The sequence below is a fragment of the Tyto alba genome, unplaced genomic scaffold, assembly GCF_018691265.1.
Source record: "Tyto alba isolate M040663 unplaced genomic scaffold, T.alba_DEE_v4.0 Super-Scaffold_20, whole genome shotgun sequence".
NCBI classification, from domain to species: domain Eukaryota; kingdom Metazoa; phylum Chordata; class Aves; order Strigiformes; family Tytonidae; genus Tyto; species Tyto alba.
The window spans coordinates 8730781-8856814 of record NW_024881283.1 but is presented as its reverse complement, the minus strand read 5'-3'; the positions used below and the strand labels follow the sequence as shown (position 1 = coordinate 8856814).

Below are 126034 nucleotides of genomic sequence, written 5' to 3'. Positions count from 1 at the left end.
GCTGCGGGCTGCGGAGCCCCCCCCCGAGCGCTCTCCCTGGGCAGCCCCAGCCCTGCTGAGCAGGGTGCAGGGGGGGGCAGCACCCTGGTGTGGGTGCCTGCCGTGCCCTGCCCCCACGAGAGCCACGGGGGGTGTGTGTGGGGGGGTGTTGCTGCTGGGGAAGGAAAACTCCACTTCAGCATTTGGCTGGTGCAAACCACTAAATCTGGGCCAGGTTGTTCCAGTCAGGCAAGGGAGCTTGCTGCATTACCTGCACCTCCTGGGCTTTCTAAATGTCAATTTTCTTTATTTTTTTTTTTTTTTTTTTTTTTTTGAATTTTTCCAATCCTGCAGTGCCTGGGAGCCAGCGGCGCACTGCAGCAGCGGCGCGAGGCCGCCCGGCGCCTTCCCGAGCCTCAGCCCTCGGGTAGCGCAGCCCTGGCCGGGCGGAGCGAGGGGTCTGGGTCCTGGAGGAGCATCTCCTGGGCACCAAAAAGATGAAGTTTGGGGTGAGGGGGGGAAACCAAACTTTTGTGAGAGCTCTGCCTGTGGGACCGGCCACGAGAGGGCACCCGTGGGCGGCTGCTCCCCGCTGTGGGGCTGGGTGGTCCGCTCCGTCCCCTGGTCCCGGCAGCCTGATCCTGCCCGAGGAAAGGGGCTGTGGCCGGGCTGGTGCTGCCCACCGGCCCTGGGCAGCGAGGCGAGGAGAGGCGGGTTGCCTCCTGAGCAGCTCTGCTGGTAAAACAGCCTTTTCGCTTGTGCCGGGGAGCAGAGCCGGGGAATCGGCTTGGAAGGACGGGAGAAGACGCGCGGCTCCTGGGGAAGGGAGCTGGAGCAGGCAGCTGCCTCTGCCTTATCGGCCCCTGGCAGAGGCAGCAAGCGAGGCACTTCTGAAGGAAAGCTCTTCACCCAAAGCAGTTGCGTTTGCTCAAAATAGTTTAAATTTGAATGGGGCTGAATCACTTAGAGGACAGAAACTGGGAGTGAGATGCCGCTCCTGAAAGGAGAGTGGTTTGCAGTGAAAGCCTCTGCCTCTCCTTGGGGGATGCTGGTTTCGACACGCTCAGTATCATCTCAATGGTCGCCCAAAGTCTGACCTCACCCAGGAGTGTGGGAACTTAACGGACGGTTAATACTGAAGCTGATCGTGTTAATATTTAACTAATACTGGAGATAAGCCTTCATCTGTGCTCCCAGAGGAGTGCCCGAGCTGGCTCGAACAGGGAAGGTATTTTGAAGAGAGCTGACATCGTTCGGCTGTCCCAGGTACTATAAACCCCAGGCATTAATAAGAGCCAAATCTTCCGTATAAGGACACGCGCCTTCGTTTGGTCTTCCGCGGGCGCGCGATGACGAATCGAGCGGCGTGGGGCGATGCAGAAGGGAAGAGCGCGTTCCCCGGGAGGGACGGCGACGGTGGAGGGAGGTGGCAGAGCTAATGCCACCTCCAGGGACCCGGGGCTGGGGGGGGGGGGGGGGGGGGGATGAGAGCTGATGAGGAAGCGGCGTTTCCCTCCCAAGGAGCGGTTTGAGTTTCCGTTTCTCCTCGGGCGTGATGAGCCTAAGCAAAGCCCCGTGTGCGGGCGAGCGCCAGCCGCAGAACCGGCACTTGGCTTACGGCGGGTTTGGTGCTGACGGCTGCCCTTCCCCGGGGGCTGCCGCCTCCGACCACCCTCCTCCAAAGGAAAAAGTCGCTGTGGTGAAGGTCACCCTGGCACCGTGGGGACCGGGAGCCACCGGGCACGAGAGCCACAGGGTATGGAGGGAAAGGAGCTGGGGTGAAGCTGCCCCACTCCCAGTGCAGGCGTTGCGTTCACCACGCGCAGCCAGCAAACCGTGTTCCCCCAGGCAGTGGCTCCTCGCCCCTGCCACCCCTGCGGGACCCTCCTCCATCTTCGCAGGGACCCGGCGCTGCCGGAGGGATTCGGCTGTGAACTGTCCTGAGGCTGCCGAACCAGCGCCGGAGAGCACAGGGACGCAAAGCTCTCTTGGAAATCCTCCTCTGTTCTTCCTCCCTCGCCTTCGGCGCTGCCCAAAGGAGCCGGGTCCCCGACCCATCCCTCTCCCCGCGCAGGCAGCGTCGCGGAAGCGTCTCTGTTCCCCCCGCGGGGCCGTGCCCCGGGTCCCGGCGATGCTGGCGACGCTCCGAGCTCGGGGTCAGGGCAGGCGAGCGCTGACGCGGCTCCGCAGCAGCGGCGGGGCCCCGGGCTGGGGGTTTGCCCTGGCTTCAGGGCAGAGACAGGGGGGGGTCACATCCTGCACCCGCAGGGAAGCAGCCCTCCCAAGCGAGGCCGCTTGTTTGTCAGAGCGGGTGCGAGCACCGACGCCAGGAGCTAATTGCCCTGGGCCGAGGCCAAGCCTCCGGCAGAAGCAGGTGCTCTGCAGCCCCCCCCGTGCCACCGGCTGTCCCCAGCGCTCTCCCCACTGTCCCCAGCGCTCGCCTCGCTGTCCCCAATGCTCGCCCCGCTGTCCCAAATGCTCTCCCCGCTGTCCCCAGCGCTCTCCCCACTGTCCCCAGCGCTCTCCCCGCTGTCCCCAATGCTCTCCCCGCTGTCCCCAGTGCTCTCCCCGCTGTCCCCAGCGCTCTCCCCGCTGTCCCCAGTCCCCACTGTCCCCAGTGCTCTCCCCACTGTCCCCAGTGCTCTCCCCGCTGTCCCCAGCGCTCTCCCCGCTGTCCCCAGTCCCCACTGTCCCCAGTGCTCTCCCCACTGTCCCCAGTGCTCTCCCCGCTGTCCCCAGCGCTCTCCCCGCTGTCCCCAGTCCCCACTGTCCCCAGTGCTCTCCCCACTGTCCCCAGCGCTCTCCCCGCTGTCCCCAGTGCTCTCCCCGCTGTCCCCAGCGCTCGCCCTGCTGTGCCCAATGCTCGCCCCACTGTCCCCAATTCTCGCCCTGCTGTCCCCAGCGCTCTCCCTGCTGTCCCCAGCGCTCTCCCCGCTGTCCCCAGTCCCCACTGTCCCCAGCGCTCTCCCCGCTGTCCCCAGTCCCCACTGTCCCCAGTGCTCTCCCCACTGTCCCCAGCGCTCTCCTCGCTGTCCCCAGCACTCTCCCCGCTGTCCCCAGCGCTCACCCAGCTCCCAGGATAATGCCAGCGCTGGGTGCCCTGAGGCCACTTGCCCCCAGCTCTGCCTGTCCTGGCCACTGATCTCCAAACCAGGCTTCCTCACGCAGAGGGGGCTGGTTGTATCCTCCCCTCGGCGATGTCCCCCCCTCCCCAGCATCCCCCCCCCCCCCCCCCCCCCCCATCCAGGGAGCCAAGCTGGGACTTTGCTCCGGTCCCCGTGCCTGGGTGAGGAGTCCCAGCTCCCTCCAGTCCCTCTCTCCAGCCCGCAGCCCTGCAGCTGCATACCAGGACTGCAAAACTTACTGGAAATCCTGTAGATGCAAATCCTGCCCTCCCATCCGTGCCAGGAACTTGAGCTGCAATCCCAAGAGGGCAGCAGGCTCCAAGCACTCAGGCCTCCCCGCTCGCCATCACCCAGCCTCAGAAATCCTCTTTAAAGTTCCATCAGGGCCGGAAGACACGAGTGGGACCCCCCCACGGCTGGGCAGATGGGGGGCAAAGCTGAAGAGCCCGGACGTCTTCCCAAAACCTCCGCCTGTTCTGGCGGATGGGTCGGTATCATGTTGATTCAGAATCCCTGGCTCCATCCCAAAACCTCCCAGCTCCAGAATCGATGGAAGTTCCCAGTGTCCGGACATCAAGGCGTGGATGGGACCTGCCCCTTCCCCTCACGTGCTGACCCCCAGCACCAGCTCCCGTGTCCCCGTTAAACCAGCCCCGGGGTGCTCAGCCCAGCCGGGAGCGACCGCAACCTTGCAAAGTGCCATTTGCTACCGGGGGGCTGCTCAGGGTCCAGCCTGCAAGAGCAAAACCGCAGGAGGCCGGAAAGCAAAGTAACGGCGAGGGCGGCTGGTGGGTGGTGGCAGCACAGCTTCTCCCCAAATGTATTAGCAGCTCACTGATTCCAGCAAAAAAATTTAGAGAAGTGATGTCTTTGTTTAAAAAAAAAATCATCAATTCTTCTTCACTTACAAACACAGCTCTGCTGAGGCTTCCCTGGGAAGCCGGGACATCAGCCTGGATATTCCCCATCCAGATGTGAAGCAGCAACAGGAAAAAACCATCTCCCACCTCTCCCGACTCCTCTCAAGCAAGCGCCCACCTTGGCTGAAGTCCTTTCCGGGTCACCTTAACTCTGCCCCCTCCGCAGCCCGGAGATTTTAATCAATCACCAGGTGAAACCTAAACCTTGTGACCGAGGGGAATACGCTGAACCAAACGGCAGCGGCCTGAAGGTCAGGGTGCTCCCGCCGCGGCGGCTCGGCTGCGGGGAGCATCTGCTGGGGGGGGCACGATGGGCTGGGGGGACCTTGTGTGCAGCTGGGGCCACACGCCGGGGGCTGTGTCCCCGTGGGGAGCACGTTCGGAGGGGGCTGCAGGGGTTAGGGCTGGAGGGGGAGCATGGAGGAGACACCACAGGTTCGCTGGGGAGAGTTTGGTTTGGATTTACAGGATTTCAGCCTGCACGGACACAGGTCTCATCCCCATCTCAAAGCCGTGGGGTACGCGTGGTGGCAGGAGGGAGAAGTGTCGTTGAGGGGGGGTTGCAGGCTGGCTCCTGGGGTGGGTTTTACCAGCACCATTTCCCCCGTGCCTGAGTAAATAAAATTGTAAATAAAATTGTCTATTTATTGCGTGTGTTTCCCGAGACCTACCAAATACCGCAGTGCTCACAAGGGCCCGTGACGGTGCCAGGATCTCCAACTGCCACGTTAAATAATTCACTGACCAAAGCCTTTAACTCGCTCTCCTCTCCAGGAGCGCAGGCCCTGGGTACCCACACGGGGTGGGGGCACCCAGCTTCCACAAAGGTGCAGAGAGTGCACGGTTACAGCTGGGATGGGGCACCTCTGCCCCCCGGCTGGCTTGGAAAGGGGATTCCAAGCAGCGGGCCTCAGTTTCCCAATCTGTTTTAGTAGGAGGTTTCATGGAGCCCACGGGAATAAGGTGGAAGAGCAAACAGCTGTGGGTGTTGGCTGGGAAACAGGCTTGGAGCCTGGATGAGAGCTGAGTCTGCAGAGGGTGGATAGGGATGGGTGGGGGTGAGCTGTGCCTGCCGCAGGGACCCCGGGGGAGCGGGATCCGGCAGGGCTCCTGCCCTGGGAGGGGCAGGACGAGGATGTGCCCTTCCCCAGCACCTGAAGCCTCTCTGTAGGTACTTGGTGTCCCTCTAAACCTCGATACCACCAGCAATTCCTGGACCTAAAGCAAAGGAGAGGAAGGGGGGGGGGGGGGGGTGATGTTCTGGCTTGGGGTGCTTGTTGCCAGACAGCCTGGGGGGTTTGATGCTGGCTGGTTTGGGAGGCTCGTGCCCAGGATGCTCCATGCTTGGGATGCTCCAGGCCCAAGATGCTCCCTCCTGGGATGCTCCGTGCCTGGGATGCTCCGTGCCCAGGATGTTTTGTGCCCAGGATGTCCCACACCCAGGATGTTACATGCTCAGGATGCTCCAGGCCCAAGATGCTCCCTCCCGGGATGCTCCGTGCCCGGGATGTTCTGTGCCTGGGATGCTCCGTGCCCAGGATGCTCCGTGCCCGGGATGCTCCGTGCCTGGGATGCTCCGTGCCCGGGATGTTCTGTGCCCGGGATGCTCCGTGCCTGGGATGCTCCGTGCCTGGGATGTTCTGTGCCCGGGATGCTCCGTGCCCGGGATGCTCCGTGCCCGGGATGTTCTGTGCCCAGGATGCTCCGTGCCCGGGATGCTCCGTGCCCGGGATGCTCCGTGCCCGGGATGCTCCGGGCCTGGGGACCAGGGCCGCTCTCTCCAGAGCTGCTCCCTCCCGAGGTGCTCGGTACCGTGAGGTTTGGGAGGTTTACTCTCAGGCTGCTCCACACCCCGGGGGTTCGGGACACTCCACACCCCGTGGCCAGGGCACTCTCTGCCTGGTGCCGTGGGCAGCAGGAGATCCCCAGCCCCCAGGGACCCCCGTGGGGACCCCCCACCCGGGTTGGAGGTGACAGCAGGGGAGCTGGCAGCACCCCTCCCTCCCCGCCCCCCCCGGGGGCTGCTGTTGCATTGGGGGGGGGGGCCGCGTTCCCCATCCTCCCCACACTTCCCCATCCGCCCCGTCCCGGCGGAGCCCCGGGGGCGGGGGCCAGGTACGGCGGGGCGGGCCGGCCCCGGCGGGGGGGGGGGGGGGGCGGCGGCGGGGGGAGGGCCCGGCGGGCGGGCAGCTAAAGGCAGGTGGCACCGGGAAGCGGCACCGGTGTGAGCTGCCGTCCAGCGGAGCGGGACCCGGGGAGAAAACGGGGTGGGCGGGGGGGTGTCCCGGGGTGGCAGAGCCCGGGGAGTGGTGGTGGTGGTGGGGGGGGGCGGCCATGAGGCGGGCGGCGGAGCCCTGAGCGGGGCCGGGGAGCCATGGCCGGGGCGGCGGGGGGGGAGCTGGCGGCGGTGCGCACCGAGGGCGCGGGGCCGGCCGGCGGGACCCCCCCGCCCCGCCTTGGGGGGCTGCTGGCGGGATCGCGCCCCGGGGCCGCCCCCCGCCCCGCCGGGCCCCCCCGGTGCTGCCGCCGCCGCCTGCAAAACTGCCTCTACAACGTGCTGGAACGGCCCCGCGGGTGGGCCTTCGTCTACCACGTCTTTATGTGAGTACCGGGGATCCCGGGGAGGCTGCCCCGGTTTGCGGCATCCCGCGGGGGGGGGGGTGGGGGGGGGTGGGAGGGGGTCCCCGGGTGGCTGGGCCCGGTGGGACGGGGAGCTGCCGGTCCCCGCGGGGGAGGCAGGGCGCTCGGTGTACCGGGGGGCAGCCGTCGCTCCGAGAGACCCCCGGCACCGGGCACCGGCTCCCCGGGCTCCACCGGAGAAGTTTCGCGGGGAGTGTTGAGCGGGGCGGGGGGAAGACGCGCCGGCGGTGCCCGGTCCCGGTCCCGGTCTCGATGGGATGGGAACAGCGTGCGGGGGGTGTCCGGCGGGGGGGGGGGGGGGGGGGGGGGGGGGGAAGGCGGGGGATGCGTGTGAACGGCGGGGGCTGAGTCCAGCGGTGGCTTCGTGCCGGTGGCTCCGGTGCGAGGGGAGCGAGCGCGTCCCCGGGGGCTGGGATTTGGTCTGCGGGGTGGCCCGGGGGCCGTGAGCCCCTTCTTGGGGACACCCCCACGTAGCTGGGGTCAGCGTCCCGCTCTGCCGCTGTCCCCTCGCTGTATGTGCCTGGAGGGGGGCCCTGGCTGGGGTCTCAGAGCCCCTGGGGAGCCCCAAAAGCAGGAGTCCCCTGAAGGGGGAACAGGGCAGGTCTGGGTGGGGGGACCCTGTCCTACCGTGTACCTGTAGCAGTGATGGGCCATGGCAGAAACGCCAGCGCAGCGTCCCCGGAGCTGTGCCCGGGTGGGATGGGGGGAAGGTGGGGAACGGGGTGTCCTTATCCCCGCAAACCAGCACCGGCTGCTGGACCCCAAGAGCTTTGGTGCTGAGCCTCCGCACCAAAACATCCCTCTCCAGAGACGGAGCCTGGGATGCTCCCAGCAGCAGGTCTGCTCCCTGCCCAGGCTCAGTGCGGTGCTGGACCTGGGCATCCGATGGCTTCTGCAAAGCAGAAGCTTCTCCAAGCCACGCAGGCTCGGCTCAGCGCCGAATAACAAATTCAGCCCCTTGGGGTTGTTTGCTCAGAGGGCTGTAACGAGGCTGCAGAGCTGGGGTGCCCGTGGTGAACGCGTGTGCCAGGAATGTGCACCGTGCCCCACATCCCCGCTGGGCACAGACCCCCTCTGACAGCATGAGCCAAAAAAAAACGCCTTTCCCTCCGCTTTCGGGAGCGGTACCGCGGTGCTGAGTCGTTAGCAGGGTGCGCGAGCTGGAGCTCGTTAAAAGGCAGGAAAGTGGGTCTTGCCTAAGTTAGCACATTGAGGTGGCAGGATGAATTTGTCACTGGATAAGAGGGCACCTGAGCTCCCCGGGGAGCTGGGAGAGGAGCCTGGGGCCCATTTGTAACGCCTGCCGACACCTCCGCAGTGTGCTTCGGCAATACTACCTACGCTGCAAATACTGCCCGCAAAAAGAGCTTTTCCTGCAAGGAATTAATATCAATGGCAGCCGAAACCTCCTGCTAGGGGAGGGGGCTGAGACTTTTTTGTGTAGGCACTCGCTGGGCTCTGGGAGAGAGATCCCCCTGCCCATCTCCCAGCTGCGATGTGCGTGCCCGAGCGTCCTCCACCAGTTCCTCCTCCCGACCTGCGTGTGTTTTGCCCCAGAAACAACCACGTGGGCCCCAGCGTCTCCCCTTGCAGAGCCCACCAAACCCCGGGCACCCTCCTCTGCCCGGCCCCCAGTTCTTGGGAGACGGGCTTGGCTCTGCGTGGGCAAGACATGCAGCAGTCAATAGCAGGAGCAAAACTTCTTAAGCCTTTAGTGGGATGGGGAGGGTTTGTGTTCACTTGCTCACTGAGTTTTACGGCTGGGGTAACGCTGTCAGTCCTGCCAGGGCCCCCCCGAAGCCAGTGGGAAGATGCTGCAGTGGGTACAAGGTGTGGAGATCTGCTTTGTGAAAACTTTCCTGTAAATGTTGCTGCTTTCTGGCTTCCTCAAAGTTGGTTTTGTTTTTCCTTTGTTTTTTTCTCTCCTGTAGCAGATGGGAGCTGCTAAGCTGTTGCAGTGGTGACTATTGAACTTCTTGGGAATGATTTGTGTGCCTCAACAGCTGAGGACTGTTTTGTTTTGTTTTGGTTTGGTTTTTTTAAAAAAAAAAAAAAGAGGAGGAAGGTGTTATCCCCACTTTGCTGGGGACTGAGGTGCAGGGGAGATGAAGCCCACGGCCCAAGGTCACCCAAGGTTGGGGCAGCGCTGGTCACAGGACCCATCCTCTGAGTCACGCCTGTGCGCTGCCTCCCCGCGAGCAGCCTGGCTCCGAGACAGGGCCGAAAACTGCTAAAATGGAAATACCCGCTGAGAAGTGAAGCGCTTCCCTCCCCTGAGCGGTTTAGTGCCTGGGAGCACATAGCAGGGCTGAGCCGATACCGTTTTTTGGATAAGTTCAGTCTCTTTCTGTCAGCAAATAGATCCCAAACAGCTTCCCGTCCCCAGCACCCGCTCCGGGCTGGGCTGGTGCTGCTCCACCTTGCAGGATGCTTTGGTGGCCGCGCATCCCTGCAGCCCCCCCCCCCGGAGCTGTGCCGGGCTTCTGCCGCGGGGGCTCGGGGCCGCTGCCAGGCTGCTCAGGAATGGGATGGGGTAAAGGTGGTGCAAGCACAGGTGTAAAGCCGGGGCTGAGGTGTGCGGCGTCAGCTGGCCAGCCCCATCCCCTCAAACCCCGTGCTGAGCATGGCCGGGCCGTGGAGCCACGCGCTTCGACAGGGCCGGCTCGCTGGGCTTGCAAAGCTGCTCCTTGCCCTCTTGAAATGAGAGCTACTAGCCCCGGAGCTTACAGAGCAAATCGGGGAGCGTGACCAGAGCGTTAACCAAAAGACTTTACACCCCGAAGGCAAATGAAACCTTCCTTTTCCCACCTCCGCTTCTTCAGCAAACGGGCAGGCTGTTCTCATACACAGCCCGTGGCTTTAGTTGTGCGTGGCTGTTGTTGGGCATGTCCTGGGCACCGCTGCCAGCCCAGCCTGACCCGGGGGCTGCCCCCTCAAGGGGTCCCCAGCAGCCTGGAGCTGCACTGGGAAGGTTTCCAGTTCAGGCTCTTCCTCCCGGTCTGCCAGCCCCTGCATACGGCCAGTGGCTCCCAGAGCCGCTGTCCCGCTGGAACCCGGGGTCTGGGAGCTCGTATCGATGGTTATGAAACTGCTGGGTGCACCAGAAGCTCAGCTCAGCACTTACCCATTTCCTAGAGGAATGCTTTAATAAAGAACAGTTTGACCTGAAGCAAATTAGGGAAGACTGAGCCAGCAGCACCAGTAACAACCAGCAACTCCCTGCCTGAAACACCATCCCCAGAGCCGGGCCAGCTCACTGCTGTCGGCAGCACCTCACCTGGGTACTGCTGAGTTTTATTTTCATTGTGGAAGTGTCACCCTGGGGCAAGGAAGAGCCCAGACCATAGAGCTCATAGGGTGGCTGTCCCCTGGCACCCACCTTCCCTGTGTTGGGTCCCCATCTATGTCAGGGGGGGCCAGAGGGGTGGCAGCTCCTGGCAGAGCCCCGGGGCAGCCCCCGAGCCCGCTCGGCACTGGGTGAGCGATGCCAGGCGCGGGATCTCCTCGCCTCGGGGCTGGCCGGGCGCCTCAGGGAAATCCCGGCTGACTCAGGATTGAAAAAAAAAAAACTGGTGGGGGTGAGATGGGTGCCCCCCCTGTGCACCGGCCAGCTCCTGGCCTGGGACCAGGCTGCTGACAGCCGCTCTCTCCCGGAGATTCCCTGCACTCAGATCCTGTTATGGGAGAAGGCTGGGGTGGGTGGGTGGGATGGGTGTTACGGTACCGCAGCTCTGCCGTGCTCCCCCCATCTCGCCGCATCCCTCCATCACCCCTTGGCAAATGGGAAAGCCCTTTCCCCACCACGCTGGGGATTGCCGCCGTCTTCAGCGCCCACAGCAGCTCCAGCCCAGGCCCCCACCAACCCACCCCCCTCCCCCCGGGGCCATTTGATGAGCTGGAGCCCCGGAGGGTTTGCAGAGAATTTGCTTCATCCCCTGCTCGGTGCTGGCTCTCCACCGCCTGCTTGGTTAAAAACCTTTTCTGAAGTCCCGGGGTTTTAACTTCTTGTCACCAGTGTCTCCCACAGTGGCTGGTGTGGCGGCTTCCTACCCGGCTGCTGCGCTCGCACGGCCAAAGGAAAAGGGGAGGCTGTGCCCTTCGAGCGGGGGGCTCTGCTCTGCTCCCGGGGCCGCCCCGCTCACCTTGCCCGCGCTTGAAACGGGAGCTGCGTTTGGGAGAAACGCGAGCAGGAAGAGAAGCCGGCACAGCAGTTTCCCCAGCCTGATGCAGTGTCACCAGGGCATAAAATTAAGCAACTTCGGCACAATGTGAAACTGTGCATTGATTTTTGGTTTGGTTTTTTTTGGTGTTGTTTTTTTTTTTTTTACCCTTTTCCCCTCTTGCTGTGTCTGTCGGAACCCCCCAGCCCAGAGCGGGAGGTGCTGGTCTGGGTGCCTGAGGCTGTCTGGCCCTGATGATGAGGATGAGGGGAAGCCCCGCTGCCGGGGGGGTGCAGAGGGGGTGCTCGGTCACCCTGGAGAAGCTTTGGTTATTTGTCCCTCAAGCAGCGATCCCTGGGGGTGAGGGATGGAGTGGGGCTGAGCGAGCACCCAGACCTCCCCCCTCTGTCTTTGGGTGCTTCTGTCCTTCATGCAATGTATTTGGGGGTCTCATCCCGCCTCGACTTCTTCGGGTTGATGTGTCCTTGTGTCCCAAAGTCCCCTGTGGAGTCCCCAGGTGCTGAAGGGTGGGGATGGCCCCGATCCCGGCTCCTGGGGTGTAAGGCCCAGCGGGCATAGGAGGTGTAACCGAAAACACGCTGGTTTTCTTTTCCCTCGCTTAAGCCAGCTTCTTGCCAGATGATTCAAGAGCAAAACTATCTCGGCTGCTCCGTGTGAGTGTCTTGGCACCGTCCGCAGGAGCCTTGTGACCGCGCTCCCCGTGGGGAGCGTGGGGCCGGGGTGCTGGGGGGCGGTGGGTGGCACGGGGGTGTAGACACGTGCGGTGCAACGATGCCGTCCGCGGGTTTTGCCTCCCGCTCACCAAAGGACAGAGGTGTTGGGCTCCTGTGCGCCGTGGGATGTCACCTGGAGCTGCTGCCGTGGGTGCTGCCGGCTCCCAGCTGTGGGTGCTGCCGGGTCCCAGCTGTGGGTGCCACCGGGCTGCAGGAGGAGGTGTGCAGCCTGCAGAGTGGCTCTTCGTCCCAACCCTGCTTCTTGACAGTGTCAGGGCACTGGAAACACCCCGTCCTGCCTTACCCCTCCCCAGGACCCCCGGGTCTGGGGGCGAGGAGGGCTCTCGGAACAGCACCCTTCCTCTCCCAGCGCTGATAATCCAGGTCAGGGCCGGGCTCTGAGCCTGTGCTGGGGTTTGTGGTGCCGGTGGCACGACGGGGCTGACCAGCTCCTGGCTCCAGCTCCCGTTTCCCTGACTGTGGGGAAACACTTGGTGCTTTTCTGCTTCTCTTCTCAGCAGCGCGGGCCGGAGCACGGCACGGGACAGACCCTGCCATGGTTACGGGCGCAAACAGGCCCGCTACACCCCGGTTATTTATATCCCCAGGAGCAGACAGGCTGCCCGCTCCACCTCTCCTAAAGGGCCGCTGGGGCGAGGGACGGGGGATTTATAAGACGTGCTGTTTATACAGCTGCAGGCGGTGCTCGGGGAGCTGAACCTCGCGGGTTGGGGAGCCTGGAGAGCAAAGTACCATCCCCACCCCAGTCCCCATCCCCGCCGGAGCTGGGCTCGGGCAGTTTTGGTCCAAAGAGCCGCTGCCCAGCACCGTGGGGACCTGGCAGTGCCACGCTGGGGCCAGGCTTGGCCCGGGGAAGGGAGCCGTGCTGCTCGGCAGAGGCTGTTTGCTCGCTTGGCCCCTGCCTGAGCTGTTTATCCTACGGCGCGTGGTATTTTCCTTTCACTGAGTTACTGATGAGTTATCGGGGCGTGCGCTTCCCCGATGCTGCCTGCGCCCCCGGCTCGGGGCTTCCTCTCTGGGGGAGAGTAAAGTGGGGTCCAGGCCAGCCCCGTTGGAGCACAGGGGGTGCCCAGTGTCACCCCCCCGCCTTCCCAGCCAGGGCACTGGCTGGTTGCTGGGGACACTGTCCCTCTGCACAGGCTCTGAGCATCACGGTCCCATGGGCACTGGCTGCACCCCAGTGCAGCGGCACAGCTTTGCCCAGGCTATACTGGGGTGCAGCCCGCTTGCCCAGGGGTGGCCACTGGGGACTGGTGCCCGCTTGCCCAGTGCTGCTCCTCGCTGGCTGGGGCTGACCTGGCCCCGCTTCCCCTGAGCTCAGCAGCTTTCCCAGCTCACCCGTTCCTCTGCCAGCACCACACTGCCGATGCGGGCAGGAGCATATGGCAAAGTCCCCTCTAATGAAGATTAATGGGAGGAGATTCACCTTCTCCAACCCGGCCCCCCCACCGGGTTTTAATTATTTTGGGGAAGACTTTTCCTGCAGGCAGGCTTTGCTCCTGCAGGGGTGAGAGCAGCTGGAGGGGCCCTGTCCCTGTGCCCGGGCTGCTGGTGGCATGTCCCCTCCGTCACGGGGACGTGTGCCGGCAGGGAGGTGTGCGAGTAGCGGCGGGAGCCCTGTGGGGAGGGGGCTGCTGGCTGGTGGGGGCTGGCAATGGAAATTTTATTGGGGAGAGCTGATGAGCCGGCTCAGCAACCACAGCATCTGCTCCCTCTGTCCCCCAGGATCCTGGCGCAGGGGAGTGGGTGGACAGCGAGGCTCCTGCCCCACCGTCCCTGCCCCATCCCTGTTTTCCAGGGCAACACTCCGTTTGTTGGGTTTTGTTTGTTTTGTTTTGTTTTTTTTTTTTTTGGCCCCACTTGGTGGGTGGGAAGAGCAGTGAATTCGGGAGGGGGAGCGTGGCGGTGGGGAGCCTGGCACCGCCGGTACCACGCGGTGTGTGATGGAGAGGTCGGCCGAGCCCTCGGTGTGGGGCAGAGCTGCTGAGAGCAGCACTTCTGCCCCGAGGGGGGGGGCTGGGGGAGACGCCTGGTTCCTGGCTCCCGAGCTGCCTTCAAGCATCTGACCCTCTCCCTAAGCTGCTTAGGCGCTGCCAGCACCGGGACCGGGTGTTTGCCCAGGCTTTGCAAGTTAATTCCTAGCAGGTGATCTGTTCCCAGAAAATTCCTTTCCCAGCCGGCCCCGCGGGGCCCCCCGCATGCCCGTATCCTTCACCAAATCCAGGGGGATGCCAGGGCGGCCGGGCAGGAGGTGTCCCCACCCCGGGGGATGCAGGTTTCCATCACTGCTCCTGTAGCAGCGGCTTTACCAACCGGCCCGGTTGCTCCCAGAGCTGCTGTGGGGATGGGTGACAAGTGGGGCTCCTGCTCGGTGCAGAAGCTCCTTCCCTGGGGCAGGGCCACCCACAGCCCGTCCCCACGGGGCCAGCGTGTGCCCAGGCACCAGAGACTGCCCCCCCCAGCTCCTCGCTCCCCCCGGCCAGGGCGAGAGGCACAAATCTTTGCAGGCTGGGAGATTTCTGCCTTCTCTTCTGCTTTGTGCTTCGCTGCCCATGTAATTGCCTGCTAAATCCTGAGTGTATAATCTTTATTGCTGATGAGGCACGAAGCAGAAAGGCTCTACCCTGGGCCGCTCAGCCAGATCTTTTGCCCCTGTGGCCCGGTGGCCAGTGACCTGCTCGGGGCTCCCAGCCCAGCAGGACAGGGGTACGGCTGTGCCCGCCTGTGCCGTCGGCTGCCCGAGGAATTAACGGCAGAACTGCCGTGCCGGAGGGAAGGGGCTCGATGAATAATTCAGAGGGAGAAGGAACAGGCTCCAGCCTCCTGCCTTGCGGATGGGGAGTGCCTGGGAGAGGAGCATCGTCCTCCGCAGCGAGGGCAGGGAGGTGTTGAGGCCGCGACACCCCCAGCCCCTTCATTCCTGTAGCTGGCACGTGGTGTGTCGCTCCAGCTCTCCTTTCTCCATGCTCTGGATCCAGCTCCTTTTCTCATTTCTTGGGGTTTCTCTGCCATCAATCCCATCTCCAGTTTCCCCTCTCGGTGGTTTTGGGGCAGGGGACCTGCCTGTCCCCTTTTAGGCTGGGTTTTGAGCTGGGTGCTAACCCCCCCCTTGCCCCACAGTGGGGCAAGAGCCCCCAGCCCTATACAAACTGTGGGTTCGGTGGGTGGGTGTGTGCATCCCCAGGCTGTGCTCAGCCTTGGGGGGGCCCTCAGCTCTCCCCACCCCCAGCACTCAGTGTCTGTGCAGGGTCCCCTTGGCCCCAGCACCCCCACAGAGGACACAGAGCATCGTCCCCCTCTCCCCGACGTCGCCTGGTGCCTCCCCACTGGCGTGCGGGTCGGGTCTCGTGTGACCCAACCAGGCAGCTGGTTCAGCTCTAAAGCTCCACGTCAGCGACGAGTGGAGACGGGAAAGTGCTCCCGCGTGGGTGTCGGGCAGCATCTCCCCACGCCGAGCCCCCCCGCGCTCTCCGGAGCCCCACTGAGGGGTCCCATGGGCATTGCTCCCCATGGGGAGGGTGAGATGGGTGCCCACCAGCCCGGGGACAGGGAGACAGGGCCACCTCGCTTGCCCTGCTGGCCACATCCTGGCCACCCCGGTGCTGCCGGCGGGGCGTCCCCGTGGGGCCGCGGGTCCCCGGAGTCCCCCGGGCCATTCCAGAGCCGGCTCTGGCGGAGCGGTGGCCCTTTGCACGCCATCACGTGGGCCGGTGGCACAAGCCCTCCACTTTCCATTTTTAGAATTGCTGGATCAGGGGAAAAAATGTATTTTTGGAGTTTGATTTGCCTCAGCTTCAGAGTCTATTTCTTTTTTTTTTCCCCTCCTTATTTTAAATGGGCCAAAGCCCCTCGTGTCTTAACCCAGCTCTTGTGGACAAATAGTCCCAGAGCAGCTCCCTGTTAAATCTTCCCCTGGCCCAGCTGCTCCCAGGTGGCCCCCGTGTCCCCAGCAGGTCCCCACGGTGGCAGTGATGCTGGGGACAGTCAGGAGAAGCTCTGCTCCCCTTTCTGCAGCAGCAGCACCCTGCTGCAATGTGGGACCCCCCCACACCTCCCTCCCTGCCTTTAATTAGTGGTTGTTTTGCCCGGGCAAAGGCTGGGGGGCTGCGGCGGAGCCTGGCACTGAGCCTCATCACCTGCTCGGTGCCTGTGGGGCAGCCCGGGGATGTCCAGTGCCACCAGCCTGGGGCCCCATCACAGAGGGGACCTGTGGGAGCGATGTTCCCTCTGGGCACGGGGCTCAGGGGGTCCCACGCGACCCCGGGCCGTGCCCCAGGGTGGGTAGAGAGCCCGGCCCAGCTGTGCCGGAGGGGTGCACAGGGAACAGAGGGGTCCCCCCGGGGCCTGGGTGACCTGACTTAGGGAGGTGCTGCCTGCACTGGGCATCCCAGTGCTACGGGCAGGCTTTGGGCACAGCCCTGCCGCGCCGCACCCGAGGGCGGCTGCTCGTGGGCTCCCAAATGCTCCAGGTTACCAGCCAGGGGCAAACTGTGTCCCCAGTGGCAGAGCCACGTCCGCAGAGTCTCGGCTGGGGGGGGGTCAGGCTGGGAGCAGGGGCCAGTACTGCAGGCTGGGGTCCCCCCGGCCACCCCGACACCCGCACCAACGCATTCTCCTTCCAGATTCCTCCTCGTCTTCAGCTGCCTGGTGCTGTCGGTCTTCTCTACCATCCAGGAGCACCAGAAATTGGCCAACCAGTGCCTCTTCATCCTGGTAAGTGGGGAGCAGGGCTGCTGCTCGGACTCTCCCTCCCCATATTACACCCTAAAGAGACAGAGACAAAGCCCCTCCGACCCCTTCCCCAGCCCAGATGTCACCCTTGATCGTTGGTGTTAAGGATGGAAACGTCTCCAGCATGTTGGGGAGAAGCTGCAGGGTGGCCTCGCTGCTGCGGGCGTCCCCGCGGCTCGGGGTGGCCCGTCACCGCAGCCGGCCCTCTGCGGTGTGGAGAGGCATAAACCTCTGGAAAAGGCAGGGCAGGAGGGGCTAAAAAAGGCAACTTTCCCCCAAACTGTCAGAAACGGCTGACGCTGAAGTTCTTCCGAGTGATGGAGACTAAATTGGGAAGGTCCTTGTGACTTTCCCGCGAGTAAGCAGAACGGGGGCTTGTTTGTGCGAGAGGTAGGAGGACAATGCTGACGGCGGAGGAAAAGGACCCAGCTCGGTGTGAGCTTGGCACAGGTAGGAGAGCCGGGCTGCTCAGACAGGCTCGACGGCCACGGCTCCCGTCTCGCTGCCCTGAGTCCCCCGGGGATGGCTCCAGCCGGGGCTGTGTCAAGGGGGACAACACACTCCCCCCCTGCACCCTCCTCAGTACCAGCATTTCATTTTGCCCCCTTCAAAGCTGAACCCCGCCACGCCATCCTGCCCCTGCCCTCCCCGCCTCACCCTCTTTCCTTTTTCCTTCTCCCCCCCTGGCAGGAATTCGTCATGATCGTGGTGTTTGGCTTGGAGTACATCGTCCGCATCTGGGCGGCCGGCTGCTGCTGCCGCTACCGGGGCTGGAGGGGACGGTTCCGCTTTGCCAGGAAACCCTTCTGCGTTATAGGTACCGGGGAGGGGGGGGGGGGGGGCGGCTTTTGGGAGCACGGGGGTTTTGGGGGATTTGCAGGGTCGCTCACGCTGTTTGAGACCCTCGCCACCCCTTTTAGACTTCATCGTCTTCATCGCCTCGGTGGCCGTCATCGCCGCCGGCACGCAGGGCAACATCTTCGCCACCTCGGCGCTGCGCAGCATGCGCTTCCTGCAGATCCTGCGCATGGTGCGCATGGACCGCCGCGGCGGCACCTGGAAGCTCCTGGGCTCCGTCGTCTACGCCCACAGCAAGGTGAGAATGGGGCGGGGGGGAGGGAGCACAGCACCCACGCAACCCCCCCTGAGCCCCCTTCTCACCCTCCCCTGCCCCGGCAGGAGCTCATCACCGCCTGGTACATCGGCTTCCTGGTGCTCATCTTCGCCTCCTTCCTTGTCTACTTGGCTGAGAAGGATGCAAACGCCCAGTTCACCACTTACGCTGACTCCCTGTGGTGGGGCACGGTAAGCTCGGCCACCGCGGCCCCCCAGCCCCGGGAGGGGACGAGGAGGGTGGGACAGGGCCGCGGGGCGGGGGGAGCTCCCTCCAGGCCTCCCCCTGCTCTGCCCCCGGGCAGGTCACCCTCACCACCATCGGCTACGGGGACAAGACACCGCAGACGTGGCTGGGACGGATGCTGGCGGCCGGCTTCGCCCTGCTCGGCATCTCCTTCTTCGCTCTGCCTGCCGTGAGTAGGACCAGGGAGAGGGTCCCTGCGCCTCCTGCCCCACGGAAATCGGGGAGAAATGGGCCAAATCCACCTCTAGGGTGGGAGAGTCCCCGTCTCTGCTGGCTGGCGGTGCCCGGCACCCACGGATCCCATCCCCTCCCGTCCCCAGGGGATCCTGGGCTCCGGTTTCGCCCTCAAAGTGCAGGAGCAGCATCGGCAGAAGCACTTTGAGAAGAGGCGGACTCCGGCGGCGAACCTGATCCAGGTAGCGCAGGGCTGGCGTGTCCTGCCCCATCCCCTCCCCCGGGGATGCTCTGATGTCACCCCCCACCCCCGGCTGCTCTGCCCGTCCCTGCCTGCTGCAGGCAGCACCCAAGCGCCTGACCCCGCAGCCAGCACCCGGCTCCTTCGGGCCAGATTCTGCCCGTGGTGGCCAAGCGGGATGGAGGGGGCTGGTGTTGGAGGTGGGGGGGAGCTGGGGTCTCACCTCCTGACCCCTCAGGGGCTGATCCCGATGCCCGTGGGCTCTCGCCCCCACACAGGCTGCCTGGCGCCTGTACTCGACGGACGACAGCCGGCCGTACCTGACAGCCACGTGGTGTTACTACGACAGCCTCCTGCCCTCCTTCAGGTAGGCGAGGTGTGGGTGAGGGCTGCGGGGGTCCCCGGGGGTGGTGGGGGGGTGGGTTTCGCCAAGCAACCTGGGCAGCCCCCACCACGAGGGACCACGCGGAGCCACCGAGGGCTCGGTGGGGCTGAGCAGCACGGACGTCTTGCTCAGCCTCGGGACGCCGGAGCCCCCAGCACAGCATCTGCCAAAATGTCCGACGCCCTCCTCCATCCTCACCGTCCCCGCAGCGCCCAGCACCCATCCCACCCCGTCCCCTCTCGCCCCATCCATAGCCTTCCTCCAGCACCGCCGTGGGGAAGAGGATGGTGCCACCAGCCGCCGGGACCTCGCGGCTGGGGCGATGGAGCAGCAGCAGAGCAGATGGACCTGGGGCAGGGGGGGTCCCTCGGGGAGCCCCATGCCCTGTCCCCGCGGCGTTCTCCCCTCCACGGGTGGATCAAAGATCTTTTCCAAAGGCCCCGTGTGTCCCCGTCGCACCGAGCGTGCCAGGGTTTGCCGTGGGGTCCGATCCTCGCCCCGGCGCAGTGTGCCGCAGCCCTGCCCTCCTGCCTGCCCCTGCCTGCGCGTCCTGCCTGTGTTCCTTTGCAGTGACAAATTCATTATTCTGTTTCACTCTTTTTATTTTTCCTAAGACAGGGCTCTTAACAGCCGCCGCAGCACATCCCTCTGGTCCCCAACCGAGGGGATCCTGCTTCCCGTGCATCGCCGCCGAGCACGGTGCTGGGCTCTCCCGGCACGGGCATCACGGGGGGGTCTTTGCCAGCCCCTCCTGCTGTGCCTGGAGCCGTTTCTCTGGCAGCAGGGAGTTGAGATAAGGCCAGCCTCGGTCGCTGTCAGGTCTGAGCTTTCCTCTCCTGGCTGCTCTGGCAGTGCCCAGACCCCCAGATCGGATGGTGGCAGGTCCCCCCTGTCCCCACTCCCTGGCAAGGGTGGCTGTCCTGCCTGTCCCCTGCTTCACCCATCCCTCTCAGCACGGGTCCAGCCTCTGTGGGACCCGTTCCCAGCACCATCACCCCCAGGTGCTAGCAGCACTGGTCGGAGCTGTTAAGAAACTGTCTTTTGAAAGCAAGTGCTGTTTTTTGTTTCTGGTTTTGCTTTGGTTTGCACAGAAGAGGACCCAGCTCTGCTCGTCCTTGGTTTGCTCATCTCATTTGCTTTAGAAAGTTTAATTTCTCCATGTTTTTATTTAACCCCAACCTCAGAGAGCTGGTCCTAATGTTTGAGCATTTGCACCGAGTCCGCAACGGAGGATTTAGGAATTCAGAGGTGAAAAAATTGCCTGACGGAGCCCCACCGCCTTATCACTCCTTCACCCCTGGCCAGAAAAGCATCAGCCCTGCCGCTTGCTCGGGGGAAAGGTAGGAGGGTGCAGCCCCCCCCAGCCCTGCCTTCTCCCTCCTCTCTGCCCTCTCTCCTCTGCTCGTCTGTGTCCGCCTGCGATGCCACCGCAGTGCCCGTCACCGCCAGACCTGGACCCCGGAGGAGCAGCCCTCGGCCCCCCTCCCCACCCAGCGCTGTGCTGGGGCACCCATCCTGCTCTGCCGCTGGCTGCCGGCACCGCTCCCGGCTCGCAGCTCCGGAGGGGGCACGTTTGGTCCCCGCGGATGGACTCGGGGCTGTCGTACCGTCGTGAAGCCTCTTGCAACGTTCAGCTCCACCTCGCTGCCCTTTCTGATGTGGCCACAGCACCAGGACCTCGCACGCGGGGTAGCCGAGCGTGGCTGAAAAGGGCCCTGCAAAGGCAGCGCTGCAAGCCCGGCGGGGCTGGAGCTGCGTGGCCCTGCTGCAGGGCCAGGCAAGGAGCAAAAACCAGTCCCTCCAGTCCCAAACGGGCTTCCAGTGCCCACAGCAGTGGGGAGCAGCGATGCCAGCCTGCCCCAGTGCTGACGAGAAGAGGCAAGAGGGTTTGGGGCTGCCGTGCTGCTGGTGGCAGCCACTCTGCGCCGTGTGCCCGGTCCCCTCTGGCCGAAGAGCATCCCGGAGGCCCCGGCGTGCCGCCACGGCTGCTGGCCTGCCACCCCAGACATCGGCACGGCGTGGGGCCCTGGCCCAGCGTCAGGGTTAGGTGGGGAGGGGCAGCGTCGTTCCTTCAGCGCACCGTGCCTCAGTTTCCCCTGTGATGCTGGCTGCGGGGGGGTCTGGCGTGGCACGGGGATGTGCCAAGCCGCGGGGCTGCAGCTGCCCTGCTGCGGGGGCCGAGGGGGACCTGCTCCCTCCCCGCCAGCCCTGAGGTGAGTATGGGTTCGGGGGCTCCTCCCTGCGGCAGCACCAGCCTGGGCTCGGCTTCCCAGCGAAACAGGAGGGTCTGCAACCCCCCCGGGGGGGCCCGAGCCTGCCCCCATCTCTTCTGCGAGCATCACCTCTCATAACATCTCATCTTCTCTCTCTCCTCCCCTCTCCTGCTCACCCTCCTCCTCTCCATCCCTCCAACCCACCCCCAAACCTTCTCTGCCCCCCCCCATTCACCCCCCCCCAAGCTGGAAGGAGGAGGACGTGCGGCCCCACAAGTGCTTACGCCTCAGGTAACGTTCGCCCCCGGCAGCGGCCGCAGCGAGCGGGCAGGGGCCGGGGGTCCACAGAGCCCACCGGTGTCCGCAGGGTCACCGCCGCTCAGCAGCCCGGCACCGCGTGCCGCCTCCAAATCGCTTTTTGGCAGAGCTCCGCCGCTGAGAAACCGGACTTTTCCTCTGCGGGGGCAGGCGTTAGTGTTTATGCAGGACCTACACAAACAACTTGACTCGTGCTTTTTGCCTCCTACAGCAGAGGGGGGTTCCGTGGCTGGGTCCGGTGCAGCGGGAGATGCTCGCTGCCGGCACGCAGGGACCCTGCGCCCATGCACTGGGGTGCGGGCAAGCCCCAAGGAGGGGGGGGGGGGGGGGTCGGGGACACGGTGGCCTGGGATGCTCCTTTCCCTCCCGGCCACGGGCTAACTCTTGTTTTCTCCTGTGTCTCTGCCCTGACCCTCCAGCCCGATCTTTAGTGGTAAGAGGAGGCTCTTGCGGACGTGGGGCACATGGAGACGGAGGTACTGCGTCCCGGCTGCGGGGAGCACCGGGGCTGCATGGTGCTCCGGGCCGGGCTGCCTGCTGGCTGCAGGGTGGAGGGGGCTGGGGGGGGGGGGGCGAGGGGGGCGTGAGGCAGAGGAGGGAGAGGCTGAAGGGTGGTTGTTGCGCAGGGCAGAGGGGTCTGCGCATGGCCTGAGCTCAGCCGGCTGTCCCCACTCTCTCGCTTAACCCCACAGCTAGCCCTGCCTCAGTTTCCCCGCCTCCGTGCAGCGTGGGGGAGCCCGGTCCGTTGGCCGTGCTGGGCTCGCCAAGTCCAACACCAGCAAACGGAGGCACTTGGATGAAACCCCGTCCCACGTCTGTCCTGCAGCCTGGGACCCCGGGACGCCCGGCAGCACCGCGCTGCAGGGGCTTGGGGTGGCCCTGCCTGCCGGGGAGCCGGTCACCAGCACAACCTGCATGGGGAGATGCTGGGAGCCCAGTGCCCTGCCTGTGCCCCTGCCTGTGCCCCTGCCTGTGCCCCTGCCTGTGCCCCTGCTTTGCCCTGTGACTCCTGGCCCAGGAGCCTCCCCAAACGCCGGGATTCGCAGAGCCTGTCGTGCACCGGCTGGGGGGTTGGCTCCGTGTCCTCGGCTTCCCCCGCTCACATCCTCTCATCCTCCTTGCACGTCCCGAGGCGCGCTTGGGGTCCCACGTCACACAAAAGGCAGCACCAGGCGGTGGGTTTGTGTAGGTCCTACATAAACGATGCCTGCTGTTTCCCCCCCTCCGCCTCTCCCCAACCCGGCGGAGCAGCTGGTTCCAGGAGCAGAGCTCATGTTAGGGCGGGGGGGGGCTGCTCTGCTCCCCCACCAGAGCAGAGCCTGGAGGAGGAGGAGGAGGATGAAGGGGCCTGGCTGGGTGCCCCAGGATTCCCAGTGCCAGTGGGGATTTGGCAAGAGCAGGGCTGCTCGCTGCTCTGCTGTGTGTCCTCCCTCTCCCTGCTCTGTCTGTCCGTCTGTCTCCTTTCTCTGCTCTTGAGGGGGGTGGTGGTGGAAAGGTGTTTAAAGGAGTAACCCCAGATCTGCTCCTCCATGGGCACGCCTGCTCCTGGCCTGGCTCGCACACGAGCTCGTGCCCGTGGCGTGCTGGGGGCTCCCCGTGAGCTCGGCACAGCCACCCCCCATCCTCACACACCCCCCCACACACCGTGTGTACCCACAGCAGGGATCTGCTCCTGTCCCCGTCCCTGTCCCTGTCCCCGCGCCGGCGCCCGCTCGCCTCTGACTCTGCCCACTCTCTCGCTCAGCAACAAGATGGGCATCAAGGACCGCATCCGGCTGAGCGGCTCGCAGCGGCCGGGCAGCCGGGGCCGACAGCACCTGGGGCCCCCCCTGCACCGCTCCCCCAGCACCGAGGACATCCCCGAGGCCTCCAGCCCCACCAAGGTGCAGAAGAGCTGGAGCTTCAACGACCGGACCCGCTTCCGCACATCCCTGAGGCTCAAACCACGGACCCCGGTTGAGTGTAAGCCCTGGGGACTGGTGGGGTCTGGGTCCGGTTGGGGGGTGGGGGTCATGCTGGGAGGCTGCAGGCATTTTGGGGGCACAGGGGGGACAGCCCTTGGTCACTGCCACCCACCCACGCACGGCACCCACAGCTGACTGCCCGCCGGAGGACAGCAGCGAGGAGAAGAGCTCCCACTGCGACCTGACCTTTGAGGACATCATGCCAGCAGTGAAGACCCTCATCCGGGCTGTCAGGTGAGACCGCCCCTTCCCACGTCCCCCCAGCGTACCTGCTGCCATCCCCAGCTCCTCCACAGCTCTCAGCCCTTGGGGACAAAGGGACGTGTCCAGAGAGCCCCAGCCCAGCTCATGGTGGTGGCTGAGCCAGGCAGGGAGCAGGGACAGCTCCTGGCTCAGCCCCCCATGGGGACAATGACCAGGACCTCCGTGCTTTGCACGCACTCCCCGCCCTTCACCCCCTCGGCACAGAGCCCCCGGGTACCTCCCCAGTACCCCCGCAGCCAGCCCCGGGTGTTCCTGCAGGATCCTGAAATTCCTGGTGGCCAAGAGGAAGTTCAAGGAGACCTTGCGTCCCTACGATGTCAAGGATGTCATCGAGCAGTACTCAGCCGGTCACCTGGACATGCTGGGCAGGATCAAGAGCCTGCAGATGCGGTGAGCTGCCCTGAAGGTGGCTGGGGGGGGGGGGACACAACACTCTGGGCTCCCCTGGGTCTCCTGCTGCTAGCCATGCCATCTGGAAGGGGTGCTGGCCCATCGCGATGGGTGGGACGCGTTTCCAGTGCCCCGTCCCCATCCCTTGTGGTGTCCCGTGGTCCCCTGGGGATGATGGGCTGTGTCCCCTTCCCTCCCTGCCAGCGTGGACCAGATCGTGGGCAGAGGGGCCCTGGCTGTGGACAAGAAGATGCGGGAGAAGGGGGAGAAGCCGGCGCTGGAGACGGAGCTGGTGGACGAGCTCAGCATGATGGGGCGCGTGGTCAAAGTGGAGAGGCAGGTCAGGAGGGGGACGGCCCCCAGGGAGAATGTTGCCCTCCCTTTCGGGCTGGGGGAGCAGGGACCCCCAGGTCCCCTCCCCGCCGGGAGGGACACGCTCAGCCCTGCCCACCCTCGCAGGTGCAGTCCATCGAGCAGAAGCTGGACCTGCTGCTCGGCCTCTACTCCCAGTGCCTCCGCAAAGGCTCCTTGAACTCCTTCAGCCTGGCCGCCGTGCGGGTGCCCCCCTGCGAGCCTGACATCACCTCCGACTACCACAGCCCCGTGGACCACGAGGACATCTCGGTCTCTGCCCAGACCCTGAATATCTCCAGGTCGGCCAGCGCCAACATGGACTGAGCAGGGAGGCAGCGGGACAGATCCTGCCCGCGCGCAGCCGGTGGGGTGAGGTGCCGGGATGCGGGAGCAGCGCGGCATCACCTGGCCCCCCTCTAGCCACGTCCCTCGCTGGGTTACTTGAACCAAGTCTTCCTTCGTGGGGGCACGGCTGCCCCCGCTTTGGGGAGGGGGTGGGAGCCCGTGGCCACGCGGCACGGCCAGACCACGCTCCTGGGACGCTCCTTCGTGGTGGGGTGAGACCACCCCCCAGCTCCCGGGGCCTTGAGTGCTCCCCAGCCATGGCAGGGATGCTCCAGGTGGGCCCCATCCCCTGGGGTTTGACTCGTACCCCCCAGGACACATCCAGCTCCCCAGCGGGGTCCTGCCGGCTCCCCCGGAGCCGAGCCAGCTATGCAAGGCTCCATCGCCCTTCGCTGCCGGTGCTGAGCAAGGGACGTTGGGGCACGACCCAGTGTGGTTTTATTTGCATCGTTTCAAGTCAGGGCAGCAGTGGGGGCACCACCCCCCCCCGCCCCGGGCCAGGGAGCAGGGGTCTGTCCCCCCTCACCCTCTCTGCCTGGGTTTTTTTTCCTGCACGCAGGGCTGCAGCGCTGCAGCTGCGGCTCCACCTCTAGAAGCACAGCAGAGCCTTCTGCCTGCCCGTGCATGCTCCCAGGGCAATATATATATAGAAGATATATATATATGTATATTTATGCAATAATGTCTTAATATGCAACACCCCCGGGAAGTGCAACCCGTGGGGACGTAGGCAATAAGCAAATCCCCCCTGTGAGCACACAGGGCTGGATCCTGCTGCCAGGGGGGCCCGCCTGAGTGCCCGGGGGGTTCAGGGCTGGGTGATAAACCTCTGCCCAAGGGTGGCCCTGGGGCCATGGGGCTGGGCAGGAGCGCTGGAGGAGGGAGGGCTGCAGGCACAGGCGATGGGGACAGTGATCCCCAAGGAGCATCCCTCCCTCTCATGTCTCAGACCCTGCTCTTGCTTGGAGGATTCCTTCCCTGCCGGGTCCTGCGGTGCTCAGTTTGTCCCTCCCCATGTCCCCATCCCCTCCACGAGCACGGGCTGGGCATGGGGGATGACTTCCCCGGGGGGGGGACGGAGCGGTGTTGGCCATGCCACTCGCGGCACAGCCACGGCAGCTCCCGCGCTGCCCCGCTCCCCTTTGCTGCCCTGACCCCAGCCCCGGGGCCGGTTTCCAGTCCCGCAGCGCTGGGCTGAGCCAGGCTGGAAGCGATCGTGGTAGTGCCAAAGTTTGCCGAGCTGGGGCTGGCACCTGCTCCTGCGTAGCTGGGGGTCCCGGGGGTCCCGGTGCCCGGCGGGGCTTGGCAACCACCACCCATGTGGTCGCGGTGCCAGGATTTAACCTGGGCTGGGGGGGGACCCACCGATCCCCCCGCTGCTGGTGCAGCCCCTTTCTGGGCTTTGGACTGTGGGATTTGCACCCCCCCTGCTTCCCAAGCCCCCCTGTGCCTCTGCTCCCAGCAGCGGGGACCCCCGACCCTCCTCGTTTTTCTTGCCTTGTTAGTGCATGTGGCCAGCGCGGGCCGTGCCAGAGCCGCTTGCAGCCCCCCCACCCTGCTCCTGCACCACCCTGGCCCCCCTCCCCTCGCCCCGAGGGGTGCCCGTCCCCCCCCCCAGCTGGGCCATGGGGCAGCAGGGACACGAGGGGACAGCTGGGTGCCATGGGTGGGCAGGCGGTGGGTTGGTGCGTGGGTGCCTGGCCGCGGTGGGACGAGGGTGCATGCGACAGCTTTGCCCGCAGCCGCACGCAGGAACGAACTCGTAGGACCCTCCCCGGGGCTGGCTGGTCCCCGCAGACCTCCCCAGCCAGCGGTAGTTACCTCACTTGATTAACTTATTAACTTATTTGTTTCATTAAAATTTGGAGTAGAGGCTGCCTGCCTGCCTGCTGTCTCTCTCCCGGCTCTCCCGAGAGGTGGCACTCCAGCCCTGCCGCCGAGCGCCGCGGCCAGTGGCCCCAGCCATCCGGCCAGTGGCCCCAGCCATCCGGCCAGTGGCCCCAGCCATCCGGCCGCCTCCGTGCCCCCACCCTGGGCACCCCTCGAGCTGCAGCGGCCCCCCGAAATGGGAGCGGGGTCCCGGCTCTGGCTTGATCACCCTCCCCAATTCTGTGTTGCCACGTGCCCCGGGGGCTGCAGGCCTGATGCCGCTGCAGAGGGGCCCGTGCCCTGTGTTTGGAGCCCAGGGCTGATGGGGAGGGTCGCTGCCCCGGGAGGGGCTGTACCCCGTGTGCCTCTTTAGAAGTGTCACGGTGTGTCCCCAAACGGGGGATGATGCTGCGCTGGCCCCAGGGCCACCCCAGGAGAGGCGAGGGTGCGAGCCCCCTTCCCCAGCAAGACCCCTCAAGGGATGGCAAAGCCAACACCCCAGCTCCGTGCGCTGGCACCCCACGTGTCCCCTAGCCTGCAAATGGGGGGTGGCCCCATTCTGTGCCGCCCTGCCCCGGCGCTGGCTGGGGAGGAAGCCAGGGCTCACCGCGGGTCAGTCCCTGCCTTTCCTGGCTGCATCTTGCCAACAAACCTGCTCCCGGCTCGTCCCGGAGCAATGCAGGGACCAGCACCTCCCTGCCCCAGCTGCACTGGGCTGCTGGGACGGGGGGGGGGTCTCAGGGTGACTCCAGTTCACCCCCACAGCCCCATCAAGTGCCTGGCATGTGGGGGGGTGATCCCGGGGGAGCCTCGGCCACCCCTGGCACTGTGCACGTTTGGCTCGCGTGTGACCCCGGGGCTGCTTTTGAAGGGGGAGCCAGGACACGGCAGCACCCAGAAAGCCTCCGCGTGAGCGGCTGGGTGGCTGTCCCGGGTGGGTTTGGGGGGACACATCTCCACAGCCCTGCCGCGGGGTTGGGCATCGCCGGGGGTGCTCACCCTGCACCCCAACGAGGGATGGCAGCGCTGCGCGATGGGTGAAGCTCAGCAGATCCCCTGCTGCTCCGTGGGGCATCCAGGGACAACCCACCCGGGGTCTGGGCTCTTTCCACCGCTCGGCGGTGGGACCTGGGTGCCGGGCAGGGTGGGCGTGCGGGACAGCCCCCCCAGCACTCCGCTTGGCTTCCTGCGCCCACGTGAGCCTGAGGTGCCCCGGTTGGACTTTGCCCCCCGCTCCACCTTGGCTCCTCCACGTGCGCTGCCGCTCCCCGGCGTGGGGACAGGCCTGGCTGGTGGGGACACGCAGCGGGGGACACGCCGGTGTCAGAGGGACACAGCGAGCTGGGACCCCGCAGTGCCGGCTCGCCGCGTCCCACCGGGAGCGACGCTTGGCACGCCCGGCACGGAAGGGGATGAGGTGGGGGGGGGGGGGGGGGGGGGGCTCACAAGCACTTGCACTATCGCCGCTCCCGCATCCACACACAAGCCCTTATCGGCTGGAGGGGGCCAAGGCCAGCAACGGGAAGGGGAAGGGGCCAATCCTGCTGGCAGCGCCCCGCGGCATCCTCAGCCGCTGCCAGGAGCCTGGCACGAGCACAAGGACCTCGACCAGAAACCGGGGTGAGGGGGTGGGGATGGGGATGTCCTTTTTGCCAGTGGCTTTGCTTTGTCCCCTGAGGGTCTTGGGGAATTTGTGACTCACTCTGGATTCCTGTCAGTCCAGTCATAGAGAAAGTACGTGTGGTTGGAGACAGTCGGACTCCGGGCCGGACCCAGTTCCTTCCTGAGGCGCTCAGCAGCCCTCCGGCTCCGCACGCTCTGCCCAAGGCCGCGCTTACAGGAAAAGGCCCTTCCGAGAGCGCTGGCCGAGCAACCGGCCGGGGGGGTCCCAGCGGGATGGGGCTCTTGCAGGACCCTCGTTTGGGCACCCAGAGCAGCCTGGGGGCCCAGGGAGCAGGTAGCCCTCATGCCCAGTGGGATGTGGTGCTGTCCGGGCACCTGGGGTGCAAGCACAACCCCGAAGAGCCACAGCAACCTCCTCACGGGCTGCAGCCGGGAGCCAGGAGCCCTCCAGCCCGTGGCCCTGGGCTCAGTCTCTTCCTCGGCTGCCTGGGGAGCCCCGTTCCCCGCCCCCCCCACTGCCCACGGTGCCTCCCGTCCTGGCTGCTGTGAGGCATCTTCGAGGAATCCTTTGGCAGCGGCCAGGAGACGCTCCTCGAGGGCCAGAGATGGGCAGGAGCCGTCTTTGGGGGTGGGCGGCCAAAATCCCGCAGCGAATAGTGGTGCTGCAGAGGGAACCAGGAGTTTGGGGGGAGGCCAAGACAGCGCCCCCCTTCCCCAGGTCCTGAGCCCCTGGCTGGACACCGGCAGCAGGGACATGGGACTGGCTTCAGGTGACACCGACTCTGTGCCCCGGGCTGTGACAGGTTGTCCCCGTTTCGTTTGCACCCAGCAGCTGGGGTGCTGGAAGGGGCAGGGGAGAGGCATGCAGCCCCCCCTCTCCCCACACCCTGCCCCGGGGAGCGGGGGGGATGGATGGAGCGGTGGGTGCTGCCAGGACCCCCCAGTTTGCAAAGTCACGGCCAGGGGGGCTGGAACCGACCCCACGGGGGAGGAGGTGCCGCCGGGGACCCCGGGCGGGGAGGCGGAGGGGGGTGTCGGGTCCGCGGTTTTCCCACCCGCCCCGACGGGAGCCCCGGGCCCGATCCCCAGCCCCGTTCGGCTCCGCTCCGCCCGGGGAGGGGCAGCGCGGCCCGGCCGGATCGCGGCTGCCCCCGGCACCTCCCCGCGCCCCCCCGGCCGGGGCGCGGCTATAAGGAGCGGCGGGGCGGGGGAGGCGGCTCGGCGGCGGCGCGGAGCGGCGGGCGCGGCAGGTACGGGGAGTGGGGGGGGGGGGACGGGAGGAGGTCGTGCCACGCGAGTTTTCCCGCGGGGTCCCTCAGCCCAGCCCCGCGGGTTGAGACCTGAGAACTCATCGCACTGCCCGCGCCTCCGCGGCGGCGGGGAGCCGGGGCTGGGATTGGGAGCCGGGACTGGGACGGGGGGGCCTGGGCAGCCCCCACTCCGGGTAAACCCTAGGGAGCCCCATCCCGCTGGGGTTTTACTTTTGGAGCAGGGGGTTAAGGTGTGGGTGCCCACAGGGCCCCTTGGCCACCCGGGGGGAGCGGGCACCCAGTGGGGAGCCAGGGTTTTGGGGCGTTGTGCTTCGGGGCAGGAGTGGTTGTAAGGGGAGTTGAAAACCCTGAAGATTTTGAGCGTCCCGGGGGAGGGCAGGGTGGGGGCGAGGTGACCCAGGAGGCGGTTTGGGGGTCAGCGAGCAACGCACTGGGTGCTGCACAGGGTGGGCGACCCAGCAGGATGGGGCTGGAGTAGGGTGCCTTGTGTCTGCAGGACCCCCCCCGAGCCCCGGAGGTGCCCCCCCCCCCCCCCCCAACCCGCTCGGTGCCCCCCCTACCCGCTCAGTGCCGTTCCTCTGCAGCGGCTGCAGGTCTGGGGAGATGGCCGGCAACATGCGCCTGCTGCGGGCCCTGCTCTGCCTCTGGCCACTGGCCGAGGCCACCTTGGCTTCCCGGGCGCGCACCCGCCGGGAGCTGGCCCCCGGCTTGTACGAGCACGGGGTCTACGATGCCAGCGGGTCCTACTGCCAGCGCGGGGACGTCTGCTGCCACGGCCGCGACGACGGCTGCACCGTCCCCTACCACGACACCCTCTGCTACTGCGACCTCTTCTGCAACCGCACCGTCTCCGACTGCTGCCCCGACTTCTGGGAGTACTGCCTGGGCATCCCGGCCCCCTTCCCCAAAGCCCCAGGTGAGGCAGCCCCCCCACCCCCCCCCCCACCCCAGCCCAGTCTATGGGTGCCAGGGGCCCACCCTGGGATGTCCAATGTGCTGTGTGATCCTGCTGGTGCCCCTCGGGTGCAGCTGGATGTGGCACCCCACAACCCTGCCCTCGCTGCAGAGACGTTCCGGACCCCTGGGAGCTGCAGAAATTCATACAAAGTGGCCGAACTGGGGCTGGGCTCCCAGAAACGGGGCTGGGGACAGCCTGTGGCCCCACGGCCTCCCCACAGGCAGGGCTGCGGGGGGCAGAGGGGCAGCTCCAGCGACGTGTACCTGTGGGGCAGAGCAGGGGTGTTGGGGGGGGGGTCCATTCTGACTTCTCCGGTCATGTCTGGGGCAAGCGGATGCTGGCCCTGATTTAACCCGCCTGGCAGCTGGGGTGGGCAGGGTGGTGAGAGGGGGGCCCGGGCAGCCCCCGCCGCGCAGCACAAGGCTCTCTAAGAAGTCCCTGCAGAGCAGAGCCAGCTCCCGGGTACAACCGGCCCCTTTATCCCCGTCTCGCCAGGCTGTGCATGCGAGGCTGGCTCTGCTCCGCAGCCCCACGGTTAACCCTCCCCGTGCTGAGCCAGCCCGGCTCCCACCCAGCGCTGTGGGGCACGAGCTGGTCCCCACCGCGGGTCTGGAGATGCAGCCAGGCACCCACCTGGCTTTAAGGACCGGCTTTATCTTCCTCTTGGTGTTTACCCCCTGGAGCTGAGGGGGTGCTGGTGGGACCCCTGATGCAGCAGAGCGCTTACCGGGGTTCTCCCCTCTCCCATCCAGGCTGCGCCCGCGCCGGTCGCAGCTACCCCACGGGAGCCACGTACCGGGAGAACTGCAACCTGTGGTGAGTGACTCTGCGCATCCCGTGCCACGCGGGCACCGCCAGCTCGGCGCCGGCACGCTGCCTACCCGGAGGAAAGGCGTCGGGGGGCCTGCGAGCACCGCAACCGGCTCGGCGGGAGCACAAGCGCCCGAGCTGGGTGGTGGGAACCGGTGCCAAATGCCTTTGCTCTGGCATATTCGGAGCGGAGAGCCCGGGGCCTTTGAGCCGCTCCCAAGTTTCAGCACATGCCTTTGTGGGAGCCGGCTCGCTCCGCCGGGTTAACACACGGCCGGGCTCCCGACGCGGGCTCGGGGCTGTCGGGGTTTTTTCTGGCCGTGCTGGTCCAAAGCCCAGCTTGCCCCAGCCTGAATGGGACGCATCTACAGCTGGCAGCTGTGGTGGCTCCGTGCCAGGCGGCCTGAGCGCGGCCCCGCAGCCGGCTTGGGTGCAAGCAGCCCGTCTGTGCTGCGCACCAGGAGCTCGCTGTTTGCATTAGCGAGTCAGCGTGGGGGTTTATCTGGAAACGGCCGCGGTGGTATTAATGGCATCCCGGAGGTGGGGTGGGGGGGATAAGGGAACCTGCGGGCGCAGATCTGCCCGTAGACAAGGAGCAAACACGGCAGGGCTGGCTGCCTCGCGGTGCTGCGGTAGATAAGGGGAATCAAAGGCTCCGTCTGGGGCGTGTGCGAGGGCACGAGCACGTGTGTGTGCGTGTATGTGCAGGCATGTGCGCTGGAGCTGGAGGTGAAAAGCCAGGCTGACCTTTCCCCAAAGCCCCAGTGCCGCTCTGGGATCGTGGCGCGGAGGCACGGTGGGAGGTCGAGGTCCCCGAGCTGTGCGTTTGGATGAGTGGTCCCCGCTGCTGGGAAAGCATCCCTTCCCCAACAGCGCTGGCCCCTGGGGGCCGAGGCTCTCCTGCCAAAACCCTCTCCTGCCAAAACCCTCGTCCCCCCGCACTTGGTGCCTGGAGAGCAGCAATTTCTGCAGCGCTTCACCCCAAACCTTGTCCCCACCCGGCTCCCGCGGGGGCTGGGGGGAGTTAGTGGGGGGCAAATGCAGTGCCTGGGTGAAGCCGAGGGGGGCTGCACCCCGAGGTGCTCCCGCGGGAGTTCCCGAGGAGTGAACAGCCAGATGTGGGAGTCCTCAAGGAGTTAACAGCCAGATGCGGGGTCACCGGCGGAGCGCTGGGGGGGGATGAGATGGGGCCGGTGCCGGGGGTGCAGGTGCTGCTGGCAGGATCGGGCCCAGCTGGCGGGACACGGCTCTGGCCTCACGCGGCTCCTTAAAAGGGAAGAACGTGCCGGGAGCTCGGCCGGCGGGCAGGGGTGAGCGTGCCAAGCATTGCTCGGCTTGCAGGGGGGGAGCACAGCCCGGGGGGGGACCCCAGGGGGCACATCGCCCTCCCCAGGCACCCCCTGCCCCGGGTTACCCCATGGGTGCCACAGGGCTCCCGGCTAACCTGGCCAGAGCGGCTCGCCCCGGGGTGGGGGGGACAGCCAGCCCCAAATCCTTCTCCCCGGGCTGGTGGCCAAGCCCCGCTCTGAAGTCTGCAGGCCTGGCTGCTTTTCAGCTGATTTTCTGTCCCATGCTCTGTCTGCCCTCTGGACTCCTGCAGGGACCAGGGAGGGGGGGGGTGGGGTGGGGGGGGACAGCCCCCAGGGCCACACAGGGGGGCTGCCTGCCAGCTCCTGACCCGGCTTCACCCCATCCCGAGGTGCTGAGCCATGGTGTGACCCCCCAGACCCCAGTGCAGAAGCAGCCCTGGCCCCTCGCTGTCTGCCCACGACGGCATCAAGTCTGCGGCCTGGGGGGGGGGGTGGGGTGTTAGCACCCACCTGGGGTCCCCCCAGTCACCCCAGGGACACTGTCCCTCCCCAGCTGACTGTCCCCTCCGGTGCCATCCCCTCTGCAGCACCTGCGGCCCCGGCGGGCAGTGGGAGTGCGAGGACCATGCCTGCCTGATGGATGGGGAGCTGATCGACGCCGTCAACAGGGGCAATTATGGGTGAGGACCAGGCACCGGGAGGGTGGGGAAGGGACCCTTCAACTCTCGGTGCTTTTCGGGGCACCCCTCACCCGCGCCCCCTCCTCTCGTGCAGCTGGAGAGCCGCCAACTACAGCCAGTTTTGGGGGATGACGCTGGAGGACGGGATCCGGCACCGCCTGGGCACCTTCCGACCCTCTCCCACCGTCATGAACATGAACGAGATGCACGTGAGTCACCAGGGATGCAAGGGGAAACTGAGGCACGCCAAGGCTTGACCCTGCCTGTCCCATAACCTGGCCCCAATGCTTCACCATCCCCTCGGCGACTGCTGTCCCCGCAGTGTCCCCGTCCCCAGGAAGGGGGGCTCTGCAGCCCGGGGGGGGGGGTGGGGGGAGGCAGGGAAGGGGCCATGGTGGGTGGGTGCCGTGGACAGCCCTTGTGTTTGGAGACAGCAGCTCAGCAAATTCCCCCTGACAATCCCCCGGCTGCCAGTGTTGTTTTTTCCCCCTCTCCTCCGTGCCGGTTTCCCATCGGAAAGCCGGCCCCGCAGCTGCTGAGTCAGCAGAGATGGCCGCGCCAGCGCTTTGCAAGAGGGGGTGCCTCCACTTGCCCCCGGGGCTGCACCCAAAACCGCCCCCCCCCTCCCCCCAATTCAGGGGGGCTAGTGGCCGGAGAAGGGGGGGTCCCATGGGTGCTGGCGGGGAGCGAGCGACGCGCGGTGCACGCCCAGAGCCGTGACCTTGACTCCCGGTGAGGTTTAATTTTAGAGGCGCTTCCTGCGCTGGGATAAGCTGGGTGTCGGCGGCCGCATCCTCCCCAGGAAGGCTGAACTGTGCACGGCCGGGGCGGGGGCACCATTCCCCCCCCCTGCCCCCCCTCGAAACGGAAAGGTTGGGTGTGTGTCCGTGGCCAGGCAAGAGCCGGCCAGAGGCCACAATGAGGGTCTCGAGACACCCAGGACCCGTGCACTTGGGGTCCAAAACTGTACGCTTGGTGCTGTTGTTGCAGAAGGAGCCGTTGGGGCTGAGGAGCTCAAATTTAGGGAAAATTGAGGGATCTGGCTCCTCAGGGACAAGGGGGATCCCAAATTCTTGGCCAGGTTTACGGGCGTCCCCATCCCGAGGGGCTCTGCTGTGGGGCTGGGGGATGCTAACGCGGGCTGGGGGGCCCCAGCAGCTGCTGGGGGTGGGCTGCTGCGAGTGGGGGGCAGGAGGCGGGTGGGGGGGGGGGGGTGTCACCCCTCATGCCTCAGCTCTGCCTCCGCAGATGAACATGGACTCCAACGAGGTGCTGCCCCGCCATTTCGACGCAGCCGCGAAGTGGCCCGGGATGATCCACGAGCCGCTGGACCAGGGCAACTGCGCCGGTTCCTGGGCCTTCTCCACGGCGGGTGAGATGGGACAGGTCGGGATGGGGTGGCCCGTGGGGACGGGGACTAAACCTGCTGCCACGGGGCTGGGGAGCGGGGCAGGACCCCGGGGGAGCAGCCGCTGTTCTCTGACACCCACCCCCCCCCCGCCCCGCTCGCTCCCAGCCGTCGCCTCGGACCGCATCTCCATCCACTCCATGGGGCACATGACGCCCGCCCTGTCACCCCAAAACCTCCTGTCCTGTGACACCCGCAACCAGAGGGGCTGCAGCGGGGGGCGGCTGGACGGAGCCTGGTGGTACCTCCGCCGGCGGGGGTGAGTGGGGACGGGGTGGGGATGGAGCCGGGTGGTCCTTCCCCTCCTCACATCCTTGCCGGGGCGGGGGGGGGAAGATGAGAGGCTGCCCCAGCACTGGGGTGGGATATGGGGGGTTCCCTGGAGGGGGATCCTAGGGGTACCCAGTGCACACCCTGTCCCTTGGGCAGGCAAGGGACCTGGAGTCCCCGGATGGAGAGTGGGGTTTGGGAGCGGGGTGGGGATGGAGCCGGGGGGGGGGTCCTTCCACCTCCTCACGTCCTTGTCCCTGTGCCCAGGGTGGTGACAGACGAGTGCTACCCCTTCACCAGCCCGCAGAGCCGGCCGGCGGCCCAGCCCTGCATGATGCACAGCCGCTCCACGGGCAGGGGCAAGCGGCAGGCGACGGCACGTTGCCCCAACCCCCAGACCCACGCCAACGAGATCTACCAGTCCACCCCTGCCTACCGCCTCTCCTCCAGCGTGAGTGCCCGTGGGCCGGGGCCGGGCCGCCAGCGTGGGCGAAGCAGGAGCCGTTTGGTGTGGGGAGCGGGAAGGGGCTTGGCTCGGGGTGGTTCGCTTGAGAAAGCCAAGTTTGGAAAGGAAGCCGGGAAAAACCCGCCGCGAAACCCTCAGGGGAGCTGCTCCTTCACTCGGCATCTCCACAACACCCACCCGTGGGTGCTGAAACGGGCTCTGCCTGCATCCCCGGGGGGGTGAGGAGGGCAGCGCCAGGGGTCCCAGCCCCGGTACCACCCGGCTCTGTGCTTGCAGGAGAAGGAGATCATGAAGGAGCTGCTGGAGAACGGCCCCGTGCAAGGTAGGGAGCCGGCGTGGGCACCCCGTCCTGGCGCCCCGAAGCTGGGTGCTGCAATAGCCCGGGGAGGGGGGTGAGGTGGGTGGGGGAAGCCGCCCTGCCCGGGGCTGACGTGGGGGCCAGGACCCCCCACCTCAGCTGCTCTCCCTGGTTAATATTTAACCCGTGCTCTCACCAGCCCTGGGGGGTGCCCATCACGCTGCCCACACCAGCGGGCACTTGTTGCTCATTAACTCCTCAGATTTAATCTCAGGCAGTTGGGTTTGGGTTTTTTTTTTTTGTTTTTTTTTGTTTTTTTTTTTTTAAATCCTCCTCTGAGTTTTGCCACATGGCCCAGGGGAGGATCTGGCTGCTGCATTCCCCCTTCCCGAGTGATGCCCCGTGTCCCCGCTGCCCGTATCCTCCACCCTGGGGGGCCGTGGAGCCCAGTGCCTCGTCCCTCGGGACAGGGCCAGCGTCCCCAGACCCTCTCCCCCTGCCTGCAGCCATCCTGGAGGTGCACGAAGATTTCTTCATGTACAAGAGCGGGATCTATCAGCACACGCCGGTGGCCGAGGGGAAGGGGCCAAAGCACCAGAGACACGGGACCCACTCGGTCAAAATCACTGGGTAGGTGGGGGGGGTGGCGTGGGGGGGTTGGGGGGTGCAGAGAGCCGTGCTCCGGGTGGGAGAAGCGTCCTCTCTGGGGGAGGAAATGTGTCCCCTTCCTCCAGGGAGGGTGCAGGGTTTGATGGGGGGAGCCCTGCCAGGAGCAATGCTTACCCCCGGGGCTGTGGCCACAAGTGACACGAGTGCGCGGTGCTCAGCCCCCCACGGAGGGAGGGGAGTTGGAGGCGCAGAGCGTGAGGAGGGGAGCGGGGCCGGTTGCTTCCTTCCTTCTCCCCACTGCTAAATATACCTGCCTGTATTTCAGGAGCGGACGTAAATACCTCAGGGATGGACTGGGGCCAGGAAATGGGGGGGGGGGGCAACCAAGCACCACGCTATCACAGTGCTGGGTGGGGTGATGCCCACAATACGGGGAGGGGGGTGCCCCGGGCCCCCCCTTACTCACTGCCCTGCCCTTCCAACGCAGGTGGGGAGAAGAGCAACTGCCTGACGGCCAGATCCAAAAATACTGGGTGAGTGTTGGCGGGTGTCACGAGTTCGCTGGGGCTCAGGCATTGGGGGTGGAGGGGTTGCAAGTGCTGCTTGCGTAGGTTGGGGGGGGGGGGGGGTGTCAGGAATGAGCAGGGGCCCCCCCGCCCTCAGCGCTGAGCAGTGTCCCCTGTCCCCCTCCCCAGACGGCAGCCAACTCTTGGGGCACGGCGTGGGGCGAGGGCGGCCGATTCCGCATCGCCCGCGGCGTCAACGAGTGCGAGGTGGAGACCTTCGTGGTGGGCGTCTGGGGCCGCGTCAGCATGGAGGACATGCCCCACAAGTGAACCCCCCCCACACCCCACACCCCCCCCCCCCAAAACCGCCCAGAGGGGCCCCCCAGCCCCGCGGAAGTCCTTGTCCCCACCGTGCCCAGCACCGCAGCCCCTCCATCCCCTCCTAGGGGGACCCCCCCCCCGCCCCATCATCTGGGGCAGGGGGATGGGGCTGTCCCCTGGGTTCCCGCCCCCGGGGGTGCCCCCCCCCCCCCGTGCTGACGTGGCGGCTGGGTGCAGTGGCGCGTGTGGCCGGGGGCGCCCCCGGGGGCCGGTCCCGAGTCCCGTGGGATTTACCCACTAATCCCCCCCGGCTGGGTTTCGGTGGCAGCCGGGGGCTCTTCAAAGGCAGCCGCCCCCCCCCCCCCCCCCTTCCCCGCACCGCACCCCCCGGCACTGGCAGCTTCACCCCCCTCCTCCCTCCCACTGCAGCGGGACCCCCTTCCCCCCGGGGCTCCTGCACCCCCAGCTCTGCGCCAGCCCCCTTCCCTCCCTCCCTGGGGTGGGGGGGGAATAACCCAGCGGTGCCTGGAGTGGGGGTTCACCCCTGCCTTGGGCTGGTGGAACCCCAAAACTGGGGATCAGGAGGGGGGGTCCCCACCGTCCCCCCCCCCCCCCCCGCCCGTCCCTATGGTGCTATGGCCCCTGCCACCCCCCGTGGGGACTGTAGGGACAGGGGAAGGCTCAGCCCTGCGGTGACCCCGTCCCGGTGGGGCCACAATTGGGGACCACACAGCAGCACAGCCCCGCTCCCCGTGTCCTTCCCCCCCCGCATTCCTTCCCCCCCCCCCCCCCCCCCCGGGGCTGTACTTTTAAGAATTTTTGTATTTATTTTGCTTTTTATTATTTGTAAATAAATTTATGGAAGCCTCGGTGCCAATAGGGCCGGCTCCTTCCCCAGCCCTGCTCGGGAGGGGGGGTGGGGGGTGGCCCCGCTGTCCCCCCGCCCTGTCCCATCGAGGGGGGGGGGGGGGGGGCAGGACCCTGCCGTGGCTACGGGAAGGGCTGGGGGGGTGAGATAAGGGCCAGCTCATTGTGCACCTTCCGGCCCCGCCAGCTCCCCGTGGCCAGCGGCCAGTGCTGGGCCCGCCACGGCCACCCCACGGCCACCCCACAGCCACTGCTGCCACCACGGCCACCCCACAGCCACTGGTGCCACCCCACGGCCACCCCACGGCCACTGCTGCCACCACAGCCACCCCACAGCCATTGGTGCCACCACGGCCACCCCACAGCCACTGGTGCCACCACAGCCACCCCACGGCCACCCCACAGCCACTGGTGCCACCACGGCCACCCCACGGCCACCCCACAGCTACTGCTGCTACCACAGCCACCCCACAGCCACTGCTGCCACCACGGCCACCCCATGGCCACCCCATGGCCACCCCACAGCCACTGGTGCCACCCCACGGCCACTCCACAGCCACTGGTGCCACCACGGCTACCCCACAGCCACGAGTGCCACCCCACAGTCACCCCCACAGCCACTGGTGCCACCACGGCCACCCCAGGGCTAGGGGTGCTACCCCACAGCCACCACGGCCACGAGGGCCCCAACAGCCAGGAGTGCCACTACGGCCACCCCACAGCCCACAGTGCCACCCCACAGCCACCAGTGCCACCCCAGCCACATCAGCGGGCCCACGGGAGGGGTGGGGAAGCTGAGCAGGCGCGTGGGGTGGGGCTGGGGGTGTCGCTTTTTAACAATTAATGTATTCTTCTTGTTTCCTCCCCCCCCACACCCCCCCGTGGGGACACCCTCCCCACACCCCCACCCCCACGCAGTGTGGAGTGGGGCGCCACCTGGCGGAGCCGCCCTGCCCCTGCGCGCGCCGTGGCACGCCGGGCCCGCGCAGCCCCACGCGGGGCGCGTGACCGCGGTGTGGGGAGGGGGGGGGTGTCACTGCCGCGCCCGCCCCCCCCCCCACGCGTGGGCACAGCGCTAGCAGCCGGCGGCGTCTGCAGCCACGGGGTCACACTCACCCCCCCACCCCACGCGGACACCACGGGTGGGTCCAGCGTGTGTGTGGGTGTGTCTATATGTACACGCACAGACACACTAACAGGCGTTGCTGGGTTTCATATACACACGCAGCTGGACACGCGGCTCCTTGTATACAGACACACACTGATAGAGACTGCTGTGGTTTTATAGAGAGATACACAGATGTATCAAATATAGATATATAAATATTTTAAAATATAGAAAAAGCTAAAAAGCAATCTATATTTTAATATATATAAATATATAATTATATGGGTGTATATATTATAATATGTATGTATGTGTGTGTATATATACACACATTTATATATATAAAAAATACACACACACACACACACACACACACACAGAGATATAGAGGAGTGTCCTTTACTCTGTGTCTATATATTATAAACAGTGTGTGTGTGTCTGTGTGTCTATGTCTGTGTGTCTGGGTGTCTGTGTGTCTCTGTGTGTGTCTGTGTGTGTGTCTGTGTCTCTGTGTGTGTGTGTGTGTCTGTGTGTGTGTCTGTGTCTCTGTGTGTGTGTGTGTGTCTGTGAGTGTGTCTGTGTGTCTGTGTGTGTGTGTGTTTGTGTCTGTGTCTCTGTGTGTGTCTGTGTGTGTGTGTGTGTGTGTGTGTGTCTGTGTGTCTGTGTGTGTGTGTGTTTGTGTCTGTGTCTCTGTATGTGTCTGTGTGTGTCTGTGTGTGTGTCTGTGTGTGTGTGTGTCTGTGTGTGTCTGTGAGTGTGTGTGTGTCTCTGTGTGTGTGTGTGTTTGTGTCTGTGTGTCTCTGTGTGTGTCTGTCTGTGTGTGTCTCTGTGTGTCTCCCTCTCTCTCTCTGTGTCTGCCAGTGTTTTTATGTGATTGTGTGTGTCTGTATATATATATATAAAAATAAATAACCATCAGTGTCCACTGTGTATGTATGTGCATATATATATATATATGTCTATATATGCACACACACACATATATATATAAAAACAGTGGGGTGTGTGACAATGTGTCTATGTGTATAAAGATCAGTGTCAGCATGTGGGAGATCTCTGTTTAAAAAAAACAATGGTGGCTGTTAGTGCGTGTGTGTGTGTATGTGTGTGTGTAAAACCCAGCTGTGTCAGTTTGGGGGTGTATATACAGCTGAGCAGCAGTGTGTGTTAGGCTCTGTGCAGGTACAAACACAGAGAAAAAAAAACAAAAACAGCAGTGTTCGTGTGTGTGTCTCTGTGTGTGCATAAACCCAGCAGCGTGTGGCTGTGTGTGCAAACAGCCGTGTCTGTGTGTACCTACACGCGGAGTGGGGTGCACGGAACTCTACAGGCACACACCGGGGGGGCGTCCGCGTGTGTGTGCACCTGCACAGCCCGCCGTGCCTGTCAGTGCCCGCGGGGATACCTGTACGTACCCAACAGGCGCTGCTGGGGTACATATGTATGTGTAGGAACTGCGGTGTCTGGGGGTGTGTGTGTGTGTATAAAACCGGCGGTGTCTGCGTGTACAGACACACACAGGGCAGCTGGTAGGAGCGTGTGCCTGTGCACACACCCAGAGGGGTCCCTGCTACCGCTGAGTGTATATACTCGGGGTGTCTCTGGGTGTGTGTCCATGAGTGTTTCCATATACACAGGGCTGGGTGTGTGCACATATATATATATATATATATGTGTGTGTGTATACATATACACCCCCCCGTGTATATTTGTATTTATATTTTTATATTTATATATGTATTTATATTTTTATATTTATATATGTATATATATATTTACATATACACACACAGAGGTGTCAGGAAGTATGTGTGTATAAATGTATAGACCCAGAATTACCTGTTAGTCTGTATATATATATATATATATATATACACTGAAACAGACACTCCTCTCTGTCTATACGCACACACAGACTTTCCAGGGTATTTTATATCCACACACCCCCCCCCCAACCCCTGACACACCCCCAGCTGGGGGTCACCCCCCCCCCCCAAGTTATCCCTGCTGCTGCCTGGAGGGGTGACAGCCCACACCGGCAGCGACAGCCACCCCGGGAGGTGACAGTGCGGGGGGGGGGGCGGCCCCCACAGCCTCTCGCTTGAAACCTCTGGGAAAGGCTGGGCAGCTCTGACTCAACAGAGGACGATGAGAAATATTGTTGGAATGATTAATGATGCTCTAGAACAAAAAGTCCTGCCTTTGGCTGCAGCTGAGGAAAACACCGACATCTGGTTATTGCTTCTAAAAGCATCAGATCAGTCACTCCGTCTTTTAACTATTCTTTCCTCAAACTCCCTCAGAGTAGCAAAGCGTCTCTCAAAAAGCACCACTGAGATTTCTCATCAAGGGCAATTAAAGGGTAATCACCTGGGTATCATTTTAAAACCCCACAGAAGAAAATCTTTGTGTTGGTCAAATGTTTACTTGTATCTCAGCAGGAGAGCCCAGCACCTGATTTTCTGTAAGCTGACAAGAAAGGTGTAAGAATTAACTTCAGGGAAGCGTACTGAGCCTCAGGAGCAGCGCCCAGAGCAGGGGTACAGACACAGCACGTGTCCCCTCCCTGCACCCAGAGCTGCTGCTGGTCCAGGGGGGTGACACAGGGGAGGGCAGCGTCCCTGCAAGCCCCTCAGCAAACACAAACCACCCAGCGACCAGTGCACAGCGCCTTTTATTCAAAAGCTGTAAAAATAAGCTCTAAACCGTTTAGGAGTTTGGCTTTGGCAGACAGAGATGAATCAAAACAGACATTGGCAATGGGGGGGGGTTGGGGGGGGGGGGGAGTGGTTGTCAATGATCCTGCGTGGGACTGCGGCAACGTGGTCTGTTCCAGCAGCCTGGAGAGAAAGGGGGTTCAGATCTCCGGGAAAGCTGGAGCCTTCCCAGCACAGCAGAGGGGCTGGACGTGCTCCCGGCAGCGACGCAAGGATGAGCTCAGCCAGGGCTTGTGCCCTTCCTGCTGCTTTTCAAATGAAGGCTCAGCTCTCGGGCACCGGAGAGCCCCCAAAAGCGTGCTGAGACAGGGACGAGGCACTGCAGACATCCCGCCACGCGGAGGGACAGTGCAGGTGGGGGTTTAAGCATGTTTTGGCATCTGGCAAGGGATGATCTAAGCGCTCCCCGGGAGGCATGGCACAGGCTACTGGTTTGGCTGTCCCACTCCGCGGCACGGCCCCAGAACCAGGCTCCAGTTTGGCGTGGAGGCACCCACTGCCACCGAGTGGGGACAAGGAATTGAAACCCCGGCAGGACTCGGGGCTCCTCGGGAGCAGCGGGCTGGAAAGCCAGCCCAGGGGAGCAGCTCGTTCTTCAGGGGGGTTGGCCACATCCCAGAAGAGGCCGAGGATGGTCGGGGCTCCTGGAGAGCCCCGCAGAGCTCCCGGCTGGCTCGCAGCCCTCGGCCCAGGGCGTCACATCATGCGAGTCACGACCATGGTGAGGAAGTCCTCGTAGCTCAGCCGCACGTTGCCCACCAGCCCCGTGTCCTTCTCGCGGAAGGCGTCGGTCGTGCTCTGGAGCTGCATGCAGATCTGAATGAAGCGGTCGAGCTGGATGCTGGGGTCAGAGGATCGCTGGGCGTAGCGGGCCAGCAGCAGTTGGCTAAACTGGGGGCTCAGGTTATAGCCCATCTGGGAGAAAGCTGGGAGCAAGAAACACGTGGATTAAGCCTTCCTGATGGGAGGGAGAGCAACCATGCCCTCCCTCCTGTGTGCTGGCACACACCCCATCTCCCACCGCTCCGTGGTGTTTGCTTCTGACAGTGGGTGTGCTTGGGCGAGGTTCTCGGGGGGGAGGAACCAAACCATGGCAAGAATTCCAGACATTTTTCCCCTCCGTCAGACACATACATGCCCAAGAGCTCCTCCCAGAAAACAGGCTTTAGCTACATGCCATTTGGGGGGGGGGGGGGGGGGGGGCATTTAGGGTTTCTTTAAGGAAGGAAGTTGCCACAGCCCTGCTGCAGCTCCTTGTCTCCTGCCCCACGCGGAGGCTCAGTGCCAGCTCTGCCACAGCCAGTTTAGCCAGCCCAGCGTGTCCCAGTGAAGCAACAGGCGTGCACTGCAGCCACGGCTGTACAGGAGGCACCCCATGAGCTCAGAGACACCCAGCCCTGCTTCAGGGATGGCATCAGGAGGAGTCACACTGGGAAGAGCCAGACAGCGATCCCCAGGGACCTCGGTCGGGGCCAGGTTGGTGTCTCTGCCCTTCGCCCACCTTGCTGGAGCTCGCTGAAGCTGATGGAGCCTGACTGGTCCCTGTCGTACTGCTGGAAGAGGTTCTTCCACTGCTGGATGAAGCGCAGCAAGGCTGAAAAGCCGTACACGTCTATGCGTCCTGACCTGGTCTTATCGAACATGTCTGGGGAAGAAAGAACAAAGAGCAGGAGCAGGGAAGTGAGGAGTGGGGCAAGGACACACTGCAGAAACTCCCAAAGGGCTCAGGATCTGTGCCATGGCTTCCCGCTCCAGCCCCAAAAGCCCTCCCTCACCAGGACTGTGATCAACCAGGACCATTCAACCCCTAAGAGGCTGGTAGGAAATGGCACCAAAACCTGCTGCCGTGCCGAGCTGGGGAACAGGACTCTGGCTCGCTAGCAGAGCTCCCCCTCCTGTTTCTCCCCACCTCTCTGGGAGCAGGGGCTCGCTTGGCCTCATACGGAGCTGGGTTCCCTTTTCCAAGCAGCGTTTTGGGGCCCTGACTCATGTCCTCCACCAAAAGGGCACCCCGAGCTGCCCGCTTTGCCCAGCTCTCGCTCCAGGGAGCACAGACAGGCCAGCAGCTCAGGTGAGAGATGCCCAGGTAACAGGGGGATTCAGCCTGGGCTGGGCTTCACCCCAACCGAGGCTCATCTCAAAGAGAACAGAATAAAAAGCAGCAGGAGAGCAAAGGCCCAGACTCACTTATCATCAGCAGGCAGGTCTCATCGTTGAACGTCGACCAGTTGGAGTTGACCAGCGCCTGCTTCAGCTCCTTGACGGAGATGTACCCACTGCGATCGGCATCGACCGCCTGGAACCAGGAGAAAGCCTCCGGGTCCACACCCGGGGGGGCATTACCTGCGCGGGGAGAGGCCATCAGCAGCTCTCACCTCCCCTCGGAGAGGCTGCTGGCTGGGGATGGCTCACGGAGACGCAGCCAACACGCAGGGGCCGGCCAGCGCTTGTGCTCCGGGGAGAGTTTGACAGCCGTGTGATCCCGGGCACGTCGGTTAGCTCGGCTCAGAGGAAGAGGAAGGGCTGGAACTCAGCCTGGCAGCGCTGGGAGACAGGCTGGAAAGTTTTATGGCTGTCAGGGCTGCAGCCTCTTCGGCGCTTCCTTCCTCCTCCTCCTCCTCCTCCTCCTCTTCACGGTTTTAAAATAATAAGCTGGGACTTGGCGGTTTCATTCAGGCGGCGAATTCCGCTGAGCTGGGGGCAGACAATCCCCCCCCCCTCCCCCGGCACGGAGCGGGAGCGGGCCCGGGCCGGGCCGGGGGGCACCCACCCCCCCCCCCCGGGGGCACCCACCCCCTCAGCCTTGCCCCTTCGCCCCCGGGGACCATTCGCCCACCCGCCGCAGGGATCCCCCCAGACCCGCGGCCCCGCTCACCTCCCGCAGCCGCCCCTCCGTAGGGCTGGGGGCCGCTGCCAGGCTGTCCGTAGGGACCCCCGGGGTAGGGACCGGCCGGGGCCGCGCCGGGGGCTTGTCCTGCGCCGGGGAAGCCCTGCGGAAGCGGCAGAGCCCGGTGTGCGGCCGGCCCCGAGCCCTCCGCCGCCCCTCGCCCCGGTCTCCCCGTCCCCCCCCCCCGGTCCCGGTCCCGGTCCCGGTCCCGGTCCCGGTCCCGGTCCCGGTCCCGGTCCCGGTCCCGGTCCCGGTCCCGGTCCCGGTCCCGGTCCCGGTCCCGGTCCCGGTCCCGGTCCCGGCCCCACCTGCCCCGGATACGCCGCCATGACACTGCTACCGCCCCGCCCACCCCCGGGCCCACGCCCACGGGCCGCACGTAAGGCGTGCGCGCCCATTGGCTGCGGCGAGGAGGGCACGCCCCCTCCGGAGTCAGACGGGAGGGGGGCGGGGACTAAGCGGGACGGGAGAGCCCCGGGGAGTGGGGGGGCCTTAAGGCGGCAATGACGGCTGCGCGGGGTGTGGTGGGGCCCACCCAGAGCCGCGGGCTCTCCCCGGGATCAGGGTCGGGATTTCCTCGGGAGCAAGGCCCGGGATCAGCCCAGGAGCAGGGGTGGGATCGCCCTGGAGCAGGGCCAGGATGAACCTGGGAGCGGGGCTGGGGTCCCCCCCAAGATCAGGGCTGGGAGATCCCCCGGGGAGCGGGACTGGGATTCCCCCTGATGCGGGGCCAGCAGCACCCCGGGATCAGGGCTGGGATCACCCGGGATCAAGTCTGGGATCACCCCAGGATCCCTCCCCCCATCAGACCCAGGTCTGCGGGGCAGGAGGGGGCTCATGGGCATCGTGCCCCCCAGCCAGGGTGTTCCGAGCCCAGTCTGGCTCCAGGACTGAGCAGAGCAGTGTCTCCCGGGGACAGGGATGGGGACAGGGATCGGGCCCGATGGAGGAGGCGGGAGGCGCGGGGGGGCACCAGCACGGGTGTATTTGACCGAGCAGGATCCACCTGCCCCCCACGATCGCGAACGGAGCTGTACAACACCCGCACCCCTTCCCCACCCGCATCCCCCCCACCGCGGGACAGGCACAGCCCCCGGCACAGCGGGGAAATAATATTAACAGCAAAGGTCGGGGGGAGTACGGGGGGGGGGGGGGGGGGGGGCTCAGCCGAAGGGCCCCTTGACATTTTTGGGCTGGAAGAGGGGCTGCTCCAGGGGCATGGCTCCCAGGCACTCTGCTGGGCTGCAGTGCCCCGTCTTGCCCGGCTGCCCTGTAGCCCCGGGGGGGCCGGGGATGCCGGGGATGCCCTGCTGTCCCACGGGACCTGGGGGGCCCATCTTCCCGTAGCCCGGTGGCCCTTGGGGACCTGGAAGAGATGGAGAGAAAACGGGAGGTGACAAGGTACCGGGGCTGGCAGCAAGCCCCAGCATGGAGCAGAGTAGGGGGGAGCTCACCTGGGGGTCCTGGGGGGCCGCTGTCCCCCATCACCCCCACGCCTTTCTCGCCTTTCTCTCCTTTGGCGCCCGGCTCACCTGGAAGGGAGGTGGACGGAGAGAGGGTGAGACTTTGGCACAACCGCGGTGCTTGGGGACACCGGGACCCCCCCTCCTGAGGAGCAGCACCTACCCCGCATGCCCGGCACGCCCTGCCGCCCCTCTCTGCCGATCTGCCCCGGCATCCCTGGAGAACCAGGGGGTCCCGGCCGGCCGGGCAGCCCGTCCTTCCCCGGGGGACCTGGTCTCCCTGGGGATGCCACCATCTCCACCGGGAAGTGCAGCCGGGAGGTGTAATACGCCATCCGCTCTGCGGGGAGAAGCGGCCGCGCTCAGCGCTGGCGGGGACCAGGCGATGTTGGGGTGCAATCCCGGCCCTCGCCCCAGCCACCACCCCGTTACCGTCAAACATCTTGCTCAGCTCCTGCTGGATGTACCTCTTGATCTCGTCGTAATTCACCACGTCTCCCTGGGGGGACACACGAGGGGGCGTTAACACCAGGTCCCCAGTTCCCGGAGTTGCCGGGCCCCCCCCCCCGGTCCTGTGCCCCACCTGTCCCTCCTTACCATCATCCCGGGGGGGCCCGGCAGCCCAGGGCTGCCCACAGGGCCCGGCGAGCCAGGGGGGCCCCTCTCCCCCACGGGCCCCCGTGGCCCCACGAGGCCCATGGAGCCACTTTTCCCTGGCCCCCCGGGCGTGCCGGCTCTGCCCTTCTCCCCGGGGTAACCCCTCTCGCCGGGGGATCCAGCTTCACCCTACGGAGATGTGGAAGGGCAGAGCTCAGCCTCAGCACCCCCCAGTCCCAAAGTGGGGCTGGAGGGTGCTGGGATGGTCACAGCGGCACGGCTGGGCTCTCCCCCCTCACCTTCTGGCCAGCCGGTCCTGTGATGCCGGGTTTTCCTGGGGGGCCCTGGGGAGACACAGAGGAGTGGGGTGGCAGGGGTGTCCCTCACATGGGCACGCTGGGGACACCCTGGCCAGGCCAGAGGGTGCCACTGGGCAGGAGAGCCCTCGTACCTCTTTCCCAACGGGTCCGTCCGGTCCCTGCTCCCCCTGTGAAGACAAAGCGGGGCAGCGTGAGATGGTGGTGCCGCCCTCGAGGTCCCCACTGTGCCACCCCTCGTGCCCCGCTGCACTCACCGGTGGTCCCGGGTGGCCCGGGGGTCCTGGCTGACCTGGGAGCCCTGGCAGCCCTCGCTCCCCCGCGGAGCCCCGCTCGCCTTTCAGCCCCTGCGGGGAGGCAGGAGGAGGGAGCCGGGAGCATCGGAGTCAGCACGGGATGGGGATGGTGACCCCCAAACCTGCTCTCCGTGGCACCCACCCTGGCCCCCCACATCCCCCCAGCTGGGGCTGTGACCGGGGCAGGGTCCAGCCCCAGCCAGTACTCACCACTCCAGCGAGGCCAGCGGGACCCGGCTGCCCTGGGCTGCCGGGGGGGCCCTGGGGGCAGAGAGAGGGGTGTCAATTGGGGGGGGGAGACAAACACCACAGGCGATGCCTCCACTCCCTGCACCGGAGGGAGGACTCGCCACGCTCCCCACCACGGGCAGCGTCCCGGCGTGCCGTGGGGGGACAGGTCCAACTTACGATGAGCCCCGGGGGTCCCTGCCGGCCTTGGGGTCCCATGGGTCCGGGGTCACCCTGAGGAAGGCAGCACGATGAGGGGTGGTGCGGGGCTCACCCAGCTCGGGGGTCCCATGTCCACCCACCCCCTCACTCACCTCCGCTCCCGGCCGGCCCGTGCTCCCCGGGGGGCCGGGTTTGCCACAGTCACCCTAAAAGAAGGAAGGGACGTGATGGGCAGCGCAGCATGTGGAGACCCTGACCTAGGGCTGAGGTCCCCGGGGCTGTCACCACCGAGTAGCCCCCAGTGCCACCATCGCTCACCTTCGGTCCCGGGAGACCCGGGTGTCCTGTCTTCCCCTTGAAGCCCTGGAGGGAGAAAAGAGCTGGGTGGGGGGGTCCCAGCTCCCACGAGCAGACTGAGGCAGACGACCCCAGCCCCGGTCTCTGCCGGGGACCCCATCCTGCAGTGCTGGGGTTTTGGGGGGGCGGGGGGGGGGGATGCCCACCCACCCCCTCGGGCTCAGAGTCCCCAGGAGCGAATGGTGGGACAGTCCCGGCTCAGGGGACACCCGGTCCTGGCTGTGGGGACTGAGCATTGGGGAGGGGTGACAAGGAAAACTGTCACTCACCGGAGGACCCATCATCCCTGGTGGTCCAGGGGGGCCGGGGTCACCCTGGAGAGAGAGACACACAGGTTGGGGGTGTCCTGGGGGGGCTACAGGGTGGTTGCCCCCTCTGCCAGCACCCAGGAGAGCCCCGGAGCCTCACCCGCAGCCCTGGCTTGCCATCTTTGCCATCCAGTCCTTCCAAGCCAGCGGGGCCCTGCGGGGACAAGGTGAGGGTGTCAGAGGGTGGTTGGCACCGAGGGGCTTTGGGGGTCCCCGAGGGACCTGCTCCGGCCACCCCAGGACATGGGAACAAGTCCCTGGGGAATGGGTCCACCCAGGAGCGCTCCCCGGGAGCACTATGACACCAGTGGGCCTGTCCCCCTCAGCCACCAAGGGGTGGCATGGCGGGGGTCTTACCTGGATGCCCGGGGGTCCGGGAGGTCCGGGGGGTCCTGGCATCCCCGTGGGCCCACGCATGCCCTCGCTGCCCTGCAAGAGCCCCAGGAGCAGCCAGGGTCAGGCAGCCCTTGGTCACCCCCCCCACCAGCCCGAGGGATGAGGGGTGCCACCAGGCAGCCGCATCCCGATGGCACCCACCCACGGCACTCACCTTCTCGGCCGCGGGGCCCGGTGGCCCGGCTGGCCCGACCTTCCCTGGGAAGCCGGGGGGCCCCTAAAGAGAAGAGGGGTGTTGAGTGGGGGGGGGTGGGTATCACAGCAGGAGAGCCCAGTCCCACACAGCCCACCATCTCCAGACTCATTTTAACGGGTTTGCTCCGGGGCTGCTCTCCACACCTTATCCCACGGGATGTGTCTGTGTCTCCCCCGGTAGAAACCCCAATCCCCGGCTGGCTACGCAGCCCCACGGGGACATGGGGACACACAGCCAGGGCTGGGCATCATCTCCTGGGGACACCCCCTGTGCTGGAGCATTGCTCCCCGCAGCCCCGGCGGGATGTACTCACCGGTGGCCCCGGGAAGCCCGGCTGGCCCTGGAAACCCTGCGGAGAGACAGAAGATGAGCTGGACCCCGACAGCCGCATCCTGCCCCGTGGGGATCTCGGGGGTCCCCGTGGGGGTCTCAGGGATGCTCACCTGGTCCCCCTTCTCACCAGCGCTGCCCGGGAGCCCGCGTTCGCCCCTCGGTCCCTGCGGAAAGAGGGGGCGAGGTGGGTGGGGAGCACCTCGCTGCACCCACGGCCACTGCAGCTGCCCCCCCTGCCCTCCCCACAGCCCCCCAGGAGCTGATCAGAGTGGGCACCTACCGCTGGCCCTGTGGGACCGGGGAGGCCGTCCAAGCCGGGGGGTCCCTGGGGAGGAACTCAGATAGATGGGGCTGGAAGGACCTCAGCCCCGGTGCCCACGGCGAGGGGGGCACCTGGGAGAGCCCCCAGCCCTTCTGCCCCCGGAGCACAGCCCTGAGGGACTCACCAGTTCACCTTTCTCCCCAGGGGGACCCACGTAGCCTCGCTCACCTTTGATGCCCTGGGGAAGGAAGGAGATGAAGGCACAGGACAGGGGACAAGCTGGGCCATGGGGCACGGATGGGAAGGGGGGGGACGGAGGGGGCATGGAGGGGGAAAGATGGGGCACAGGCATGGCATGCACAGGGCACGGATGGATGGGACGTGGACAGGGAAAGATGGGGCATGGATGGAGTGAAGAGCCGGGCAATGTTTGGGGCACTGGGAATGTGTGGGACGGGGGATGGATGGGACAGGGATGAGCCCTGCAGGGACACGGCACTCGGTGCCCACTGGGGTCCCCCAACCGCCTGCTCCAGCAGCACGGCGGGACCCCAAGGAGCAACAGGGAGGGACAAGAAGTGGCTGGGGCCTGGCATGTGCTGCCCGGCTCCCCACAGTACTCACGGGAAGGCCGGGGGGACCTGTTGCGCCGGGGTAGCCGGGCTGCCCTGGAGGTCCCTGCGCAGGAGAAGGAGGAGGATGAGCCCCCTGCAATGCCCCAGCCAGGCGCCCAAAGCCCACGGGGCACCAGTGTGTCCCCCATCCCCTCCTCCTCCCACACCACTCACCGGCTCCCCTTTGGCTCCGGCGAGCCCGGCAGGGCCACGTTCCCCCTGGAGACCCTTCGGAGGGAGAAGAGAGGAGCTGCAGGGGATCTCCAGCGACCCCTGCTCGGGGCTGTGCCCATCTGGCAGCACAGCCGGGCTGAGTGTGGGGGCTGAGCACCCAGGCACAGCCCGTGGGGTCTGTGATCCCCAGCCTGCCCGGTACCTCCGGACACCGGGGGGGACCCGCTCAGCGCCCGGCTGGGCTCCCTTCACCCACGGCACCAGGCTCACACCCAGACACGGATCGCTGCTGCCTGTGCCCCCCACGCTGTGGCCCGTGGGCAGGACCCCCAGGCAGCCCCGGTGCCATGGAAAGCTCAGCCCTGGGGGTGCCAAGCTCCCGGCACCCTGGCCACTGCCCAGGACATGTTTCAGATCACAGTTCCAGCCTGGTGTCACCCACTGCCTGCCCGTCCTCCCAGGGCACACCAGGCATGAGTGACACGAGTGACAGCCGGGAGTCCCCAGGCTCCACGTCCCGGGACCACTGGGGCGGGTTAGTGGGGTGACATGGTGGCGGTGGAGGCTGGACAGGACACGCTGGCACACCGCAGAGCAACAACCCACACAGACCCACAGAGATACACACAGACCCACAGAGACCCACACAGACCACGGTGTTACAATGACATTAGTGGACAAGGGGACAGGAGCAGGACGTGGCCGGTGTGGGCGAAGGAGGGCAGGATCCTCCGAGAGCCGCCCGCACAGCCCCGCTGCCACCTCGTGCTGGGAGGGAGCACGAGCAGGAGGATGAAGATGAAGATGAGGATGAAGATGGAGATGAAGCTCAAGATGGAGATGGTGGTGGAGGCTGGCTGACCCCAGAGGAGCTGGGGCCCGGGGGAAGAGGAGGATGAGCCCAGGCAGCACTGACTGCACGGGGGGGGATCCTCCCAGCCCCCACGAGGGGAGTCCCCAGGGGCAGCCGGGGAAGGGGCAGTGACCCGGTGCCATCCGGTGCCCCCAGCCCGCCCCACGGGAGCTGAGATGAGCCGCGGGCACCGAGCCACGGTAGCAGGTCCCCGGCACACCGAGAGTGGCTGAGGCGAGCCAGCCCGGGGGCTGCAGCCACCCCCGGGTCCCACGGCGGCGAAGGGCCCCAACATGGGGCACCGGTGACAGCAGCACCGGGGCCGGCAAGTGCCAGCACCAGGTTCCTGAGCTCAGGAAGATCATTCCCGAGCCTGCAGACCCTGGGTCCGCCAAGTCCCCCTGCGTGGGGATGGAGGAGGTGGAAATGGGAGGATGGAGATGAGGTGGAAGGGGAGGGGGGGCAGCTGGGCTGCGGCTGCTCCCCGGGGAGGGGACAGGGACGAGGGACACAGCCAGACCAAGCGGCAGCAACACAGGGCACAGAGCAGAGCCGTGCTGGGTCCTTACGGGCAATCCGGGTGCGCCAGGCGTTCCAGGAAAGCCCGGGGGACCCTGAGGGGAGAAACAGGGAGGTCACAGCCTGGAAATGGCACCCGGGAGCCTGGGCTGAGCCCTTGGGGGGTGCAGAGCAGCTGGGCACGGGCCAGCTCGGCCTCGACCTCCCACCAAGCCAGGCTCCTGCTCCGTCTCCGGGTCGGCAGCGCTTTCGCCTCCATCTCCAGACTCGCCGGCGGGACATCCGCGCTGTGCCGTGCCACACCTCCACCTCACCATGGCCCCGGCCCTCTGCCCCTCACCGTGGCCTCGGGGCAGGGTGCCAGGCTCCCTTGAGAACTTGCAGAACCCCCAGGCCCACGACATGATGCCCACACAGCCCAGCGGCCCCCCACCCCACCCCGGGCAGGGGTACTTACGACGGGCCCGGGTGGTCCCGGGGGTCCCCGCAGTCCCGGTGAGCCCTGGGGAGAGATGGCTGTGTCAGCTCTGACCACAGCAGGGGGACTGGGGTCTGGCCCTGCTCCGGCTCCAAGGGACCAGCCACAGCCCCCACCGCCACTGGGAAGGACTGGGATGGCAGCGGGGTTGTGGGGTGGGCTGTGGAGGAGTGGGGAGCACACCCACCTGCTCGCCTCTTTCGCCAGGGATGCCCGGGGCACCTGGCAGCCCGGGATCACCCACACAGTCTGGGTCAGGGCTGTCACCCTGCGGGGGACAGGGACACGTCAGGTCCTGGGACCAGCTCTGCCACCCGCTGCCCACAGCCGAGCCTTGCCAAGCCCCACTAAGTGCCCCCCCAAAGCAACTTCTGCTCCCCAAAGCCCCAGCTGCTCCTGCAACGGGGGGTACAGGGCCGGGTCCTCCCCCAGTGGGGACCATCCCTGCAGCACCCTGGGGACCAGGGAGCCAGACCGGGGGGCAAGGAGAGGGTGCTGGGCGGCACGGTTCACTCACCCGAGCCTCCTCCGCTCTCGGGAACTGGTCAAAGCACTGGAAGAAAACCCAGGAATCCCTTGCAGGGATGCACTGGAGGAGCCGCGGGGCACAGCAGGGTGCAGAGCCCTGCACCCCGCACCCCTCAGGCGCTCAGCCGCCCGCTCCTCCAGCCTGCACTGGCCCCCTGCACAGGACAAGCCCATCACCCTCCCCAGGGACCCCGTCGGGGCAGGCAGGAGCTGTGCACGGGAGCCTGCCTGCATGCCCAGTACGGCCAGCGTGCCCAGAGTGTGCCCAGAGCGTGCCCAGCCCTGCAAGCGCCTGCTGCTTTGCACGACTGCCGCTTGAGCATCTCTGCACCTTCACCCCAAAACCCATCAAACACCAGGGGGGTTTGGGGCACTGGGATTCCCACCCAGAGGTGGGCAAATACTCACGCGGGCGCAGCCCTCGCTGCCGGGGGCACCCGGCATGCCCCTGTCCCCCTTCTCTCCCTTGACGCCGCTGGGTGCTTCGAAGGCTGCCTGCAGCTGGGTGCAGTCCCCGCAGAGGCTCTGGGAGGAGGCAGGGAGTCAGGGGCACCCCAAGATGTTTGAGCCCCCCCCCCTCCCCAGGCACAACCCACAGCGGGAAGGTGCCCCGTTCCCACACTCTCACCTTCAGCACTTCAATATTCCTCTCGGCCATGACGGCCAGCGGCCCCTGGAAGAGACGCAGGAGGGAAGGGGACGGTCCCTGGGCTGGGGGGAGCGGGATGGGTGGCCGTTGGGGGGGGAGCTGCCACAGGCAGTGCCTTCACCTACCAGGTCTCCAGCCGGCCCGGGCAGTCCTGGCAAACCGTTGTGTCCTGGCATCCCCTAAAGTTGAGGAAAAAACCTGAATATTTAAAGCCTGCGCTGAAAGGTGGGCGGGATCGGTCCCCGCTCACCCTCCTCCCGTCTCCCACTGCTCACCTGGCGGCCTGGGGCACCGGGGGGGCCGGGGGGTCCAGGGGCTCCGGGGGGACCCTGCAACACCCCAAAATACAAACGGAGAAGAGGCGGGGGGTGAGGTGGTGGCAGGCGGGGGGGGGGCAGAGGGCGCAGCGCAGGGGGGACAGCACCCACCTGAGGGCCCGGCTGCGGCTGCCAGGACATCCCAGTCCAGAGTCCTGGGGCTCCCTGGGGCCGAGAGAAGTGGGGAGAGCGTTCAGTGGGGGTGAAGCAGAGCCGGGGGGGGGGTGCCCGTGGGCGTTCGCGGTGCTTACCGGCATCCCGGCGTAGCTGGGGTCTTGGCGGGGGCCGGGGGGACAGGGGCACTCCCCGGGGTCTCCCTGCAGAGAGAGGAGGTGAGGGCAGGGAGGGTGGTGGGGTGGCACGGGGGTACGGCTCGACCCCGACCCCAACTCACCTTCTCACCCCGGGCACCCTTCTCCCCCTGCGAGAAGGAAAAGCGGGAGAGGTGCATTAGCAGGGGGTCCCCAGCACCCCCCACTCCGTGCCCCCCGCCCAGGGCACGGCCCTTCTGCCACCCCCCAGTACATACCGGCTGCCCACTGGACCCGGGCACCCCGGGGAGCCCCCGCTGCCCTTCAGGGCCCTGCGAGGAGGAGGAGTGTGAGGAAGCTCAGCTCCGGGGTTCAGACCATGGCACGGAGGATTTTAACCAGCGTCGAGGGGCTGGGGGGAGGACGGTGATGCCCGTCCTGGGGGGCAGGACTTACCGGTGGCCCCGTGATGCTGGTTCCTGGTGGCCCAGGGGGCCCCACGGCACCTTTGGGTCCCGGAGATCCCTGCAGAGGAAGGACAGCAGGAGTGGGGGGGCAATGGGGGGAGGGAGGGCTGGGGGACGCTCCCTTACCTTGGCACCTTTCTCTGCCGCCATCCCCGGGGGTCCCTGAGGTCCGGGGGGGCCCTGGGGGCAGGAGAGGGTGTTAGCTCCCCCCAGCAACCCCAGCCAGCCCCCCCCAGCGAGCTGCGGTGACAGTACTGTCCCCAGGGTAGTCTGGCCAGGACCCCACTGCCACCATCCACACTGGGGGCTGACGCTGCAGGGGTGCAGCACCCCACCCCACCCCACCCCCCCCCATCCCTGCTTGCAGGAATCAGGGGGCTGGCGGCTGCCCCCCTCTCCCAAATGTTACTTACAGGGGTCCCGGGTGGTCCGGTGCTCCCGGGCTCTCCCTGGGAAAACCAGAGTGCGTGAGAGCCGACGAAGCCGCCCGGCACGGCACGGCACCGGCACCCCCCACACCCACCTGCGGTCCCGGCTGGCCGATCCCCCGCGGTCCCGGCTCACCCTAGGGAGACAGAGGGGCAGTGAGTGACCCCAGGACCCCCCCAACCAACACTCCATCTGCCCAGACGGCCCCCCCACCCCCGCCGCGGTCCCACTCACCTGCAGCCCCTTCAGCCCGGCCGGGCCCTGAACCCCAGGCAGCCCCGGCTTCCCCTAAAACACACCAGGGTCAGCCCCGAGCACACGATGCCACCGGGCACCGGTGACACTGTGGGGAGGGGGCACTCACAGGTCTGCCCGGCTGGCCGATGCCCGGGGGGCCCTGGTCCCCTTTGGCTCCAGGTTTTCCCGGGATGCCGATCACATCCGAAAAGTCTCCGTGCAGAGTGGGGCTGGGCTCGCAGGCGTCTCCCTGCAGAGGGGAGAGCACAGGAAAAGGGGGGGTGATGTCATGGTGATGGGATGTGGGTCCCCATAGAGGTGGTGGTGTGGGGGGGGCGTCTCACCTTCTCGCCTTTGGGACCGGCTGGACCCCTGATGCCGGGCTCACCTGACAGCCCCGGGAGACCGGCTGTGCCCGGGGTGCCTGGGTCCCCAGGGCTGCCTGCGTCCCCCTGGCAAAGAAAGAGAAGAAGGGTGACATGGGGGGCACAGAGCGCTCCCCCAGCCCCACAGCCCGGGGAGGCTGCATCCCCCTCTGCCACCGCCAGCCCCCTCCCCAGCCCCTCTCACCTTCTGTCCCTTCTGGCCAGCGTCACCAGGTCTGCCCTGGGGAAAACAGAGGAAGGGGTCAGGCCAGAGCATCCCCCAAAACGGGCACCCGTGAGCGCAGGGGGGCACTCACCGCTCTGCCCGGGGGGCCACCCTGGCCCCTCTGCCCCGGGGGTCCGGGCACTGCCAGCACCGTCGCTGCCCCTTCGAGAGCCTGCGGCGTGGGAGGGCACTGCCCGCATGGCTCGCCCTGCGGAGGGGACATCCTGGTGGCTTCGGGGACCTGAGCGCTGCGGGGGGCCCGCAGCTTCCCCCCCCGCCCCCGCTGCTCTCCCCATCTCAGGGCTGCCCCATGCAATGAGTTGCAGGAGGTCTCAGCTGGGGAGGTTTCATGGAACGGGGCAGGGAGCGGGGTCCCGGGGCTCACCTTCTCTCCTTTGAGTCCCCGCATGCCTGGATCGCCCTTGTCCCCTGGGAGCCCCTGCACCGAGAAGCCGTGGCAGAGGTGAGACTACAGCCCCCAGCTCCCAATCCTGCACCTCTGGGCTCCCAGCAGTGTGCCCCCCCCCCCCCCCCCCCCCCCCGCCGAGACCCTGCACCCCTCACTCACCGGTTTGCCCGTGGGTCCCTCCTGGCCGCCATCCCCCTGCAAGACATCAGGGGCAGGATCAGGCCGCAGAGGAATTCGAGGCTGCCCCAACACCACAGGGCAACGCAGCCATTGCTGCTCCCTCAGGGGGTGCAGAAAGGGGGGGGGCTCAGCATTGGGGTCACTCACCTTCTCGCCCTTGATGCCGGCCAGCCCGGGGAGCCCCGCTTTGCCCTGCCAAACACCCCACGCGGTTACACACCCAGCACCCACACAGCCCCAGGGCACCCCTCCGACCTGAGAGAAGGGGGGGGGGGGGGGCTCAGCCCCACATCCTCACCGGTAGCCCCGGTTGCAGCGGCACCGGTTCACCCTCGAGCCCCTCGGCGGGACCCCGCAGCAGCGCGGCGAGGACACGGGCATCGCAGGACAGGCAGGAGTCCCCCTGCGAGGGCAGGGAGAGGGCACAGCTCAGGGCGGGGGGACTGCAGGGGTTGCCCCCCCCCAGCGGGTAGGTGGGACAGAGGGATGGACACTCACCTTCTCTCCTTTCATCCCGTGGATGCCGGGATCTCCCTGGGAAGGAAACACAGGAGCTGGGCCTGGCGCTGCCCGCACGGGCTGGATGGTGCTCAGCGTCCCCCTGCTCCGGCTGGGGACAAACCAGGCCACCCCCCCAGCCCCATGGCACCTACCCTGTCCCCTTTGGGTCCCGTGGGGCCAGGTCTGTCCTGGGGAGTGGGAAATAAAGAGGGAGCATTAGGGATGCTGAGATGAGACCCTGCTCTGCCCTCCCCACCGCGGGCCCCCCAAATTCAGACTCACCGAGACCCCGCTCTGCCCTCCCCACCGCGGGCCCCCCAAATTCAGACTCACCGAGACCCCACTCTGCCCTCCCCACCGCGGGCCCCCCAAATTCAGACTCACCGAGACCCCGTCCTTGCCGGGTGCTCCGGGTGCTCCCCTGGGTCCCGGTTTGCCGGGCAGCCCGGTGGCACCAAGTGTCCCCTCGGAGATGGTGGGACACACCTCGCACGGCTCGCCCTGCCCGATGAGGACAGTGAGATGCAGCCCTGGGCTGGGGGGGGGGGGGGGGGGGCCCTCAGAGTGGCCCCCGAGATGCCCCAAGCAGCTCCGAGCCCAGGGATGGGCACCGCAGTGGAGCCGTGACAGCAGGGGCTACCGTGCCCGTGGCCCTGGCACCAGCCCCAGCCCCCCCCCCCCGCCACTGCACCCACCTTGTCTCCTTTCGGCCCCAGGACACCGGGGGGTCCCTGTGGGAGGAAGGCAGGGGATGGGGCTGCTTCAGGGAGCCCTGAGGCTGAGGATTAGCCCGGCAGTGCCCCCCCCCCCAGCCCCAAATGAGGCTGCCGGCTCTCCCGAACCCCTCTTCGCACCCGGGCTCGGATCCCACCACCGCTCTGGCCAAGCAGCCCCAGCCCGGAGCCAAGAAACCCGTCCCTGACCCCGGGCTTTGGCTCCAGGCTCCAGGTACTCACGGGTGTCCCAGGCGATCCTCCGGGTCCAGGAGCTCCCGAGCTGCCCTAGAGCCAGAGATGGGAGAACCTGAGCCCATCAAGGGAGAAAACCGCAGCCTTTGGCACCCTCAGCATCCCCCCCCTGCTACATTTCTCCCCCACTGCCACGGGGGTTTCCTGCCCCCCCAGCCGAGCCCTGGGCCACCCAGCTGGGGCTTGCCTGGCTGGCAGCACCGCAAGCCAGCACTGACTCAGCTGCGGTGGATCTGGCTCCAGCCGGGGATCCCTGGCACAACCCGCCGTGCCGAGCTGCCCCCACGCAGGACAAGGGGTGATCGGCACCCCTGTGCCCCCCCACTCACCTTTTCTCCTTTTGGACCTGGGGGGCCACCAGGGTCACCCTGAAAAGGAGAGGGGATGGCGTTAGCCCTGCCTGAGCACCCTGGCCAGCCAGCCCCATCGTGCTGTGCTGCTCCCCACCCCCCCTGCCGCAGCCCCACAGCACGGGGGTCCTCACCGGCTTCCCTGGAAAGCCAATCCCCGGAGAACCTGGCTTCCCCGGCGGCCCCGGCTCGCCAGCCAGTCCCTCGGGTCCCACAAGACCAGGGTCACCCTGAAAGGCAAAGAAGGGGGGTGTCAGTGCCAGCACTGCCGCTGGGTGCCCTCACCCAGAGCCCCCCCCACCACCACCACCTACCTTCTGACCCTTGGGACCCACCACGCAAATCTCTCCGGGCCGGCCCTGCCGGGATGGGAGCGAGGTATGAAGCGCCACACACGCCACAGGGTGGGGGGGGGGGCCGGGATGGTGGCCAGACCCCACTGCCCCGTGGGGGGGGACCCCAAGGGATGCCCAGGTACCCCACAGCATTACTCACATCGCGCCCCGGGCGCCCCGGCTTGCCCTGCAGTCCCCCGTCGCCCTTCTCACCCTTCTGACCCTGCGGGACAGACAGACGTCACCCACGCTGTCTCCTGTGCTACCCAGTTTGGCACCAGTAGGTCCTGGCACCTTTGCCAGCACCCCGGGACCCACAGGGATGTTGTCCCCAAATTGCAACGCCAGGACCCACGGGTGGGCTGGACTCACCTTCTGTCCGTCGGTGCCGGTTGCCCCTGGGAGCCCCTGTGTGGGGACAGGAGGGTGAAGTGGGTGCCCATGGGTGGGCTCATGTGGGTGCCCACGGCGGGGCTCACGCAGGGCTTCCCCCCTGCTCGCACCGCTGCTCCTTTTATCCCACCACAACCCACTGAGCCATCTCCTCGGGGCCGGACCCCCTCACCCCAGCCCGGGGTACACACAAGATGTTGGGGGGGCAGGGGGGAGCACCGCTGGGTCCCCACGCCACGACATCGCTTACCGCCTCTCCACGCTGCCCCTTCTCGCCCTGCGGCCCCTCGGCGCACTAAGGAGGAGGAACAGGAGGGAGGAGGGTGAGGGGGGGGCAGCAGAGCCAGGGAGGGGGGTACATAGTGGAGGGGGGGTGGGTCTCACCTGCACAGGGCCACCGGGGTGGGTGCGCACGCAGTCAGCACCCTGCGAAGAAGGGGGATGTGGCTCAAGGGCTCTGCTTGCACCAGCCACGGCCAAAGATGGGGGGCCATGGGGGGCAGGAGCATTCCCCAGGGCAGCGGGACCCCCGTGTGCCGGGGATCCCCGTGGGGAGCAGCCCCGCAGCAAGGGGGGGGTCCCTGCATGGGACGTAACCGGGGACACTCACGCGGTCGCCTTTCTCCCCCTTGCCGCCGGCGGTGCCGGGCACGCCGCGCTCGCCCTTCCCGCCCTGCAAGAGAGGGGACGTGCGGGTGACAAGATGGGACACGGGTGTCCCCCTGACCACGCGTGTGCCCACAGCAGGGCCCACGGCTCCCGGGCAGGGATGCTCCAGGCACAGCTGAGGGTCCCTGTTGGAGCTGAGCTCTGTGGGTCCTGGGGGGGGCGGGGGGGTGTGACAAACCTACCTTTGGACCCGGGGGACCGAGCGTGACCTAGAGAGAGAGGAAAAAGTTGTCCCGCAGTGCCCGGAGCCTTGCAAGGGCACGCTGCCTCCAAACGGTCCCCATACTCCCCAAACCCCGTCCCCAAGTGCCACCCCGGCAGCCCCCTGGGGCACCTGGGGTCCCAAACACCCACCATCCCCCTGCCATCAGCCCCACGCCTCCAGCCAGAGGTTGCCACAGGAATGGGGCCACATCTGGAAGGGATCAGAGATGTTCCCCGCAGAGAGATGTTGCCGGGCCCCGGGCCAGGAGGTCATGGGGTGCTGGTGGCCATGGGTGACACCCCCGAGCCAGCACCCCGGTGGCTTTTGCTGTCCCCAGCTCACAGCCCAGCCTGGCCCCAGCAGTGGCTGGGTCGGGGTCCCCACCTCCCACCAGCACAGCCCGGTGCTCCCCAGTGGCACACTCACGTTTGCCGAGGCCGTCTGCGGCGAGCAGGGTGGGCACTGGAAGAGACGGGGATGGCGGTTTGCACCAGCTCCACGCACCATCCGCAGCACCCAAAACCCTACAGCACCCACAACCCTGTGGCACCCACAACCCTGCAGCACCCACAACCCCGTGGCCACAGCCCCACTCCCCTGGGCACCCCACACCCGCGGGGCTGACCCAGCAGCGTCTCTCCCCACCAGTCCTGGGGTGCCTGTGGGCACAGGGGGATGCCCGGGGTAGAGAAGGGAAAAGCCAGAAGCACATTTTCCTCCTCGCTGTGTCCCCGGCGGGGGGCAAGGAGAGTGCAAGCCTGGCACCCGGCTCTCCCTGCGGATTTGTGGCTTGACCACAGCTCCGCTGGGCCAAACCAGCAGCTCCAGTCTGCTCCCCTGGGACCGGGGCCAGGCAGGACAGGGCTGCCTACACCCCGCACCTGGGTGCTGGTGCCAGCTGTGCTGCACACACCCCCCCCAGGGCTCCTGTTCCCCAGCTGGGGACAGCCCCACACCTCACCCCCTCACTGGGTGTCCCCAGCTGCCTGGTGGGGGTCCCTGTCACCCTGCGGGGAAGCGACATGGAGCAGAGGGCGAGAAGAAAAGCCAGGCAGGCTCGTGGATCCTGTGGCCACACGGTCCCCAAACCATGCTGCTGGATCCCCGGCAGGATCCCACTGTGGGGTCACAGCAGCCCCGGGGGGGACAGGACCACGCAAGGATGGGGCACAGGGTGTGCTGGAGACACTTCCCAGCTCCGGCAGCGCTCTGGAGACGATCGGAGGGAACAAAGAGGCCCTTGGCCTCGGCTGGGATCGCTCCAGCAGCGGCAGAGAGTAAGTGGGGCCTCAGTTCCTGCTCGGGGGAGTAGAGCAGCCGCTTCTGCAGGCGTTCCTGCAGCTCTGGCAGCAGCAGCAAGTTCCCGAATGCAGCGGGAACAGAGCCAGCCCAGGGCATAGATGGGCCCCCGGCACGGCCCCGGCACTGGTGGGAGCGGAGCTGAGTGTGCTGGGACTGGGGCAGCTGGGCTGGGACACCCTTTCCCACTTCCCCTCACCTTCTCCCTGTGATCTCCCTTCAGGCCGGTCCTTCCCGAGGTCCTCACTGGCTCCTGTGGAGCGAAAAGAGCACCCATGGGTGCTACTTGCCTGGGCACCCCTGGGTGCCATCTCCCCTTGCACCCCTGGGTTACCCTGCCTGGGGCTGAGCCCCGAGCCGGTGGCTCGGCCGGTGCAGACCGGTGTCGGGGCTGCAGGAGCCCTCCCCTCCCTCCCTCCCTGACATCTGGCCGCCGCCAGCTCCCTCCCTCCCCTCGCCCCGAGCCCAGCGCGGTGGAAAATGTGAGGCAGGGCTTTTCCAGCCGCTGCATCAACGTGGCTGCCGGCTCGGCAGCACCAGGCACCCGGCACGGCGGCTGAGCGCTGCCCACCCATGGGACCTGGAGGGGGACAACTGGAGTGGGAGGGGGACACCTGGGATGGGATGGGGACACCGGGGCTGGGCTGGGGACACTGGGGCCGGGCTGCCGGAGGGATGCAGGAGCTCACCACGCCCAGCGGCTCCTCCAGGCAGAAGCAGCGGGTGTACACCCGGCCCTCGGGCTGCGGCGAGATCTCGATGAGGTTGCTGCTCTGCATCAGCTCCGCTTGCCGACGGGTCTTGGGTGCTTCCGTGAGGCACTGCTAGGAGGGGGGGGGGGGGGAGGAGATGATGGGGTGAGAGCCGGGAGCCCCAGCCCTGCCTAAGCACCCGGGGCGATTCAGGAGAGGGATGCACCCTGCACCGTGCCAGCCATGGGGACAGGCATCAAGAGACATCTCAGGGTTGGTGGAGCGCTGGCCTGCGTCCCCAGCCACCATGAGCAGGTGACCCACAGGGAAGCTTTGGCTAAGAGACCTGCCCTCACCGTGCCTCAGTTTCCCCTCTGGGAAAAACCCTGACGATGCAGGGCAATGCCAGGGATTGGCCAGGGCTGGGGTGGGGGCTCAGGGCGGGGACTCACCCCGCTATCTGTGATCTCGCAGCACCCCTCTTGCCTGGCCAGCTCGGCGTCACAGTAGATCTGAGCTTGCTGGAGATCAAACTGTGGCGAGAAGAGGGTGGCAAGTCAAGGGCAGGCAGGGACGGATCCTGCGCCGCAGGCAGAGCGTGCCCGCACCCCCACGGGGACTCACCCGGACTGGGGTGCCGCGCACAGCACCCAGCCCCAGGAAGGCATTGCCCTCGGGGGCCAGCGCCCGCCGGGGGGCCAGAGGCTTGGAGGAGATGGAAGCGCAGTCGAGGTGGACGGAGATGGCGCGGCTCTGCACGGCCACCACCACCTTGTGCCACCGCCCGTCGAAGAGGGACGCCACGGCCTTCCCCGCGAAGACGGCGCTGACGAACGCGGCCCCCGGCGCCCTGGCCTGAAACTCCAGACTCTTCTCGGGGCCGTGCACGGCCAGGGAGAGCTGCGCAGGGAGGGGACAACACCGTGCTCGGGGATGGCTCCCGGCTGTCCCCTCGCTGCCAGCGCATCCCACCGCCCCGGGGCCATACCTGGGGGTAGCCCTGCCGGTCAGTGACTTGGAAGAGGTACCAGTGCTCCCCAGTGCTATTCTTCTTCAGCAGCAAGGTGAAGATGAGGGTGAAGGCGGGGGGCAGCCCACGGGGAAACACCTGCCTGCAGGGACAGGCGTCAGGGGCGGCCGGACCCTGAACTGGGCTCCGATGCTGGTGTTTGCACCGAGGCTGGCGGCAGCACCGGCCCCGACACCCCCATCCACATAGCACCTGCCGGCAGCGTCACCCCCAACAGCCCCCTTGGGGGGCTGTCCCCATCGGTGGCACCGTGGATGCCATCGGGGCGGATCCAGCCCCAGCCCCAGCGCCTGGAGCTGTTTGTGTCTGGGAGACGCCAGCACTTATGCAACAGGAGCCGAACACGAGGCAGACAGCAGAGATGCTTCCTCCCGTCCTGGCACGGCACGGGGGAGCTCGGATCGTCCCCCCAAAGCACAGGCCTGCATTCCCCACGCCCGCTGGATGTGCATGTGGGGGAGGGGACTGAGCCCAGCCTGCCCCAAGCACCCCCACCCGCTGTCCCCATCCCTGCCCCACGGCACAGCCACCGTCTCCACCACACACCCCCAAACACGGCCCTCCCGGGGTGGCTGCAGCACTCGGGGCCGTGCGCTTATCATCACAGGACTGAATTTTCAAATTTTGTCCCTGGGCAGCCGGGAAACGCGTCCCTGACCCCACAGGCTCCGTGGGACGGATGCTCCCACGCAGGCGGCGGGCAGCCTGGTCCCCCCTGGCACAGCGGGGAGCTTGGCAGCCGTTCCCCGATGGGACCGTGCCCACCTCGCCCGCAGCCCGCTCAACCACTGGAAATATTTGCTTTGGGCTCTGCTCTGCTCCCAGCCTCCGCTCCACCACACCAGCAATTTTCCAAGCCACTGGTCTGGAGCTGGACCAAGGCACGGGGAGCGGGCAAGACCCAGTGATCCCCTCTGCTCTCCATGGGGCACAGGGCTGTCCTTGCTGGGCACCGAGGAGCAGGGCTGGGGTGGAGGGGCACCCACGGGTGCCCACCGGGAGCTCACGACCTGGCTGCCAGGGCCACCCCCGCGCTGAGCACTCCCCAGGGCTGGCTCTGGGCTGCCGCAGGCACCCGGCCAAGAGCAACACCAGCCCGGAGCATCCGTCTTCTCGAAGCCATCTAAGGACTTGGTTGCCCAGGTCAGGAGCCAAGGCTGGGTCTCCTTCACCCTCGGGAGAGCCCCGTGCCCGGTGTAGCCGTCTGCCAGCCCCAGGGTGATGTGGGGACAGGCGGGCTGGAGGAGGCAGGCGTACAAACCACAGCAGCTTCCTCCAGGAACAGGACGTGGACCTGCTCCCACCTTGCCACGCTGCAGCATCCCTGCCAGCCCCTGCCCCTCGGGCATGGCCGGAGACGGTGGGGCCGAAGGCCGGTCTGCGTCTCCCTCCCCCAGCAGACCCCTGTGGCCCCAGCAAACCCAGCAGTGCCTGCTCAGAGCTGTGCAGCGTTTGGAGCTCGTCTAGACCCCGCCGAGCGCCTGCCAAGCTGAGCAGAGCAGACACAGAGCAGCCATAGAGCCGCGGTTGCGTAAGGGCTGGCCACGACCCAGCCGAGCCGCTGCAGCCCGCGATTTACTTTCTAGGAGGAAGGTGGTTTGGGCAGCCCCAGGGCTGCACCGCTGGCACCTCCGCGTCCCCCCGGGGGTGCCACGGAGCTGCCTGGCCTCTCCAGCACGAGCTAAGGGCAAAGCTGAAAGTGCTTCACCCAGGCCCCATCCTTAAAACACGTGGGGACGGTGCCTGGCGGTGCTTTGGCCACCGAGGGCCACCCCACGAGTCGCCCACACTCACTGCGTGGGCTGGACCAGCGGCACGGCGCCCAACCGCAGCACCACCGGCCCCCTCGGGTTGCGGACTTTCTTGATGGAGGAGATCTTCAGCAGGTCGAACCTTTTAATCAGGTTGAAACCTGCAGGACAGAGCGGAGGAGGTGAGACCTGGCCCCGGAAAGGGTGCTGAGGGCTGATGCTCGCAGAGCAGAGCCCATCCCCGGGGAGTTGGGGCTGCGCGGGGACCCTGTCTGCGGGGCGAGAGGGGCTTTCCTTACCCGTTATGTTCTCATACTTGTCCCCAACCAGATCCTCATCCCACAGCTGCGGGCACAGCCCCCCTGTAAGGTAAATCAGCACATCACCGTGGTGTCCCCGAGGGCAGGGGGAGGCTGTACAATTAGGGTTGGACTGTGCAGAGCCCCCTCAAGCCCCGGAGAGTCTTGAGGTGCTTGCAGGAGCGCACCCTGACACCCCCCCCCCCCGCCCCCCAGCCCCCCGAGGCCACTGGCAGCCGTGGGGCAACACAGATCCAGCAACCATCGCTCCCACGGCAGCGCTGGCTCCTTGCAAATAGCCTGCCGGGAGCGAAGCAGCAGGTTTGGAAGGGACGGGGGGTGAGGTCAGAGCTGGCCCCGGCCGCCTCCCGCGGCAAGGTCACCAGGTGAAATGCTTTTCCCAGTTGCTGCGTGTTTCGCCTCAAAACGGCCCCGCGGCTGGAATCGACATCAAGAGACTCGGATGGGTGCCGCGGACACCCAAGGAGGGGAGATGGCACCCAGAGCTGCCCGCTGGCCTGCTTGTCCCATCCTGGTGACTTCCCCAGACCTGGTGGCCCCAGGGGACAGGCGTGAGGGCTCGGCCAGGGGACAGTGAGAGGCTGAGCCGCAGGAAATGCCGTGTCAGTCGCGATCACGGGGGATGCTGGTGCTGTTTGCAACTGTGCTGACATATTATTGCTTCAGCAGCATCAATCCACCTCCGCTGGATCCTACCAGATGTTGGGAGGCGCAAGATAGAGGAGGAAACAAGGGGGTATTGAATGAGGAATTTGTTTTGTCTCCGTGCGCACCAGCCTTGGAGCAGGGATGGCTCTTGATGATTCACCCGCCTCTTCCCCAGCCCTTGGCCATTCCCATGGGGGTGGCTTTGGTCCCCACAGCCCCCTTGCCCACCTCCGCCTCTGCCCAAGAGCCCAGCACCACCACGGTGCTCCCCCCCCTGAGCTGAGCGCTCGCTTGCACGGGGCCAGCGGCAGCACAGGGAGGTGCCCCTCGCCCTCGGGACCCCCGACACGGCCGCAGCGTTGGGGGCTGCAATACTGGAGCTGGCCCCACACGCACGTTTGGTGGCCAGGGGCAGAGCTCCCTCCCGCCGGTGGTGAGATCATCCTCAGTGGGGCACGGGGTGGAAAATGAGGCATAAATCACCCCGGATGCCATCTGCTTTGAAGCCTCACTGGGCCCCAGCGCTGCCCCTAAGGGAAAAACCTCATCTCCCCAGCCCTCATTTCCCTAACGAGGGGCTGGGAGCCAGGAGGCCAGGACACAGGGCTGGTGGGTGCTGGTGCTGGCCACAGGGTCCCTTGCACAGGCAAATGCAGGCAGCCCCCAGGCCCCCCCCACCCCAGGGATGAGCCACCGCTCCACCCCCGCAAAGACTGATGCAACTGCGGCTTCGCTGCCAACGGCTCCTCCCCACCATCCGCCTCGAGCTCACCCCGAGCCGCAGCCGGCCCCACGCCAGGACCCAAACACAGCGGCCCCGCAGCCAGGGAAGCCTCATCGGGGACCCCCATGAGCTCAGTCATCACCCCCCCCTCCCCGTCCCCAGCTTCCTGGGGACAGCCCCGAGCCCTCCACCGTTGGCGTGCACCACGGCTAAACCTCTTCCCACCTCGCAGCCGGAGGCCCAAAACCCCCTCGAGAGCTCTGTGCATCCTCGCCGCTGCTCCGAGCGGTCCTGGCTCACCTACAGAGCAGCCCCCGCTCGCTCCCGGCTCCCGCCCGCGCTGCCGGACGCCTCTGCCTTTGCCGCGGGGCATTCCCGGCGCTCGGTCGCTGCGGGGGCGATGACGGGGTGTCCCCGGGCTGGCTCCCCGTGGCAGGGCTCGCCCGGCTCTCCCTGGCCCCCAGCCCGCACGGGATGCTGAGCAAAGCCCCAAAGCCAGGATGATATCTGCAGCCACCGCTCCGGCCACCAACACCGTGGTCCTGGCGCACGGGGGACCCGGCACAGCTCCCGGTGTCTCCCGGTCACCTCTGCCCCGCGATCCCAGGGTCTGAGCAGGGACAGGCAAGGAGGGAGTTGCTCCCGTGCAGACCCCAAGCCCTCGCTCCCGGTGTTCTTTACCTTCCGCTGGCGGCAGCTCTTTCCCCTCGCAGGCACTGACGAGCCCCGCGAGCGCGAGGGCCCAGAGACCCCTCATGGTGTCGGTGGCTGCGGCGCGGGGCCAACGCGGCTGCCTGCATGGGAGAGAGCTTGGGCAACAGCGGGACAGGCACGTGGTGGCCACCGGCCCACGGCCTGCGAGCCGGGACACTGCCAGCAAAGCCACCAGCGCGGAGTTGACGCTGACCCGCTCGGGCAGGTTTTGGGGGGTCGGTGTGACCCCCATCCACTGCTGGATCCCCCGCCTGCTCCACACCCAGCCCCAGCATCCCGGCATTCGCAGGTTCAGCCCAACCCCAGCACCCAGATTTACTCCAAACACCTGGAAACACAGAGACTGGCATCCCTCCTGTGCAGACCCCCGCCCCGGGAATGTCTTGCTCCCTCTTGTTTTATCTCCCGGTCCCCTGTGGATCCCTGGGGTGGCCCAGGCCCCGCGGGGTCACCCCGATTTGGCCTCCCTCCTGTCTGCTTCCTGCCACGAGGCAAGGCAGGGCTGCCAGCAGCCGAAGCCGGGCGTCGTGACAGACTGGACACGGCCACGCCGGGCTCCGCTCGCCGCTGCGGGAGCGGGACGTGCATCCCTGCGCCTCCGTCCCCACGCACGGCAGCGGGGGGGACCCCTGCGACAGGCGGCCCTGCCTCTGTCCTGCCTGCACTTCGCTCTCTCGCACCCCCAGAGCTTTTCCCTGCCTGCACCCCAGCTCCCCTGCCCCAAGCCTCCTGCACAACCCCTGTGACTCCCGGCTCCTCGCTGCTGCCTCCCGGCTCCCCCGGCCCAGCACCGCTTGCACCCACCCTGCTCCCCCTGCACCCACCCTGCTCCCCTTGCACCCACCCTGCTCCCCCTGCACCCACCCATGCCCTCCCTCACCCTCCCGCCTGCACCCCGTTTTTCAACCCTCGCACCCTCCGCACCGGCGGGTCCCCACGGCTCCGGGACGCCGTCCCCAACCCTCCCACCCCCGGGGTGGTGATTAATTATGATTAATTACGGGAAATCCCCCGTTCCGCGCCCGCCCGACAGCGCGGCCGGGCTCTTGCCCCGCTCCCCGTACCCGGGGCCGGCGGGGGGGTTCCGGGGCTCACCTGGGGGGGGGCCCGGGAGGGAGCGGGCGGCACCGCGGGTCCGGCCGGTCCGGGGCGGTGGGAACGCGGCGGGACACCGGGAGCTCCGCCGCGCCGCCCCCGCCGCCTTCCCCGCCTCCCTCCGAAGCGGGAGGGGAGCGGGGGGGGGGGGGGGAACACCCAAGCCGCCCCCCCCGACGGCTGCCCTCCCTCCGCCTCCCCAACCCGGAGGGGGGGCCCGAGCTGCCGCCCGCCTTCGCATCCCCGCCCTTCTCCTCCTCCTCCTTCTCCCCCCTCCGGCGCCTCCTCCGGCAGCGCCCTCCACCCCCCCCCCCCCCCGCCGCCTTCCCCCTCCCCAGAGGGCTGGACCCCCGCCCAAAGGAGTGGACCTGGAGCGGGGGGGTGCCCCAATCCCCGGGATGGATGTGAACCCCATCCCCTGGCTGCCATCCCTGTGGAGCAGCTTTTCCTCCTCCCCTCCCCCCCCAGGGACCAGAGGGGACCCAGCTGGTGGCACCGGTGCTGGCATCTCTGGCCAGAATGGTTGCCACTATGGGGAGGAGGGTGTCCCACTGGGGATGCTCCTCCACAGGCACAGCACCGGGCCCCAGCACCCGGCCAAGGTGGCAGCAGCCCCCGCAGCATCAGGGCAGGCAGACCCCGCTGCGCCGCGGAGCTGATGTACCGTCCCCGGTGACTGGTGACTTGGGGACAATACAGTTTAGGATGAGGCACTTGGGGTCAGAGCCCTGGGACGGGGGTCCTCGCCGCCATCCCTCCCCCGCTGGCAACTCTGCCGGTGGCAGGAACACTGCCAGCGCCTGGCAGGGCTCCTTCCTCATCCTCAGCGCGGAATTTTCACAGCTGAACCAGCCTCTCCGATGGCGCTGGGGCCCTGCCAGCCCCAACGAGCCCCGAAGGGATCCGGCACCCGTCCCGCCTGGCTGCCCGGCTCCCCTCCAAAATCCCCTGCCCACGCGAGTGGGGCCACCCTGAGCACCCACAGGCAGGGAGCAGGCCCACCCAGGTCAGCCCCCAACCCACGCGAGGTTGGGTCTGGGGGATGCCAAGCCACCATGGGTGTCCCCCAGGTCCCCATCCCCGCATCCCCTCCCCGAGGGATGCCCAGCACGACACACATCCCCCCGCTCAGCTGCTTTTCTCCCAAATTGTGATGAATCTATTTACACTGAAGCTTTACAAATGTGTGTTAGGGACGCATGCATCTCAATAAACGCGCTCTAATTAACAACTGATATTTATTCAGCCCACAGTAAATAAGCTGTCGCAGGCAAACCAAGCGATGCAGCTTTTGAAGAGCGGCTCGACTATGCCATTTATTCAGCTGACAGCCCCCGAGATGAGGTGACAGAGCACTTGATTCTCCTGCGAGTCACCTACTGTAGTAATTAAGGGTAATTAAAGCAAGTGGGTACAAAACATAACGAAACTTTTATGATTCCTCTTCATTGGACAATTACTCACACCGAGCTGTTCTTTGTGGCCACCGAGCGGCCACGACCCCGTGTGTGACCACGAGTGGGGTTTGTGCATGGGTGGGGGGAGCTGGGGCGGGTGGGACCTGCCCTCGCCCCCAGCACGAGGCGCAACCCCACGACCCGGCCCCACAGCCCACCTCACAGCAGAGCAGAGGTGAGGGGCAACCTCTCAAGCCAGACCCCTTGCTAACACCAGCACAGCCGGCAGCTCCCAGGGCCCTCCCATTCGGCTGTGAATGGCTTTGGGGTGTTGCACTCATCCCTCCTGCTGCTCTTCCCGTGCCTCAGTTTCCCTCATTTGCACTCCCCTGGGTAGGTTGTCCCCAATCCTGTGGCACTAAGACACCCCAGGAGCACGGGGACGGTGTGGAAACTTCAGCTCCTGCTTCCCCTTGTTGTGCCGGTGCACGGGATCGGTGTCTCCGGGCGGGGGGGGGAAGGAGGCCGGATCCTGCTCCCCTGGTACTTTGCAAAGCGGGGAGCAGTTTCCCTCCAGCCCGTGCCGGCATCCCCTGGAGCGATGCCGAGCTGGGGGCTGGAAAGCAGGATCCTGCAGCCCCTGCCCACCGACCCAGCATGGAAAAACCAGAGCCAAGCTGCGCTTCCAAGAAACAGCCGCGCCGGCTGCCAAGAAACACGAGCCGGAGCAGAGCCCGGCAATTTTCAGGCTGGAGACAATTTGCCTCCGACCTCGAGCGTCATGCGGAGGTTGTGTTACCGCAGGGCTCCCCGCCTGCCGTGCCGAGCTCGGCCCCGGAGCTGCCGGCACGGCCCCCTCAGTGCCCCCCCAGTGCCGGGGGGGCGAGGGCTGGGGTAACGCCGGCTGAGCCCTGCCAGCTCCCAGGCAGCTTTGTTGGCCCGGGCAGCGCACAGGAGGGAATTCTTGTGGCGAGGATTTCGGCAGTTCAGCATTTATTTCTGCACCAATTTGGGCACAAACCCCCCCCCCCCAGTTCCAGTTTTTGCTGGGAAAGAAACAGCCCGCGGAGATTCTTTCCAGCTTGAACGGGGCCCGTTTTGCTTCCATGGGGTTAAAACAGCAGTTTTACCTCTTTTGGAGGAAATACGTTGCTGAAGAGCGAAGGGAGAAGCAGCCGAGCTCGCCGTCCCCCCACGCTGCCCTGGGTTGCGCAGCCTCAGAGCGGTTTCTCCATCATTTCCGCCCCCCAAACCAAACATTTTTGGCACGGGGCTGGGGGGGAGCTTGGCTCAGATGGAAGCTGCAGATGGAAAATGGCTCCAGAGCTCTCCAACTTGCTCAGACCTGTCCCGTACCACACACACACCCCCCCCCCCCCAATCGCTGCCCGGACCTGCAGGATTGGGGGCTGCTCCCCCCATTCCCCCCCGTGCTGGGGCACGCTGCGAGCCTGTGCCTCTCACCCGGGCTCCGTTCCCTCACCGCATATGGCGTCTCCATGAGTAATAAAAGCTGCTAATTGCCAACAGATGCCCCAGGAAACCCTGACGCTGCCTCTCACGGCTGCGTTTGGCTGGGAGGGGAGAGGAGGGGGAACCGGAGCCGGCCCCGGGTCCCCCCGAAGTGCAGGGCGGGGGGGGGGGGATCCCGGTGCGTGGCGGCTCCCAGCAACGGAAGCGAGAGGACGCGGCTGCTATTATTAACAAAATTAGCAGCCAGGTCAAGGCAGCTGGTGAGCATCCCCACGGAGGGGCCGGTGCCCCAGACCCAGAGCATCCCCCCTCCCCCCCCCCGGCTCTGGAGAACTGCCCAGCCTCCCACCCCACACCCTCCGTGGGGCCGGGGAGCCATGGCCGAGCCCCACTGCACCCCCTCGCTGTGCTGGGTCCCGCCACCCACCCGCAGCGTCTCCTGCAGCCCCGCCCCCCCCCCCACCCGGCGTGGGCAGATGAAGCCCCCACGCGTGGGCCCAGCCCCCCTCCCTGTGCTGTGGCTCCAGTATTTGTTGCACAACTGGAGCTGGCGCCAGCTCAGCGCCGGCAAAGCCGGGGGCAGGAGGCGGCTGTGCCGGGCCCGGGACCCCCCATCTCCCCTTTCTCCTTTGTTTGATGAAGCTCTAATGGGGAGGGGGGGGGGGGAAAGAATTTGGCCCCTTCCCTCCCCTCCTCCAAGGGCGGTGACACCCTCCCTGCTCCCATCACTGCTCTGCAGCCCCCAGCCCGCTTCTTCCCGCATCCGAAACCCAACTTGGGCGGTGCTGGGATGAACCGGGTTATGCAACTAGCGCTTCAGCCTTAACTGGACTGTGTGGGGAGGGGGGGGTGGGCAGAGAGAGACCCCTCCACTCCGGGGGTCACATCCTGCCCCAGTGCCCCAGCACGGCTGCGTTGGGGCTGGGAGCAGCATCTCCTGTCCGGTGCCACGGGGGCCCATGGGCACCCCCCCCCCCCGCTTCGGCACTGCTCTGCCACGGGCCCCATGCCACTGGGAACCAGTAAACTTCTGGCAAGATACGGGGATGCTGAGGGAACAGGTGGAAAACGGCGGGGCTGGCACTGCCAGGCACGGGCAGAGCAGTGGGAGGGGGTCACCACGCAGCACGGCCGGGCTGAGCCGGGGCTCTGGGTGTCTGCCCCCTCCCTCAGCTCAGCCTTGCCACCCTCTCCTGTCCCCCCGCCAGATGCAGCACCCCCAAAATCATGGCCTTCTCCTGCAGCGCCTTGGTCCAGGACCTTCCCACCCCGCTTTGGGGTTCCCATGGGGGTCTCCACTCTCCCATGGGCACAGGCACAGCTCATGCCTGGCGAGGGTCCCCCCCGCCCCGAGCCGCTGCAGGCACCAGCAGCTCCGTGCGCTCCCAGGGCCGGTTCGGTTCATGTCACTCCCCTTTAGCTAACGAGGACTAATTGATGCCCCAGCAAGGGAAAGCGCAGCTGCCCAGGGCGGCGGGAGCCAGAGGTGCCCTCCAGCCCCCAGCACCCACGGGAGCTCGGGGTGCTTGGGGCAGCACCGCAGCGCAGACAAGGAGCAAACCAGAGGCCACTGGTGCAAACTGGGCAGCATCCTTGGCCCGGAGGTCTCGACCCGGGCTCCTGGTCCAGCACTAGCCCGGAGTTCACGGCCACAGCTGCTGGTCCCACTGCCACGTTGCCAGCCCACCCCGGCACCGGCGCCGTGGGCAGCACCCCCGCACTGCAACGCCCAGCTCCCGCCGTGCCGATGCCAGGGATGCTCCGGCAGCACGAGGCACCCCACGTTACGTGCCTCTGCAGATTGCATGGTAATTGCCTCCGAAGTTACTAATTTGCTCATAGATTAATTACCGTGTAATTTACTGCTCTTGGCTCCCGCGAGAAGATGCTCATTTGCAAGGCAGCGCGTGGGTATGGGCTCAGTCTTGGTCAAGAGGATCCTCCGGGCACCGGGCAGAGGCGCAGACCGAGCAGGGAGGGGGGTTGGGGGGGGGAGAAGACAGACTGGGGGTCCCCACTGGGTGACGGCCCCCCCCCTCCCGGGGCAGACCCCTGACACGAAGCACGAGGCGGCGGCCGTGGCCCCACGGCACCACAGAGAGTGAACTTTTATTTCCAACAACGACAGCACCTGCCCCGTGGAGTGGGGATGGTGGGGAGGGCTGGGAGGGGGCGGCCAGGGGGGTCTCGGGGAGGGGGAAGTTGGGGGGGTGGGGGGGTGGCCGCTTGCGTGCACACGGTGCACGGCGTGAAGAAACATCCCGGTAGAAAAGAACAAAGATCCGATGGCCTCGACAGCCGGTCCTGCCCCGGGGAGGGGGGGTGCAGGCGTGATCGGTGGGTGAACGCGGAGGGGTGGGGGGGGTTGGGGGGTGAGGGGGGTGGGGGGGGCACTGCGCATGTCTGTCCCCTCCACACCCGCGTCCGGAGGGTGGCAAGGAGGAGAAACTGCACGAGGATGGGCAGGAGGCGCCTGCGGCCGGGGCCGGGGGAGCACGGTCCCTCCCGTGGGGACGGCTCCGGCCAGGCAGGGACCCCCCCCACCCCCCGGCCGCTGAGGAGGACGGAGCAAACCCGACGTCGTGGGTTCGCCCTGCCGCGGGGGTGAAGGCGGCGGCGGTGGCGGCGGGCGCGGGGCTCACACCTCCGTTTGGAAGTCGCCGTCGGTCACATCCAGGCCGGCGCAGGGGCCCTCCCAGTCCGCACAGCGCAGCTCCAGCCGGTCCCGGTGGGCGCTGGGCAGGGAGCCCAGCGTCATGGCCTTGAACGTGCTCCACGGCTTCGGCGGCGCGGCCGGTGCGTGCGGCTCCTCGGGGCTGGCCGCATCCTGCCAGGCGAGGGGGTGGAGCTGAGGCGAGCGGCCGCGGGGCATGGCGACACACTGGCTCTGTCCCACCGACACCCAGCCCTGGAGCACAGCCACCCACCAGCACCCTCTGGCCCAAATCCAGGACAGGGGGGGGTGGGGGGGCTTGGGTACTTACGTTGGCCATGCTCTTCTCCCCGCCGCCCGATGAGACGCTCCATCGCTTTTCTCGCTGCGGAAAAAAACGACAGCGCTCAGCCCCAGCATCATCCCGGGGACGCCTCAATCCACGCAGGGGGGAGGTGGAGGGGTGCAGGGGAGCAGAGTGGGGCAGGATGTGACACCACTCCCCCCCCCGCCTCCAGGCTCTCACCTTGGAGGAGCCGGCAGCCGGGGCCCGGTACCGGTCCAGCGTGTGAAACTTCTGGTTGAGCTCGTGGTAGAGCTCGGAGTGACGCTTCCGCGTGTGCATCACCTTCTGCAGGGCAAGAGCAGAGCCCGCGGCCGTCAGCACCCAGCACGGCCCTGCACCCCTCGGCACATCCCCCCCCCTCCTCACCCCCCACCCTCCCAGGGCACCCCCAGCCCCGCAGCAGACCCCGCTGCTCCACTCCCGCTCGGTGCTGGTGTTTTAATTGCCTGGTATAAAACTCCTCCGAGCTCAGCTGCTGCTTTGCAGACAGCGAGCCAGAGGGGACCAGGGACAGTCACCGGATGGCACCCGACCCCACGGTGGGTGACACCGGCTGCCATGGCGGGGCTTACCTCAAAGTCCAGATCAGAGTATCGTAACCTCTTCCTCTGGCAGGGGACACGCACGGGGAGGAGACGGAGAAGAAAAGGGAAAGGTCTTTGCAGATCCAGGATGCAGCAGGGAGCAGGGCGGGGGTGGGGAAAGCTCATGCCAGCCCCAAGCCATGCCACTTGCAGGGGACAGAGCCCAACCGGGGCTCCCAACCGAGCTGGGGGACGTGCAGCTCACCCACCGTGCTACCGGGGTGAAGGGAACCCCAAGCAAAAGGTGGGACACCAAGCAGCGAGCAGCGGGGGGGCACCTCATGCAACCCTGCCCGCTCACCCCTGCTCCCGCACGCTCGCCCTTACACCCCCCTCCCACACCCTTCTCTCCCCACGCACGTCCCCGGCCCCCCCGCTCACCTCCAGGGACCCCACTTTCATGGCGGAGCCGGGGACGGTGCGGGGCATGGTGCGGCTGCGCTCCGACAGCTCCGAGGCCAGGATCTGCCGCACAGTGGGGTGCTGCTTGAACTGGAGGCCGTAGGGGGTCTTCACCGTCCCGTAGGGCTGGTTCAAGTTCACGTTGACGTGATCCACGGCGACGAAGCCGGGGTAGGCGTCCCCCTCGGCCGACGGGCGCCCCGTCCCGCTGGGCACCCCCTCCTCGGCACCGGGACCGAGGGTGCCTTCCTCCCGCGAGAAGGGCTTGAGGCTGCCGGTCCGACGGGGCAGCATCATGTAGTCGCTCTCGCGGGGGGGCTCGGGGGCCCGCAGCCAGCCGTAGTCCAGGGGCCGCAGGCTGCTCTCTGTGCACAGGTAGACGGGACCCGGTGCCTCCAGGCTCAGCGGCTGCGCCGGCGGCTCACCCAGCTCGCTCAAACCTGCCACCACGTTGGGCGTCATCTTGGGGACCTGGACCAGGATGCTGGTGGGAGGGATGTTCCCCGGCAGGCTGGAGAAGCCCAAGCCACCCTCCGAAGTGGTGTTGAGCTTGGGGTCTTCGTCTCCGTCCAGGGAGATCCGGGACAAGGTGCCCGTGATGGTGGCGGGGTTGCAGGTGTTCACCTCCTTGAACAGCACTGCGGGCAGAGAGTGGGGTCAGAGCTGGCCCCGGGGGGTCCCGCGGGAGGGCTGGACCTCCCTGCGTGGCGTGGTGACATCCCCGTCCCCAGCACAGGGGGCAGGGGAGACCTTACCTGTCTGACACGCCAGGTCAACGTCCTTTTCAAAATCTGTCTATAAAAATACAGAAAGAGGGGAAAGAGAGAGAGAGAGAGGAGAGAAAGAGAGGGAGAGAGACGGGGAAATGAATGCATCTTGGCCAGCACGGGGAGCAGCGGGGCTGGCAGGGGGGGACCCTGCCCCAGCTGGAGGGAGCAGCCCTGCTGAGCCTGTACTGGCGCTGCCGCACTCACCAGGATCTGCACTTGCCCATTCTTGCAGGAGTCGGGCGAGTTTTCATTCTCCTCGCTCCTGCACCCCCCCATCTGACACTTCACCACGTCCTGGACCTGCGGGGACAGAGCCGGTCACGGCCCCGTGGCCAAGGGGTCCCCCCCCTCCCCGGCACCCCCCCCGCTCTGGGGCCACCCCACCTCTCGGCGCAGGAACCCGTGTACGGTGATGATGACGAAGCCCTGGACGGAGTTGAAGACGGCGAAGAGGACCTGGAAGAGGATGGAGCGCCGGTCGGTCATGGCGAGCACGGCCGACATCCAGGTCAGCGCCAGCAGAGGCAGGACCACGCAGGAGCTCCACAGCGATGCCCTGGGGCAGGGAGAGAGGGGCCGGGGTGAGCCCGCTGCGCCGAGGCTGCCCCGCGACAGCCCCCATGAGCATCACCCCCCCACCCTGTGACAACCCCCCAACCCCGAGCATCCCCCCCCCACCCCCAACCCCAGCCCCGCAAGCGCAGCCGCTGTGCGTGCACAGCGCGGCACGGAGACCCGAGCCCGAACGCCCTGTGGACGCCGTGCACCCCGCCAGACCGCCCCCCCCGACGTCCCCACTTCCTCGGCATCCCCAAGCCGGTGCTGGCTGGGTGCTTGGGGCACTGCCTGCTTTAGGGTGGGGGGCCCCCTTCTGCCCCCCAGGCTGAGCCACCAGCGTTGCCAAGCTGGCAGGGAGGGTGGTGGGGGGACGCGGGGCCACAGTCACCCTCCCACCGCCGCAAGAAGAGCAGAAAGGGGATTTCTTTCTTTTTATTTGTTTTTTCTTGTTTTTTTTTTTTTTTTTTTTTAATTTTGGAGCTGCTTCTGGTGCAACTAAACCCCTGGGAGCAGGGACCCAGGCTGAGCAGGGTGGCAGCGGTCACAGCCCAGCCCTCTGGACACATCCCAGCCAGCGCCCGTGGGGGGCTCACATGCTGGGAAGAGGGTCCCGGGGATAAAACAGGCCTGTACCCCATGGTGTGGCACACACCCCCCCCCACCCCCCCCTCCACGGAAGAGGAGCTGAGCCCCCCCCCACCACCACGCCCCGACCCCAGAGATGACGTGACCTGCGTGCGGGAAGCCATGCCATGCAGACGTGATGGCCGCGGTGGCACACGCGTGCCCCGCGCACAGCCTTCGCCCTGCCCACGGGACCCCCACCCCACCCACCCCACCCCGAGCCCATCCTCCCACCCAGGGGGTGGGGTGTGATACCCAGACACCCCCCCCCCCCCCTCCCCACCACCACCAAGTCCTTGTTGCTCCCCAGGGTCCAAGGCTGTGCTCGGGGCCGGGGCAGGGGGGTCGGGGTGGGGGGCGAAGCGGGCGCGTGGCGGGCACTAACATGGCACTGCTGGCGGTGGCGGAGGTCATGGCCGCGCTGGACACCACGCCGCACTTGGTGCATTTCAGCAGCAGGTTGCCGCAGGGGGGGGGCTTGGAGCTACGTGCCCACCGCCCCCACCCCCCGGCGCCCCGCGGCCAGGACCGGGCCACGCGGGGATGCAGGCGGGGAGCGGGGGCGGTGCGGTAGCAAGGCGGTGGGAGAGCAGGGTGGCAGGGATGGGGAGGTGGAGGGAGGATGGGGGCGGGGGGGGGGGGGATTGGACAGATGGACGGAGGGATGGACGGATGGATGGACGGACACAGGCAAAAAGCAAATGGGAGAAGGAAAAGAGAAAGAGAGAGCCGGGTTAGTCGAGGGCGGCAGCAGTTGTTAATGATGAGCAGGGGGTGGGCAAGCGGCAGCGGGACGGGGCGGGCAGGGCTCAGCCCCCTCCGCTGGCAGCAGGGAGCGGGGGGGGCCGCAGCGTGCGGCTCCCCCTTTCCCAAGGGAAGGTGTGGGGGTGACTGACTGCCCCCCCCCCCCTTAGCTACCGACCCTCCAGCAGCCCCCCGACAAGGGGCTGTGGTTACCCCGGGCTTTTCCCACCCACCCCGCCCCCCCCCCCCCACTGCTGAGGTGAAGTCTGCCCCGGGCTCAGCCCGCTCCCGGAGATGACCCCGTGCCATGCCCCGCGGGCAGGGTGCCCCCCGGCCCCAGGGACAGCCCCGCGGGGCGCAGGGCACTTACCCAGCTCGCTGCTTTTTGGACTTATCTGAAATGCCATCGCGGGACATGAGCTTGTTGAACACGATGATGCCGACCAGCATGTTCACCTTGGGCGAGAGCAGCGCTGGCGTCAGGGCCCGGAGCGAGCCGGGGCTGGCAGGAGCCGCCACGCACCGGGGTGGGTTTTGGCCCGGGGGGGGGGGGGGAGGTTTAAGGCTGGGGGTCAGCTCACCAGGACGATGACAGCAGCGGGTCCCACGAAGGCGTAGAGCAAACCGCCCTCCAGCGAGAGCCAGCAGCTGCAGGGGACCGTGGCGTGTCAGGGGCGGATGGAGAGGGGACAGCCCGTGTCCCCATCCCCTGCTGCCAGCCCGGAGCGGTCCCCGTGCCCAGCCCTGTGTCCCCCCCCTCCGTCCCCACGTACTAGCTCGCTGTCCCGTAGCCTTTGGTCCGTGTGAAGCCGACGGAGACTGCGACCACGAGGGCTGGCAACCCTGGAGAGGGGAGATGAGGCTGGAGCTGTGTGTGTGTGTGGGGGGGTGGGGTGGTGTGTGGCATCGCTGTCCCCCCCCCTACCCCCCAGCATCACCCCTGTGCCAGCCCCCACAGATGGGGCCAGGGATGGGACCCTTCTGGCAGCTCCCCATGGCCTGGGCTGGTCAGAGGGTGCCACGTCGAAGGGACCAAGACACCTGAGGGTCTGCTTTCCTCCATCGTGCCTCAGTTTCCCCTTCCGATAACCCTGGGGGGTGCCAGGGAGGGGTGCGTGGTGCCTCCCCTTCACCCCATCCTGGGACCAGCCCTGCCGGGCTCTTACCCCATCCCAAGCACAGGAAGCGTTTCCTGACCAGGCGTGTCCGGATCCGGCCGATCACCGCCAGGTAGGATTGCCAGGCCTCCGTCAGCACCCAGCAGAAGGACGAGAGGAAGAAGAAGTGGAGGAAGGCGGCCGTCATGGTGCACACACCCTGTGGGGACACGGGCACGTCACGGGGAGGCAGTGGGGCACCACCGCGGCCAGGCGCCCGGCACCGCGGCGGTTAAACTCCCACGCCAAGCGCGAGGTTTGTGTCAAAGCCACCGGCACAAAGGATTTAATCCCGAGACCGAGTTAATCCAAATCCAATCTGGTGCTGGAAACCAGCAGGGATGAGGCGGCAGGCTGGGAAGAGAGGGCTCGGACCTCCCCCCCACAGCGCCCGCACCCCATCTGGGGGACCCCGCAAGGGGGGGTACGGCGGTGGCACCCACCTTGCTGAGCATCTGGGACTGGCCCACGAGGATGAGGACGTTGGAGGCCAGGATGGAGACGCAGAAGTTGAGTAGGATGATGGAGCGCTCTGACTTGATGAACCTGTGGGCAGGAGCAGCGTGGGGCTGGGGCACCAGCCTGTCCCACGTCCCTGTCCCACGTCCCTGTCCCATGTCCCTGTCCCACGTCCCTGTCCCATGTCCCTGTCCCATGTCCTTGCCCCACGTCCCTGTCCCATGTCCCTGTCCCACATCCCTGTCCCATGTCCTTGCCCCACGTCCCTGTCCCACGTCCCTGTTCCACATCCCTGTCCCATGTCTTTGCCCCATGTCCCTGTCCCACGTCCCTGTCCCACGTCCCTGTCCCATGTCCTTGCCCCATGTCCCTGTCCCACGTCCCTGTCCCATGTCTTTGCCCCATGTCCCTGTCCCATGTCCTTGCCCCACATCCCTGTCCCACGTCCCTGTCCCATGTCCCTGTCCCATGTCCTTGCCCCACGTCCCTGTCCCATGTCCCTGTCCCACATCCCTGTCCCATGTCCCTGTCCCATGTCCTTGCCCCACGTCCCTGTCCCATGTCCCTGCCCCACATCCCTGTCCCATGTCCCCCCACATGCTGCTGGGGGGGGGTGCTGTCCTGGGCAGCTCTCCCACTTGGCTGCCACCGGGGTTATTCCCTTCCTACCACATTGTATTTAATCCCATCGACACCAAGCCTTTGCCCACACTGTGCCCCCCCCTTCTCCGCCCCCTCCCCACACGGTCTCGCACCCCAGGTGCCCCCCCCCCGGGTCCCCAGCTGTCCCCGGGTCACCTCCAGAAGGCAGCGTAGATCACCAGCAGGGTCAGCAGGGCCATGCAGGACACGGCACAGCCGATCATCAGCGGCACCGATGGGGTGCCCGAGGGGTCCATGGCCTTGGAGGAGGGGGGACACATACACAATGGCTGAGCCTGGCCCCCCACGGCTGCTCCCTGCCAGCCCCCTGCCCCCGCTGGGCCCCTCCACCCCCCCCAGTTGGGGACTGGGGGGGGTCAGTGGTGGCGGTGGCACAGCCAAAGCGCCTTCCCGGGGACCCGTGCCCATCTCCATGCCGACGGGGGACGCGGGTGGAATAGCAATGGGGTGGGGGTGACGCCTGGGGCCGGGGCTGCCCCCTCCCCTCCTGGCATACAGCACTGCCCCATACAGACCCCTGGCAGCACCCCCCCTGCCCGCACAAGCCCACCCTCGGGGTGCTGGGGAGGGGGGGGGGGGGCACAGGAGCCCTTCCCCTGCCTGGTGGGAGACACCCCCATATCCTGCAGCGCCCACCCCACCCTAACAGGCTGCCCGCTGGCCGTGCACCCCCTGCCCATCCCCAGCCTCCCCGCGGGACCCCCGCTTTGGCCAGACCCCAGAGCCCAGGGATCACACACACCCCCCCACACCCCCCGCCCACCTCCCCGCTCCCATCCATGGCCAGTGTCCCCAGCAGGCTGGTCCCTGTCCCCACCCTGTCCCCTACCAGGTCTCTGGGCAGCTGGGCGAGGACGGCGAAGGTGGCGAGCTGGCGGCACTGGCATTTGGTGTGCGCGGGGAGGGTCTCCAGGGTTTGGCAGCTCTCCGTGTCCCAGTTTCCCAAGCCAGCGTCCCTGATTAATGGCACCAGAGCCAGGGAGAGCAATTGGAACCGATCAAACACACGGGCGCAGCAGCCACCCCCACCCCGCGCCTCTCCCGAGTTAACCCTTTGCTGCCCGCCCCCCCCTTCCTCCATGGGGGGGGGTGAGGGGGTGGTGCTGCCAGGTGATGGGTTAATAATCCCCCAAGCTCATCACCGGGGTGGGGGTGTGTGGGGGGGGGGGGAGATGAAGCCATCCCTGCCCCGGTTGCCCCCGCCTGCCCTGGTGCTGATTCCCCCCGGGGAGAGGTGCAACACGGAGACTTGGTTTTTAATCATCCCACCCGGGTTTGGAGAGGGGCAAAGCGCAGAGGGAGTGGGAGGAGGGGTGGTGGGGATGGAGGGGGGGGCTGAGGCAGGAGCCCCCCCTCCCCAGCCCCAGCGATGGCTCCTGCAGCAGAGACGCGTTACCCCAAAGCCAGAGAGGGGGTGATGCTCCCCTCCCGCCATGGGGCCCCCGAGGGGACACAGGAGGGGGGTGCCCCGTGGTGACGCTGGCCATGCGCAGGGAGAGCAGCCCCAGCTCCCAGCAAGGCGGGGGAAACTGGGAACTGGGTCTGTGGGACAGCTTGGGGACACAGCTCCCCCGGGGCCAGGCTGAGACCTGCCACGCTCATCACAACCACTGGAACCAGTGATCCTGAGGTGCTGAGCACCGGGGCGGGGGGGCCCAGTGCTGTCCCCCCCACGCTCCCCCCTCGCCACGCCCCACTTTTCCCTTGCTCCTGCCAGAGCTCCGCGCTAACAAATCACATCTGGCAGGCTGGTGGCATCTGTCCCCGGTGTCACAGGGAGGCAGATGGATCCTGCCGCAGCGGAATTCACCCGCAGTCAGAGCCGTTCCGCCACGGGAAGGGACCGGCCCCGCTCCCCACCCCTCCCGCCAGCTCCCCGGGGACCAAGGGGGGGTGCTAGGACAAGCCAGCCCCCCCCACACCCCCCCCCATCACCCAGTGTCACTCGCCAGCGTGGGCACGGCCAGGGTGTCCCTGTCCCCCCACTCACATCCTTGAGTAGTCCCAGGTGACGCACTGCGGGTGGGACGTGCCCTGCGGACAGACGGACGGGTTAGAGCTTCACACCCCCCCCCCCGCTCTTCCCCCCCCCTCCCCCCCCCCCCCCACGAGGCTGTTTGGCTCGTGGGGACCTGCCCGGAGACCCCAGCGCTGGCACGTCCCCACCGTGGGCACGGAGCCACTGGGAGCTGCTGGCCCCTGGCTCAGCGCCTTGGGGGTGAAAGGGGGGAGACGGGACCCACGCAGGACTGAGGGGTGACGGGACGGGGACGCGGGGACAGGATGGGGACACTCACGTTGATGATGTGGGAGAGCTCCACCAGCACGAGGGGCTCCGCGGGCTTGGTCGGCGGGCGCACCGTCACCATCAGCACCTTGGAGGTGACGGCCAGGGGGGGCCTGCAGGGAGGGGGCACTGGCTGTCACAGGGACGGGGACACGGCACGGCGGTTTTGGGGACACACACACACACACACACACACACACACACACACAGCTGGCAGCCCCGCTCACCTGGGTGGGGGCAGGATCAGGCCCAGCGTGCGGTACAGCACGGCCCCGATGACGAAGTGGGACGACTCCTCCGTTTCTGCAGAGAGAGGGGAAGGGAGAGCGGCGCCGTGACCCAGCGCCCGGCACACGCGTGGGCTCGGCGAGCACCCACGCACGCGTGAGAGCCTGCCCCCCCCCCCCTCCACCCCCTTCCCGACACGCGTGAGGGAACACGCACCCGCTCCCCGACACGGGCACGGTACACGCGGCCACGGGCAGACACACGGGCTGGCGGGAGGGCGCCCGTGTGCGCACACACGTGCGCGTTCACGCACGCGACTTCCCAGACGCACGCGTCGCCGGGTGTGCACTCCCACACGCGTGCAGCCCCAGACGGGTGAGGTCACACATGTTCACGCTCGTACACACGCACGCTCCCGGATATGCACGCTCAAACGGGCGTGAGAAGGCGCACTGTGCCACATGGGCAAGCTCCATGTGCACACACGTGCACACTCCCAGATGTGCGGGCTCACACATGTACACTTTCAGATGTGCACTCACATGTGTATGCTCACATATGTGTACACACATGCATACACACATGCACATTCCCAGATGTCGTGCTTACACGCGTACACTCCCAGATGTGCACTCCCATGTGCATGCTCACGTACACACACATGCACACTCCCAGATGTGCACTCACATGTGTATGCTCACACGTGTACACACATGCATACACACATGCACGCTCTCAGATGTGCACGCTCACAAACGAACACTCCCAGATGTGCACTCACATGTGCATGCTCACACATGTGTACACACATGCACACTCCCAGATTTGCACTCACATGTGTACACACATGCACACTCCCAGACATGCATGCTCACAGGTGTACACACATGAACACTCCCAGATCTGCACTCACATGTGTGTTCTCACACATGTACAAACATGCATACACACATGCACACTCCCAGACATGCATGCTCACAAACGAACACTCCCAGATGTGAACTCACATGTGTGTGCTCACACGTGTACACACATGCATACACACATGCACACTCCCAGACGTGCATGCTCACAAATGAACACTCCCAGATGTGCGCTCACATGTGTGTTCCCACACGTGTACACACATGCGCACTCCCAGACGTGCACGCTCCCAGGTACACACACATGCTCACTCCCAGATGTGCGCTCACATGTGCGTGCTCACACGTGGCTGCTCACACCCCTGCACAGCTCCCGCACGCGCGCGCGCGCACCCCCACACACACGTGCATGCACACGCACACACACGCACGCACACACGTGCGGGGAGCGTGCTCGCGCCCGCGGCCCCAGCCCTGCCTCACCGGCGGAGGCGAGGCTGAGCACCTCCCTGGGGATGAAGAGCTTGTCCTCGGAGCTGCGGGCCCAATCCTTCATGCCCCGCCGCCCTTTCATGGGGAAGTTGATGTCGCTGGAGACGGCCGAGACGGGCTCCCGCTGGATGCTGGTCACTGCCCAGGGCAGAGCGGGTGTCACCGCCCGGCTCCCCGCACCCCCCCGCGGCCCCGCGCCCGCCCCACCGCTCACCCAGGTTGTCGGTGACGATGAGGGAGCTCTGGAAAGCCTTCAGCGCGTCCCCAACCAGGTGGATGAAGTCCTCCACCACCTTCATCAGGTGAACGGAGCCGGGCGAGACCTGCGGGCGAGGGACCAGCTCGGCAGCCGCCGGGACGAGGCCCCCGTGGTTGGGGACATCCCGGTTGCTCTGGCCACCCCACCGTGCCCCGTCCTCACCCCCGCCGTGTCCCGTTGCCACTCACCTGCTGGGCATCCTCCCACTTGTCCCGGTTCTCCGCGTCCACCATGTAGCTCACCACCTGGAAGAAGCGCTGCGGGGACGGGGCTCAGCGGGGCTGGGGGGGCCGGGGACCGACCGCCGCCACCACCTCCCCCAGGGGCGTCCCTCGCCGTTCCCCCGCCCGCTACCTGCACGTCCTCGGAGGACGGGGTGTAGGTGGCCCTCTTGAAGGTGTCGGTGACGTTTCGCAGGATCTCCACGGAGAAGAGCAGGTCCCCGCTGTAGTAGGTCTTGCGGGCCACAAGCTCCAGCAGACTCCGCACCACCTGGGACATGCCCTCGCCCGCCAGCACCCGCTGCCCCTTGGCCAGGTGCTCCCGCAGCTTGTACAGGGAGGGGGGGGGACGGGGACGGGGACACCGGTGTCACTCGGCCACCAGCACCCCACCCCCAGCAGTGCCCCGTGTCCCCAGGTCCCTCGCCACGCCCAGAGCCCAGGCAGTGGCAACACCGCAGAGCTAATTGCACTAATTAGTGGGACACGGGGGGGGGGGGAGGGGGGGGGTTGGGGGGAGGAGGGGGGGTCCTTCCCATCCTGACAGCCGTTCCCTGCGGATACAGGAGCGCAGCTCGGGTCGGTGTCCCCTTTCCCAGCCCTTCCCAGGGAGCCCTGCCTCAGTTTCCCCATGCAGTAGCCAGCCAGAGAAGCAAGGTGGCTGCAAGGTTTCCTTGCCCAGGGAGGGGGGCAGACCCCAAATGACAGGGTGAGGGGGTAAGGGGGGGGGGGGGGGGGGGGCCGCGCCAGAGCGTGCACCTACTGAGAGATGCAAGTATCGGTACTCGTGGGAGACGCAGCGGGCGAAGCTGGGGACACCCCAGTAGGCGACCCCGTGGGGGCTCAGCAGGCACCGGCGGCTGGCGGACCCTGAGCAGGAGAATCGGGTTCAACACCGGCGCAGGAACCGCCCCCCCCCCCCCCCCCGGCACACCGAGGACGGTGGCACCCCCCAGTGTCACCCTGCCCCGTTGCAGGGGGTTGAGGGGGTGCCCCGCGCCCCTCACCTGTGGCATTGGGGGGACATTTGTTGTAGGTGATCTCCCCCGCAGCCGTTTTCTTCCAGGTCATCAGCATGACGTACTCATCCTTGCACATCTCGTGGTAAGCTGAGGAGGGGGGGGAAAGTTGGGGGGGGGGGGGTCAGGTGCAGCCTGGACGCGGGGTGATGGGCACTGGCGGGGGGTGGCCTGTACCTGGGCACTTCTTCTCGTTGCAGGTTTTCACCTCCTCGCCGGTGCCCTCGCAGGGGTAGCCCTGCATGCCGGTGCCCTCACACATGCGGAAGCGGCGCTGCCAGCCCGTGTCGCAGGTCTTGGAGCAGAGGCTCCAGTGGTTCCAGGGACCCCACTTGCTGTCGGCTGCGGGGAGGGGGACACTGTGGGACACCTGGCTCAGCACCTTAAGTGGCACCCGAGGGGACGGGGACAGCGCAGGGCCGGTGGGCGCCATCGACGGCTGCCCCCCTCCTCCACGCCATGAATCGAGAGCCCCGCGGGGTATGAAATCCGTCCATCGAGGATTTAAAACTCTTTTAGACAAGACCAGCCACCCCGTGCAGCTGCCTGGCTGCTCCCCCCGCACGGCGCAGCAACCGCCTCCCTCCGCGCCCGCTACAGATGCCGGAGCGTTGAAGGACAAGACGAGGCTGGGGTCGAAGGATTGGGACGAGGACGGGGTCCACCCTTTGGCCTGACTACCCCCCCCACCCCCCGCCTGGTGTGTGTCCCCCCGCCTCCCCAGCCCCACGAGCACGCACAAGAGCTCGCACGTGCTTGCACAACCGAAGCACGGCGGGACCTGCAGCCACCGGGCACCGACGGGTCCCCCCAGGGTGACACAGGAGTGAGGGCGCAGGACGAATCCCTGGCTCCTCCGGCCGGGATGTGCCTGGAGGGAGCAACCGGCACGAGGGGGGCGGCCGCTGATCCCCAGCATCACCCTTCAGCTCCTGCTCCCCCCCACGCCCGCAGCGGAAGGAGGGGGGGGGGGGACGCCGGCAGCCTTGCGTCACCGGTGGTGACACCGCAAGTGGCTTTGCAGCAAACCCACGGCCGGGCTGAGCGCTGCCGGGCACCGACACGCCGTGCCGGCGGCACGCGCGGGCTCCCCTCCCCGCTTTCCCCCTCTTCCCCACCTCCTCCTCTCCCAGCGCGCGGTGGGGCCTTACTGGGACAGTTGGGGTTGGAGCAATCCCGGGCGTCGGCGTGGGCCCCCCGGCACTCGGCCCAGCCGTGGGCCGAGACGCTGCACTTGCGCGTCCGCTGCTGCGTGCCGTTGGCGCAGGTGACGGAGCAGCGGCTCCAGGCGCCCCACTCCAGCCACTGCCCTTCCACTGCGGGGACAAGCGAGAGCGGCGTCAGCCCCCCCTGGACGGCGGCCCCTCGGCCGCCGCGGCCCCGGCTCCCCGCGACCCACGCCGGGCTCTCCGTGGGACGAGGTCCATCCTACGCGTGTGCCGGCTCCTTCCGTGCCGGCCTCAACAGCCAGCGCCGAATCCTGCGCCGGGTGGGGGGGGACTGTCACCAGGACTGGCCCCCCACCCCCCGAGCGGCTGTTGCTACAGCCCCGCTGCGCCGCAACGCCCCGTCCTGCCGCGCGACCGCACTCGCCGGATCCCGGCATTGCTCCGCGCCAAAGCTGTGAGCCCCGGTACCGCTCCTTGTCAAACCTGTGAGCTCTGGCATCGCCCCATGCCACACCTGTGAGTCCCAATATCGCTCCTCACCTAACCAAACAGCCCCGGTACCGCTCCTCACCAAACCCAGTAGCCCCGGCATCGCTCCTCACCAAACCCAGTAGCCCTGGCATCGCTCCTCACCAAACCCAGTAGCCCCGGCATCGCTCCTCACCAAACCCAGTAGCCCCGGCATCGCTCCTCACCAAACCCAGTAGCCCCGGCATCGCTCCTCACCAAACCCAGTAGCCCCGGCATCGCTCCTCACCAAACCCAGTAGCCCCGGCATCGCTCCTCACCAAACCCAGTAGCCCCGGCATCGCTCCTCACCAAACCCAGTAGCCCTGGCATCGCTCCTCACCAAACCCAGTAGCCCCAGCATCGCTCCTCACCAAACCCAGTAGCCCCGGCATCGCTCCTCACCAAACCCAGCAGCCCTGGCAATGCTGTATGGGCCAGGGCAGGTGGGGAAGGAGCTGCTGGGGGCTTTCATCACTCCAGCAGCATCTCCGTGTGCCGAGGGTGGCACGTCCCTGCCTGAGCTGCCATGGGAAGGGGTGGACCCTGCGCACCCCTCAGCTCCCGCGCTCCCTCTCGCTCCCAGCCTGCTGCCGGTCTCCCCACGCTGCACGTGGGTTCCCCACAGGGATGCTGGCCCCGACGTGGCATCCCTGGCCATCACCGCAGAAAATCCACAGCCACCACCACAGCCACGCCTGGCACGCAGGAGGAAGGGACAGAGATGGCGCTGCCACGCGTGCACAGACCCTGCAGCCAACCCCCTTCACCACCTCCGGCCACCTCCCCGGTGCCCCACGACGTCCCTCGTGCCACATCGGTGCCAGCGCTGTGCTGTGGGGGACACTCAGCTGCAGCAGATGGGGAGGGAAGGAGCCGGTACCTCCGTGGTCCCCAGGCTGGTCCCCCCCTGCCCATGTCAGGGGCTCAAGCCCCCCTGGCATGGCTGATGGAGCCAGCTCTCCATCTGGGTTTCCAGCAGGGACACGGGGTGCACCCCATGCCACAGCACCCGTGTGCCCACGGGCTGTCCCAGGGTCCCCATGGCAGTGCCACCGGTCCCTCGCAGCGCCGCAGCCCCGTGCCGGGAGCCTGGCATTCCCAGGGGGGAAGGAAGAGCAGGGGGAGAGGGAGGTACTGACCCGGGCAGGTCGCGATATTGCAGGGCTTGGCCTGCAGCTCGGGGCCCTCGCAGGCTTTCCCTCCGCGCCGCGGGGCCACGCACCGCCGCGTCCTGGTCCTGGCCCCTCGCCCGCAGGTCACCGAGCACAGGCTCCACGGGGACCACTCCTCCCACGCGCCGTGAACTGCAACACAGCACAGCGCCGTCGCCGCACGCTCCCGGCCCCGCGGGGTTCCAGCCTCCTCCTCCTCCTGGCACTGAGGGGGGTCCCGGCCATTTTGCAGACCCCCCCTTGTGCCCTGGGCCAGGGCTCTTGCAGCAGAGCCGGGCATGGTCCCCAGCTCCCCTCCGCGTCCCGCCGGCGCTGCCTGCCCCACCATCGCTCCCGAACCCAAATCCTGAGGGTCCCGAGGAGGCAGCGGTGCCGCTGCCGCTCCCTGCCTGGCTCCAGCCTCCCCTTTGGGGTCCCGGCACTGGCGGCGCATGTTCCCCCCCACACCCACACCCACGCACAGCTCAGCTCACCCCAACCCACGTCGACACACCGGGTACAACCGCCCCTCGGACACGTCACACCCACGGGAGTTCAGCTCACCCGGGAAGGGAGCAGGGCCTTTAGGTGCACATCCTAAAGGATGCTCCCCTGCGAGCTGCGATGGAGCTGGGACAGGGCTGTACTCCCCAGTCCGGAGGGAAGCGGGGACCTGCGTGTTTTGGGGGCTTGGACAGGGCAGCCTGGCTGCCACTGCAGCACCCCGAAACCCCTCCGATCTCCAGGGTCCCACACGAGATGCAAGGACACCACCATGGACAAAGGAGCCAGAACATGGCTCTGTGAAACCCTCAGCATCCTGCCTGCCCACTCCTGCCCACGACCTGCCTCAAAGCACCAAGCTTTGCACCCTCTTGCCCCGCGTGAGCGGGGACACCCCACCATGCCCCACGTCCCCCGGCGCAGGTCCAGCCCCTGTTTTTCCCCCAGCATGAAGCCTCAGAGACGCCCCGGGGACACCCCGAGTTTGCCAGGAGGGAGGATGAAGAGGGGCCACCAGCTGAGCTGCTCCCAAGGCAAAACCCCCGGCAGCGGCACCGGCGAGGGAGCACGGGGCAGTGGGGTACCCACTCCAGACACTTCCCCCCAGCTTGCTGCTCCCCACGTGGTTTCCCAAGAGCTGGTACAGCCGGGGAGGCGAGACGATGGCGGGGGATGTCAACAGGGCTCAGCGCGGGACGGGCAACGCCTGCATCCACGACAGCCCCGCCACACCGAGCCACCCTCCTCATCCACCCCCACCAACACACGCCCCCGCTCTCCCCAGCCACCCGCCCGCTCAGCCCTTCAGTGGGCACCCCCGAGTTGGCACCGAAGCCCACCCCCACCCCACCCCCCCCCGATGTCCCCGTCCCCCTCCCCGTACCTGGGCAGGTGGCTGTATTATTGCAGGTCCGTGTCTCCCGGAGCAGCCCGCTGCAGAGCGTGCCGTAGGGCGAGGAGACGCAGGAGCGCGTCCGCACCTGGGAGCCCTGCCCACACGTCAGGGAGCAGACGCTCCACTGGGACCATTCCTCTGCTGCCGGGTCCCCTGCGGGAGAAACGGAGCCTGAAAATTGGCCACTGCCCGAGGAGGGGCCGGGGGGGGGGGCCAGGGAAGGTCCTGCGAGCAGAACCCCCCACCCAAGGACGGGAAAGCGGCCGGGCAGCACCCACGAGCACAGGGATGAGCACAAGGGTGACAGGGGTGACACCGAGGACTTAAGTGTGGTGAAGGAGCCCCCGCCGCCCTCCGGACTCAGCACGTGGAGTGAAGAAGAGGTTGGGGCACAGGATCGGGCCCGGCATGGGGGAACGCAGCCAGCCTGGGCGGTGCGGGCGGCTCGGTGCGCCCTCCCCTCCCCACCTAAGCACAGCATTGACATTTACAACAACCCGGCTCTTATTAAGCTTGATGATGTCTCTGAAGCTATTGGACAGGCCAGAAGAAAAGCCCATCAGTTTAAATTAAAAAGGAATATGCGGAGGAAGGCTCCGAAGGGGGGATGATTTGTCCTGGAGACAGGCAGGACGCGGGCTCCGGAGCAGGGCTCCCCCAGAGGTGACAACACCCCGCGGCTGCTCCGCGTCACATGGGGACCCCAGGGCCAGACTGGGTCACCACTGGGGTCACCCCCCGCTCTGCTCAGCAGCTCCCAGGGGATCAGGACCCCCGTGAGCACCCGAGTGTAGCCGGGAGGAGATCTGCATGGCAGGCACACGGAGCGGAGCTCCTCTCCCAGCGCTGGGGCTCATCCATCTCCCGCTCGCCTCTGAGCCCTCCGACCATAAATCAGGGGGGGCTGGCGACGGGGGACTGGTGCGCTCAAATTACCCAGATGGATTTACCAAATAAATACATTTGAACAAAACAATTAATGGATTTTTTTTTTTTTTTTTTTTGCTTTACAACCCTCAGAGGAAGGTGTAAAGGAAAATGGAGCAAATTAAGTCGGTCAGCGGGCAGGAAAAAAAGGGAGTCACTCCATTTCCGTCCCCCCTGCCACGGCCAGGCACCCAAGCCCAGTGGCACCAGTGTCCTGTGCCTGTCCCTGTGCTGGGGCAGCACCAGTACCTGTCTGAGCCATGTAGATGCCTGGCTCATCTGCCGACCGTGGCCACTGGGTTTTCACCTTCTGGTTCTCCTCGACTGCATTGCCTGGAAAAAAGAAGGGCTCTGGTGAGAGCAGGCAGGGGACAGGGATGGGGACAGGCCACCGTGGGCCAAGGGACATTGTAGGGGGGATATAGGGATGCCTGACCTCACACTGAGCACCACGTGGCACACCCGAGGGCAAGAGATGGTTGAGCATGGCTGAGCACACTCACAGACCCCCCCAAACTGTGCCCTGGCTCCCCCAAATATCACCCCACTGTCACAGGAGCTGCAGCTGGAGCACAGCCCGGGGTGCTGCGTCCCCGGTGGGGCAAGGGTGCCCGTGCCACTGCCGTGCTGGGCAGAGGTGCTCTCTCGTCCCCACTTAGCAGCTTGCTGCAGTGAGGTGGCACAAATTTATGGCTCGGCTCACCAAAAATAACAAGAGATCTATCAAGAGCACTTGGCGTGAAATTAACTGGTATGTGGAGGGCTCGGCGGGAGGTGAGGCTGCGGGTGCAGGAAGGGGGTGCCTTCCCCGGCCTCCCCCACACCCCCCGGGCCAAGCCCCTGTCCTGCAGCAGGGTCCCTTGTCCCCATATCTGGGTGCAGGATGCTGACAAGTTCCCCTGTGCTTGCCCCGGGCACGGCATGGCAGCACCAGGGCTGCTGCTGCCGGCGGATGCCGTGTGCCGTGGGAAACCGGGGGGACCCCCCCTGGCACCACTGATGTCACCCCAAGCACATGACCCCCACACACACACAAAAAAAAAAAAAACTACCACGGGCACCCCACTGCTGTGCCAGCCAGGAAAGCAGCCAGGGATGGTACAACCACCTCGCTGAGCTGCCCCGGCACTGCCGGCTGAGCGCGGTGATGTCCCCAAGGGATGGAGAGGAGGTGACATGGGGACACCCGGCGTTGGTGGGGGAACCCCCGTCGCGCTTCGGGCACACTGTGGCTTCCCGTGTGACACACGGTGGTGATAGACGAGCCCCGGGCAGGGAGTGCTGCCGGCACTGGCACTTATTAGCACCATAAACCAGACCCAAATTTACTGACTTTTGCCTTCAACCCAGCGTAACCCCTGCCTGGGCCCGTCCCCAACGCCGGCTCCTCACCGTCATTGCCGGCCACCCTCGGCTCCTCTCCCCACACCTCCTGCTCCATGGGCCAGGGGTACAGAGGGACCCAGGGAATCCAAGGGGGTGCCCTGGGGGGGGGGTCCATGTGGCCGCGGGGCCGAGGTCCCCGTGGGACCGCCTCCCCCCCAGCCGTGAGCAGCACGGCAGAATTACGCACGTGACGGCAAGCGCCCGGGGAAAACCATAAATCCCGAGGATATACGAGGGCACTCTCCCCGGCTGTGTTCGACAGAGACACCAAATTCAATTTCCTTCGGGGAGCATTAAATCCCCGGCCGTCACCGCAGGGCGGCCGCGGCCAGCCCCGGCACCTGATCCTGCCCCGGGGGTCCCCCAGCACCCCTACACCGTGGTACAGGTGCTGGGCTGCAAGGGCAGGGTTTTTTTTTTTTTCTGGGGAGCCCAGGGTGTCCCCCAAGGCCAGTGGTGTTCCCACAAGTCGGCAGCCCTGTCCCCGTCCTGGCATCACCCCCCCCCCAGGGGCTGGCTGTTGAAGGGTGATGGGTTTGGGGCAAGGGGAAACGAGCCCCAGAGCTGGAACTGCTCAGCCTCAGTGCTGCGGGCTCTGGCCAGGGGGTGTACCCCCTCCAAAAGACACCCCCCCCCCCAGCCCCTTGCATGGTGGCAACACACCCAATGTCACCCCACAAAGTTTCAACCCCATCCCCCCACCCATCCAACGCTTTCCACCCACCCAACGGGGACCCAGCGCTGCATCTCCCCAGCCCCAACCACATCCCCCCCCCCCCCCCCCCCCCCCTTCCTCGGCCCCGTGGCAGAGCCGTGGCACGGAGGGGCTGGGGGGTCCCCGGGGAGGGAGCGGGGAGGCCCGGGGAGCGGCTGGGCGGGCGCCAGCCCCCCGCGTCGCTGCGCGGCTGCGGCGCTCGGCGGAGGAGAACCGGTGAGATCAGCGCTGGGCGCCCGCCAAGGCTCGGCTCACAGGCGCCATTCAGCCCCCCGGCCCCGCTTGCCACCGCCACCCTGAAAGGCAGCCATTCTCCACCCCGCGGGGTGCCGGGGGGAGGCCAGGTGGGAGCCCGGGACCCCCCCCCCCCCCCCCCCCCCCCCGCTGTCATGAAGGGCGCTCTGTGCTCCAGCCCCGCGGCCCGGCGATGCAGGCGATTGCCGGGTCCGGCCCCGCAATAACGTTGTACCTCCAGGCGCCTCCAAGGTTTTGATTGAATGTCAAAAGTAATTTGGGGAAGGAGCGGGGAGTTCACGCTCTCGCCGCAGCAGCCGGTCAGCGTGCCGGTTTGCGGGGAGGCGGCAAGCGGCTTGGTGCCTGAGCATGCCAGGTCTGCCCGACCCCCCCCTCCCTCTCCAGCAGCCAGCTCAGCATCCTCTCTTTAAGCCGTACTCGGAAATACTAACTCCCACCGAACCAGCCGTGGGGAGGTGCAGGGTCCCCTTGCTTCTCAGAATCCTGCAGCCCTGCTCCCGGGGCACGGCGGGCATCAGCCCCTGCAGCATCGGCGGGTCAGCCAGGCCGACCTTGGGGATGGCGCCTGAACCTGGCACTGAGCTCTTAATTGTCCATGCGGAGTTGCATTTAAAGGGGAAAAAAAAAAGGAAGGAAAAAAAAAAAAAAAAAAAAAAATCAGCTCAAGCAGCTCCCCTTGGGATGAAGCGATTTATAACCCTGCAGCTGTAACGGACCAGGGATTTAGTCGGGGGATCTGCCCGTAATGACATTTAGCTCCTGAAATAAATGGTAAAGCCCAATGAAATTATATATATACCCACAGCTCATCACCGCCACCTAATCTGCTGGATAAAGACTCTACACAGCCAAGTTGGGGATCGCTCCTCCCCGTGCATCACCCAGCGCTGGCACGGGGGGGAACATCTGGCCAGATGTGCCCCCAAATCCCTACATCACTTCACCCGGCTCCGCAGAGATGCTCACGAACAAAGGGAGGCGGCTCCCCACCCTGAGCAGCCCGACCCTGGTGCCCAGGGCACGGGTGAGCAAGGCTGCTTCATCTTCACTTGAGGTTCCTGCAATTCTGTAACGAGCAAATGGCTTCATTCCGCCTGGTTAATAGCCCGGCCGTGCCGTGCTGCCATGCCGTGACATCCTGCCTGGAATAACAAGCGCCCTGGCTGCAGCAGTCAAGGGTAATTTGCCACTGGAAAGGGTCGTTTTACCTGTAAATTGTTTTCCAGGTCTTCACCAATGCGGAGTGATAGGGCTCCTGCTCCGGGCTCGCAGTCAGGCGAGCAGCAGCCCTGGGCCGGCGAGGCAGCGAGCGGAGCCCCGCGGCCACGCAGGCTGTGCCGGAGCAACCGGGGCCGGCCGGACCGCGGCGAGGGCAGAGCAAGCTGCAGCTCTGCTGAGCCTGCCCATCGCTCGGGCGAGGTACACCTGGAGCTGGGAACGTGCATGGGCAAGGTTTGCCCTTTGCATGGCTTCCCTGCTCCGTGCACAGCGCCTGGTTTGCACCCTCCTGCCCCAGGGAGCGTGCATGGACAGGATTCATCTTTCTCACAGCTTCCCTGCTCTGGGTACAGTGCCCGATTTGCACTCTCCTGACCCAGGGGGCATGCATGGGCAGGGTTTGCCCTTTGCATGGCTTCCCTGCTCCATGCATAGCACTCCATTTGCACCCTCCTGCCCCAGAGAGCGTGCAGAGGCAGGATTCATCCTTTTCGCAGTTTCCCTGCTCCTTGTACAGCACCTGATTTACATCCTCCTGCCCCAGGGAGCGCGCACGGGCAGGATTCATCCTTTTCACCACTCCTCTGCTCCGCGCACAGCACCCCTTGGAAGCACGCACAGAGCAGGGGGTTCCACCCCCGGGGGGCTCCCCCCCGCACCCCCACTCACCGTGCGGGACCTCGGGCAGCTCGAAATCGTCGGCATTCGCGGAATGCAGGTCGGTGGGGCAGCAGTCGCCGGCGGTGGGCGGCGGGGAGGGCGTACGGGCGGCGTGCCGGGTGCCGTTGCGCCGGGGTGCCGGTGGGTTCTCCGCTTGGCAACTGCAGCCGGCGTGGGTGAAGCCGCAGCGGCGGGCGCCGGGCGCCTGCAGACACTCCTCGAGCCAGCGGCAGAGCACGCTACAGGTGAACTGGCTGGAGTTGTTGTTGTTGATGAGCAACACCTCCACGAAACGAAACTCCAGGGCTTGGGGGGCCAGGAGGCGGGGGGCCGCCTCGGGCTCGGCCGCCAGGCAGAGCTGCACAAAGTTCTTGTCGAAATGGAGGAAGGTGAAGGGTCCCGCGCCCTCGCAGAGCTCCAGCTCGGCTTCCTCCTCCTCCTCTTCCTCCTCGGGCCGCTGGCGGGAGGGCGGGGGGCTGGCGGCCTCACCGCGGGGGTCGCAGGTGTAGTTGGCCAGGTAGTGGTCGAGCGGCAGCACCATGGGCGAGAAGTGGGTGCAGACCTGCTCCTCCCGGTTGAAGCGGAGGTAGAGCGAGTATTTGGTGGGGTCGGGGTTCTCCAAGGTCCAGGAGCAGCCGGAGGAGATGGTGGGGAAGAGGTCCTTGAGGGAGAAGGAGCCGTAGAGGACGCCGGAGGCCAGAGCGGAGCAGGCGCTGGGAGCCGGGTCGAAGCCCCGCGTGAGCCACAGGAGAGACGATATCACAGCCAGTAAGAGGGGACCAGCAGCGGTCATCCTATGGCATTTGCCCTGGGGGAAGAGACAGACAGATAGACAGACAGACAGATGCTTACCAGGAGACACGCCGCTGCGGGCTCCCCGCTGTGCCCCGGGAGTGTGGAGCTGGTGTTGGGGAGGGGGGTCAGCACCCAGCACCGAGCCCCAGCCGGTGTGGGAACGGCATCCCAGGTGGCCCATGTCCCCAGCTGCCACCTTGCAGGCAGGGGACAGCCATCGGAGACCCCCAGCTCGCCCCCCCAGGATGTGCCAAGGCAGCCCCCGGGCTGGGCAGCCTGCAGTACGGACCAGGGACTTTACCATAAAATCACCAGAGCAGACACCTGGTTCCCACCCCGCAGCCTGTGGACCCCCACCGCAGCGACCCACCCCCCTCCCCTGCCCTCAGCTCACCCGCCAGAGCCGGCCAAGCACAGCCTGGGCAAAGAGCCACCAAACAGCTTCTGCCCAGATGGGGCTATAAAAAGCCTCGTAGTTATTACTGGTGCCCCGGAGCACCGTGGGGACAGGCTCAGTGGAGGAGTTCGGGGTGATGTGCTGGGGGTGCCCGGGCACCCCAACAGCACGGTGTCCCCCCCCACCTGCCATGAGAGCCCGGCACAGGGCGAGCAATCGTTAAAGTACATATTTCTTGGACACCATGCCGGGTACGCAGCAGTAGCGCCGTGGATAGCTTTTTAATAACTCATTAATAAAATAATGCACGCAGTGGCCTTATTAAGCGGGACCGGAGCGTGGCTCTACAGAAGCCGAGGCCACTGCGCACGTGTTGGCCCCGCTCTGCCAGGGCGCGAGGCAGCAGCGGTTTAGGGAGCAGCCCCGGGGACGATGGGGGACATTCAGGAGGTGGCTGCAAGGGACAGATGCCATTCCAGAGGTCGATTTCCAAAATCACCCAGGGCCCCGCTCCCTTCCGTCCCAACCACGCGTGGGGGATGCCGAGCGCTCGGCATGACACCAGGATGCTCTTCTCCACCCCCAAACAACATCTCCTGCTTCCACATCACTCCTGGCCGAGACCCCGGTACCGGGGGAGGGTACCCTGCTCATCGGGGAGGGAGCCTGAGCCTCGGCCGAGCCTGCGCCGAAGCCACGACGGGCACATTAGAGAGCTAAAAATAACCCAGCTCTCATGCAACAGGCTGGCGCCGGCTCCCGCCGCCCCGGCAGCGTGGGGGCTCGGTGCCGGCAGCCGGCCCCCACCCACGGCACACAGGCATGGGGAGAAAGGGGCTGGGATGGAGCCAGTGGGACCAGCCAGGCCTGGGGCCAGCTTCAGGCAGGACGCCCCTGATTTAAGCAGGGAGCTCTGGGGCAAAAGAAAACCCCACTTCCCTGCAGCCGCTTCCATTCCCAGGAGACCCCAGGGAATTTAACAGGAGACCCCTCCCCACAACCTGCGGCAGCGGGGAGCCAAGGGGCAGCCAGAGCGGGGAGCCCCACAGGCATCCCCCACTGATGCTCCTCGAGCACCCAGCAAGGACCTGGGGTCCCCTGGAGAGGCAGAGCCCTCCGCGGCTCCGGGAGAGCCGGGGATGGGAGGAGGAGGAGGAGGAGGTCAGGCAGGGACATGCTGCCTCTCTGCAGCAAGCTCCTGGGGCTCCCGCAGCCTGGCAGGGACACAAGATGGTGCTTGCTTCCCTTGCCCAGGAGCAGCGAGGAGGGATGCTCCGTCCTGGCCATCCGTCCGTCCGTCCATCCCACCCAGTTCCTGCCGGTGCCCAGCCTGCCTGCTCAGCTGCCGCCGGGGCAAACCGCCTGCTGGAAAACTCGGCAGGGACGGGCACAGCCTAGCAGCCCACTGCTGCACCTCTCCAGGCTCCCCGTGTTTCAAACACATCTCCGTGCAAGACTCGGGTGCTCTGGACCACGGGGTGCCTTCCCCTCACCCCCAAAACCTTCCAGGGCTGCAGCTGCCTGAGAGCCCGGCACCGTGCCGTAGCTGCTACTGAAGGCCAGGGCTCGTTAAGAGCAGCTCAAATCTGATACAGCTCGTTCAGCATCAGCCCTGCTCCCTGCAGCGCTTGCTGTTGCTGCTGCAGTGAAAATATTTCATGAGCTGCAAGCTGGGCCCGAGAAGATATTTAACATCTGGGGCACCGAGTCACCCGGCTGGGAGCTGCAGGGCGGCTCGAGGAAGGGCCACCGTCACCCTCCTACCTGGCACCGCGGTGGGGACCTCACACCCTGCAGCATCGCCCTCCGGGTGCGCCGGCAAGGGTGAGCCCGGCCTCGCCGGGGTGCCAGGGCACGGCCCCGCTGCCCATCGCCCCTCCGAAACGGCCGCGGTCCCCGCAGAAAAAAACGCCTGGCACCGGCATCTGCATCTTGGCACCGCCAGCTGATGGGGGGGGACACTGGCTGCCCCCGGGGAACCCGTCGCACCCAACTGCTTTGCTGGGCTGCTGCGGGAGCGGGTGCTGCTCCCCGGGGATGTCGATGGCTCCCAGAGCACGGCTGGCACAGGCTGGCACCCTCACCCGCCGCAGGCACCCGCTCCAGCCCCTTCCATTCGCCTTTGTTCCCCGCCCGGGCACGGGAAAGGGGGTGGGTTTTTAATTGAAGCTTTTAAAGAGCCATCGCAGAGCCGGGAAAGCAACCGCGTGGAAACGACATCCCCAGGCTCCCCGTCCTCAGCACCTGGAGCGCCCGGTCCCTTTCCAACGCATCCCTCCTGGCTCCGGTAACCGGCAGGATCCGACCAGGGCTCGCTTCTCCCTCGCCAGCAGCCGCGGCATGGCAGGAGGAGGCACCGCTCCGCACCAGCCCTGCTCATGCTGCACAAACAGGTTGTTTCCCTGAAGATGCTTTGCCTGAATGGGGATTTCGGCATGGATCCGGTCCAGCTCCATCCTCCCGGCACGGCGGGGGCTGGCTCCTGACCATCGTATTTCTGCTCGGCCACAGCCACCTCTCTCCAGCCAGGCAAAGCCAGAAACAACCAACCAGCCCCAAAAGTGATAAACAGGCGGCACTAAACCCAGCTGGCATTAAAAATCTGAGAAACGATTAATAGCAAAGTAAAGGAGATTTGGGTTTTGAGAGACACGGTTTTTAACCTGACAGTGTTCTTTTAATAGGCTGTAGAAAATACACGATCCAGGAGAATTCCCAACACGAGGATGGCTCGGGACAAGGGCACAAGGGTAAGGAAGGGCCGGGAAGTCCTGGGTGTTGAACCACAGTGGGAATGGCCTCGCTCCCTGCTGAAAGGCAACAGGATCTGGGGAGGAGCGAGCAGGCTGCCCGGCGGCACGGCACGGCACGGCACGGCACGGCACGGCCATGCAGCCACAAAACAGGCTCCATCCCATGGGAGCACATCCCTGCCTGCCCAGAGGTGAGGCTGACGAACAAAGCACCCGCGACGAGCTCTTCCCGCCGGGAGAGTCCACGACCCTCCAGTTTCCAGGATCTTCACGAGAGGTTCAAAGGCATCCGGGAACTTCAAAGCCGCCTCCGCGCTCAGCCCTCGCCGCTCCGCGCCCATCCTCCCGGCGCGAGGGACCCCCAGCACCAAGCCCCTGCCCTCAGCAGCACCGGCGCAGCCTCTCTGCCAACTAATTAACGCTGTGAGCGTCACTGGGTGAACGTTAATTCCACGGAGATCCCAGCCTTCAGCCCTCAACCCCCTGAAAACACAGCTTCCTGCCACTCTTCTGCATGCACACGTGTGGGCTCCCGTGCACGCAGGCATGGGCACTCGGCGGGGAGAGGGGTATCCGTGCCGCTTCCACCCGCCGCGGCACAATCCTTCCCGGTGCCTGGGACCACGATTCCCCCCCTCCGTGCTCCCACGTCCCCCCCCTTCCCCTCGCACTCCCCCTCTCCCTCTGGCTTCCCCGGCGCGCTGCCACCACCTTTCCCGAAGCAGGCAGGCTGGCAGCAGCGCCGAGCTGTAATTAATGGTGCCGCTTTGCCAATCACTGGCTCAGCCTCGCTAGCACTGGCAAGCACAGGCCTTTTTATTTATTTTACTTAACTGCTGTTGGTAAAACTCCACTCCAAAAGCAGGGCCGAGAGACAGCACAGTGAAATCTCCACTGGGATTAGGGATTACGCTCTGCCAGGGAACAGCGTGTGCTGCCTCCCCCTCCATGTCTGCGGGGGGTCCCTGGAGGCGAGCCCCCCCCCCCCGCAGCAGGGCACCCACAGGGGCTGCAGCAGCCGCAGCTGCTCCCTCCGCTCTCCCACAGCCTCTTCCGAGTAGTTTCCTTGACAGCGGGATGTGGCTCCCTCTTCTCCATCAGCTCCATATCCTGCAAAGGGACAGGGGGCCGAGAGCCCCGGGAGGGCTCCAAAAGGGGGGAGCCGAGTCGCAGGGCTGGCAGCAGGAGGGTGGCAGCCTGGATGTGTGCTCATGCCGGAGAGGGATTTTTTTTTGTTGTTGTTTTGCAACCTGCCATCTCAGCCAGACCCAGATCCGCCGGGAGCCTCCGAGGTGCCCCGAGGAGGAGAAAGGGCCTGGCTCCATCCCGCTCCTGGAGGACATCAAGAAACGAACAGACGGGATGAGAGTGGGGGGGACGCGATGGCCCTCGCAAGCACCGAGGAGCTACGGAGCCTCTGATGTTTGGCAACTGAGCCGGGTGGCCCAGAGCCAGCCCTGTCCCCATTAGAGGACGGCTCTGTGGTAGGAAATGAGTTTGCAGGGCCTCGGTCCAAATTCCCGTGGAGAAGCGGCGAGGCATCGCAGCAGCCCAGGGGCTGGACCAGGGCTGGCGGCTCATCCCACGGTCTGTGCGTCCGTCCGTCCGTCCAAGCATCATCTTCCTCCGGGCATTGGGGCATGAGGACCCCATCTTGCATCCCCCATCCTGCCTGGAACACGGGGACTCAGCAGCGGCGGGAAGAGCCCGGGTGAAGGAAAAAACAGCTATTCCCACAGAGGTTGGTGCCAGGGCAGGGTTCTCCGCAGCCTGTGAGCCCTCCGGGGGGGGCCAGCCCCCACTGCAGCTCCCCAGGAAGAGCCCCCGGCCCAACGCCCAGCACCGGCACAGCAGAGGTGTCACGCCGAGCAGGAGAGCTGCGCTGCTGGAGGTCCTTGGAGGTGTCAGGAAGAGCTGGAGGCAGCCGGGAAGAGCAGGCAACGCGTCCCAGCCAGCGCCGGAGCACCTCTGCCACGCAGCTGCCGGTCGGAGAGCAAAGCCGCCCGCGGTGCCAGCTCCGTATCCATTTTCTCTCCGGCACAGACCAAATTTGTAGGATCCCGGCTTCTTGCAAACTCCTTGGATCAAAGCAGAATCTGGTGACAAGGCTTGACAAACAACCGGGCAGGGCTCGAAGAGGAGCTGCTGCCAGGCTCCGGGCTCCGGTACAGAGGGGCTGGCACTGCCCCACGGCCAACTCCGGCATCCGCCACCGTCCGTGCCGCTGGTAACGAACCCCGCTGGGAAACGGGGTGCTGACCCTCCCCACGGGTGCCCGGTGCGAGCCCCACGAGCCGGCTCCCTCCCCACGAGCTCTCCTCGGCTCAGCCACTGCCTTTGACTGGGGAGGGGGGAATTGGGAGGGGGGGGAGGGGGGTAAAGATCAGGCCCAAATAACCGGCCCCACCGGGAGCTCCCCCAGCCGCACGGCTCAATGCCAGCCCCACGTGTGCCCCAGCCATCGGCAGCACCCGGCCACCCCACAGCCACCTCCCCACGTCACCCGTGCCCCCGGCTGCCACAGGCACCATCCAACACAGGCAGCAGCAGCAACGTGACCTAGAAAAGCAAAGGGTTCTTCACACGCCGTGTTGCCACGAGCCCACCCCCCCCCACCCCGCCCCCCCCGGCAGGCACGGTGCCCCCGCACCCTTCCGCACCGGCCGGGGCTGCGGAAAAAATCTTCCCCCGTCGCGTTTCAACAAGTGACCTGCGTGGGCACACACGGGTGGGAACACGTGGCAGCGCTCCTGCCACAAACCCCGGGGGGCTCGCAGGGCCCTTGGGAAGGGAAAGAGCTCCCCCACCACCACCTCCTTTCCCCCACTGCCACCCCCCTGAAGATCCGGCTGCCACCTGCACGCTGCACGTGCCCGCGCCGGCACACGCTGGGTGCCCACGTGTGCCCTCGCTTGCACGCCCACGGTCCCCGGGTGCCGCGTGGCCGTGGCACGGAGGCTCCCCGCAGCCCTCCACGCTGGCACCGAACAAAGCCCCCACGCAGGGGAAGAGCTGCAAAACCTGCTGCCGCCGGGGCTCCGCCAACACGCCTGCCCACGCGCCCCGGTGCGTGCCAATCCCCCAGGGACCCAGCCAGGGGTGACGTTGTAGGGTGAGGAGGAAGGTGGGGGGGTCTTGAGGTGGGGGTCCCAACCCACCGAGCACCCACGCGTGTCGGGTTGGCAGCACATGTGTGCCCACACCGGGGCTGGCAGGGATGCCAGCAGGCAGCCGTGAGCCCGTGGCCTTGTTGTATGACACACCGCGGTGTTCACACGTGTGCCCGGCAACACGCATGTGCCCGCTGACACACATGCAGCCCTTCCACGGTGGGGCTGCTGGAGCCCTGGGATTGCTTGGGGAAGGGGGGGACCGGCACTCCTGGAGGAGGTTGGGGTGGGGGGGGACCGGCAGCCGCTCACAGCCAGCCCCGGTGCCAAGCCCACGGCCGCCGCAGCCCCCCGTGCAACTTCCACGCAGGGCCGGGGCCGCCCCAGGGATACACTGCCCACCCTGAGCCCCGGAGACGGGGCACCCCCGGTACCGCGGCTCGACTGCAACTCCCCGACCCCGCAACCGGGGCAGGAAAGTTGGCCGGGGGGGGGGGGGGGGGGCGGGGGGGGTGGAAAGGAGGGAGGCGGGAGGATGGCGGAGAGCGGCGGGGGAAGGCGGGGTGGGGGGGGGACGGCACGGCGGAACCGGGGCTGATGCCAACCGGTAGCACCGGCCGCCGCATCCCGCATCCCCGGCGAGCTGCCGCCCCCGCTGCGCCGCGTTGGAAAGGGGGGGGGGGGGGGGGGGGGGCACCGCGGTAAAAAAAAAAAAAAAAAAAAAAAAAAAGGGGGGGGGGGCGGGGGGAACGGTGTACCGGGAGGGGGGGGTCCCTACTTCCCCCCCCCCCCCCCCTCCCCAATTACCTGCGCTCCGTCAGCAGCGTGTGTAGCCCCGGCGCGGCGCGGCGTGGAGCGGGCTGGCCATCCCCGAGCGGCGGCGGCGGCAGCCGGTGCCCGGGCGCGCCCGGGGGAGCGCGGCGGCGCGCGGGGCCGGGAGCGGGCGCGCCGGGCCCCGGGAGCGGCGGGGAAGGAGGAGGGAGGAGGAGGAGGAGGAGGAGGAGGGGGGAAGGGGGGGGGTGGTGGTGGTGGTGGTGGGGATGGGAAAGGGAAAAGGGGGGGCTGAGGGGGGGCGGGGGCGGGGGCGGCGCGCACGGCTCGGGCACTTGCTGCATGCGCCGGGAGCGGGGCGGTGTGACACCGGCGGGCATGGCGGGGAGGCTGCGCGGGGAGGGGGGGGGGGGGTGCCCCCCCACGGGGAGGGGGGGGGCGTGGGGGGGCGACACGCACGCACACACACATATATATACACAGCCGGTGCGCTCCCCCCCGGAGCGGAGGGGGGGAAGGTGACCCCCGGGATGCGGCAGCGCTGGGGAGAGGGGGGGGGGAGTGCGGGGGGGGGATGTGGTGAGCACACGGACACGGGTGGGGGGGGGCGGGGATGTGGCGTGCACATGGACGCGGGTGTTTAGGAGGGAGGGAGGAATGTGGCGTGCCCACGGACGCGGGTGTTGGGGGGTGTGTGGGGGGATGTGGCGTGCACATGGACACGCGTGTTTTGCTTCTGTTGGGGGGGATGTGGCATGCACACGGACACGCGTTTTGCTCCTGTGGGGGGGATGTGGCGTGCACACGGACACGTGTGTTTTGCTCCTATTGGGGGGGATGTGGCGTGCACATAGATACGCATGTTGTGCTGCTATTGGGGGGGTGCAGGCATGTGCCTGGCATGTGCCTGGCGTGTGCCCGCACATGTGTGACTTGGTTCGTGCGTGGGCTGGGCATGCGTGTGCGTGCACGGCCGGCTCGTCCATGCACGCACTCCCGTGGGCTGTGGGTGCTCTCTGGCACGCGAGTGCTGTGGCATGCACACGCGTGTGCGTGGCCCCCCCCCCCCCCGCCGCCGTGTTGCACGCGTAGGCAGGCCTTGGCCTGGCGTGTTTTGCAGGGGTACAGGGGGGGAGATGCAGGGGTGCGGGGAGGGGGCTGCAGGGAGACCCGGAGCATCAGCACCAGGTGAGACATGGGGCTGGCACACCCCACGGTTGCACAAGTGTGACACGAGCGTGTGTGACACGGAGGATGTCTGACTCCCAGACCCACAGTGGTGGCCAGGGCTGGGGGGGGGGTGGGGTGGTGCAGAGCTGCAGTTTCACCTCTGCACAGACGGGATAAACTCGAGCATCTTGGTGGCCCACGGGCAACCGAGAACGGCCAGCACAGAGGTTCCGCTGCAGCCCGGATCTTGCCCAGGGCAGAGCCCACCAGGAGCACGGGGACCTCTGGTTTGGAGGGGGTGTCACTGCCACTGAGCCCCAGCCCCGCAGCAAGGACCCCAGCAGGATGTGGCCCAGCCCCGCTGCCACGCTGCGGGAGCAGCCCAGCTGGAAATGCAGCGCTGGCCGCATCCTGCCCAGCGCTGCGGGCACTGTGCTCAGCCCTGGGGGTGCACAGATCTCCGGGTGGCCCCTTGCAGCCTCTGCCCAGGGCCGGGGGTGTGACAGAAGCAGGAAACTCAGTAGCAGGAGGCACCGCCGGGACCACTGCTCAGCACCCTGGGGATCTGTAGCTCAGTGCCAGCCCTAATCCAGCCCGGCACTGCTGGAAGCGCAGGGCCACGTCCACCCGAGCCCTTTGTGCAATTCAGCTCCGTGACGTTCCCTTCTCCCAGCCTTCCCCTACAGCCTGTGGGTGCCCGACCCCGCGTCCCCAGACAGACACTCATCCCCCCCGGGGTCAAGGCCAAAAGCAAGCACACCAGCTTTTCACTCTGTTCTTTATCCCAGGGAGAAAAGCATCATTAGCCCTGAGATAACTGGAGGATATTCCAGAACCCGTCTCTGTAAATACAGCTCGCTGCAGCGGCTGCGGCTCAGCAGAAGGGCGATCCCAAACCCACAGCGCTCTGGGTCACGCTCTCTGCTTGCCATGAGGTATTTGCTCCCGCAGCCAAAGAGGACTGCACGCTTGATATTACTTCCAAATTTCCAAACGCGTCGTTTGGCACCAGCTACCGCTGCCCTGTGAGAGATGCGGGGTGCGATGGGGGATGCGCTGCGGGATGCGATGTAGGATGCAATACGGGATGCGACGAGGGATGCGCTGCCTGCGCGTTGCCCGTGGGCTCTGCCCCGACCCCCGTGCCAGCCGTGGCCCAGCCTGATTTGCCTCGCTCTGTCCTGCGACACCCCCCTGCCACCAGGCCTGGCCACACTCCATGCCCCCTCCCGTAACGTCACCCTGAGCCCGCTGCTTCCCCTCCAGCGCGGGTGTCATTTCCAGCTTCCACGTCACCCCCCTGCCCAGGCTCCCCATTACTGCAGGCAGCATCCCCAAACCCTCCTCTGCCCCAGGTGGGACCCTGCCCGTGGCAAGGAGGAGCTGGAGGGCTCCAGTGCTGGGGGCGGGGGGGGGGGGGGCGAGCTGCAGGAGCCGGAGGCACCCACTGTTACCAGGACAACTGGGTGCTCTCTGTAGCTGCTTGTTGCTGCTGCATCCCTGCAAACCTCCCCCAGCCGCAGCCTGCGCTCCGCCGCCGGCCGTGCCCCCAGCCCAAAGCAAAGCACGAGGGGTGCTCAGCCCCCCACCCCAGCCCCCTGAGGCAGGCGGCGCTCAGGAAGGCGCTGGAGAAAACCCACCCCCAGCCAAAACAAAACATCTTCCCGGTGATCTGTGCGAGCACCCGGAGCCTCCATCATCCTCCTCACCCCCTGTGAACTGTTGGAACAGGGGGGAAAACACTGATCAGGGCTCTCAGCCTCAGTGGTGCTGCCGGATTTGGGGGGGGCTGGGGGTCAGCGCAAGCAGAGCAGCTCGCAGGGCATAATTAGAGCAGCGCCCCGCGCGTGCGGAGGTTGTAACACCAGGGCTTTGCCTGCCGGATGGGAATTAGACCTGTCCATTAAGGCAATAATAACCCACCAGGTTGACACAAGGTCCCCAGGGCCACCACGATCATTATGCAGGCGCTGCCACCGTGGCTAACAGCATCCACCGCCGCAGGCACGGCCACTGCCGCGACGGCCAGCGCCGGGCAGGGACCGGCCGAGCCCTCCCCACTGGCCAGGGGCTCCTGAGGCACCCCAGTACTGTTGTGTCTCCAACACCAGGCTCTTATTTCCCCTTCGTTTGGCACAGAAGTCAGGGATGCGGAGAGTCAGCAAGGTGGCAGCTACTCCGTGCCAGACCCTGGATGAGGATTTAGGGAAGAGAGCGAGTCCAGCTCCTGGCCAGGGGGGATGTGGGGATGCTGCAACCAGCCCCCGATCTCCAGGGCTCGTTTTGCCTGAGCAGGGCACGCAGCAGCAGCTTTTCAGAAAGGCTGAGCAGGAGCATCTCAGCTCAAACCACAGGGCGAGACGGGAGCAGAAGGCAGCCCCCGAGAAGCCGGTAACCACAGCTGCCAGTCTGAATCGCTTCCCATAAACTTTGCTGTGAATTGCTCCAGTGGAAAAACAAAAGCAGTGATAAACAGGAAAGTTTGGTTTGCAAGATAATCCTCTCTAATGGGAGGAGGCAGTAAGTGCCGGCAGAGGAGCCTTCACCAGTTGCTCGGTGCCCGTCACTGGGACAGACGGACCAGCCCCGCACCAGCTGCCTGCGGCCGCTGCTCCCCTCCAAGGTATCTTCACATGAAGTTTTCTGCTAGTGGTGGCAAGGAGAAAAGCAAACAAAAAGGAGCGAGGCAAGCCCGTGCAATGAGCAGAAGAGGAAGGAGAGGAATAAACTCTGAAATAAATTTCACTTTGGGGTTTGTTCTGGACTGAGGAAGCGCTGCCACGGCGGCACAGCCAACAGCTGATCCCAAGCAGCTCCCAGACCTACGGGCACGACCCTTTTGCCCAGGAAGATGGGTTTCAGCTCAGCATCTTCATTTTGATTTTTTCCAGGCGCTTTGTGCGCTGAAGGATGGACTGGAGCTGATCCGTGTCTGTCTGCGCCAACGCGGAGATGATGCCTTGGCACGAGGCAGGGCAGTGGGAAGGACTCGAGGCGCTGGGCCAGGCGTGCTGGGGAGAGTTTCTGGGAGAAATTGGGAGAGTTTCTGCCGGGTGAGGGTGCAGAGGCTGCCTCCGGGACCTGTCGGATCGAGGGACGAGCACAGCATCGGTGGGGAGCCTGTGGAATTTTCACCTCCGGGTCCCCACGCACCAGAAAGCAGCCCTGCTCCATGCCAGGGCTTCAGCGAGGATAAATCCCTCCAGATCCCAGCGTGCTGGCAGATCCTCCCCGGGCCGGAGCAGCCTGGCAAGGAGGGAGCTGACCCCCAGCCCTGCCCATTCCCACTGCAGGGCTGCCCGCAGCCTCCGGCCACCGGAGCCATTTCACCACCCAAACCGGCAGCGGTAGCTGGATCGCGCCTGCACACGAGCAACTGCTCAAGAGCAAGAAACTTTGCATAAATATTCATCTCGATTAATATACATGAGGGCTGCAGAAAGCCCGGCTGAAGCTGTCAGTGAGGATGTTATCTCAGCTGCTCGGTCTGGCAGGAGCGCAGTGTTCAACGCCGACACCTGATGGGTTTTCGCAGCAGGAAAACCCAGAGGTCGGATGTTGAGAAGCCACTCGGCCACGTCCCCTGTCCCCTTCTCAGCAAGGGGGGTGGCATCTCCAGGGTCCTCTCCCCCAGGGGGCTGGAGCCCCAGTGCCTCCCAGTAAGCTGTAAACTGGGATACGCAGAGCGCAGGAGGCTGCGGTAGATGAGGGCCATGCCAGGCTGCACCCTGGTCGCTTTTGCCTCGGGTGCTGTGTGCTTTTTACCCCCACCAGTGACTGTCCCACAGAGGCACAGGGACCGCAGCCACGGAGCCCTGCCACGCTGCGGTGGCATTGAGGCCACCGTGCCAGCACTCCCCAGCCCTGGGGCACGCAGGGAGATGGATCTGGATATTTTCAGCAATCGCCATGAGAGAAACTGAGGCAGAAGGACAGGCCCAGGGCTGCTGGGGGAGGCGGCGGCAGAGGCAGCAGCTTGATCCTGGCCTCTTGGGAACCGCAACACGGTGATACCGGAGCTGGCAGGTCCAGGTTCCATGTGGCTCCTCCGGGACCCTGCCTTTGTCACTCCGCCAGCAACCCGGGGCATAAACAACTGCCTGACATTTCCGCACTGCCGCCAGGCTCCTTGGATAAAAGCAGAACATAATTAGCAAATTAATCAGGAGACAATAGCCGGGGATCTAACGCTGCCGAGCTGTCATTAGCTCCGTGCGGAGCTGACCCCGGGCATGTTCAGGGCCAGGCGAGCCGGGGATGCCCACGCTCGGGGAAGGGGCAGTCACAGTCCTCATGTCCCCTCCGGGCTCGTGGCCCCTGCATCCACGGTAGCCGGCGGGGCAGGAGGGGTGGCTGGCATTTCGTGCCCCGTCAGGAGCCTGGGAATGAAACCTTCAAAGGGCAGCACCTTCCCTCGCTCATCAGAACATTTAAAAACTGCGAATCACGGTGAATTTGCATTCAGCTTATTAGATGCCCTGCAAATACGGCGAACCTCGTTCAAACACATTTCAGTGATAAAATGATATTGACTCTGAGTAATTAAAAATCATTTCCATATTCAAATACAACTGATTGAGGAGAAATGGCTTCCTTTTAATTGCCTGGAGGGGAATTATCAACTTTTGGAGCGTGCAGCCCCGCAAATGCATCTTCACTTGGCAGCCTGTGAAAGGCCTGTGGAGGAGGAGGAGGAGGAGAGGAGGAGGAGAGAAGAAGGAAGAGGAGGTGTAGGAAGAGGAGGAGGAGGAGAAGGAGATGTAGGAGGGCTGGCATGCCGGCAGCGCACAGGGTGAAGGTGTGACTGTCCTGCCTGCGAGAAGCTCTTCCCTTGCACCCCTGCCTGGTTCCCGAGGAGCCAGGGCTGATGCCCCAGCTTGACCCTGAAACGATGCCCTCCTTCCTCCCCTCTCATCCTCAGTGTCTTCTCGGGGACGTGGGGCCTCCCAGCCCCTGTGGCAGCGGGGTTACAGGGTGCACTGGGCTGGGGGCTCTGGAGAGAGCCCAAACTCCTCGGTGCTCAGGAGGGGGTGACCTGGGTGAGCTCTGAGCAGCCCCGACCCTGCACAAAGCCATGGCAGCGAGGACAGGGACATCCCCCAGCACCGGTGACAGCTCCACAGCGCTGGTGACAGCCCCACACCACCCCGTCTTGGTCATTCGTGAGTGCTGGGGGAGTGCCCAGAGGCTGTTTCATCTCCAAACCCCCCTCTCCAAACCCCCTCTGCCACAGCCGAGCTGCCACCAGCACAGCCCCTCACGCACCCCCCAGCCACCCGAGTGCCACCACACCGTCACTGCCACTGGTGTCCCTGGAGCACCAGGTGGGACGGCGAGGCTCCCTGGGTGCCGAGCTTTTTGGGCCACGTTTCCGAGCCCCCTCCGGCACCTCCCCTCATGATTTTGGCCTCTGCTCGGTTTCCTAGGGAAACCAGGCTGCAGCTCAGCTCAGCCTCCGCACACGTGGGCGTGCACGGGGGGACGTGGGTGTGCACGGGGGACGTGGGCGCTCACGGGGACATGGGTGCTCCACACCCTCCGTCTCCCCTCCCGGTGACTCTCAGTGCAGAGCATGAAGCCTCCCAAACCCTGAGGCGGGGGCCAGAGCAGAGCAGAGCAGAGCACCCCACTCCTGGGTGCCCCCTTAATGGGGGTCCCTGGGGATGATGCAGGTCCCACACCATGAGGACGCTTCATGCTGCCCTGCCACCCCCAGCCCTCAGGGCCTGGCTAGGGGTGCTCAGCACCCAGCAGAGTTGGGTCTGGGCTCCCCGGGGGTCCGTGGGAGGCAGGAGGAGGGCTCAGGCCCCGTGCCCCAGTGGCACGGCCGTTTCCATGCTCCATTGCTCTTCGAAAAGATTCAAAAGTTCCCCCGCTTTGTTCTCATCGATCCCTTCTCGCCCAGAGCTGTCGCTCGCTCCATGGGGACAAACCATGCTGATGCAAATCCCCGTGCCCCATGTACCCAGCTATAGGGGACACGCAAGACCCACCCACCCCCATTTTCATGCACCCAGCTCCAAGCACGGATGTATAGCACCTCGGGGTGCATCCAGAGCCTGGGAGGCTGCAGTGGGAGTAGGGAGGAGAGAAAGTCAGCCCTGCAACCCCCCTTGGACAGACTTGCTTTGACGGAGCCCCTCTGCCTCTGTCCCACGCTTTCCAAGCACCCATGTGCCTCCTGCTCCTCCCAGGGAACTTTTAGCCCTGGATTTGGGAAAGGCAGAGGGGCTGCTGCCGTTAACATCAGAGCCATGGCATCCGGTTCTTCCCGCAGCCTCTGCAAAAAATGCACCTAAATGGACCGTTAGCCACAGACCATCAGTCTGCCATCGGCAGGGGAGATGCTCCCCCCGCGACCAGAAGGTGAAGGAAGAGGCAGAAGTCTCCTCTGAGAGTGAGGGTGCAGGCAGGGGGTCGTGCATCACCTGCCCGTGCCGGGCTGGCCACAGACCCGGAGGAGCAGGAGGAGAAGGCAGTGAGCGGGCAGTGCTGCCTCCGCACGGGCTTTGCACCAGGACGGGGCTGCCAGAGCTGCGTGGACAATGGATCTGAGATGATGGATGTGCCAGCTCCAGCTTCCAGGCCAGCCTGCGGCCAGTCATTAAGCTCACGCTGATGAATTTGCCAGCCAGGGTTGCCGTGATGAACCCGAGGAAGGTCCTTCCCTCCCCAGCATCGCTCCCGCTGCGCAGCCGGGCAGAGCGCGCAACCCCAGCTCACAGACAAGCCGCTGATGGCCCTGGGAAGTTTTTGGAGGTGAGTTTTTTTTAATTATCCAGAGCCAAAGGCACTCAACGTGCTTGAAAAGCATCAGGGGGATCCCAGTGTGCTCCCGCAGCTCTGGGAGCTGGGCTTTACAGGGACACCAGCCCTGAGAAAGGGGATAAAGCCAGACTCGAGGGTACCACAGATCGCTCGCAGGAGTTGCTGATTCCTTCTGACCCCCTTCATCCCACGGGGTTACAGTCCCAGATCCCCCATCTGGGTACCCCGTAGCCCTGCTCCATGGAAGCACCATGGGGGGAACGGGGTCATGTCCAGAGGGATCCCCCAGCACCGGGACCATCTCACCCCATGGGATGATCACCCTGGCACCCGCTGCTTGCAAGGGAAAAATATTGAAGATAAAGCCAGAGTCAGAGGAATTAAAGAACCATAATTAAAGAAAATTTTGCAGCATGTTGAAGACAGAATAGGATCATTGTGTTTGCCTCCCACATCCCAGATGGATGCATGAGGGCTGCAGACAACATCGGAGCGTGTGGAGAAGAGGAGAGGAAGGGAGTGAGCTAGACCGGGACGTGTGAGAGCAGAAATTGAATTTTTATCAGTTTCTATGTAGATTGTGTTTATTCATCTGTCTCCTATCCATCTCCCCCTGCATCTCCCTATTTCTTTTACAAAATTACTTTCCTCCTTTGGCCTAATTTTGTTTGTACAGATAGCAGCTGCTTTCTTCCATTTCAGCATAAAAAATATCATCGTAAATGAGGTGCTATATATCCCTGGCAGAAGTTTTAGCAGCTACCCTGAGCACATTAGCCTTTTGCTCCTGCAGGGCTGCATTTCCATCACAAAAAGCTAACGCTTGCTGCCTGCAGAAAAGGTTCCTGCCACCTCTGCCACAGCATGTGGCTGCGGGACCTGCGGGGCCACACCGAGCCCTCGGCGTCACAGAAGATGGGTGAGCTGGCCCAAAACTGGCCTAGGTCCCCAGGTGGCACCCTGCACTGGGTGGGTGCTGCTCCCACACACTGGGTGCTACCTGGCACCCAGGGGTGCCGCTGCCTACGCAGCCCCAGGCTCGCTCCGTGGGGAGGTTCTGGTAATATTAAAGTGTCCTGTCACCGGAGATGAATGGAGCTGGGATCATCCAGAATGCCAATAAGGGTGTTTTTTTCCTGAGAGCTATTCTTGGCAGTACCTGTCACTCGGTCTCTCCCTCCTGCCGTGCCACCAGCAGAGCTGGCTTCTCCCGGAAGATCCAGGAGAGACATGCAGGCAGCAGCCCCGGCGAGCCCAGAGCAGAGCTTTGGGGTGCTCCCAAAAACCAGGAGCCGCGGAAGGGAACCTGGCAGCCAGGTGGGATCCCACATCCCAAGGCAGGACCCGACCTCAGCATCCCGGGTCACATCCCAGCGTCTCACACCCCCCAGACCCGTCTCCATACCGTGGATGACCCAGGGCCAGGCTGAGCACGGTTCTTCCATGCACAACCCCTCAAGTAACAGCCGCTCGCTCCCACAGAGCCGGAGAAACCTTCCCAGTGAGACCCCAGCTCAACCGGTAACTCCTGGGGAGACGCAGCCGGCTTTGCCAAAGGGATGTGTCCCAGGGGGAGGTCCACGGGAGGACTTTGCCATCAGAGGGAGAGAGGAGCCAGGGACTCCGTGCCACCCTCCCCTGCGCAGGGAACCGGCCGCTTTCAGTGCCTCCTTATCAAACAAAATTGCTTTGTGTTGTGCCTTGCATTAGGGAAACTCAACTGCGCAGCGTGATTGATTCTCCCCCAGGGTCCACCATTAAAAATGTATGGAATTACTCATGCAAAGTCCCACTTACACATGGGTCTTTTGTGAGGACATTAAAATACCAGCGTTTGTCAGTCACTTACCCACTGTTTGCAATTTGCTCCCATTTATTATCATGAACAAACCGGCATTGATTCTATTTTCGACTCCTTCCACGTCATGCTGAGCTCCCAGGCTCCCCGGCGGGGCGGCGCGTGCTCGGCACAGCACGGCTCCAGCCCCCCCAGCCCAGTTCCCACTCGAGGCACGGCCCCCCCGGCCCCCCCTCAGCCCACCTGGGAGAACATCAGGATGCTCAGGATCCTCAGCATCAAGCCCCGCCCCCCCCCATCCCCTCCCAGTTCCCTTCTCACATCTGATGGGGGCAAAACCCACCTGGGGGTTGGCCGGGGGAGCATCAGAATGCTCAGGATGGGAAGGGGATTTTTTTTCTTGACTAGGATCTGGGCTCTCCCCCAGCCCCTGCCCGGCGTTCCCTTCACCCCCCCATGCCAGGCTGGCCACCATGGGTGCCCAGTAGGGTGGGAAGTGGGTGCTGCAGCAGCCCAGGCTCCTGGAGCTGGGGAGAGACCCAGCACATTTACACACACGGCACAGGGAGGCGAAGGAATGTGAAGAATACAACATATTGTGTTCATCAGATTCCTCTCGCGGGGAGGAACGGGGCTTGAATCACATAACATTTCCCCTCTGCTCTCAAAGCATTTCAACTTGTAATGCATTTCCCTCCCCGCCTGAGCACCTTGCAGAGTCAAAAAGACAAATTTCCCAAGGCTTCAAAAGCTGCTGAGAGCCCCAGCTTCGTGCTTCAAAACCATCACTCATTTACCCAAACAGCCTCAGCTTTCAGTGGCTCCTGTCCTCCCTCACCGTCCTCTCCTCTCCCATCCCAAATTACGCATCAGCATTTTCCTGGGCTCCAGGTGAGGGTGCCAAACACAGCCACAGCCCCCAAAACATGGGGGGACACGGTGCCTCCCCCTGCCCACCCTCCTGCCAACGAGAAGAGGGAGCCCCAAAGCCCAAAAATCAGAGGAGGATTTAAAGCAAGGTGGGTTTGGGGGCTCCATCTCCAGGGAGAAGGGAAGGATGTGGGAAGGCTGGATCCGGCCCCTGCGCTCGGGGACAACAGTGTGGGGTGGAGGGGAGCCCCGTGCAGGCGAGGACGGTCCCCAAAGTGGCAGCGATGCCCTGAGCACCCGCAGGGACGGCGCCGCCAGCCACCAGCACCCAACGCTCAGCAGGGGCCAGATCCTGGCAGGAGACTGTGCCAGCACAGGGGCAGGATGCGGTCCACCACATCGCTTGGTAATTGCAACTCCCAAAAAAGCAATTACCATAAAACCAAACCCCACAAGTCCTGAGGTAAGACGTTATTTATTTACCCAGTAAGGAGGTGGCAGCCCTGGAAGGTCCCCTGGCACTGGGACATGGCATTGAATCCTCTGTTAGACAGCCAGGCTGTGCTGGTGACACCTGGCCCAGGGGCCAGGGCAGAGCCCAGCACTGAGCTCTGCTGCACGCCACCGGCCCGTGCCTCAGTTTCCCTTCCCTGTTTGTACCCTACATGTGATTAGAGCAGAGCTCTGCGAGGCGCCGAGCCCAGTCAAGCACCAGCACCCATCTTGCCACCGTATTTAGTCCCCCCCCAGCTGCCCTGTCCCTGCTTTTGGTGGCAGCCAGTGGTGTGTGACAACGTGCCAAGGCAGGTAGAGGCGGTGGGAAGAAATCAATACCAAACCACGGGTAAAAACAGGCTGACAAGGGTCCCAGCATGTGTCACCTCCCTGGTTGCAAAGCCCCAGGAGTCACACGCAGGGTCTGTCTGTCCCCAGTGCCAACCCGTGGCACGATGTCATGGCAAAGGCTCCGTAGGTCGGGGGCTGTGGCGGGGTCTCGCCTCCCCACGCAACCCCAGACAAGGAATTTTAACCCCAAATTCTGCTCCCTGGTCAGGGGCATGGCTGAGGCCCTGCCCCATCTCTCTCGTTGGAGACCTGGCGAAGATTTCCTGCAAGTGAAAACACATTGTCTGGGCCTTGAGATGCTCAAAGGGGGAAAAAAGCAACAAAAATCAACAAAATGAAGCAAAACCTGATGCTTCCCTCCAGGAATGAAACAAGTGGTGGTGTCAAAGTGAGAGATGCCACTTGGTTACGGCAGCTCTGGCAGACTTTGTTCATTTTGACTCTTGCAATCAAGGAAAATCAAAACATTTCACAGCCACTGAAATCCTTGTGTGGGAACCATCAGCTCTCATTGAGCCCCAGCTCCCCGACACAGAGCCGGGCGGGAGGCACAGGCGGTCTCTGAATTGGTTTAAAAAGGGATCGGTGGGAGGAGAGACCTCCCCCTCTGCCCCCCATCACACCTTCCCATCGTACAGGAGGTGTGGGATGAGGAAGAAACCAGCTGGCCGTGGTGTGCTGGGGGGGTGCGTGGAGGGGGTCTGGGGGACACTTGCTGCCCCTTGCACAGTGTGAAGGCAGCGGCAGGTCCCGTCCGACACCTGGAACCGGGGTGAGGCATGTACCCACATTTATCGGCCAGGAGACAGGCGAGGAAGGGCTTTTTTTTCGTCCGGGTGATTGGGCCAGTTTTGAAACCTTCTCTCCGGTGGGACAAAAGATGGGAATGACACCTTTGCTCACTCAAGCACAGCTGGCAGTGACGGCAGCTCGCCGGGGCAGAAAGCCGGGGGGCAACGGGGCACGCCAGCTGCCCTGACGAGCCCCCTCCATCTCACACCAGCCCCTTTTCCCTTCCCCTTCCCTCCATCCCAGTTTCCCCCCATTCCCCAGGAGAACCACATCCACGCACCAACCTCCAGGAGGGAGCAACCCATTGGGGGGGTGGGGGGCACCCCAAGGTGAAGCCCCCCATGGAGCAGCATGGCCAGCAACGGCCTGGCCCCATCCCCATGGACATCCCCCTGTCCTCAGCACAGGGAGGGGACCACCCCATCTGTCCCCCCCCAGGCATCCCCAGACTGGCAGGCACCGAGGTCAGGATGGCACCGCCAGCCCTGGAGCTGGCTCTGAGCTGTGTGGCAAAGCAACGCATGCAATTAGTAAATTAATTATCGAGCGGTAACGGAGATTTCATAGCTCGGAGCTGTCACATCAACAGTGTTTTGTCAACCGAGATGACGACTGGTAGAATTATTACTGCGGTGCTGGGGCTGAAAAAAGAGGAGAGAGAGACTTGCAGGGAGAAGGAAGGATAAAAATATAAAGGGAAGAGATAGGAAAGAACAAGATAAGTGGGTTTTGTTGCTAATGGAAGCTGGCACAGGGACAGAATCGCAACTATTATAAGACAACACACTACACTACTAGTGGCTCTGAATGATCCTCTTAATTAACAACCAACACAAAAGGAGCCCCTGCCCACCTCCAAAGCCCAGCGCCACCGTGTGAGGAGCATGCACGACTTCATGGGGAGCATCCCGCGCATCCAGGCTGGGGCCAGTGATGTCCCAAAATGCTCGGCCACGAGCAGGTGGGGATGCTTGGAGCAGAGGGGATTCTCAGAGCCGAGGGTGTGCTCAGGACAGAGGGGATGCTCGGAGCCAGGGGGATGTTTGGAGCCAAGGGGATGCTCAGTGCAGAGGGCAGCGAGCCCTTTGGATCCTTGTGCGAAGCAGCCCCGGGTGCTGGTGACAACTCGAGGGCTTTGCCCTCTCCTGCCTTGACCGTTCGCAGTTTTCACCCCAGTAATTGCCAGCACCTAGGCCACTGTCCCCTCCTGCCACTTCAGCAGGGGCTAGGTAAGGAGAGGGACACAGCGTGGCACCACCTGGAGCTGGCAGCAATGGACAATCCTCCCGGTGCATCCGGAGCCAGTGGCTGCAGAGCAGTAGCGCTGGGACGTGATTTCCCTTCCCCACCTCACCCCGTTTCCTCTTCATTTTCCAGGAGCAGATTTAAGCTGCGTATCCAATAATATATAAAAATAACACCCCGCCCTCCCACTTGGGAAATTGATTCCTTCACTTCCCACCCGGCTCCGGCTTTAAATATCCCCATTTAAATGCAGATTGTGCTGCCTCCCTGCCACCGCCTGGTGCAGAGCAGGAGCTGGTAGGTGCATGGCCGTGCTGGGACTTCAACCTGCTCAAGTCCAAGGTGGGGAGAGAGGATCCGGAGCAAACGCCTCCAACGAGGTCCCCGTGATGCCCTGATGCTCCTTCCAGAACTGGGCACCGGCTGCCCCGGCACAGCACCGCGATTGAGGGCTGCCCTGCCTGCATTTTGCCATGAGAAGCCAGACAGAGACCAAATGGAGCAGCAGGTCTCATCCTGGATCCAATCCCCACCCCCCTAATCCATCGCTGGAGCCCTCCAGCCCCATGGGTGCTGCACCCCAGGAAGGACACGTCTGCTGCCCTGTCCCCAGCGCTGGGAGCAGCAGATGCTGGCGGAGGGATTAGGAGGTGTGGGCAGTATGGCTGCGCCCTAGTTTTTCAGGGCAAAATCTGGAGATGGGAAGCAGAGCTGTTGTGTGAGCAAATACAGCATCTGTGCTGACTGGCAGAGCTCACACCCACGGCCCCGAGCCTCCTCGTCTCGGAGCGAGCCTTCCCCAGCCCTCCCCGCACGCCGGCACCTTCCTCAGCGCGGAGAAACCAGACCGGGGAAAGAAGGAGCACGGAGCACGGGGGAGATGGGGTGGAGTGGGAGCCCACTGCCGTGGGCAGGGATTTCAGGGTCCCCCCAGGTCCCTCAGCCGCCTCACAGGGATGTTGGTCCATAAATGGGGTGAAGCACACCCCGGCATCGCCCGGAGCGGGGACGGACAGCATTGGCACCAGCAACGACCACGTATTGTAACTTCTGACAGGAGGGAAAAACAATGATGGGTTTGAAGAAGCCACCACAGGAACCTTTGCCAGCTTCTCAAAGTGCTTAATTCCTTCCCCTCAGCAGCGGCCGAGATTCATGGCAGCTCTCCCAAAATATTCCCCCTCACCGCACGAAGAGGAATCGACTCGGGGCTCTGAAGCTTTTCCTCTAAGAGAAGTCCAACCCTGCACTGCAGAGCTGAGCCTGGTCCCACCCCACATCCTCCCGGGAAGATGCTGACTTCAAAGCATCCCTTGGAGGGATGGGGACCAGCCAGCAGCAATGCTGTGTGTGTGTGTGTGTGTGTCCCCGCAGTGGCCAAAGGGAGCTCGCACGCTGCTTCTTGATGCTAATGATGGCACTCGCCGATTTTGGGTGGAAAACCAGTATTTATAGGAGCTTCTGAGAAGAGGGGGGTTAGTGCCAAGGGGAGCTCACAAATCCAGGGAGCCCAGCTCCTTCCCTCCCAGCATGGCTCTGTGTTTCCACTTATCCCTGGCCCAAAATTGACATCTCAGGGCTGAGGTTGGGAGAAAAACATCATTCCTGCTGAAATTAAGGAGGCAACAGGGCAAGCACAAATAGCATTTACATATTCAAGCGCCTCAATTCTATTTTAGCACCTCTCTGGCTATTTTTGTCACAGCAGAAACACAACAGGATGACAAGGCCAGAGAAAGGGCAAGGAACAAGCTCAAAATGTGGGGCAGAGGCAGAAAGAAGAAATCTTAACCCAGGCACAGGAATGGCTGAGACCTCTCCAGCTCATCACACCCAGCACCTTGAGCCTCTGGCCATGCCCACGTCCCCCTGCCACGGCCGGGAGCTGCCGCTGCTGCTAATGAGATTAAACTGGGTGTGAAAGGCACATTTGCTCCATACACAGTTGATTTATCCAAGGGGGTTTTAAATGGGGAAAATTCACCCATATGGGTGTAATTTGAACATCTGCTCACCCCCCCCACCCCCCCACCCCGGTCTAAACTGGTGCTTTCCTCACCAGGGTTCAGAGCTGCACCGAATTCTTGTGTCTGCAGGGGCTGGGAGGGGACGACAGGCGGTTTTGGTGCGGGTGGGTGTTCGGCTGGTGCGGCACGGCCACGCTCCGGCACAGGGGGCTGCACCGAGACCCCATCCCTGGAGAGGACCCCCCCCAGGGCTCTGCCTGCCCCCACCCCAGCGCTGTTACCTGCCCGTGGCTGGGGGCTCTGAAGTCCCAGCAGAGCCCTACGGCAAATGGCTTAATGCTGGCAGCCAGGCAGGCGGCCCGACGCTAATTAACTAATTGATACTCCACTGTGCCGCCAGCCCCGTTTTGCTTCTTGCCCCATAAATAATCATAACCCACCGATGAAGTGGGAGGGGGCAAAGGGACACGGATGCCACCAGGCACCCCTGTCCTGTGCATACCCGGGAGCAAGCTGGGGCTGTGAGGACGGGACGGTCCCCACCATCCCCGGGGCAGACGCGCTCACCGTCGCTGGCTGGGAAATGCAGCGGGACCCCCAGATCCAGGCACATGGGGGATATTTCAGGGTGAGGGCAGCCCCCCGTCGCTGGAGGGGACCGGCCAGGGCTGGCTCAGCAGCATCCTTTTGCCTGTTGCCAGGACAACGGGATGTGATGGAGCCATCTCCATCAGGGCGATGGCAAGCACAGGGAGGCGTTGGGGTGTGGGGGATGCTATCAGGCAGCAGGTTTGGGGTTCTGGGGAAGCCCCCCCTCCCCAGGCTGGGGTGTGTATGAGCCCGTCAGAGAACTCCCCCCAGAGCCCCCTGCACCATGCAGAGTGCAGCCCAGCAGGCCCCACATGGACAGGGCCACGGCCCCATGGCACGGGGCACTGCGAGGCAGGATGGAGCTGGGAGCCCACGGGGACCAACCCCAGATCCCTGGGGAAGGGACAAGGGACAGCCGTGGGGCTGGGCACCAGCTGCCACATCCTGACACCTCTGCCCCTCTGCAGACACGGGGCAGAGGCCAGGGGCAGGCGGAGGTACCGGGGTGAGGGTTCCTCTGTACCCTACAGCATCCCACCACCCCAGGCAGAGAGGCTGCAACACCCTGAGGCTCTGGAGCAGCAATAAAGGTGCAACTTCGTTTCTTCGCTTTTGGTACCATGGCAACCTTTCCCACTTGGCTTAATTACAGAGCCGGCTGCTGTCTCTGCAGGGGGGGTGTGGGGGGGTTCTGTTTATTCGCTGCTCCCCAGAGCCAGGGATGCAGGGCGCGAGCTGACAGGGCTCCCATGGGAGCTGGAGGGTCCCAGCCCTGAAGGAGCATCCTCATGGAGCAACCCTGGTGTGTGGCTGAGCTGATCCCCAACCCGTGGCTGACCACACTGGGGGGACAGGGTGCACCTGGATGCCAGCGGAACGCCTTTCCACGAGGGGAAAGATCTTTTCCTCCTCTTCCTCGTGGCACAGCCACCAAGAGCCAGTGCCCCCAGCAGCCCTTGCCCCAGCCCACTCCTACCCTCGCTGCTCCTCAAACCCCACCAGACACGCTGGGGTGGCCCAGTCCAACCATTCATCCCAACTGGGGTGCAAAGCAACACCAGTCCAAGGGGACCAGGTTTCTCCTGGCGCAGGAGCCCAACACGCGGGATGGCACACACCTTTTTTTCCATCCTCCTTCCCAAAAAACCCTGGGTGTAGCTTGTGCCGTTCTTGGCTCAACATTTCCTCCCACTCCTGCCAGTGCCATCATGTTGCTCCGGTGAGAAAACCAGCTTTGGGCTGGCTTCTCCACGGGTGGATGTGGGAAAGGTCCATCACACCGGGCAGCGAGAGGAGTGACGGCAGAGCAAAGCCTCGCAAACCCCGCAGTGTTTGCAAGCAGCCAGCACCGAGGCAGGCAAATCTAGAGCACTCAAGCATCAAGTTAAAATAAGCAGCAACGAGACATCCCCAGCCTCGCGGGGATCAAGCGGGGAAGTCCCCTCACTGGGGCAGGCGAGCGGCCGCGGGGCTCCGGCTGCAAAGTTGCTGCCCGAGGTTCTTTGTTACCAATTACAAACAATTATCCTCCCATGGCGGCTGACCCCGGCCCCGTGTCCGGGTGCCAGCTGGCCAGATGGAGCCCGGCCACGGCCGGCTGGTGGGGATTTAATAACCTTATTGATCTGCCAGACAACCCAACACACCGTGCCCGAGCCCACGGGGAGCATCGGGCTGAGTCTGTTCCAACACTGGAGGGAGATTTGGGAGCCCACGGGGACAGCCAAGACCGGGGAGGACAGGGCGGCGGGAGGGACAGCATCTCTAGAAGAATGCAATTTAATGCAAGTAAGAAGAGAGAGGAAAGGAGGTGTAAAGGAACACTTCTGAAGCAGGGGAGAGCCTGAGAAAAAAAGGGAAAAAAAAAAAAAAAACAAAAAAAAAAAACCCAAACCAACTTCCCAACCCAGCAGCAGCAAGTGCTGGGCTTCAAAGGTCACCTCTGGGCATGAATTTTAATTTCACACAGGAGTTTTGTTCATTTGTTAATTATTTTCTGATGAAAAGGGAGATATTCCTGCAGCGGTCGAGGAAAGGGCTACAGAAACATTTGAATTTCAAAGGCAAGCTGTTTGCAAGGAAAACAGAAGGGGAGAAGGGAGAAGGTAATTCAGGAGGAGAGAGGGGCTGGCAAGGGTTCCCCACTGCCCCGGGGACGGGCTGAGGGCACAGGGGTTCTGCAAGAAACCCCGGCTACCACCAGCCACAGTGATCACCCTCTCCTGTCCCACTGTCCCCTCGCCGCGAGGAACTGGGACACCAGGGACAAGTCCTGACCCCGGGATGTGGGAGGATGGGGCTGGGGGCCTCAGGGATGCTCCCAAAACCAGCCCCCCTCCCCAAGGGGGAATTGCCTCCGCCCCTCTGCGGGGTCTGCAAAGGGTCTAACCCCGGCGGGGAGAGGGGAGAAGAGCAAAAGCAATCGGAAAGCCGGAGCCAGAGAGGAGAGGACGTGGGGAAAGCCGGAGAGCACTTTCCTCCTCCTCTTATTTTTTAAGGCAGCCGTTTGGTTTTTATGAACCCGGAGGCCCCGGGGAGGATCCGAGTGCTTTGCACATAAAGCACAACCAGGCGAGTTAAGCCCCCGAGGGCTGTGCAGCGCAGCCTGTTATGGCAGGATTACAGCCAGCTCCCTCAGCACCCTGCACCCCCAGCACCCCCCCCTGAAAGGAACCTGCCTGGATGGGAGGGGAAGGGGCCCGCAGGTCCTTGGAACCCCCACCACCACCCTGGCAAACTCATCCTGGATCATTTGCAATTTCTTTCTCTCAGCAGCTGTTTTTCTTTTGCAGTGGAGCCATAAACCCTGCCCCCCCACCCCCCAAAAAAAAAAAAAACCCCGATCCCCCAGAAAGGCTCTTGCCTGTAGCAGGGAGCAGCCTCAGCTCCACGGGGCACAAATATTGACACCACCATCGTTCCTTGTGTGAAAGAAACAGGGTTATTTTGCCACTGATGAAAGGCAATGTTTCCCCTCTCCAGATAAACGCATTTATCCTAAAACAAGTGGTGGAAGATGTCCCGGGGGTCAGAGGGACCCTGCACTGCTGCTCGCAGGAAAACATCCATCAAACCCCCAAAACCACACAAGGCTGGGCTGCTGCTCTGCTGCCTCGTGCCTCAGTTTCCCCACTCATCAGCTGGGGAGGGCCCAGGTGCTCTGCAGGCAGCCAGCGCACCAGGAGCTGGGAACAATCGTTACTCAGGAAGATTAGACTAAGGATTCGTCATGATTTCTTGACTACTCTTGATCTCCCGCTGAAGCGACCTGGGGGGGGATTTCACTCTGAGCTCCTCTGCAGCGGTTCTGCCCTGCCAAAGCCAGGGAAAAGCCCAATTTCAACAGCTCTGAGTCCATTCTGATCTCCTAAACCCAAGTGCATTTATGGCTCACGCAGAATTAAACTGCGGCAGCCATGGTGGAAGAGAGCGGGGGTGCGTGGCAAGGGGTCTGGGGGCAAAGCAGCCCTCCCTGGGGCCGCAATCCCCCCTCCTCCGCCAAGGGATGCTCACGCAGCCCCCTGCCCGCCCGCCTCTCCCAGCACCATCCCCCCCCCCCCCCCCCCAGTGATGCCGGTGGGACATAAAGGCAGCAAAGGGACTCAATGACCCGAACCCCCCAGTCCGCTCCCCCACAGCCCCAGCTTTTTGTGGTTGCCAAGACCTGAAGCAGCAGCACAGGAGGCTCCTCGGGACCTGGGGGTGAAGGGCAGAGCCCGGGACACTTGGATGTCACCCTCACCCCTGGGTTATCCCTGCAGGAAGGGGACATTCAGCCCCTCCTGGGGCTCCCCAGCCCACCCATCCTAGGGGAGTCGTGCCCCGCTGCGTAAATCACTTGTGTTACCGGTTCCCCCTGGGCTCTCACTAATGAGGCAGCAATAAAAATCAAGGGCCAGGTTATTAATAAAGCGAAGCAGCTCGGCGAGGCTGTGTTCCCCTCCTGGCAGCACGATCAGTCAATACGGACGAGCAAACCTGGCACGGTTTAAACATCGCCGCTCGCACCAGCGGCGCCGGAGCTGGCTGCGCCGCAGCTCCGAGATGGAGCCGCTGTCACCGTCCCCTGTCACCGTCCCTGTGAGCATCCCCGGCTGCGAGGCACCTGCTCCTGGCACCATTCATCAGCGCTCCTCCGGAGCCGCAGCGCTCTCACGATGTGCTGAAACGCTCAGTATTTTATGTGTCTACAAGAAAATACCAAGTGGAGTTTGCAAAGATTAGGCACATTTAAATGCAAATTGTGTTATTTCTGTCTTGAAAAGTGTCATTAATACATTTTCTGCAATTTGGAGAAATCAGTAGCAATTATTTTTTTCGAAACGAACCATTAGCCAACTTTCATTTGAAGGGGGGAAAAATATCAAGAAAATCATTATATGACTGACACATTTCCTCCCAGGTCTCAGAGCTGCCGAGCTGCTTTCTCATATCAAGAATAATTACTAAGGAAAGGAGCTAAAAAGTACTTCCAGGAGACGGATGTGTACAAAGCCAAGTATCTTTTCTTTTGCCATTTACCAAAGGGTTGAACCAACACGTCTGTGTTCAGACCAACCAGAGCCCCGGTGCCCACTGGTCCCTGCCTGGGCCCATCGGCAGTGGCATCAGGGCTGCATGTTTCTTGCTGAAGCTTCCAATTCCGCGGGCCCCAAAACCTTCACCAGTGTTTTGTGATGCTCGTGGCCACGTGCTGACCACAGCAGAGGGTTTCTGGGGGGATGTAAGCCCCCATAACCATGGAGAAGGGTGGGCGGGGGGGGTCTCGGCACAGCTAACGCCCGCTCTGCTGCTGTGTGTTCCCCCCCAGTACCCGGATAATGCCTGTCTATGAAATCAAATCCCCACGAGCTGGTTTGAATTCAGCGTTGGGTGTGATCTCCCGGCTGCTTTGCTGCTAAATGAAAGGAAAAGGAGGAAAAAGAAAAGACGATCTGTGGCGAGATTAAAAGAGAAAGGGGAAAAAAAAAAAAAAAAAGGCACCTGCTCTTATTTGATTCCTCAGGGTAAGAGTGAAGAGCAAATTTACATAACGCTGTAAGTGCTCATTAAACGATGTTAAATGACAGACACCCACCTACAGAGTATGGCAGGGATACCTGCCGACCTCTCCTCTCCCAAGCCCCACATTAACGCACCTTCAAAGCGACCCTCGCTCCCCCGGGGGGATTTGGGTCAAGCTGGAGGTGCCAGGCTGCCAGTCGGACTGGGGCAGTTTCGCCCAGGCTGTGTCTGATTTTCCCCAACCTCCATCACCACCTCGCCGTAACGCGGGCTCTGGCAGCCGGCGATGCCACTCTGGCAAACAGCACCGTGTCCCCCTCCAAAAGCAAGAGGGGAGCGACGAGGTCGGGGCCACCAAGCTCTGCCCGAATGCCACATCCCTATCAGCATCACCCGTCGCAGGACCCTGAGGTCTTGCAATGCCTTGTTCCTGCTGGATAATTCATGAAAACGCTCACCCCTCCTTCCCCAGGCACCCCCACCACGCTGCCCCATCGATTCCCAGGATCCGGCGGCTCGCCCGCGGCCACTTCCCAGCCTTGCTGCCGAGCCCTGCCCACAAATCCCCGTCCCTTCACCCTGCTGCCATCCCCTCCAACGGGTGACAAACGGCCAAGGGAGCGGGGTGAGCCAAGGTGGGAGAAGAAACCCTCCTACAGCACCAGCGTGACCCGGCGAGGGGCTGAGTGGACAGAACTGCCGGCCAGCTCCTGGGCCCTCTCACTGGGCTAAGCCTCAGACACAAAAGAGGCTCCTCACCCATGATGGATGGGCCCTGTCATCCCTTCCAGCCCTTTCCTATTGACTTTTTTTTTTTTTTTTTTTTTTTAATACACATCATAAACCCCCAGCGCAGCAGCCTGCCGTGGCCGGGCGGACACCCACACATCACCTGCGGGCAGCGGCAGGACAGGGAATTGCAAACGCCCCGATCAGAGCGGGTGATGGATGAGGACTACAAAGCATCCCCCAGCTGAACACCCTCTTGGCACGGTGAGCCCGGGGCCGTGCAGGTCCCAGCCGAAGGGGCAGCAGTGCAAGGCAGGGGTTGAGCATCAGCCCCGCTCCCCCCAAAACCACCTGCAGCCCATCCCTGGGCACCCCAAAACGCAGGGCTTTGCAGCCAGGCTTGCTCAGGGGGGGTGAGAGCATTTCCCCCACGCAAAGGTTGCAGGTGCTGCCCTCAGCAGGGCTTCGTTTCCTCCAGTAATTAAATCCCCGCTCTTGGAAAGCATCTCCTTTGCTGCCTCTCCCTTGCTCTTCGACAGTCGGTGGCTGCGCGGTTAAAGCACCTTCTTCCATCCAAGAACATCCAAATTGCTCCTTATCCATCTTAACTTCCCGGAACCACAGTCCTGGGGTGCAGTGCCCCATGGGGTCAGGCTGGGAGGGTCTCGGGGGGGGTCTCCATCGGCCGTGGTGAGCTGCAGGTAACGCCGAACCGATGCTCTTCCAAGGAGCCGGCTCCCAGTGCTGAGTGAAACCCGGCGTGCGGCTGTTTAAGCCCCATAAATTATGTTTGGGTTACCTGCTGAATGCTTAATCAAAATAGCGTATTTCACCCAACGGCTTGACTGATCTCCTCTCTGCTTTTAGTAGCTTTTTTCATGTCCTCTTTTGCTTCGATATGGATCCAATATCTCCTGCAGCGTCCAAGGCCATAAAGATAAAAAATGGAGTAATTGTGGCAGAAGTTTATTGGTGGGAAAATACACATGCACGCAAACCAGCCCTGACAACTATTTTTCGGGCAGAAGCACTGCAGGGATAGATCCTCCAGCAGGAATAAATTCATCCTCAAGCCATACCTGCTCCTGCCAGGAGGCTGCGATCTCTGACAGAGGCACCGAGTTTTGAATATTATGAGATCTCAGATGGGTGACCTGCTGCCGTGGAGGGGTCTGGAGCAGGCGGCTACACCCTGCGAGTAGCCTGGCACCCCCCAAAACGATGCCCCAAAATGGCAGCCGGCAACATGGATGGGCTGGAAAAAATTCAGAAAAAGAAGATCAGCCTCTCCAGCCCCAGCTCTCACTAACCAGGGTGTGAAACCTGGGGAGGAGAAAGGATGAAAACCTGATTTTGAGGAAAGAAACACTTTGGGCTGGTATCTCCAATATGGCCAGACAGCCCTGGTCCTGTCCCATGAGGAATGAGGTCAGGGTTGGAGCATCCCAGGGGAAACATTGCGGGATGCCAGCGAGGATTGCTCCCCTCCAGCTTCGGAGGATTTTGGCTTTTCCAAGGCACGGACACACTCACCGTGGACAACATCAACCCTGCTGCTCGGGGCCTGATGGGCAGCCGTGCCGGGAAAAGCCATCACACCACCCAGCATGACAGCACCTCCCGTCCCTCCCTCTGCTTATTCCACTGATAAGCAAAAGCCCGTCGTTAGCAGGCAGCAGCACCCGCGGCCGCTGACGAGCAAGACGCCCTCCCTCCTCTTTGGGCATCATCAAGGAAGTTGCCAGCGAAGCCCCGGTGCCCAATTCATTATTGCCACACTGATGCCCGAGTCAGAAATAGCCCAGCGCGGCATCGCAGGCTGATTTATAAACACGGCAGATTTGTTACGTCCGACTCGTTGATGGGAAATGGAGAGAAAGCCCCGAGATGTGCTCTTCAGCGAGCCGCTTCCCGTCTAGCGCTGCGCTTTAAAGTATATTTAAAATAACAGCCCAATAAATTAAAAGCCGCGAGGCAGCCCGCGGAGCCGATCAGCGCGGCAAACTGATCTGCTCGGGCTCCTTCCCTGCTCCCATCGCCGATTTGGGGACGGCATCAATGTGCCGCGGCACGCACCGGCACGCTCCCACCCATTTCCCCCAGCTGCAGTTTGGCCCGGGGTCAAACCCTTCCACTGGAGCCGGGGTCTCTCCAGGATTCCTTCTCCTCCCTCCAGCACCATCCCCACGCTTTTCCCCAAGCACTTCTCGCACCTCCATCAGCGTCGTGCCCGTCCCA

At 65.1% G+C, this 126034-nt stretch overlaps 5 protein-coding genes and 1 long non-coding RNA gene across 25 annotated transcripts; 3 read left to right on the top strand and 3 right to left on the bottom strand.

Annotated features, from left to right (window-relative positions):
- Positions 1-6372: 6372 nt before the first annotated feature.
- On the top strand, positions 6373-26195 carry KCNQ4 (potassium voltage-gated channel subfamily Q member 4). 6 transcript variants are annotated; one of them, XM_042793866.1, is made up of 16 exons: positions 6373-6625; positions 16202-16292; positions 17001-17127; positions 17231-17406; positions 17490-17615; positions 17729-17839; positions 17991-18086; positions 18364-18452; positions 19655-19810; positions 20930-20974; positions 21421-21477; positions 22746-22963; positions 23097-23199; positions 23488-23619; positions 23824-23959; positions 24079-26195. In XM_042793866.1, exons 1-16 carry the CDS (start codon positions 6399-6401, stop codon positions 24295-24297), a joined length of 2109 nt encoding a protein of 702 aa, XP_042649800.1. In that variant the 5' UTR covers positions 6373-6398; the 3' UTR covers positions 24298-26195. The 6 variants fall into 6 exon arrangements, with proteins under 6 accessions (XP_042649800.1, XP_042649804.1, XP_042649801.1 ...); XM_042793870.1 differs by lacking the exon at positions 19655-19810; XM_042793867.1 differs by lacking the exon at positions 21421-21477.
- A 2841-nt stretch (positions 26196-29036) lies between these two features.
- Positions 29037-37100, top strand: TINAGL1 (tubulointerstitial nephritis antigen like 1). Of its 2 annotated transcripts, none has more exons than XM_042793874.1 (12): positions 29037-29060; positions 29666-29997; positions 30792-30855; positions 32747-32839; positions 32934-33048; positions 34088-34211; positions 34356-34506; positions 34785-34968; positions 35260-35305; positions 35788-35911; positions 36378-36423; positions 36586-37100. In XM_042793874.1, exons 2-12 carry the CDS (start codon positions 29685-29687, stop codon positions 36724-36726), a joined length of 1401 nt encoding a protein of 466 aa, XP_042649808.1. In that variant the 5' UTR covers positions 29037-29060; positions 29666-29684; the 3' UTR covers positions 36727-37100. The 2 variants fall into 2 exon arrangements, with proteins under 2 accessions (XP_042649808.1, XP_042649807.1); XM_042793873.1 differs by lacking the exon at positions 29037-29060 and adding an exon at positions 29089-29254.
- Positions 37101-41348: 4248 nt separating this feature from the next.
- On the bottom strand, positions 41349-44713 carry PEF1 (penta-EF-hand domain containing 1). Of its 2 annotated transcripts, none has more exons than XM_042793921.1 (5): positions 44605-44713; positions 44285-44399; positions 43597-43965; positions 42911-43054; positions 41349-42335 (listed from the first exon to the last, which is right to left on the bottom strand). In XM_042793921.1, the coding sequence occupies exons 3-5, from the start codon at positions 43769-43771 to the stop codon at positions 42106-42108; spliced, it is 549 nt and encodes a 182-aa protein (XP_042649855.1). In that variant the 5' UTR covers positions 43772-43965; positions 44285-44399; positions 44605-44713; the 3' UTR covers positions 41349-42105. The 2 variants fall into 2 exon arrangements, with proteins under 2 accessions (XP_042649855.1, XP_042649854.1); XM_042793920.1 differs by having other exon boundaries at positions 43597-43752; positions 44605-44707.
- A 549-nt stretch (positions 44714-45262) lies between these two features.
- COL16A1 (collagen type XVI alpha 1 chain) lies at positions 45263-67856 on the bottom strand. 4 transcript variants are annotated; one of them, XM_042793839.1, is made up of 71 exons: positions 67602-67856; positions 66474-66586; positions 64400-64462; positions 64144-64261; positions 62308-62431; positions 61944-62219; positions 61772-61852; positions 61317-61451; positions 60827-60880; positions 59755-59790; positions 59306-59332; positions 59065-59127; positions 58839-58880; positions 58705-58749; positions 58434-58469; positions 58222-58284; positions 58041-58085; positions 57861-57956; positions 57706-57744; positions 57365-57409; positions 57104-57139; positions 56793-56909; positions 56561-56596; positions 56406-56441; positions 56206-56310; positions 56055-56099; positions 55887-55922; positions 55704-55757; positions 55410-55526; positions 55298-55333; positions 55072-55179; positions 54855-54977; positions 54725-54778; positions 54585-54626; positions 54475-54510; positions 54188-54241; positions 54051-54119; positions 53873-53926; positions 53738-53764; positions 53595-53660; positions 53455-53508; positions 53302-53355; positions 53152-53205; positions 53006-53050; positions 52786-52902; positions 52367-52402; positions 52037-52117; positions 51829-51873; positions 51422-51466; positions 50000-50053; positions 49836-49889; positions 49396-49449; positions 49230-49274; positions 49060-49113; positions 48930-48965; positions 48575-48637; positions 48382-48453; positions 48125-48178; positions 47986-48030; positions 47678-47722; positions 47512-47565; positions 47378-47431; positions 47180-47230; positions 46931-47020; positions 46808-46843; positions 46656-46700; positions 46357-46545; positions 46192-46258; positions 45923-46099; positions 45751-45828; positions 45263-45662 (listed from the first exon to the last, which is right to left on the bottom strand). In XM_042793839.1, the coding sequence occupies exons 2-71, from the start codon at positions 66547-66549 to the stop codon at positions 45460-45462; spliced, it is 4866 nt and encodes a 1621-aa protein (XP_042649773.1). In that variant the 5' UTR covers positions 66550-66586; positions 67602-67856; the 3' UTR covers positions 45263-45459. The 4 variants fall into 4 exon arrangements, with proteins under 4 accessions (XP_042649773.1, XP_042649774.1, XP_042649776.1 ...); XM_042793840.1 differs by having other exon boundaries at positions 61317-61448; positions 67602-67855; XM_042793842.1 differs by lacking the exon at positions 51422-51466.
- A 4704-nt stretch (positions 67857-72560) lies between these two features.
- Positions 72561-102157, bottom strand: ADGRB2 (adhesion G protein-coupled receptor B2). 10 transcript variants are annotated; one of them, XM_042793662.1, is made up of 32 exons: positions 102053-102157; positions 94200-94998; positions 90206-90289; positions 89018-89182; positions 87619-87783; positions 85952-86116; positions 84978-85142; positions 84789-84890; positions 84545-84651; positions 83915-84109; positions 83749-83817; positions 83516-83624; positions 83293-83439; positions 81946-82021; positions 81729-81831; positions 81422-81465; positions 80261-80387; positions 79567-79670; positions 78753-78855; positions 78319-78469; positions 77926-77995; positions 77734-77800; positions 77523-77608; positions 76794-76892; positions 75611-75782; positions 75431-75526; positions 75212-75251; positions 74436-75094; positions 74043-74078; positions 73651-73755; positions 73456-73509; positions 72561-73298 (listed from the first exon to the last, which is right to left on the bottom strand). In XM_042793662.1, the coding sequence occupies exons 2-32, from the start codon at positions 94981-94983 to the stop codon at positions 73110-73112; spliced, it is 4638 nt and encodes a 1545-aa protein (XP_042649596.1). In that variant the 5' UTR covers positions 94984-94998; positions 102053-102157; the 3' UTR covers positions 72561-73109. The 10 variants fall into 10 exon arrangements, with proteins under 10 accessions (XP_042649596.1, XP_042649593.1, XP_042649594.1 ...); XM_042793659.1 differs by lacking the exon at positions 102053-102157 and adding an exon at positions 97147-97221; XM_042793660.1 differs by lacking the exon at positions 102053-102157 and adding an exon at positions 97147-97221 and having other exon boundaries at positions 73651-73752.
- Positions 100278-107772, top strand: LOC122153518. The gene is made up of 2 exons (XR_006165428.1): positions 100278-100362; positions 105326-107772. It is a non-coding gene; the product is annotated as an uncharacterized LOC122153518 (long non-coding RNA).
- Positions 107773-126034: the final 18262 nt, after the last annotated feature.

Excerpts from the sequence above, each read along its gene's own strand:
- ADGRB2 (XM_042793659.1), bottom strand. The coding sequence starts at position 97,182 with ATGCTGCAGGGTGTGAGGTCCCCACCGCGGTGCCAG. Across the intron at positions 86,117-87,618 it reads CAATATCGCGACCTGCCCGG|TGGAAGGGCAGTGGCTGGAG; the intron begins GTCAGTACCTCC and ends TTGTCCCCGCAG. Across the intron at positions 75,527-75,610 it reads ACGGGTTCCTGCGCCGAGAG|GTCCAGGACGTGGTGAAGTG; the intron begins GTGGGGTGGCCC and ends CTGTCCCCGCAG.
- KCNQ4 (XM_042793866.1), top strand. The coding sequence starts at position 6,399 with ATGGCCGGGGCGGCGGGGGGGGAGCTGGCGGCGGTGCGCACCGAGGGC. Across the intron at positions 17,128-17,230 it reads GAAACCCTTCTGCGTTATAG|ACTTCATCGTCTTCATCGCC; the intron begins GTACCGGGGAGG and ends CACCCCTTTTAG. Across the intron at positions 17,407-17,489 it reads TCGTCTACGCCCACAGCAAG|GAGCTCATCACCGCCTGGTA; the intron begins GTGAGAATGGGG and ends CTGCCCCGGCAG.
- TINAGL1 (XM_042793874.1), top strand. The coding sequence starts at position 29,685 with ATGGCCGGCAACATGCGCCTGCTGCGGGCCCTGCTCTGCCTCTGGCCA. Across the intron at positions 29,998-30,791 it reads CCCCTTCCCCAAAGCCCCAG|GCTGCGCCCGCGCCGGTCGC; the intron begins GTGAGGCAGCCC and ends TCTCCCATCCAG. Across the intron at positions 34,969-35,259 it reads CCTACCGCCTCTCCTCCAGC|GAGAAGGAGATCATGAAGGA; the intron begins GTGAGTGCCCGT and ends CTGTGCTTGCAG.
- COL16A1 (XM_042793839.1), bottom strand. The coding sequence starts at position 66,549 with ATGAGGGGTCTCTGGGCCCTCGCGCTCGCGGGGCTCGTCAGTGCCTGC. Across the intron at positions 54,779-54,854 it reads TCGGCCAGCCGGGCAGACCT|GGGAAGCCGGGGCTGCCTGG; the intron begins GTGAGTGCCCCC and ends GGTGTGTTTTAG. Across the intron at positions 53,661-53,737 it reads AGGGTGCCCGGGGTGAGAAG|GGAGACCCCGGGGAGTGCCC; the intron begins GTGAGTTGGGGT and ends CTCTCTCTGCAG.
- PEF1 (XM_042793920.1), bottom strand. The coding sequence starts at position 44,694 with ATGGGCGCGCACGCCTTACGTGCGGCCCGTGGGCGTGGGCCCGGGGGT. Across the intron at positions 44,400-44,604 it reads TGGCGGCGTATCCGGGGCAG|GGCTTCCCCGGCGCAGGACA; the intron begins GTGGGGCCGGGA and ends CCGCTTCCGCAG. Across the intron at positions 43,055-43,596 it reads GACCTGCCTGCTGATGATAA|ACATGTTCGATAAGACCAGG; the intron begins GTGAGTCTGGGC and ends TTTCTTCCCCAG.